Source organism: Pleurodeles waltl, chromosome 7 (genome assembly GCF_031143425.1).
Source record: "Pleurodeles waltl isolate 20211129_DDA chromosome 7, aPleWal1.hap1.20221129, whole genome shotgun sequence".
NCBI classification, from domain to species: Eukaryota; Metazoa; Chordata; class Amphibia; order Caudata; family Salamandridae; genus Pleurodeles; species Pleurodeles waltl.
The window spans coordinates 1004712821-1004856999 of NC_090446.1; the positions used below are offsets into that span (position 1 = coordinate 1004712821).

The window sequence follows — 144179 nt, forward strand, 5'->3', positions numbered from 1 at the left end:
AAGAGGTAACTGAGGTATGCTCCATGAGGCAAAGCATTGAAGGCAATGCGATCTCCTACTGGTTCAATGGTTACTGTGATTGCACAACTTCAGCCATGCAATTGTAGTTGTCTGAGATCCAGATGTTCCTGTGGGCAACTGTGGACAGTTCAGATGGCATGCATGCATATGGTGTGGTACACGTAGAAGCAACTTTGAAGTAGTTTGTTGCTGGGGCATACTTGACGTCATGATAATGTTTGCTAATCACAGCTGTTTTTCACGTGTGTTCAGAAACATGCATTTTCCCCCTTCCTCTTTGTAGTTGCAGCATCATCCCATGCAAGCAAAGGAGACAGGGCACAACCAATTGGGGAAGCATCTGACCATGGTACCTCCAGTCTAGACACCACCGACATGGAGGGACCCAGTGCCACAGAGGGTGATGGGAGTGCCATAGACGAGACAGGATCAACATCTTCATCATTGGATTCTACCTTCAGTGGCCATTCCCTAGTGGTGGCGGACCCATTGGGACCTACTCCTGTACCATCGTTGTCCACCACCCCCAGTTCTATCAGCATCCTTCCTGTTGCTCCCCACCTAGTGGGCCATGCCTTCTCACCCAAGAGGGTGGGCATCTCCTTTGCCACAGTCACTTCCGACCCAGCCCCTGTTACCCTTGCTACCCTGAGTGAGGAGTCTATTGACCTCTTGAGGAGCATCTCTGTGAGGCAGACTTCCATTATCAATGCAATCCAGGCGTTGGCGAGCTAACTTCAGCAGACCAATGCTTTCCTGGAAGGCATTCATAGTGCCATGTCTGGCCTACAGAGATGTTTTCAGGCTCTGGCCTTCGCACTGATGGCAGCCAGTCACCCTTCACATTCCTCCCCCAACTTCCCTCTTCCCAATTCAAAATCCCCATTCCCTTACCTATCCCAAGCACACAGACACATCCGCATGCACCCACTTCAACAAACACAAGCAGCACAGATTGACACAAACACCATATTAGCCACCACTTCACCAAAAAAAAACACCACCCCCACTGACCCACACAGCACACCCACAATACCCACAGACACCAACACATAAACACATCCACCACATGTATGGTGTTAGACTTGTACCCCGTGATATGAAATGTAGATTTTGTATCATGTGTGGCAGCTTGAGTTTTCCTTGTGCAGACATATAGGGTGTTCAATTGTACTAGCTTCCTTTGCATTTGACTGTGCATGTGTCCATTTTGCTGTGTATACCTTGCAGCTACTACATCTAGTTATATGGCCCACACTGTTGCAGTTGTATGTGCTTTCTTGACTTGCACTTCCACATTATGCAGATGTGCATGCCACTTGGCTCTAGTATTCATTGTCTCTGAGATACCCAAAGGCCCAGTTCCTGCACAAATGTTGTTTTAGGGGCATGCACAAAGTGTAATGTGTCCCAGGGCAGCACCTTTCCATGAGTGTTCCTGATGTCCCCATACCTATGGTGCAGGTATTGTTTGTATCGTGAGCTTTGAACATTTGTCTCTCCGACTATTGTGCTTCCCATTGTCCTTCCAATGTGTTGCAACGTGGGTGATGTTGGGTCCATTGCAGGGCTGTTTCATTAGAGGGGGTTTGTGCTACAGGACACATCCATACATATGTGCGTTGAATCTGACAATAGTCCATGGCATCTGTGCAATGTGAGGGTATCAGCTGTATTGGTAGATGCGATATTGCTGCATTGTTGCTATTGTGTGACACAATGTTGTGTACACTTCACTGTCCCTGTGCCTAAGATGTGCAGATGTGTGCTTCTGTGTATTATGGCAGTGCAGTGTGGGTGACCTGCCCAAAGGGGGTGTTTAATGGCTGTGAATGTGTCCTTCATTGTGAATGAATCCAACTGTAGACATAATGACAAGTGTACTTGCCACCTGTAATCTGTTGTTAAGGTTAATGACACATGTAGGCATGTGTACTTACTGTCGGTTGCATCCACGGCAGCATGGATTTTGGGCTTCATTGATTAATGAGTCTGGCGGAATCACTGGGTCCGTCGGCCTGTTTGTCCTGCCTTGTCACCGTGTCAGTCCGTGCTACTTGGCAGTGCTGGTGGAATCGTGGCGGTCTTTCCTCCATAGGCCCAGCAAGATCGTAATACAGTGGTTCGACTGCCACGCCGATGGCAGTCAGACCACAACTGAAGCCATGGCACTGCACTGACCGCAAAACTTGCAATCAGGCCCTAAGCCTTTAGTTTATGTTAAAAAAACGTTATAAATACACTGAAAGAAACCAACGTTAAAATGGAGAAAATGGAGCTCTTGTAGTAACACTAAACTGGCATTTAAAAAAACAAAAAAAACAGAAATTTACCAGTTATACATAATTGACATAAATATAACTTTTACCCACATAATGTCTCTGGCATCACAAATTACATCACTAATGGCATCTTAAATCACATCATTGATTCTTTTACTGATAACATCTCGAATCCATGGGGGATTTATGGGGAGTCATCCTGTGGGTGATTATGAATAAACCATTATTTTCACCACTATTGCTCTGAATGAGTGGTACTGTTAGAGGTTGCTAATGATGGAACATTATTTTTTCTTTCCAACCACATGCATGGGTTGACTATCATAGGTATGTCTGAAAGTATCATAGTACCAAATCTATCTGTGGTCCCAGGGGCACTGAAAAGCACAGGAGTGGAGCTTCATGCACCCCCCTCCTTATTTTCTACTTTTGGGGACATAGGGCACCTGGGAGCTTTAAAAAAACACAAGTGCAGGTGCCTGGACTTGTTTTTTTATTTATTTTTTGCCACAAATCCACATATTTTGTGAATTCACAACAACACGTTTTTTTACATTTCTTTTTTTACCATGGAGTGGTCACTCTGGGACCTCAGCACCAGAGCTAAGGTGTCTGCGAACAACAAGAATCACACGGGCACTTTTGAAAAAAAGTTTGTGAAGACTCCTCAAATGGTGCCAAAGATATAATCAAGTCAAAAAACACTTTATGGAAACATGGTCCTAGCTATAACTACGTAGTTGCATCTGCCAATAGGTAATACATATATATACATCCTATTGCCAGTCACCAGTAGGTAATTATAGTTAGAACCTAGTTTCAATAGGAAAAGTGTTTTTTGATTTACCCATAACTTTGGCACTGTTTGACGAATGTTCACGAAATGTTCAAATTTAGTACGCCACTTACTTTAGCTGCTGTCTTGAAAGTTTTGGGGTGCTCTCTCAAGTGTAGGCTGAGAAAAAGGGGGGGAGCAAAACTGATTTTCCAAAGCTTTTTCACATACATTACATTTTTACATTTGTAAAGTGCATTCCGGCTATATCATCGAAGCTCTAGCAAGTGAGAAGAACAGAGTCAAATTGACAGAACAGGAATGAACAGATTATTGGAAAAAAGCCAGGTTTTAAGATGTTTACAAAACAACATAAAAGCTTCCAGATTTCTAATATATAGAGGAAGGGAATTCCAAAGCCTAGCTGCAGCAGCTGAGAATGCCCTATCTCGCCATCTGACTTTCTTGCAGCGGGGAACAAGGACCGTGTAAAGGCCTGCTGATCTTAAAAGGTGGCTAGGAGTATACCACTTTACTGTGGATTAAAGATATTTGGATCCCTGGGAATAAAGAGCCTTGTATGTCAGACATAAAACCTTGAAAGAAATGCGCTTTCTAATAGGCAGCCAATGTAGCTGTCTAAGACTCTCACTTGCTGAGGCCTACCTTGGAAGACCCAGGACTAAGCACACTGCAGCATTATGTATGAGCTGCAGCTTATGTAGAGAGCCTTGATTAATATTCAGTAATAATGCGTTGCAATTGTCCAGTCTGGACTTAACCAAAGCAAGTATGACAGGAATTCTAAGCTCCTTAGGGAGAAAAAGTAGAGCTTTCTTTAAGATTTTAATAATCCAAAAACAGACTTTGGTGGTTTGATTAACCTGTAGGTTGAAAGTCAGAGAGCTATCGAACAGAATACGTATGTTTTAATACTGGTATTGGAGATGACAGTGCCCTACAGGATTCTGGCCACCAGCTGGTGCCCCAAATAGGCCTGTCTGTTCCGAAGACCAGGATCTCAGTCGACTCTCCATTCACTTTTAGCCAGTTCTGGCTCATCCACTTGTTTACCTCTCTCCTACAATTGTGGAACCTATCAGCAACCTCTTCCCAGTTCCGACCAATAGAGACAACCACCGGCATATCATCGGCATATGAAGAAACCTGGAAACTGCATGAGCGACCAGTTTTGCCAAAGGAGCCAAATACAAATTAAACAGAGAAGGGCTAAGCGATGATCCCCAAGGAACACCGCAAGGAAGTTGAAACAGGGCGACTCTAACGTATAAATATATACCAAGTGTGGTGTCTCTCACCCCCGCCTGTTGCAAACCTTGCACAATCAACTGTGGAGAAACAGTGTCAAATGCCGCAGAGAGATTTAATAATACCAGGATAGCTGCTCCTCCTTGGTCCACTGGTCAACGTATGGAGTCAGAGATGGCAATTAAGATGGACTCCATACTATGAAACTTTCGGAACCCATGCTGAGGAGGATCCAGACACCCTTTTTCCAGAAGAAAATTGCCAACTCAGTATTAAGATGCTTTTCAAGTATCTTTGTTTAGGCATGCAGGAGGCAAACTAGGCATAAATTCTTCAGGTTGGCTGGATCATCCACCATTTTTTTTTCAGTGGAATGACAATTGCCTCTTTCCAAGTAGAGGGAAAAACCGTGGTTTCCCACACCTCTGTGAAGGTGGTTTCAAGAACCTTTGAGATATGAAATGGGGCCAACAGTAGAACCTTAGGTGGACATGGATCATCCGGTGATCCGGAAGTAATCCCTGACAGAAGCAACTTGATCCTGTCTGCAGAGAGCAGGGAGAATCTAGTCAGTAAAGGTTCACTAACTGCTCCGATGCCTCCCTCAGATGCTTTGTTTGCGAGATCCAGGGGATGCTGGGAAAAATTAGCATGAAACTGTTATTCTTTGTTTTATAAAAAGCCTGCCACTTTGTCACAAAAGACTTGGGAGTTCTCAAAAACATGATAGGTAATAGGGAAAGCCAGAGAACGGATAACCTTAAAAAGTTATTTTAGTATATTAACTGCTTCCTTAATCTTTTGATCAAAGAAGTTCGATTTTGCTTTCCTAATAGCCTGTTTGTAGTCACCATAGTGTCTATAGACAAGACTACAGCCCGACCCGCTTAACAGAATTACACCAAATTTGGCAAGAAGCTAGATCTTGGTGTGCAGATTGTGCTTGATTTATTCTGCGTAAATCTATTTAGTCGTTTTTGAGCTACTATAGGAAAAATAAATATAGATAGCTGGACAGTTGGTGTTCAGATATGCTCTCATTGGCCAATTTAAAGGAGACCAGTCATTCCTGATTGGTTGGTGATAACCTAAATAATATGTTTTTCACAGCCATTACAAGACTCAGGACTTGAACCCTGTCTCTGGTAAATGAATTAGAAAAATAAGTAAGTGGGAAGGATGAGCACACCAAGATCCCAAAGGGCACATATGGGTGTCCCAAATTTACCCCACTCCCATTTATTGTATGGACACAACATGGACAACATGCTGTGGCAGCATTTACGGGACTCGGAGGCATGGTCCACACTGTAATGCAGTGTAGTGAATGGCAGGTGTTGAGGGTCACACAAAGGAGAACGTATAAAGGGTGATAGCAGATTTTAGTTACAATATAATCATTTCTTGATGGCACCATATTAATTTTATGAGTTGTGATGTCTTCTAAGGTGATTTTACCTTGTGAAAGGCCTTCTGCTGGGATTTCTATAATCATCTTTGAGAGAAAACTGTTTTCTCATGATTTTCCCATAGAGGTTATAGAAGGTGCTCCAGAAGCTAAAATGAGAACATATTTGCTGTAAATTCACACTATCTTTCTCAGCCAAATCAGAATGAAGTCTGACATTCTCAGTAAAACATGCACTTCCAGCAGGAGCAGCCTATCAGTTGATTGCCTTGTGTTCTACTGCAGCCTCCCAGAGTGTTTTAAGGACAACTAAATCTCTGACAGTTTTACTTCTGACAAACGTGTGACTCACCTGAAGTCATCTTGATTGAATCAAACTGGTAAAACTTAAAATATTTAATTTAGAAAGGAACAAAATGAGGGGGTTCATTTTGTCATAGAAATTATGGTTAGTGCTGTAGAAAGAGAAATAAGGACAAGTTTTAATTGTGTTCTCAAATGTCTTCTTCTATTCCATTAAACCATTCTGACATGAAGACTAAAACATGCTCCTTCATCAATAGCAGCAGACTGCCAGGTAACTCCCTCATAATCAGCAGGTTTACTACAATGTTCTAATGAGTAACTAAAGTGGTAACAGCCTGAACTTGATGCCAAACGTATGGCATATCTGACCCGCCATCTTGATTGAATTGAAAAGGAAAACTGAAAGCATTTTCTACTTATTCAGGATACTGCAGGGAATGAGGACATTAGGGAGCTTAATAACAAATAAGGCTCCGAAGATGGCCATCAGAGAAAAAAAAAGCCCAAGGGCCGGATGTATCAAAGGGTTTTGCCCATTCTGTGTCTATGGGAAAATGTGTTTGTACATATGGCCCCAAATATAGCACAAATGTCACCCAAATGTGACCCAATGACAGAAGTGTGCAAAACACCTTATTTTTATTTTTATTTTTTGTTTTATATAGCACAGACTTGACCCAAAGGTACTGGAGTGCTTCACATGAGAATCAGATACATTACACAAGGATGCATTCATTTTTGTTTAGGCATGGGGAGATTAAGAGCCCCATTATGAGTGTGGCGGTCTGAGGACTGTGACCTTTGCGTTGATGGTTGGACCACTGCATCTTTGGCGGTCTGACCATCTAATTACAACCCTGGTAGACGGACCCACCAAGGGGACCATCATCCTCGCCGGGAACATGGTTTCTGATGGCATGATGGTGGTTGGGGTGGTAACCAGCCAGGGCGGCGCTGAACTCAGCTCCCCCTGGTTGATTACAACCCCTCTTTTCGCCAGCCTTTTCATAGCGGGGATACTACCATGAAAAGGCAGGTGGAAAGCCAAGGGCCACAGGGGGACCCCTCAGCATGGGTAGTGCAGGGCCCCCCCCTGCTCAGCACCCTTGGAATGCACACTGTCTGCATTCCAAGGGTGCTGGAGTGTTAATATATTGGCCTCGGCTCCCTTAAAGGAGCAGAGACCAATTTCCTAACACTGTTCCCGCTGGTCATACCAGCAGGAATGAGTATAACAATGTGATACTCTCAGGGGGATTGTCACCACTATGGCAGTGGCACCCTCCCCCTGAGTTTGGTGGAACCGCCAACCTCATAATGAGGCCCAAAGTGATTTGCCCAGAATCACAGGATGTTGAAATGATGCCAAAACTCGAACCTGGTTCCCCAGTTGCAAAGTCTGCAGCACTGGCCGTAACGCCAAATCCTCTCCCTGAAGTGTAACATGTAGTCAAGTGATCAACTGGATAAAAAAACATAAAGATAGCAAATAATTTAAAACAGTTTTGTTCCTATTTGAGAACTCAGAAAATATGCCCCCATTTTAGTTTTTTACAGCACTAACCATAGTATCTATATGAATAAGACCCTCACATTTTTATAACTTCTAAAGGAAATGCTTTAGGTATTACACTTGTGACTACATTAAGATGACATCAGGTGTAACACACTTTTGTAATAAATATAGAATGTTAGCAATCTAGTTGTTCATTACAATATTGTGGAGAGGCAGATGGCATTGGCATGGACTCGGATAATTGAGGGCAGGGAGGAGGGTGCAGAGGGGACATGTTAGCAATGCTGAGCAGATGGGAGAAGCAGTGGCAGCACAACAGACCATGGAGAACAGGAGAAAGGGAACAGGGCCAATAAACTAACCATGCAGATGATGCAAGAGAGGCTGTGGCAATATAACAGACCACAGAGGGCAGAATTAAGATGCTGTGGCAGTACAACCATACATGCCAACTGATCCGATTCAGGCAGGAGACCCCCAATCTTTATAAGCCACCAAGGGATTTATTTTATCTATCTCCTGCCTAAAATCTCCTCTTTTTTTTAATGTTAGTCAGTGGGGTAAATCAATTCCTCAGGTAAATGTTGGCAAATATGGTACATTTAATCACAGAGAGCAGGAGGCATGGGGTATCAATCAATCAATCAATTGATATTTGTAAAGTGCGTCTACTCATCCGTGAAGGTCTCAAGGTGCTGGGGGGGAGGGGCCTCATCCAAAGAGCCATGTCTTGAGGTTCTTCTTGAAGATGGTGAGCGACGGGCTTTTCTGAGGTGCAGGGGGAGGTTGTTCCAGCTTTTTGCTGCAGTGTAGTTGAAAGATCGTCGTCTGGCAGTGGTTTTGCGGGTGTGAGGGACAGGATAGGGGTAGAGATTTAGATAACAGATGGCAGGTGCACCAAACTGACCTCATAGGGCAGTTCATAGAGGTTGCAGCAGCACAATACACCACACAGGGCAAGAGGGATGGCAGTGCAGTACGACAGACCATGGAAAGCAATAGGCACAGGACCTTGCACATGGACAAAAGAGAGCAAGGGGAAGAGGCAATATCAACAAGCTGGTCATACCAGACAGACAGGAAGGACTGTTGCAGCATTACAGATCATAAAAGGTAAGAGGGAGGGGCAGTGGCAGGGCAATGGACCAGGCATCGCAGGAGGAAGGGGACAGGGGCTTGCACATGGAAAATGGAGGGCAGGGACAAGGGTTCAGAGCTGAAGCAGCAAGCTGACCATGAAGAGAAGGCGGGATGGGCACTAGAAGCACAACACACCATGGAGGGAAACAGTGGGTCTATATTGGCATACACACAGACAATGCAGGAAAGGTTGGAGGGGGTGAAGGGCAGCAAGCTGACCACACTTGGCAGGTAGGAAGGGCTGTGGCAGCACAGAAGACCATGCATGGCAAATGGGAGGGTTAGTGGCAGCACAACGGCCATGGCGAGCAAGGGGAAGAGGATAGGGGCAAGCACAAAGGTCTGTGGAGGACAGTAGGGAGGGGTACGAGCTGGACACAAACAAGAGAGGGCAGTGGAAAGGGCTTCACAACTGGCCACGCAGGACAAGAATGAGGAGCAGTTGCAGCACAACTGAGCATGGAGGGCACAAGGGAGTGACAGCAAAATGGGCAATGGAGGACAGAATGGAGGTGATAGAGGTATGGAACTCAGACAGGCAGGGTGGAGGTGATAGGGAGAGGTGGCAGCCATCTGAGCATGCTAGACAGGCGGGGAGGGTAGTGGCAGTTCAACAGAAGACTCAGAGTAGATAGAATGGACAGTGACAGGTCCATGGAATATGGTGCGCAAAAAGGAGGGAGCAGGGGTATGCACACATATGTTGGAGGGCGGGGAAGGAGGGTAGAACAGCAAGCTAAACACAGAGGCTAATCAGAATGGCAATGAAGGGCTTAGAATTGGGCAACAGAGGGAAGGAGGAGTGGGAATGGACAACAAGAGACATGGAGGGTAGTGGCTGCACAGCAGACCATGCAGGGCAGGAGGGACGGGGTGATGCATGGACTTGGACAACAGAGGGTATGGAGGAGGTGGAGGGGCAGCAAGCTATCTGATCAGAGCAGTTGCAGAACAACGGCCACACAGGGCTTTAATGAGGGAACAGGGGCATGGACTTGGACAGCAGGAGCAGAACTCTTGGGTGGTGGTAGCACAATACCAGGCCAGGCTCTGCATAACCCACCACCATGCATTACAATGGACATCTTACTTAACATTAAAACAAAACCTAGAAATTCACTGGAAAAAATAAGTGTTACAGGATGTTATAGTTGGGAAATTGATTTTTAGAAAAAACTTCACTAAAAAACACCAAGGCTCCAGGGACGATATAGTTAGGGTCAGATTTTACACGCACAAAACCATAGAAATTTTGCTTTTATAGTTAGAGTTATTTCAATTAACTATAACTCATGCCCTAAAGTAACTATAACTTGTGCCCTCACCATGCACTGCTAATTACCCCAGATATTACATCACTCATGACCATGACATCTTCTATGACATCATTGATAATATCACTGCAACATTTGCAGTAATATTATTGATGAGAAAACTGTGCCTGGCGAGAGCTCATGTTATAGTTCCCTTATGGCTCGAGTTATAGTTACTTGAAATAGCTCTAATTATTAAACCTGAATTTATTTATGAATATATAAAACACACCACTCCAGGAGCAAGGAAGTTGCCACCCAACACAGGCGTTTCATGTCCTGGTTCATAGCAAGAAGCCATGTTTCCAGTGCACTATGAACACCCGATGATGTGAAACCCAAGTGCATAAACCTGGTAAAATATACCACGATTGTGCCACAAACTAATTTCCAACATGCTCAAAATAAATCACAATTCACCATAATTCATACATACTATTAATCAATACGACAATAATTACTAAAGATTTTATTTTCAGTTTTGAATCCTATTTTCAGTTTTCAATTTTAGATTGTCTTCTAAACCACTAGTCTGAAGACATATAAGAAATACTTCTGTTCATCACAAGCAATATGAATAAAACACAAATAAAAACGTTGTCTAAATATAACTCCTCATTTGCGTCAGTGGGTTCAATCTTTACAGATTTCCTTGCAGTCCTTTATGGAGGAAAAATGGTGCACATAATATACACAGTTATAAATCAATTAGCACAATGATTTTCTGATGAGCTACGGAAATTGTGTTATCTTCCAGGGGGACATTATTAATATACTGATTTTCATCTCCTCAATGGATTTACCAATAAATGTGGCATTGGTGACTGCAGAAAAGTGTCAGGGTGTAACTGCAGCATAATTTCGGTGTGAAACTCTTCGGACCTGTGGTGTAGACCACTGGGCTTGTAATCCTGATGGGGATGTGGATGGTAAACTGTCCCATAAGAACTACCCTATGTATTTCAAAGGGTGATGATCCTTGCTGGTCCCAATATTTCCTGCTCAACTATGTAATGGGGAAATTTGAGTAAAGGAGACACTGGTCGGAAGAAGGTATGTTTTCTGCTTCAGCATATGCACTATAATTTTACTTGTCTACAGTACCGTATGGGCAGCTGTTACACGCCATTTTAGGCAATAATAAATGGAGATTGCCTTTTGCATTTAAGCAAACCACTTGATTTCAATCTCTGATGAACCCAGCTGTGAATCCTAGTATTTTACTGGTTTCCATGCTATTAAAAAACGATTGCTTAGGGGACTGTGAAGTCTAAATATCTATAAAAAGAAGACATTTCTGGTCACTCTATATTTTCGAAGTTGGTTATAGGAGAGAGAATGCCACCTTTAAAGTGTTTTATAATTAGCTCAATCAATCAATCAAGGATTTATAGAGTGCACTAATCACCCGTTAGGGTCTCAAGGCGCTGGGGGGGGGGGAGCTACTGGTCGTAAAGCCATGTCTTGAGGCGTTTCCTGAATGTCAAGAGGACTTGGGTCTGGCGAAGGTGGAGCGGTAGGGAGTTCCAGGTCTTGGCGGCTAAAAACTGTAAACTGTAAACTTTGTACTTGTATAGCGCACTACTCACCCGTTAGGGTCTCAAGGTGCTGTACGCATACCGCTGTGGAACCCCTCCTGGCTTTTCCCTGTGAGGTGCCCACTCCTGGGCAACCTCCAAGGTGAAGCCAGGCATCCCAGCGCTGTTGGGGCTGTTGTGCTTCTGACAGGAACGGTGGGAGGCGGACTCTCTGGGTTCTGCCTGAGAGAAATGATGAGATCCAGTCGAGTGCCTTGTCGCGGATTCCAGCGTTGTGGAGGCGTGTGTGGAGAGTGTGATGATATACCATGTCGAAGGCTGCAGAGAGGTCCAGGAGGATGAGTGCTGATGTAATGGATAATGGATGGTGACAGCCCCCTGTCTCTAATTGCTTGATACAAATGAGCATGTCATTTCGTTACAGTTGCTTGAGATCCCTTTGGAGTTTGTGGTCCTGTTCTGAGCTGACAGTGTGCCCTTCTTTCTATAATAATGTCGTATGAGTTAAGCTCAGACCTATCCCCATTTCCTGTTGTGTTTCCAGGCAATCAATTTTGTCTCTATCACATTTCAAACACTACATTGAACCACTAAGGGACTATCTGTTCCATAAGCATACAAAGCCATCAGTACACATATGATATGTATAGGCAAATTATTGGGTTGTGCTTTAGACTGCCTTTAACTTAAGATCTTATACAGGAACCTCTAGCAGTCTTGTAACTTGTAAGCTCATTTCTTGAAGAAACTGAAATGTTGTATCTCAGAACGGATTTGACAACTGTTGTTTATGTCTTCTTATGACTGGAAATTGGAAACACTGTCCTGATGGAGTTAACCGTGTGTTTTATGGTAGCATTAAAAGTTGTGCTGCAAGCTGCTCATAGGCATGAACAAGTATGTCCATGTAACCCAGCTGATTCTGATTCCAGTTCATTCTATTCTCATTTTGGTCATAGCGTCTTCTGTTCTTCAGAAGGCAGTGGTTCTCGTACAGCAAAGTTGTATCCTTTCAGGGGTGCACTGTTATTGCATACACAAAACATTGGTACCCTTCAGCTGAATCTCTTACTGTTGCCTAATCGTTTTGCAGTTTAGGAAGCAACTGAATGGCCCTCTGTTTTCTTTGTGTCTTGTAATCCGATGGCTTGTGTGGATATATTTTATAATATTTCTTAATTAGTCTTCCTTATTTTCTTATGGTGTGAAATATCTTATGCTGTGCAAACCTTAGACTTGTTGGCAGTGCTGTGAGTAATGCATTTTTACTACATCATTAATTGTTGTTTTATTAATATTATTAATGTTATTATTAATAGTAGTATTATTAGTGTAACTACTAGGAGTAACAGAAGTGCAAGTAGTATAGCAGCCATTTATCTCCCACACCTTGCCCAAGTATGGGACGAAATACCTAAGAAATGTTCTCAGATCCATGCGTGACTAGTCAGGCCAGTCCTGATTCTGTCTTAGAAGTCTAGGACTTGTGGTCTTATTTAACCATGTATAAAACTAGGACTACAAGTCCCAGAAGTCAAAGAAAAAGAACAGGACTGCACTAACTAGTCATACACGGATCTGGAAATATTTACACCTATGCGAGAGCAGCGCAGGTGTAAAATATGTGGAAGGACAGGTGGAAGGAGGGAACTCAATTGGTGCAGAGACTGCAGCTCTAGAACATTTAACACTTTAAATTTCTGGATAAGGAAAAGTGCAAGCGAATTTATTAGAGTTGTTGTTCCTTTATGTCAAAAATCTTTTGCTCTGCATTGTATTTGTAAAATATTTGTTTGACGTGGACATCCGTTATAAAAGGAAGAAGTGGACTGTTTTACACTTTTCACTGGTGACCTTCAAAACATCTTTAAACATGTAAGAAAATGTATATGAAAGATTATTGTTCCATCGTACGTTGAAGCAATCACTACGTAAAGGGAATGTATAAAGATTTTATCGGAATTCATGATAATCGAAAATCATACTGCTATTTAATTTCCCATTGGAGCTGGAGCGGCACGGTTGTGTAGTTGCTTTAATGGTACACTCCACCTTTGCTCTCACTCTCCCCAGGCACCAACGGAATGGCACATTCCGACGACACCCTCTTCGAAAGAAGGAAGTGGCTTATTGTTCGAGTTAAGAGTTAAGATAGAGTTTCGAGATACAATTTAGTTTGCCAATGAGAGCAGCCTTTCGGTGTAGCACACATGATGCGATGATAGATAGCAAAAGGACAGCTCGAATCCGGAAAAGGATTGTTTTCAAAGGTCTTATGACCGGATTTTAGAACAAAGCAAACTTTGTGAAAGCATCAAGAGGGCATTACGCGTCTCTCTACTTCATTGCGCCAGCTCCCAGCTCCTCTTGAATTACTCGACACTAAGTTAACATGTTCTGTTTCTCATGCTGTGACTGCTGTACCAGTTCGAGTGCCGAGGAGGTAAGCTCCCCCACTAGTTTCTTTGTCCAGGATCGAAACCATAAACAAAGGGAGACTAAGGTTCCTGTGACAGGAAATCTCTGAACACAAACCCAGGGGGCGGAGCTAGGCAACAGCCACGCAGGTGTTTATAGAAAACTGCTAACGTGATAAATGGCAAACATAATGTTCTATCCGGACAGGAATTTGGGTCTCATAGTAGAGTAATAATTTGTTTATTGGCAAAAGCGGTATGGTTCATAATCTGAGCCTTCATTGAACCACTTAATGCATTCTAGCAATCTAGCCGTGGTTAATTCAGTTCAACCAGTTACATAAAAGCCTATGGTTGTAATTGGTAAAGAAAGCAGACGTTTTGGAACTCTGTGTGCTCAAGCAACTATGTTACCTCGCCCAACTAAATGGGATTTAGTTTGTTGATATGGCAGAATACCTTGAGAGATCTGATGTGGTCATAATTTAAAACAATGTCTCCCGAATGTTGCATACATGCCTTGGCAAACGATACATTAATCCAATAATTTTTTTTAGCATGAACTTTGTTTTATCTTTTCTAAACTTTCAATGTTTGAAATTGAGCTTGCGCTAACATAGCAGAAGGTGTGCTGTCTTCCATTTTTAAATGATACCGCACTACGCCACTTGATCATTGTTGCTGCTGAAACCTTTTCTTTAACTGAGAATTGTGAGCTTTCTCAGTCTTTGGGACTAAGATGTACCTAACTAAGGACAACCTGGCTGTCCCAGACCGCTTTGTATGCAAAGTTGCAGTTTATGTCACCTAAATCAACTCTGGGAGTGTCTGAATCAAATGTAATAGCATTATGCGAGAATCTTCGGATGTATTCTGTAGTAAAATGTTTCTTGTTGTCTGTGTATCATTGGTGCATATCTTGAGTACCACATATTCAAGTAGTAATGTGTGACATACTTTTTCTAAATTCCTATTAAAGGATCTGCATTTCCCACATCGATGGCGACTCTATGTTAGACTTACTATTCAAAGTTGCTAAATTCTTTATGTTTATAATCTGTATTCTCGCTGTTAACCTGGTCAGTGCTATTTCACTACTGCCTAAAAATTCTTTACAGAAAGCCATGCAAATTTGATCCATGTCTGTCATTCTTATTGCGAATGTCACAGACCTAGTTCATTACTGAGACTTAACAGAGACAGGTCTAATCGGGGAACAGAAAAGTCTGTTTAGGGACTACCCTACTCCCGGTTCGAGCTACTGGTGAGCACAGTGTAAGCCAAGGTGATAGAGATTTGCGCTCCAACAGATCTGATAGCAGAGTTGATGTTTCCAGTTGGATCTGATCAGCTGTTTGGTACATAACCGATTACTGTATCCAGCAGATCTGATAGCAGAGCTGATGGTTCCAATTGGATCTGATCAGCTATTTGGCTACAGACCAGACTACTGTAAATTCATGGTTCAAGCAGATTTGGCCCCAGATTCAAATTGACCCTACCCTGACCCGATCCTGGTTCCTGAGGATAAGGTAGCGGTAACCCGAAAAAGGATTAGTATTAATAGGGACTTAAGCACTTGTGACTTTTGAATGAGAAGTGAACTTTAAGGAAGTGCACATTGGGACTTGTGTAGTCGGTGCATTGTGGTGGAAAGCAGTGGATGTCTTTGAATTTAATTACTATGTGGCACTAGTTCTTGAACTTGTAGGGATGGCATTTGTGTTTTTTATGAGATTTTTGTTTTGTTTTTTGATTTGTTACATGTATATTGCATAAAACTGAAGTGAGGTACCTCCGACAGATTTTAAGGAATTGTTGAATTGTCTGCTAAGGTGAGGTGTAATTTGAGGTGATATCAGTTACACAAAGGTAAGGGTGTAACAGCTCTATTATGTGAGTGCAATAGTGAACTCAGTTGTAGTTCTTTCCTTGGTGCTTGGGAGTGAACACGCTGAATACAGCAACTCCTGCAGGTCGAGATTCTGCTGGTGTGTGAAAGTAAGCAGTGTTCTTGGCGGTGTGAAGGCTACTGATTAAGTGAAGCAGAAAGAACATTCATTGTGGTGAAGTAGTTCAGGAGAGCTTGACAGTAGTCAGGTGTTTACATTGATTTGGTGCTGCAGAGGGAGTGGCTGGTGGACGCTGTAGCTGCGTTGTGATTGGGTGATACTTGACCCAGATGCACTGTTTTTGGTAGGCAGATTATGAATACAACTGTACAGAGAGAGAATGAGATTTGGGACTATCAGCAAGGAAAATCCTTTAAAAAAAAAAAAAAAAGATGTAAATAAGGAAGAAAAATTACCACCAGAAGGTATCCAGCTAGGGAAATGACGACAAAGAAAGGGTTACACACACATGCATGTGGGATAGTCAATGGCAAGAATATACTTCCAAGGATGGGGAATTACAATTCCCATTGAGCCTAACCTTTCACATTCCCAAAATTGAAAATTTAAGACAGTGAGTGTATGACATGGAACCTCAGCCTAGACCGACAAGTTGAGGCCTTACATATTTGGGAACAAGTTCTGAATGAGTAAAAGAGACAGAAGTTTGCATTAAAAATCCTAAATCTATCATAAGGCTTATTTGTGGATACATTTTTGTGAAGATGAGAAGTTCAGTACTTAATTTGAAGGAAAAAAAAATAAGTGACGGCCCTTGTCAGGAGGCCAATGCAGCTCACACCATCCCGTGCCCCTACTAGCACTGCCAATGACACTACCATCACAACTAACCTTCACACTCGCACAAGTGTGACACTTAAGACTTTAAATATACATTAAAATGACAAATACGTGTCACCCAAGCTATTCTTATAGCTTTGGGTGGCAGGTATTATTGATTTTAATGTATATTTAAATATTAATCAACTGTTGTTGTGCACCTCACAAAATTAGATGAACGGTTCCACCATGTGGCAGGCTGTTATAAGAACCAATGTTGACGATAAAGTGCTGGTGCTGACCACCGTGAAACATTGGCTTAAATTAAGCACTGAAGATGAGAGGGGAAAGAAATGAAGGTAGGAAGTGATTGAAACAATTTGAACTTGCCATCTAATAGAGGCCAAGGAGATACAAATGGAAAAATCTAGTGAGAAAAAATAAATCTAAGAATGCAACAGAAGTAGAGAACGTGCCTACATGGATGAGCTCCTTTGATTAAGGCTGCCCCCACTTAATGCGGCAACTGCACTAAGTGCTACAGCACAAGAAGATGAACCCGCACAAACACTGTTGTCATCCTGGACGTTAGTGCACCCCCTAGTTACCCAGAGACCACTGTTACACCTCATTCACAGACCTTGACCCTCCATACCAATGGGTATGTCACACTCAATAGTAACTCTGAGTGTTTCTCGAATGGTGGCTGTCATTAAAATGTCGCAGAGTCAGACCCCTCTGAGTATCCCTCAGGACACAGAGTGGTGTCCACTGGAATAGCATCAGGCCCACCCTTGGGAGAAGCTTTGACACCTGGTGCAGGAGGTCACCTGGCTTGTATGACTCTACCGGTCAAACCCCTAAGTAAGGGACAGACCCTCAAAGACTAAATGTCACCCAATTAAATGCCAGGTTTTATGAAATCATTAAGGGTAGCATAGGGATGGACTTTCTAGAACACTGTGATGAGAGAGAGTTATTTTACATGAGTAAGGAACCTGTGAGGGTGGCATGAGAGACATATGCAAAAATAGAGAGGGTGGTGGACAAATGCAGATTTGATTTGACACAAAGAAAAAAGTTGTGAAAGAATGTCAAGATGGGAATGTGTGACAAGAAGTTAAAGCTGCTGAAGCCAAGAGGGCTAAGAACTCATGTAATGGAGTTGATTGAGAACATTAGGGAATAGGGAGAGACTGACATTTTCAGGTAGTTGTGGTCCATGAAGGAGAGGAGAGGACCTAGCTAAAACAGAAAAAGGAGGTCACCAAGGAGGATGAGGGAGAAGTTGCAGGAGGACTAGCAAAGGAATACCCTTTAAGGAGAGTACAGGGAGGGGCATTTGTGCATGTCCCATGATCCAGGATAGATCTTTTCCATTTCACAATTTCTCACCCCAGTTTGAAGGAGAATCCTGATTAGTGTACATGCAGATAGATCAGATAGTTACCATTTCAAAGGTCTTATGGGAGGATTTGGATATAATTAACGGTCCGGAAGGACCTGTGGGAGGAATATAAGTGAACAATGGAGTGGCTGATGCAGGAACCCCGAGGGTAGCAGGTACAAATGCATTTTTGCCATTGGTCAAGGCCAAATATAATTGCAGACATTAACCACCTAAAGACTAAGGTTCCCCAAAAGGAGATGAATTTACCCATAATCTTCTTAACATCACAAGAATCCAAGGAATCTGTACATGCATACATTGGAAGGATAATGCAAGTGCACAGGGAGCATAGTGTCTAAAATCCTGCTCAGGGATAACATAGGAGGGTTTATTGCCTTCTTCATGCAAAGACTGCAACCTGAAATTAGAAATGAGCTCATAAAGGGTGTTTTTCCTGGCAGAGTAAACCTATAGATGAGATCCTGGCATTTGCACTATATTCAGTGCTAGGTTAGAGGCTAAAAGGAAGGGGCTGAAAGAAAGGTTCATGATTGCATAGATCAAGTGAGCACAGAATGGAGGGGAAGAGGGACCTAACTTACACATTCAAGGATTTGACTTAGACCCCAGTAATAGAATAAATATGCAGGGAGTATCAATGACTTATGAAGGGAATGTCCCAGGAATATGAAAAGGTTTAGGAAGTGCACCTGGAAACAGTATCAGTGATTTAAAGAGGCTATCCTTTGTTATATTTGTAACAAGTTTGGGCATTGGAAGCAGGAAGTTTGCTACAAACATGATCAAGCTTTGATTGATGCCTAATCGTTCAACGTAAGAGTGCAGGAAGAACTTCTCCCAGTACCCTGACCCCCTTGCAGGCTTCGAGGGTCCCAAAGTGAGGCATGCCACAGAATCCCCCAGGCCCATAGAGATGAAGGGAGGAAATCCTGATTTCCAACCGAGCCACAAAGTGCCTTGTAATCCATTCACTTCTCAGACTGCCTGATTCCCATGATGTTTGAGAGTGCCATAAGGTTTGAACAGTCTCAGTGACGGTGCCTGAGGAGGTGGAGAGGCGTGTGTACTTGGCACAGCCCTGAAAGTGGATTACAGTGGCCCATATGCAGATGGAGAGGTCAACGGACATCCTGTGTCCTTCTTGTGAACACCGGAGCCACTCGCTCGAATGTTGACAATTGTGGACCCAAAGTTATCTTTCTTGAGAAAAGAAATACAAGTCCTAGGGGTTACAAATCAGCAGTGTATGAATTAGACCACTGCCCCACTTCCAGTAAAAGTTGGAGACATCAGAGAGTAGGACCTGTTGTGTGTCATTCGAGCCCTGTGAACTTGCTAAGGAGTCTCAATTGTGTAATCTTTTGTACTACAAATGGAGCACGGTTAGAAACCCAAGCAGTGGATACTGGGCCTGGAACCTGTAGCAAGGTTGTATTCTGTCATTACTACAGAAGACTTATCGATTTAAGAGAGACAGAGAAGATGTGTTGGATTTCACTGGGAAACAAATTGGGTTGATTTAAGGAAGCCAATCACCTAAAGATATCTCTTCGGCCTAACTCAATATTTCCTCAAACACATCTTTACAAGGTGACCCCCAGAAGTTATTGTAGGGCTAACACATGTTTTTGATAACATGATAGAAGAGGGCATTTTGAAGGAAGTCTATGTAACTCTCTGGTTATGGCTTAGCAAAATTAACCAAATTGTAGTTGAATACTATACTTTGGTATCAAACATTATGTGATCCTTTTCCAAATCCTTCCAAAAGTTTAACAGTTCATGTTCATTGACTATTGCCAGGTGTTGTTCTCAGTTCCCCTTAACAAAGTCAACCAGTTTTTCGTCTTATTTTGTTTCCAAGAGAAGACTCTTGTGTGGTGTTGTGCTCCCAAAGGGTATACACAGAGCCCATTGATGACTTACTCATTGCATCAATGATAAAAGAAGCTTGTAGGCAAGACACTGTTGCTCTGCCCAACCACTTGGATGAGAAAGGGGACAAGGTTTCCCCGGAAATGTTATAGTACTGTCAAGAGGAAGTCATGTACTTAGGACATCAGATCTAGAAGAGAATCCGGAAAGTACCCCATTAATATATGGAAACAGTCCTTAAAATGAGGTTCCTGGCCACACAGAGAAAAGTACGATTGTTCTTTGGCACAGGACAGTGGATCAGAATGTTTTCTTTTGTGGCAAAGCCTCTACTGAGGCTGCTGCACACTGATGTCAATGTGCCAGTATTTATGGATGATGAAAGCATGGAAGCTTAAGAATCTACTTTGCAGCATACCTGTTCTTAAAATGTCAGACTACACAAAAGAATTTGTACTATTTTTATCATGAGTGAAATGGATGTGCTTTATCTGTGGTGATGCAGGCCTATGGGGTGCTAAGCACCCCATTAGGTATTTTTTTTTATTGTCTCTTGATCCCGTAGCCGCATAATTACCTGGTTGTCTCAAGGCAGTCACAGAAGTAAGCCTTAGCATTCAGCAAACTGAAGGAATAGTGATGGATTATCCACTCATTGCGATAGTCCCACATTCAGTCAGAATTCTCATGACCCGTACCTGCACACAACATTTTTACTAACAGTTGTTTAACCTGCTGTGAAAGAATTATTGTGGCTATTGAGACATTTTCTATTAGGAGATGAAATACCTTAAGCCCTGCTTCTCTGTTACCAGCCCCAGAGAGGGACAAAGAGGAAGATTTTGACCACCACTTACTTGAGTGTTATTAAGATGTGCACAAAGCTAAGACCCAACATAATATATGATGGGTCTTGTTTAAGAGACCGATGCAGAATTTTGAGAGCCCTACACGCTGTGAGCACCCTAAGTAGGGCTGTGGAAGCCTCTTACATATGGCATGTAACGTCCGAACAGATAGCACAATTGATTGCCCTCACTAGAGCCTGTTGTGCTTCCAAAGGCTCGCAAGTTACCATTTACACTGACTGTAAGTATGGATTTAGCGTTGTGCATGAATTTGGGCAGTTATGATCACAGAGAGGGTTTATGACATTTGCTGGCTCACCTATCAGTAATGGGCTGTATGTCTCCTACCTGTTGGAAGCGCTTCATTTACCCAAATAAATTGTTGTGGTGAAATGTGCTGCACAAAAGAGTGGCAATGACTTTGTCACCTGAGGTAATCAGTTATTGTGCTCTTGAGACCAGCACATTTCACATAGATGAGCTGTGCAACGCGGAAGGAGAAACTGTGACCAACATGTTGTTAAACACTTTTCAGACTTTCAATGAGCTAATGGAGTTACAACACACTGTTCCTGAAATCCAAAAGGCCAGGTGGGGGAGGTTGGGATTCTTAAAAGATGCTAATGACATTTGGGTGTCCAGTGATCGAAAGCCGGTTCTCCCCGATTCTATGCCACCCTCTATGGTAAGACACATGCATGGACCAATACATGCGGGGAGGGATGGGATGGTGTCAACCTTTAAGCACTTTTGGCATAATCCACACTTTCAATCAATGGCAGAGAGGTTGTGTCAGTGCTGTGTAATATGGCAAAATCAAATGTGGGATAAAAGGTTATAGTGACCGTGAGGTGTATTGAAAAGTCTAATGGTCCCTTCAACCATCTCCAAATCGATTTTGTAATCAGCTAAGGTACATTCTTTTGTTTGTATCTTTATTTTCCTGTTGGGTGAAAGCATATTCCACTGTGAGATGTGACAGTCTGAGAGTCACCAAACTTCTGTTGTGGGAGTTAATCCCATTTTTTGGGATGCCAGTTCATCTTTCATCAGACCACTTCAAAAATGAAGTAATGCAGTTGCTATGCTCAGCTTAAGGGATAGATCTGAGATTCTATTTGAGTTAGAGACAATAAGCTTCAGGCATCGTAGAGAGATTGAATTGAACTCTCAAGCCAAAATTGCCAAAGCCTGTGCATCCACATCTCCTTAAATGGTCCTATGTCCTTCCTCTGGTATTGATGTGCATTCGAAGCATGCTCTGTGGACGGGCAGGATTGTCTCCTCACAATATGTTGATCCAACATCCAATCAATACCTTCCATTCCAGCCGCTGCCCATGTGAATATCACAGATGATCTGGTTCTTGAATATTGCACGGGATTAGCAGATATGGAGGGTTCAATATCTCATCAGATTGATGCTGCTAGTCCAGCTGGATAAGAGTCTTCAGGTCATGACTTGGACCTCGGGTTTGGGTTCATGTGAAGACATATGTCATCAAATCATGCCAGGAAAAGTGTTGGAAAGGCCTGTATCCAGTGATCCTGGTCCAAACACTGCTCGAAAGTTAGTTGGTCTGCTGAACTGGACACAGGCCTCACACACTAAAAGGCTGAGACGAGAAGAGGAAGAAGCAGAGCCAACGTCTACTAATCCTTGAGTCCGCCAAGGTTTGAATTGTCTGAAGCCTCTGAAGAAGAAGCTCACAGTCATCCACAGAGCAACCCCTTGACCATTACATAAAACAAAGTAAGACCTTAAGCAGATCCTTGACAATATCTTTCGAGCATTAATAAACTTAGTAGGAGTTGCATTAAATAAAAATATGAGAAAGCTAATTACTGTAGTAGATAGGCTCACCACTAATACTGCAGGTGCCTTAACAGTCATTAATAAGGAATTACTTGCTATGAGAGCTAGGATCATGCAAAACCACCTTGCATTTGTTTATTTTCTGCCTTTGGAGGCAGAGTTTGCAAGGTCATCCATGCAATGGACTGTTGTGCATATATCCCAAAATTGCTAACCGCCTTAATAGCTATGTTCCGAACATTACAAATATCAACATAAACTAACTGATTTAGACAGTTGTGTGGGAAGGAATAGGTTCAGCATTTGGATCTATTAGAAGGGGGTTTGCTAGGATAGGCAAAGAGTTAGGGAGCATAGGTGGAGAAATACTGAAATTACTTTTACCTTCTCTCTGGATTATTCTAATTGGTGTTGCATGTGGGATCGCTCTCCTAAAATTCTGCAAAGGAATTTCATCAGTCCTTGGTTGTGGGTATAAGAAGCTGTCAGCAGGGAGAGGAAGATAGAGGAAGAGACCTCACCCACAGATTAAAGAGATGCAAAGTGAATTCTACAACACTATAAAGGGTTTAGGATAATTGAAAGAAAAGAGCCCCAAGTTAATGAAAGCTGTGTTGTAATAAAGTTGTCGATGTGATCATTTAGAAATCATCAGAGGGGGGTTGTGAATGTTGTTTTATTTTTTTCTAAGCTTCCACTGTGTTTGAATTCGAGATTGCTCTAACATAACCGAATTTTTAAATGACGTTGCACTTCACCACAGGACCATTGTTCTTTGATACAGGCCTTTGCCCTAACTGAGAATTGTGAACTTTTCCAGTCTGTAGGATTAAGATGTGCCTAACCTAGGACAACTTGGTTGTCCCAGTCCGCTCTGTACACAATGTTGCAGTTTGTTACCTGAATTGACCCTGGGACCATCATAATCTAATATAATAGTATTATGAGAGCATCTTCAAATATATTCTGTAAAAAAAACAAAAAAAACTTTTTGGCTGTTCCTTATTGGTGCATATCCTGACAACAGTGTATTTGGGTAGTAATGTAAGAAATTCTTTGTCTAAAGTCCTATAGAAGAACTTGCATTTCCCACGTTGAGGGAATCCACAATTTCCCATGATTAGAAGGGAAATGTATGCTGAATTTACTACCGGACTTTACTGAGTTCTGTGTACTTATGATCTGTATTCTAGCTGCTAACCTGCTTGATGCTATGTCCTGTACTGCCTAAATCTTCTTTACATAATGTTTTAAACTCTGACCCGTGTTCGTCATTCTTATTGAGAATGTTACAGTCCTAGTTCATTACTGAGCTTCAAGAGAGATAGAGACGGGTCCAGTCGGGGAGCACCAAAGTCTGTATAGGGACTATGTTGCTCCCAGTCCAAGCCATTGGCGAGCACAGGGGAAGCAAAGGTGACACATATTTGCACGCCAACATTAGGAACCTCAAAATACTTCTATGGTTACCGCATATGAAGTCAAGGGATTTGCAAAGTGTTTTAAAAATATATATTTTTTTCACTCTGTCTAGTCATCATCTTGTTCCACTTTGTTTCTTCTTTGTCATTTAAACCTACTCTTATTTATTTTGCATAAGTTGCACATAAACGTTGAGATGTTTTTAGGGCTGGATAAAATGTTAATTAAGCTGGAGTAATTAACGTATTTTCTGTAATTTTGTGTTACTTGATGCAAATTTATCGAAAATTTCCTGATTACACCCATTCTCATAATTACGAGTAATTTGGCATTAAAATCCTACAACAAGAGCACAGGAACAGCAAATTTACCAAATGTGAGTGGCTGCTTCGATTCGTGTTCTTTTGCATTTAGCACTATTGTCATAGGGCAAAATGCATCCCTGGGTCCGTTTTGGACACAGGGGTCTATTTTATGCTAAGACTTAATGCTGGGTTACACTTCTTGAATGATTTTAAGTTATGTAATCTTGCCTATCTTTTTTTGTATTTTCACGTAAATATACTACAGGAAATTATGCAATTATTATTTGTTTTTTCCGCTCAAGCTATTTTAGAAAACCTCTTGAGATTGCATAAAGAAATACAACACTGTAATGAATAATGACAAAAGTAAAATAAAACTATGGAGTAACATATTTAAATGAAACACATAACTATAATAACCCTCTAGACTATCAATTTTACATCTGTTAAGGCTAAGAAGCCGTAGGTTACACAGGCAGAGCTGAAGGGAGATACTTGTAAATTCAGCACATAGCACAGCATAAACAGGGACGGATATATAGTGATGTCGAAGTTTGTTGGTGGTTTTTGGCCTCATTTAATTAACAAGTGATGTCACTTGGACAGAACCACCCAGCTCCAAATCCCCAGATGACAAGACAGCAAAACAGACTAATGTCTCCTGCGATACATGCACGTTTGTACACATGAACACCACATACCTCCAAAATTTAAGCAATAATAATATCAGGCAATCACACTACTATGGATGGTCAGCAGGGGCAATCACCAAATCACAGTCTAATGTTCATAGTCTTTGTAGAGCTGGGATGAACGGGTTGCTCTGCAGGTGGTAGCGGGGGTGATCACACCTCACCTGTGAAGCACACCCCTGGCTTTCTGGGCTAGATTCTCCTGGTCCTAGTCACAACGTCTGTGACCCCCTCCATAGCCCTTTCTTCTAGCTGATCACCAGTGAACTATGGCACCTCTTGATTGTTGCTCAGGCCTGGGGAACTGCTTACCATGTCGCTGTTCCAGAGTCTCTATCTTTTTCTTCGGCTCTCTCATTAATTCTATTAGCAATTGTCTTAACTGTTCAACATTTGGATGTTGCATGTATCCTGCTAAAATTGGCCATATAGGCCCTGGAATACTTAACTACTCATTCTAACTCGTGCTCATATGTCGTGGTAACTCCTCATTTAACCATTGCAAGTGTTCCTGACTCATTGTGGGAATATCAGTACTACCGTAAGATGCATATTTAGCAAGAGGCCCTTTGTCATAATGGCTAGTAGAACACGCTGCATCAGTTTTCACTGGCTCAAATTGTACCCATGAGTAAAAGCTGGCTTTGCCGTAGCAACCAGTATTATGTCATCTATTGTAACAGGGGCATTCAATAGTCAACAGACTCCACACTTTAACTCTTGTCAGTATATTGGCACCTACATTACAACATGTAATACTAGTGAAAGCTCGATCATATTTAAAAAAAAAAATCCTTTTAGTAGTTAACGTAAGAAACTTTTCAGCAGAACATGGAACTCCTACCTGATCAGTGGGTCGAATTTTCCACGGACGTCTCTGTATTGGTATTCACTCTAGTGTTTGGCACCTTAAATTGCTCAGTTTATTTGGCCCTGCAGTTGGATACCACGTTGCGCCTCGTGGTAATCCTAACTACTGCCACTAGATTTATTTTGGGTCTTAGACATTACAGAAAAACCAAGATGCGAGCTGGAGCGGGGAAAAAAGACAGGTGGTTTCCCATGAACTTCTCCTAAACTTACCTGCCAGTAATAAAAATTAGGAATGAACATTACTTACCGGATAGTCAGGAAGTTTTGTCCGTTCTTTCACACTTTCCCCAGAGTGCACACAAGCAAGAAATTTAGTATTTTATAAGGTCTTCGTGGAAGATTTGCAAGTGCAGAATTTATGCTAATTTAAAGTAGCAAATATTACAATTCCAGTGAGTGATATCTAACTGCATGTGAGTAATATAAATAACGTCAATATGTTCTTCTATATAATTCCTCATCCCAAGTAGGGTTTGGTAATGGGAGTGAGTGCTATAAGGTCTACCATTAAGAGGGTCACAGTACGTTTCATACTTGTATGGTGTAGGCTTGCTGCCTGAGGCCTGCAAGTTCTGGCCCTCTCTTTAAGAACCCTGTTTCATTGTGGTGGTGAAAAGAAGCTTCCTGGTTTCTGAAATGCTACTTTGATATGAAGGTGCTAAACTTGTACTGTTGCGCATGAGAGAGTGAACCTCTGATTCATGAGGTAGAAAGAGACTAATCTGTGAATTTTTACATATAATTGGCCAGGTAGACAAAGACCTTGAGCCAGAACTCTACACATTTTATGACTGAACTAAAGGCACACGTTCATAGTACGCAAAACATAAGCCACAAATTGTCATGCAAACCCAATGAAAGCAAACATAATTTTCAACATGTAACCAGGCCCTAGACAAAAATCAAATGTAGGGCAGGTGCATGAAATGGTGGACCCTCAAGCAAACAAGGTGTAAATAAATGAAGTCAGCACCTCCTATTTTCCTTCTTTGTACTGGTAGTTGTCTGACTAGACTCAGGTCTTGTGCTGCAACAGCCTGGGCACAATGGCTGTAAAGAAAAACATAAACACGCAAATATGAGCATGCAGTGGACTTTTGTGTTTGATGCCCCAATGTCATGAGCAAGAACACATGCTTCAAAAGTGATGAAAAATATATAAACGGGGCAGGCTGCTTGGACTCAAAATGGAACATGATTTCTGGCTCTCTTCAGCAGCTGGCCTGTCATTGTGCAGCTAAATCACTAACCTTCTAACTCACTCAGTAACAAAGGGTCAGTTTAACTAGCGCCCAGTGAAAGAAAATCATACAGCTCAGGGATGATCTCAAGCATAGAGATTTGTATCTGGCACACACAAATTAAGGGGTGCAGGATTTCCATGCTCCCCCTTGGTACAGCTAACATAAACCCATGCTGATCTAGTCCAATTCAGGTAATAATACCAGTAAAACGTATAGAAGCAGGAAAATTAAATGGGTTTTTTTAATGAAATAATACAGCATAAACACCTCTAAACAGTCACTATCTGAACATGATTCTAATTCCAACTTTCAGATGATGCACTCGACATCGTTCTAGCTTGCTAAGCAAATGTGACATCATAATCTTACTACAACTATTGTTGATGTTGATTTTTTTTTTTTTTTTTTAAAGTTGCTTTCATTATAAAAGAGCACTAATGCTCTCTTCGGCCAGAGCAATATAGTACACAGTGCCATTCATATGTGAAAAGGTTAAATTCTGGAAATACTGTCGGTTTTCAGCTTGACTATTGTAATGGAGCTTAAATTGTTTTTCAGCTTTGCAAATGAAGGACAAAATGATTCATTTCTGTGCTTAAACTACAACAGCAAACAAATGGGGGAAATACATCTAAATCTTTTTCTGATCAAGGTCCCCTTAAATTTGCACCAGTATTACTTTTTGGCTATTAGTCTCCTACATCTTGAAATTGATATGAAATGTATCTGGCGAAGACAATTACCTCCTATTTGATAAAACTACCACCAAATATCTATAACATTGATAGAGATGGTGTGAGTGGGAGGATGGTCTATTTGTATTTGATTTTAGGCTATTGGAATCCCTCCTGAAATGTGTGGAGTGGTCACAGTAACAAACTAGTACATGGAATCAAGAGAAATTGAGAGGTTCCACACAGATTTAAAGATGATTAATGCATTTGCGTAATTGGAACACAGGCCTTAGAAGATGCTTTTAAGAGAAACAATATAACCTTAAAGTTACCAAGACATATAGAAATAAAAAAAGAAATACCTATTCAATATGTTTGATTCAGTACTCAAGGATTGAAATATGTTAGCCATAGTAACGATAGACAACGTGTTCAATGACTGAACATTTGAGATAAATGAAGTTAGCTTTCAGGGCTCATTTAAAATATGTAAAGAATACTGCATCCCTGGACACGAATAGCATTACATTCTGCTTAATACATCGTGGTTTAACTGCTGTGATATGTTATGGTTCTCTCGTGGCTTAAGACCAAGCAACCGCTTCAGTTTGTAATATTTATACATTCCAAATAACAATTATCCTAAAGTTGTCTGGAGAGCACAGGGTCCTAGAGTAATGGTGCAAGCACTAGAAATGTTTTAAATGCAATGGCGTGTGTGGTTTCGTAGATAGTTCATGAAATTTGACTAATTGGTTTTGCTGCAAATGGCTTTCAGTTGGAATTTAACCGCTTTAGTGCGGGTGTCGGCCACTGGCCGACACCCACACTACCTCCCTGGTGCGGGTCACAACCAGTGGCCGACACCAGGGAGGGGGTTAATAAATCCTCGGGTGTGTCGCACCCGAGGATTTATTTATTTATTTTTTTGTCCCTGGGAGACACGGAAGTTCTTCCGTGTCCCCGCGCGCTGACGTAACAATGTTGATTTCCCCATCGGAGCAGGAAGCAGCCTTGCAGCCGCTTCCTGCTCCAATGGGGAAAACGGCCTTCCCCACGTTCGGGAAGGCCTCGTAAGAAAGGGTAGAGTCTGCGATCGGGGGCCAGGAAACACTACTAGACGCCAGGGATTTCACTTAGGGGGGTCGGCCCCCTCGGAAAACGGGCCGGCCCCCTCTGGGGGCACATTTTTTTTTTTTTTTTTAAACAAACAAAAAGAAAATAAATGGACAGGGGGTAGCCCGTGGGCAGGGCGACTCCCTGTGGGGGCAGTATTTTTTTTTTAGTTGTTGTAGGGTTTTCCTGGGGGCCATTTTGGCCCCCAAAGAAACCATACAACAACAACAACAAAAAATAAAAAAGATATATATATATATCTACATATCTAATATAGATATATCCATGTAGATATATCTATTTACATGGATATATCTATATATATATATATATATATATATATATATATATATATATAGATCTATCTATAGATATATCTATGTAGATAGATATATCTATAGAGATAGATATATATATATATCTATCACTTTTGTCAATACGTGTGTGGTTTCCCTGGGGGCTGCGATCGGCCCCCAGGAAAACCAGACCCACATATAAAAGTGATATATATTGCAGCTTGCGTCTTCAAAGCAATGGACATACTTCAAATGACGCTTTTCAGCTGTAGCTTTTAGGCAGCAATAAAAAAGTCAAGTAAGTATTGTGATTATGTTTCTGCTACAAAAGGGTCAGACTTGTCTAGTGGCAGTTTTAGTGCCATAAAGAAGCGCAGAAGGTTTATATGCCTACTGCAAAGAGCAAATCTGTATTTTATGTAAATAGCTGAGTACATTAGTAAAGTCAGCCATTACCTGCGCTATAATACAAATGAAATGTATGTGCGGGGTGGAGGGCGGCTATGGAGAGATGAAGGGCACTTTTGCTGGGTGGTAATGAGGGAATCCGAGGAGGAGGGAATGGGAGCACCAATAATGATTGTTGGACTGGGCGCAGGAGGTGCTAAAAGACTGTGACGAATGGTATGTGACAAGGTGTTTTTTGAGTGTCTTGAAAGAACGTGCTGATTGAGGGAAGAAGCGTAGGTAAGGTGGCCTCAACTGTTGCACGTATCTTACACACACCATCTATTTTGTGACTGTCTACGTAGGCTAGTGTTTTAGTGCAACAGTTTAGCCAATAGCAGAGATGGCATCTTGATGGATGACTGCTGCCGTCACTCGGGTTATAGAGGACAGCTCTGACATAGGATCAGAGACTGAGACATCAGATACTGAGACAGCATCTGAGGGATAGGACAATGGCGCAGACTCTGGGAGTGATTTTTCAGTCAGAGGAGTCCCATTCGAAAACTCCCCTTCCAGTACATTATGAGGGAGGTGATGAGGACAGTCCTGCTGTCCCTTCGCAAGCAGTCTGTGCAACTGGGTAATAGTGGGTTAGCCCAAACCAGACAGCATATGAATGCGGCGGCAAGCAGAGAGAGAGAGAGAGTGCTCTCTTGGGAGCTCCCCAATTTAGTTCAGCCTCAAATTCCACCGCCCAAATCGTATTGTGGAGACATCAAAATTATCTATCGCAAAACAAACTGGTTTTGTAAGGCAGGCACCTGTGTTTTTGGTCCTGGGATCGGCGGCCATATAGAGAAACACACTAAACCCAAACATTTCTGGAAACTAGACATTTGGGGGAGTCCACAGAGGTGTGACTTTTGTGGATTCCCCAAAGTTTTCTTACCCAGAATACCCTGCAAAGCTGAAATGTTGAATAAAAACTCTATTTTTCTCGCATTTCTGTCACACAAACTACAGGAATATGCTGGGATCCACAAAATTCCTACCACACAGTGATTGCTCACCTGTCCTGATAAAAACATTACCCCACTTGAGTGCCTACACCTAGTGCCTGCGTCAGGAATGGATCACCCCAGGGTCAACAGCTGCCTCATGTAAGGACCAACATTGACCGTTGTGTGATCTATTCCTGTCGCGGGCACCAGGCCTACCCACACAAGTGAGGTATCATTTTTATCGGGAGACTTGGGGGAACGCTGGGTGGAAGGAAATTTGTGGCTCCTCTCAGATTCCAGAACTTTCTGTCACCGAAATGTGAGGAAAATGTGTTTTCTTAGCCACATTTTGATGTTTGCAAAGGATTCTGGGTAACAGAACCTGGTCAGAGCCCCACAAGTCACCCCATCTTGGATTCCCCTGGGTTTCTAGTTTTCAAAAATGCGCTGGTTTGCTAGGTTTCCCCAGGTGCCGGCTGAGCTAGAGGCCAAAATCCACAGGTAGGCATTGTTTTCTATGAAAAAATTTGATGTGTCAACGTTGTGTTTTGGGGCATTTCCTGTCGCGGGTGCTAGGCGAACCCACACAAGTGAGGTATCATTTTTATCGGGAGACTTGGGGGAACGCTGGGTGGAAGGAAATTTGTAGCTCCTCTCAGATTCCAGAACTTTCTGTTACTGAAATATGAGGAAAACCTGTTTTTTTAGCCACATTTTGAGGTTTGCAAAGGATTCTGGGTAACAGAACCTGGTCAGAGCCCCACAAGTCACCCCATCTTGGATTCCCCTAGGTCTCTAGTTTTCAAAAATGCACAGGGTTTGTAGGTTTCCCTAGGTGTCGGCTGAGCTAAAGGCCTAAAACTACAGGGAGGCACTTTGCAAAAAAACAGCTCTGTTTTCTGTCAAAAAATGGGATGTGTCCATGTTGTGTTTTGGGGCATTTCCTGTCGCGGGTGCTAGGCCTACCCACACAAGTGAGGTATCATTTTTATCTAGAGACTTGGGGGAATGCTGGGTGGAAGGAAATTTGTGGATCCTCTCAGATTCCAGAACTTTCTGTCACCGAAATGTGAGTAAAACGTGTTATTTTTGCCACATTGTGAGGTTTGCAAAGGATTCTGGGTAACAGAACCTGGTCAGAGCCCCACAAGTCACCCCATCTTGGATTCCCCTAGGTCTCTAGTTTTAAAAAATGCACAGCTTTGGTAGGTTTCCCTAGGTGCCGGCTGAGCTCTTCATATTTCAGCAAATGAATTGCTGTATACCCAGTATAGAATGAAAACCAACTGCAGGGTGCAGCTCATTTATTGGCTCGGGGTACCTAGGGTTCTTGATGAACCTACAAGCCCTATATATCCCCGCAACCAGAAGAGCCCAGCAGACATAACGGTATATTGCTTTCAAAAATCTGACATCGCAGGAAAAAGTTACAGAGTAAAACATAAAGAAAAATGGCTGTTGTTTTCAGCTCAATTTCAATATTTGTTTTTATTTCAGCTGTTATTTTCTGTAGGAAAACCTTGTAGGATCTACACAAATGACCCCTTGCTGAATTCAGAATTTTGTCCACTTTTCAGAAATGTTTAGCTTTCCGGGATCCAGCATTGGTTTCACACCCATTCCTGTCACTAACTAGAAGGAGGCTGAAGGCACCAAAAATAGTAAAAATGGGGTATGTCCCACTAAAATGCCAAATTTGTGTTGACAAATGTGGTTTTCTGATTCAAGTCTGCCCGTTCCTTAAAGGTGGGAAGATGGTGAGTTTAGCACCAGAAACCCTTTGTTGATGCCATTTTCAGGCAAAAAAAACACAAGCCTTTTTCGGTAGCCCTTTTTTCCCATTTTTTTGGGAAAATACAAAATGTTCACTGTATTTTGGCTAATTTCTTGATCTCCTCTAGGGGAAACCACAAACTCTGGGTACCATTAGAATCCCTAGGATGTTGGAAAAAAAGGACACAAATTTGGCGTGGATAGCTTATGTGGACAAAAAGTTATGAAGGCCTAAGAGTGAACTACCCCAAATAGCCAAAAAAGGGCTCAGCACGGGGGGAGGGGGAGTGGAACGACCCAGCAGCTAAGGGGTTAAGGAAATTTAGCGGTGTTTGTATTTGACAGAGATCAGTGGGAGCTTGTAGCTGATTGGTGGTAGCAACTTTGATTACTTTAGTATGGGTGGAAAAACAATTCTCTTACTAACCTTTGCAATAGAAATGCTGGAGTCCATTGGTAGAGATAGTGACATTAGAAAAAAGAGACATAATACCACTATAAGCATGATTATGCATGGCTTGTCTGGAATAACGTGGTTAATTCTGTAAGGCCCCTCTGTAGTTCTGTTATTTCCAAAAAGTCCAGTTTTGGTGGCCTCCCATTGAGAAAAATATATATGTCAGAGGTGTGTAAAGTATGTTGAACCACAAGACTTATAGAAAGAGAGTGAGAAATAAATGCGTACCTTTGTACATGTACGGACCAGAGTGGCTTATAAAATGGCAATACAACTCCAGAAGTGAACACTGCACAGAGACTTTTCACCGACAAAACACTATCAGAATCAGAAGTCAAATTATATGGCTAAAGAGCTAATCCAAAATATAATTTAATGTAAAGCAAATACTCTGAATTTCCTACCGGCAGAAAAGTTGAAACAAACGCAATACATGTTTATAAGAGGAAAGGATCAATCAATCAATCAATCACAGACATTTATAGAGCGCGCTACTTACCCGTTAGGGTTCCAAGGCGCTGTGGGGGGGGGAGGGGATGACTGCTACTGCTCGAAGAGCCAGGTCTTGAGGAGTCTTCTGAAGGCAAGTAGGTCTTGAGTCTGTCGGAGGTAGGTAGGGAGTGTGTTCCAGGTCTTGGCGGCGAGGTAGGTGAAGGATCTGCTGCCGGAGGGGGCTCGTTGGATGTGGGGAACGGTGGCGAGGGCGAGGCTCGCGGATCGCAGTTGGCGGGTCGGGGTGTAGAAGTTGAGTCTGTCGTTGAGGTAGGAGGGGCCGGCGTTGTGGAGAGCTTTGTGTGCGTGGGTGAGGAGCTTGAAGGTGACCCTTTTGTTGACGGGGAGCCAGTGGAGTCCTTTGAGGTGAGGGGTGATGTGGCTGTGGCGGGGTGCGTTGGTGATGAGTCGGGCTGAGGCGTTTTGGATGCGTTGGAGTCGCTGGAGGTGTTTTGCTGGGATTCCTGCATAGAGTGCGTTGCCGTAGTCCAGTCTGCTGCTGACGAGGGCGTGGGTCACTGTCTTCCTGGTGTCGGTCGGGATCCACTTGTAGATCCTGCGGAGGGTGTTGTAGCAGGAGGATGTGACGGCGCTGACTTGTCTGTCCATGGAGAGTGCGGAGTCGAGGATGAATCCCAAGTTGCGGGCGTGGTCGGTGGGCGTCGGGCCGTTCCGAGGGTGGTGGGCCACCACGAGTCGTCCCAGGCGGAGGGAGATGTCCCGATGATGAGGATTTCTGTCTTGTCGGTGTTGAGTTTCAGGCGGCTATTTCTCATCCAGTCGGCGACTGCTTTCATTCCCTCATGGAGGTTGGCTTTGGCAGTGGCAGGGTCGTTGGTGAGGGATAGGATGAGCTGGGTGTTGTCGGCGTAGGTGATGATGTTGAGGTCGAAATGGCAGGCCACTTGTGCGAGGGGGTCCATGTAAATGTTGAACAGCGTTGGGCTCAGGGAGGAGCCCTGGGGGACGCCGCAGATGATGTTGTTGGCTTCTGAGCAGAAGGGTGGGAGGCGGACGGTCTGTGTTCTGCCGGAGAGGAAGGATAAGGTCCAGGCTAGGGCTTTTTCCTGGATGCCGGCTTCTTGGAGGCGTGACAGTAGGGTGCGGTGGCAGACTGTGGCGAAGGCCGCGGATAGGTCTAGGAGAATGAGGTCGGAGGTCTCGCCGCGGTCGAGTTGGCGTCTGATGTCATCTGTTGCGGCGATGAGGGCGGTCTCGGTGCTGTGGTTGCATCTAAATCCGGTTTGTGAGGGGTCGAGGACGTTGTTGTCTTCGATGTGGCGTGTCAGTTGAAGGTTGATGATCTTTTCTGCGACTTTAGCTGGGTAGGGGAGGGGGGAGATGGGGCGGAAGTTCTTGAGGTCCTTGGGGTCGGCTTTTGGTTTCTTGAGGAGTGCGTTGATGTCTGCGTGCTTCCAGCTTTCTGGAAAGGTGCTTGTTTCGAAGGAGGCGTTGATGATCTTGAAGAGTTGGGGCGCGATGATAGAGTCTGCTTTGTTGAAGATGTGGTGGGGGCAGGGGTCAGTCGGTGATCCGGAGTGGATGGAGTTCATGATTTTGCGTGTTGCGTCGTCGTCGACGTTGGACCAGGCGGTGATGGGGTTGGTGATGCTCGGGTACGAGGTGGTGATGGAGGTGGGTGCGGTCGGGGTGTTGAAGCTGCTGTGGATGTTGGCGATCTTGCTGTGGAAAAAGGCGGCGAGGGAGTCGCAAAGTTCCTGAGAGGGCGGGATGTCGTTGATGTTGGTGCTGGGGGTGGATAGTTCCTTCACGATGCGGAAGAGCTCTTTGCTGTCATGTGCGTTGTTGTCTAGGCGGTCTTTGAAGGAGGACCTCTTGGTGGTCCTGATGAGGTGGTGGTGTCGGCGGGTTGCGTCTTTGAGGGCTGCGTGATTGTCCGGTGTGCGTTCTTGGAGCCATTTCTTTTCCAGTTTCCTGCAGGCGCGTTTGGAGGCCAGGAGTTCGTCGGTGAACCAGGAGGCTTTCTTGCTGGCGGGGTTGCTGGGGGGTTTCTTCAGTGGGGCGAGGGTGTTGGCGCAGTTGTTGATCCATTGTCTGAAGTTACAGGCCGCGGTGTCTGGATAGGGGAAGCATTGGGGCTAGTGAAGTAAGAGTAAAATTGGAGACAAATGTCACAAGTATGTTGAAACATGGACTACCTGTATTGTTCTAACATCCCAATGTGTCGTCTCATTCTATGTGTACATAATTCTGTTTTATGTCTATAACGGCCTGTCCAAGTTTTTGCCTTCTTTTCACAGCGACTTCCTATCTCTAGACCAAATCCATCACAGCCACGACGAGACCTGGACGGCAAAGTTTACGGTGGGTTGTAGCATCCTTCATAGTGTCCTTGTGAATGTTCTTTCAGTTGCCAACAGTTCATTTAATGAACATGGATGACCTATTACCAAGTACCGTGTTCGGGGACTAAAACCTCAAAAATATATGAAGGATGAATTGATTGTTTAATAAACGAGGAGATCACAGCATGTGTTATTACATTTCATTAAACATCTACCTATGACGTTTCTCAAGCGAAATCACGAAAGTGGAAAACGAAAAGACTATACAGGAAGGGGTCTTGTGTGAGGCGATATCACAGAAACTGAAAGAAGTATAACTAGATAAAATAAATGCACATTTAACTAAATAAATTCAACCACTCTCTAAATATAAATAAATCGAAATGAATAAAAGTACCTTACATTAAAAAAAATATATATTTTATTTATTGCAGATTTATTAGCGCAGCCATAGTCCAAAGACATTAGAGCACCTTTCATGTTTAGTGGCTGAGTTACAAGTATACTATTAAATATGGAGGTTAAGAGCCATAACAAGCATGGGATGTTTACAAAACAGTTTAGATTAGCATGGCAGGTCATAGTACCTAAAGGAAAAAAAAATACCACATTTACAGCAAATAATGTATAATAGCTTCAAGAAAAAACAGCGAATCAAAAGGCAGTTAAAAAGTAGGATAATTATGTAACGGCAAAGCGTTTTTAAACGAAGTAAGGGATGTTATCTGGCTAAACTGCAATGGTGGAGAATGCCAGCACATGGTATCATGGCATGAACAATCTTTGCTTCGTTTGGACAGTAGCTTGCTCCTATACTTATCAATAAGATGTAAATGCATTCTTCTGAGATATCTGGCTGGACTGTAGTTGTGAATCCAATTTATAAATTATGCTGAGGTCAGGTTATGCAAATATCTAAAAACTATGCAGCTTAGCTTAAACTAGATCCTATACCTCACATGCAGCCAATGCAGTGTTCACCTGGCTGCTTTGAAGCAATACTGGTTTAATTGACCAAATAACTGACAAACAGATGTATTCTGTACTCTGCAGATGGTGGATCTGGGAAACATGCATACTAGCGAAGTGGGCACTGCAATAATCCAGGTGAGCATTTACTGCCGATTCTGTTATCCAGGGCCTATTGGAAAGAGATTCGAGATGCAGGATGTGTCTTAGTTTGCTCATCTGAAAAAACAATTGTTCACTGCACCGCTGAGCTGGTGATTCGAGAATATGTTTCTCTCCAACCCACATTTTCACCATTCCTGCTACAGTCATATGCTGGCCCAAAGGAACTGGAGTTGATAACCCCCTCAGATTAACCCCATATTCCGCCCCATACACACTCATTTAAGATGAGCACTCTTGGGAGTGAAAGTGAGATGAAGATAAAGCAAAACATAGCTAATAATATGAGAGAGTAAAAATACCGTAAGGCATTAAAAGGGCACAAGGTGAAATTGATACTCAAGAAGAAACTGGATAGGTGAGGAGTAGTTCTAGTAATGTATACACTGACTACCACATCGCTCCAAAATTAAACAAATATAAACAATATATTAAAAAAAACACTGACGTTATTTGCAGTCAGATCTTATCCTCAGATAATTATTACTTGTATATTTCTGAAAAAAACTTAATGCATGCAGTGTGGATCTAGTTAACTTCATGGAATTTGCAGACTCTTTCTTCACACACCCAAACCATCTCTTCTTATGGTCATGCCTTGTAGGCTGAACAACACACTTATCTCTCTGACTACACAGCTCCTATGCCTGGTGACTCAGTAAGCAATTGGTTGCATGGTAATCTGCCCGGCACAGCAGCAATACAGGACTGTGACTTAGACAACATAACTACCATCTCAAGTTACCTAGATGTTATAAGACGAAATCTGACACTACTTAGCTATGTTTTGGGTAACCTATTATACATGTTTTAATCTCGGAAAGCAGGGTTGCATAAATCTTGTATGCTTAGGATTAAACTTCAGAGACAACTCTGGTCATATGTTTGGCAGGCTTCAGCACTGGTCAGCAGATCATTTGCACTTTTGTGCATTTAGAGTAAAGTAAACCACTTGGCCTGCTTGTATTCACACAGGCCAAGATACAATACTTTGAAAGTTAACAAAACATGCTGCATTAGTTTATTTTCTGTAGAGCTGGTTTAGTACATAGAATGGATTCTATTTTTGTGAAGCATCATTTCACAATGATTTTCACTGGTCCAATATTTCAAAATATTGAATCTTTAGCTCATGATGAACAAACAGGCCTACTGCTGCTGTGTTGATGAACAGTTAAGAGAATTTTCACTTAACATAGAGATTTTGTAAGACGAAATGCTTAGATGTTGCTTATAAAGCCATGTATTAGATTATTTTTATAGCACTGTGTATGAGTAAAATGTTGGGTGGGTATTACCCTCCTATATCTGCCGGTAAGCATCTGCACAAAGGAACATATGTGGAACCCTCTAAACTCTTTGTGTATGTATTTATGTTGAAGGGTAGGGTTTATAGTAAGTTTGCACAAAATTATAATTTTACAAGAAAAGTTTTGTGATGTTCAGAAGGTCACAACGTGATGAACTTTGAATTTGGACACCATTGCCTATGGATGATGTTTGCTGCAAAAACAAGTTTTGCAAGACACTTCTCCTATTAAAGGTTGTACAGCCCAGTCTTTCTCCCTCAAAATAAACTAAGGGCCTCATTAGGAGTTTGGCGGTCGCACCACAGGACTCCAAACTCGGGGGCAGGACATCACCGCCGTGGCGATGGAACCCCCGCCCTACTACAGTGTTCCTGCCAAATGCTATCTCGTAGCTAAGAGAGGGCCACCAGCACCCTCAGAATGTACACTGTCTACTTTGCAGAGAGTGCACATTCCAACAGTGCTCGGCAGTGGCACCCGTGAACTGTCATAGCATGGGCAGTTCAGGGGCCCCCCTTCGGTCCCCAACACTTGTTCTCTGCCAGCCTTGTCATGGACATTCCGACAGTTCTGGTCAGCGGGACTCCTAAACTGCCCATGCCATGCCATGGGGAGTTCAGGCCCCCCCTGCAGCTCCCAGCACTTGTTCTCTGCCAGCCTTTTCTTGGTGGCGTCCCTACTGTGAAAAGGCTGGCGGAGAACAAGGATGTAATCGTCCAGGCGGCGCGGAGTTCAGTGCCGCCCTAGCAGACTAAAATCAAGATTTCTGTCACCTCATCGAAATCTGTGATCCTGGAGGGGACAGACATCTTTAGGCAGGTCTGCCTGCCTAACTCGTAATGTGGCAGTCAGAATGCTACAGCGGTGGCAGTCCAAGGACCTCCAGCTTCGTAATGAGGACCTGAGTGTAGCAGGTTTTGTATAGCATATGTCACAAAGGTAGCATAGAAGTAGAATGACATCTTTGCCCTCCTCTGATTATAGACTTCTACATTGTCCAGAGCCCTGCCTTACCTGAGCTCTGTCAAGAGACCATAAGAAACGATGGTCCTTGGTTTTTATATTGTGAGCCGCTGCACAGTGCTGATAACTGGATCCTGGGTTTTCCCTAGGGCTATCTGAAAAATCAAACCGCCCGAATGATTAAAAATACAATGTGAGAACTACAATTTGCTAACAATACATCAAAGTGGGTGTTTACTGTTTTACTTCTGACCTCACTATGTTCTCCTGTAAAAAGAATGATTAAAAGAAAACACCCTCCCCACACATACATCAATAGACATAATGACCCTGATAAATGAGGATGCAGTCTGTCTACACTCTTCCTCAACCCAGCACAGAAATATTTTACTGAAACTAATGCAAGCATGTTTTATTATTACAGAGAATGTTCCAACACATGGCGACTCTGTACCAGTCACTGGTCCTGCTGTATCAAAACGCACCACACATGGTGTCTCGGATCCTGAAGGTAGTGTGAATTCTTTATAAGATTTTTAAAATGCTTTGAAATATCAAGGCCACTCTGCACAATTACAAGGCTTGCTTGTATCATAATGAACGCATATCTCACTTGGTTGCCTTTCCAGATGAGTCAGTTGTCTCTGAAAGTGCATACAAGAAAATGACTCAGAGATATAAGCTTGCAGGCCCTGTATGGTGTAAATTAATGCGTTTTATTAAGCGTTTTTTAGAGTCCAAGATATTCCCTAATAGTTCTAGCTGCCTTATTCTGAAAGACAGTTTGCATGAGGTTGCTGTGTGGTCATGAGGGAAATTAAGAGTCTGCTTTTTCCTTGACACCATGCAGTGACTCACACCACAGTGCTGACTTTGCCACATTTGTGATAGTGGTCTTGTGTGGAAATGCGTGGGGAAGTAATGTACAATTAAAAGTCATTCAGTTTCCAAGTTGTGAGCAAATGAAATGAGCACTTTTGAATGATTTAGTTTAGCAATTAATTTGTTGGTGTAGACAATTGAATATGTGGCAGTGGTAAAAGTTTAGGGGTTCCCCAACAAACAAATTACTTGGATGCATAAACCTCTCTTGACGGCTAAGATGTGCAAGCACCTTCAGAATCCTCTTGAACTGGAGCTGCACATGCCCAAGAGACCATGACTGCCAAATATGTGCCTCTCATCCATTACCAGGACTTAAGTGTACAAAATCAAGACCTTTGTCATAAATACAGACAGGACAAGCTTGAAGTAGCGAATATAGCCCTTTCTTGATCCACAGTCGTGAACTTGTTCTTATTTGCTTAACTTAAAATATTATTTTTTGTCTTTAACAGATTTTCTCAAGGATCAGAAACTCATAGTGAAACTGGTGGATATTCCCGATGTCGATAAGCTGTTTTCTGATATTGCTGATACATTCAATGAACAACGAGAACATCATTTATCCATGGGGGAGTCCATCAGAGAGCTTCAGGGAGTGTGCAGATGTGCTGCCAACAGTAGCCTAAAAAGCTGTATTGAAAAGTTGCAAATGGACAATGGTAAGTGGATGGAAAAATGTGCATAGAAAAACAGGGTTTTCTCCGTACTGGGTTTTCCAAGTTTGATGGGAATAGCTGGTGCACCCACTATTCTTCACGACCACATTGTCGTGAGATGATATAGAGCATCCCAACGATACTCCAATTTAAGAAAAAGTTGAAGACACACTTCTTTGAAAAACACTACATTACATTGTAGTAACTATACCTTTCTGGTCCCAAAACTGAGCTACCTCTCCTGTCACTCATAGATTGTGTGCTTGTGTTTGAACATCTATTGTGCTCTTCTGCCTTATAGACTAAATTTATGGTGCTCAAATAGCACATACATTTATACATATTTACGCACAGGCATGCATGAGATCTGCTGGGAATTTAAACTTGAACATCAGGTGATGGACACACTTTATAAATGAAATTTACATATTATCTAACTTAATCATAAGGCTCTAAGCCTGGAAGGAAGGGGGACTATAAAACTCGGCTGAAGGTTTATTTTAGAGCCCTTGTGATCAGTGAGTGATTAGGCTTTCTCAGTGATCGAGGATTTACTTTCACTTTTCATTGATTATTCTGAAAATTACTATCTTCAGACTTTGGAGCACCACAGATTTGACACAGTAAAACCCCCTATTGTCATCCCCCTTGACCCTTGCTATGTGCCTGCTCATGGCTGTCAATTTAATGTTGATGACCAGGTGAACCCATTTTCTCTCTGTTTTTCTGCCGAACAGATATAAAGTACATCTGCAGCCATGATGCCAACCACGTATTTGCCTTTTTAATGCATCTTCAATTCCGCAACCTCAGACTCATTAACACAAATATTGATGCAATCTCAGACAGTTTCCTCACAGTTTTACTGACATTTTTGATTCACTTGACTATTCAAGAATTAAACCCAAATTGAGCAGCCAGCCCCATTGATTATACACCTGCTGCTGAGAACGACGTGCAACCTCCATATCACAGATTGGAATCCAGGTGACTCCACTTAACCATTCATGCAACTGAAGGTCAATACTTTCAGCTGGGCAGAAAACACATTGTATAAAGCACTTGAAGGCATCTAAGTGGAGGATAAAAAAAGTCATGTTGTAATTGTACGTTTATTCCTGGTAACTTTTACTGCTGAGTAGATGTTCATGCAATTTTAACCACCAAATATTTTGGGATGGATAATGGTTTTGCACAAGGTTAATTGGAACTACTTGCACAACCTGATATCCTATATCCATATTGAAGATATTGGCAATAGCATGAAATGTTAAAAAAAAGCTCCTAACGTGCTTATAAAAACACTCCAAGCAGCATGAATCAAGGCATATTTTCAACGATCTATCCCAGCATCACGGATTTCTCAAACACTTTTCTCCTCAAGTGTAATGACTACCTTTTTCTTTCTGGTTGATTACAAAATGTGTCTGGAAGTCTATAATGCAAACTGTTCTACTTTCTAGAAAATATCTATGCCGGCCCATACCTCTCAAAACTATTTTATCATCTCTCAAACTGGTCAATAAGAAGAAGTGATCCATGGTCCAAAAAACGGGGATAGATCTAAAAGGAACAGCATGCAAGAGTTTCTATTAGCAGTCACAAACGAATATCCATGGTGCACATGTTGCATCATTAATACTTTCCCTCCGTTTTTCAAGAAACGTGGCAAACATTTCAATAGGCTGTTGTCATAGTTCATCTCTATTATAAATTATGTTCAGAAGTGATTTTAACCACACCCAAGTAACGGGAGTAACCACAGTAATTCTGCATTGCTCCTTGACGTGGAATTACCAATAATAGTGCTTTTCAGCATTGTTGTGTAATTTTGAGGAAAAAAACCTACAGCGAGAACACATTTAGTGAGCGGCTGATTGCACTGCTATTCATGTCCCATTGCATTTAGAGCTATTTTCTGCAAAAATCATCCTCACATCCGTTTGGGTCATGCGGGTGCTTAGCATTAGGAAAGTACTGCTAAAGACCGGGAGTAAGTTGGGAGAAAATCTACCCAAGTTCACATTTAGCAAGCATTAGTGGCTACTTGTGCCCCTGTGTGTGTTATGTTGCATTTAGAGCTATTTCTTAGCTCAAGTTGGATCCTTACGTCCATTTGGGATGTGAGGGGTCATTTGTATTGTAAGAAAATAGCACCAAATAAAATTACTCTTCTGCCTAATTTTGAGAAATCTATCTAACTTTTCAGGTAATTCTGCATGATTTTGCTATACAGAATTGCACGACTTACACTAGATTCATACTAGAGGTTAGTATAATATATGGATGAAGTGTGGAATGCATCTGATAAAAATCATGCCCAATCTTCAATAGAAAGAGTTGTTATTTAACTTGAACAAAGATGTGTGGGTGGTGTATCTACCAAAATCAATCACATTTTGATCTAGCCTATCAAATTGTTATAGTCTCCTTGACAAATTAGAAGCAAATCCCATGGTGAATTAACTCAAGGGTGTACTCCTAGATTCGGGTAGTTACATCGGCATGTTTCGTCACACTCCTGGAGTGAATGTCACAAAAAAGATTATGTTTCGCTTTTTTTTTTCCTCTGGATGTTTCTTTTGATTGGATCTAAAAGAGGTAATCCAACTACCACTTTATGTCCAGTCACTCCATGATAATAATATGGGCAGGATTTTAATCCTTCAGTTACTGCAATTTGTCTGAGCCCAGTGACCAAACACAGGTTTTATCCTAATAGATTTTTAGATTAAACTTCGAAATAAGAGTTTGGACACCCACCTTGGGACCTAGTAGCCTAAACACAATACACTGGTTCACCAGTAGATATGATTGTATTGTTTATTGAATAAAGAAAGGAAATACTACCAAGCATATTTGCTCTTAAAACTGAATTCACCTATTTTTTGGACGATTTGGGATAATGGCAACAAAATAATATGCATATGCACTTGCTAATTAGCAAACACACATAAAGTATGCTACCTTGGTCAGTTGAAAAACACATAAAATACGTTAATGCAGTTTGAAATCTAATTGTCTTGGATTGCGATGACGTTGGGCCTGGTGTCTTGAGGAATGGAAGTATATATTCCTCTATTTGCAGAAGATAGGTTTTTAGAGCAGTCTTGAAAAGAGGAAGTGTAACGATTGCTATTTTGAGTCACTGTACAGAATAGTATTGAGTGTATTTATAAAGCACACATATGCCAATGCTTCACGGTGTTAAATCCGGAAACATAAATCTTGACTAAATATTTTAAATATTTGATGTAAATTGGGAGAAATATGATTTTTAAAGTTTATGGAAATGAAACAGGTATGAACAGCTACGTAAGGTGTCAAGTAGTTTATTACAAACTCTTTGTGCCATCACTGAGAAGGCCATCAATGCCATCACTGTGAAGGTGTGGTCCCCGAATGTATTTTTTTGTTTGTTTGGGGAACATGGAGCACATTTACACTCCGTGCGTTGGCTTGAGGATCTTGAAAATATGAGTCTTAATTTCCGAGTACTTTGATACCACTTAGTTTTAGTGCTGCGGATTAATGGGATTAGAACATTAACATCTAGAAACAGCCAGGGCAGTTTGGATGTTCTCTGTGGTGATGGGTAAGATCTATCGGTGACATTTTCAGAATGATGCTGAAAAACTAGTGTTGATAGTTACATAAAGTATATAATGTTTTATGCTTCGTGGAAAGCCTTCAGTCTTGGTGCTGCTCTTAGTCGATGGGCGTCAATTTGAGGAGATCAAAAATGGGTTGTGTGGTGATGGTAATGGAGTTATCCACAGATGAGAAAATATAGTGTGGTGAGATCAATATAAAATGTAACAATAATACATTTTGCTCAGGGCTAGAACACTGATAAGATATATTGCTATATGAAAGGGAAGGTAATTGTGGATTTTGTGCACATACAGGATATGATATTTTGCTGCTATTGCAGATTAATGCTTCCAGATGTAAACAAGGGCTTAGAAAACAGTGATGCAGTTGAGAGGGTGTGAGAACTTAGCCAGAAATAATAAGATATTATGTAATAATATTAATGTGGTGATATGATCGAGGGAAATACTGATGTTTATTTTTTCGATCAGCATTAGTGAAGAGAAGTCAATAAGTAGCGTACAAACATGTGGCAGCATAAGTGGCAAAAGTAGAGTTTAGAGAATGTAGATTTGCGAAGAAATTGAGGATGGTCAGCCTAGATTAATGAATGAATGAATGAATGTGCCACTTGTAGAGCACACTACCACTCCCACGGGAGCATCCATGTGCTATGCAGATACATCTGACCCTGTTGAAAGGAGGGAGAACACAGAAATTGTCTTGTTCAGAGAATTAGAGAGTAGCAGAGGACATCCAGTGCTGAGAAAATCCATATATTTAATTGCTTTTTGAACTGTGATTCTGATTCAATAAATCTTAAATGCTGGGGGGAACTGGTTCCAAGCCTTGGGGCCCACAAATAAAAAGGATTTTCCACCTTGTGTTTTAAGTCTAAAAGATCATGGCCTAAGGAGGTTAGCGCAAGAAGACCTCAAGGTTCTTTCGAAGAATAATGAATAAATCTGGCCCTTAAGTAAGTTGGCCCCATAGAGCCGTACTCTCTAAAAGTGAGCAAGAGAACCTTAATCCAAATTCTTTTGTGAACAAGAAGGCAGTGAAGGGCATTTAGGGCTGCTGAGGCCAATGAACATCTGGGGAGTTGTACGATAAGTCTAGCCACCACATTTTGGACAATGTGTAGTTTCTGAATGGTTAGTTTAGATGACCCTGCATAGACGTTGTTGCAGTAGTCCAATCTAGAAGTGATTAAGGTAAAGGCAACAGTCTTTCTAGATTTCAATGGGAGTAAATCAAAGAATTTCCTCAGGGACTTTATTAGATAGGAGAACCTAAATGGGTAAACTAGTTACCCAGGGTGTTTGGCGGTAGGGGGCGTGAGGTGAGCCTGAGCTGAGCTTGTGGGGGTTGACAACAGGTAGTGGAGAAGGTGAAGAGTAAAGGGAGGAGCTCCAGGAAATGGATATGGAATGGTCAGAAAGGTAGAAGGTAATCCACTCTTGAGTAATGCCAGTGATACCAAATTGGTGACTATTGTGAGTAAAATGCCTCAGAGAGGAGAAAGAGTCTCAGATTTGTGGGGGAGTGGGCAGGCAAGTCAGGGCGAGTGACAGTTATAAAGTTGAACATATGAGTGAGGATGTACTTTTTTAAGTGCTGGAAATTGACCCCTTAATGGATTTATGGAACAAGTGATACAGTGTGAGTTGGTTTAACTCAAGGTGCTTAGAGAAAATTGTAGCCGAGAAGCTTGATGATAGTTGAAGTGGGTGCCAGGAAAACACACATTTGGAGCAGAAAAATTAAGACAAGAGAATTGGTAATTAAATAAGGAGATTAGGTGAAACAGAACCTGAAAGGTGAAAGCTAAATATATTTTTATTTGTAGTCTGAAGGGATTAGAGGTTCTGTAAAATGGTATGGAATAAGTGAGTATCAGGTTCACAACGTTTGTGGCAGGACAGAATCAGTGAATGAGAATGGAGTGGTGTAGCAGAAGGGAGACAGGTAATTAGAAGTGTTGTGAAAATGGCTCAAATGGTAGGGATTTTGAAAGAGCTGAAAGTGGCAAAGTCAGAGGCAGCAAAGCATAATTTATTAATATTTGTGGGGGGGAATGAAGAGAATATGGCTTCATTCAGGTGATGGAGTTCAAGCATGAAGTTTTTATACATTTCCGAAAGGGATTAAATGTTGTAGAGTCGAGGTCTGATCACATTGGGCCGTCATGCAGTCTGCAAGTGGATCTGGTCATCCTCAACTTGCAGAGGACAAAGCATATTCTAATTTGTTGAATGTGATTGGACAGGCTCATCGAGAAATATGGACTTTTGAGGTGAATGAATGATGGGGCCGTGAGAGTCAGCAGCAATCTGTCAATTTAGCAGTGCGAAGGGTCACACACAATAGCATCCAGAGATCTGGGCGCTGAGTTATATAGTTGTGGGGGATATGCAGGGGCACCCATCAATCAGTTTGCTCAGCACAAGGGTAACTGATTAATTAAAGTGGATTGATGGCACTGAAAGGTGATATTAGGATTACATAATGGAAAGGAGGGGCAAAAGTTAAACTAGACTCATTCTCTACATCACTGATGGCTTTAAATTCAGTTGAGCAGTGGAGAGCAGCTGCCTGCTGTGCAGAAAGTATTGGGAAGAAAAAAATACATGATGATGAAGGCAGGCCTTTGAAAACTGCAAAATATAAAGAATAACTTGACAAATTTTGTAATAATATCAGTTCATTATTTAATAATTTTTCAACTTGTTACAAGTGCATAGGCATAGGTTGCACCTTCTTAGTACAAGTTTAACAGCAAAATACAGCAATCAGGGACAGAAAGTTGACCGGTCAGCTTTCCAAAAGGCCTTTAACTGCACAGCAACATTTATCACTGCATTGTTAATAACCTTTGAGTTACAAAGAACATTTGTTTAGTTAAATTCGGGATATTATGCAACACGATTAATTATGTGGCAAATGCGGCCAAATATGAATTATGCAAAAATCACGGTTGCTGCACAATCGCATAGTTGTAGTGCCCATCACTAGAACTACTTTAACCCTAAGTTTTTTTTAACTGGTTCTCACCTGCAAATGTTTTCAAAATAAATACTATATACAACTATTAAATTACATTAATTATTTTAAAAACAAAGTGTGTTTTTTATTTTATTTTTCAATTTTTTTGGAGTCACAGATCTGCCATGAGGCCAGCCCACAGATACTTCCTATTCTGGCCTCCATGGGGAATCTGTGGATCCAGTGTGATTTCTAACAGCACTCAAAAATATAAATGGACGCTATAATATTGATGTTTGAGGCAAGTGCTTTGTTGAAATAACATAGAAACTTATAATCTAAGAAGTAATTAAAGCTTAAGCAGTTATTTTACTATATTTTTTCGGATTCACAGTGATTTTGTGACACTGCTGCACGCCACAACAGATCCGCAAATCCCATGTGACACAGCAGCAAATACATTTCATTGGTTAAAACACCTGCCATCTGCTTCTACAGGAAGTTACTTCCCATTCCTTTTTGTGTGAATGTGTCACTTCATTCTTCACACCTCTGTACCACAGGAGGAACTGCTTCTTTTTCTTTGGTGTTTTTTTTAAAAACCAAAATCAAAAAGGCATCAGGAGGAGGAGGAGACCATCAAGAAAAACAGAAGAGAGAAGAACTACCGCCACCGAAAAAGGAATAAACCACTTGGACCTTAGTCGTCTATCCCTTCTGGAGAAAAGAAGGTCATTGCAAAGGTTGTAAAATGCAGCCTTTGCATATAGAACTATCTAGAGGAAACAATACGAAGTACTCTCAATGCACCAGCAGCATTCTATCGATCCCCATCGCCTCGCAAGAGCAGAAATAGAAAAGGATGCAGTCATCTACATCATCTGCTCTACTAGTACTTGTCCATGCTGCTGTCACAGCTAACATTCCTGTTATTATTCTGCAAATGCTGAAAGTTGTATCCTTTTGTACAGTGTGCAACAAAATTATTACAGTTAGTGAGCAGTCCATGACAGCAATAGTGCAGGTTATTTTTATGATAACAATATTTGCTGTTCATTTATCCAGTTTTTTTGTTATAGAGCAATTTTGCTTATAACTTTAAACAAAACATTTTTTTCCAAAAACACAATTTTTTTTAAAAAACACACACATTAAGAGTTCTTTTTTGCACTTCTTATTTTGGTTTACAGATAGGCAAACTATGGCCCTCATTTCAACCTAGGCAGTCTTTCTGGAAGACCGCTGAGGTACCGCCGTACAGGTTTTTTTTTCGCACAGCGTATTATGACTGCTGGCAGCCCTCCGGTCCTTTTTCGGGTGGAGAGCCGCCAGCAGCCATACTGGTGGTCGGCGCGGAAGTGGAGGCTGCTCCACCGCCACGTCATCAGAACACCACCCACCGAATCATGTCCCAGGATTCAGTGTGGCGGTGTTCTGGTGACGAGGTGCTGGTGGCGGAGCAGCCCCCATGGATCCCGATCCCTCCCGGAGGATCACTAGACCAGGTAAGCTGATCGTCCATTAGGGGAGGGGGTGAGGGGGTGTTGCGTGCATGCATGGGGGTGTGAGTGTGTAGAGGGGGTGTGTGAGTGCGTGTATACATACAGGGGGTGTTGTGTGTTTGAAAATGTGTGCGTGTCTGTCTGTATGTCTGAGTGTGTGCGTGTATGTCTGTATGTATGTGTGCGTGTATGACTGTGTGTGTGTCTGTTGATATGTGTAATGGTACTGTGTGCGTGTAGGGTGGGGGTGTGTTCCGATGTTGGGGGAGTGGGGAGGGGGGTCCTGCCACCTTTGAGGGGTGGTAGGGGGGGTGCGGGGTGTGGGGGGAGGACTCTGGGGGGGCAGGCGGGGTGGGAAAGACCCCTATCAGTGCCAGGGAAGGAATTTTCTGGCAATGATGGTGCCTACCGCAATGGATTTCGTGGCGGTACAGAACCCCACGAAATCCATGGCGGTACGCAGGGTCGTGATACCGTCTACGGTGTTGTGACAGCTGCTGATATGGAGACCAAAGTCTCCAGCCCAGCAGTCGTTACCTCCCTGGTGGTTGAAGTGGAGAAGTGGCGGTTTAGCATGGCGGTCACCGCCATGCTTGTAATGCCATTTTTTTTTTCGCCGGCCTGTTGGCGGTATTACCACCATTTCTCCACGACCGCCAGGGTTGTAATGAGGGCCAATATGTTTATTTGCGAATGTGTGAATACTTGTCGCCATATGTCTACATATATGTCGCTATAAGTGAGTGTGTAAGTGTATGGATATATCAGTGGTTGGGTGAGTGGCTCTGTCAGTGTGTTAGTGGCTGTGTGGGTCTGTTACTGGGTGTCTGAGTCATTCTGTGACTGGGTGTGTGAATGGGTGTGTGAGTGGGTGCTAGAGTGTGTATAGATGTGTGAGTGTGTTTGTAAGTGGGTGTTTGAATGGGCGTGTGCATTGCTGTGTATGTCTGTGAGTGGGTGTATGAGTGGTTTTGTCAGATTGTGTGTGAATTAACATGTGAGTAGGTGTCTGGGTATGTGGGTGTGTGAACAGATGCAGTGTTTTTCTGGGATTGTGACTTGAGTGTGTGGGTGTAAATGGGTGTGCGAGTTTCAGAATGGGTCTGTGAGTGGGCTTGTGAATGGGAGTATGTGTGGGTGTGTGAGTGGCTGCATGGGTCTGTGAGTGGGTGCATGAGTGGCAATATGGGTCAGTGAGTAGGTGTGTGAGTGGCTGTGTAAGTCTATGAGTGGGTGTGTGGTTTTGTGAATGTGTAGGTGGGTAAGTGAGTGGCTGTATGGGTCTGTGAGTGGCTGTATCAATCTCTGAGTGGGTGTGTGAGTGGCTGTATGGGTTGATGAGGGTGTGTGGCATTGCTGTTGAGGTGTGGATCCACCACCACAGTGGATCCAGAATGGATCTGCATCCTGAGGTATCTGTAAATCTTTTTTCTTTAATAACTCAAAAACTACTGAATGAATTGGCACCAAATAAACAAAAGTGGTCTCTCAGAACTAAGATCTTGCTTTCTGCCAAATTTGGTGTAATTCCATTCAGCGGTTTGGGCTGCAGTTGTGTTCAAAATCCCTATGGTAAATTGCATAAAGGAAAATGTGTTTTAGGACCCACCTTTTTTTTCTTGTCCCTGCTTGATTACTCATCCTAAAACTCTATAAATGGCAGCTGAAGTGAATGGCAAACTAGTTTTGATTTATTTTTAGAAGATTTATCAGTTAGCACCAAAGTAATTAGCAAAACAAAAACTCTCCATCTATGAAAAGTAGGTTCTAACTATAACTACCTACTATATATATATATATATATATATATATATATATATATATATATATATATATAGTTAGACCTAGTTTCTATAGAAAAAGCAGTTTTTTGTTTGCCTATATCTTTGCCCGCTTTATGAATCTTCACTAAATATTCCCAAAAAATTAGACAGTCACATGAGCTTCTGTCTTGAAAATTTTGGGGTGATCTGTCAAGCGGGTGCCGAGATAAAGGCGGGATGATATTTAGAGTGTTTCCAATGTTAATTCCAATAGGAAAAAACACAGGTGGAATTACACCAAATTACACCAAGTATATAGGGACACAAAGGATTTGTGACCCCCCTCCTGATCTTGTGCAGAGATCGAATTGTCTGATGACACTTCAACAACAGAAGTGTTGTCAGCCATCTTGGCTGAGTCTCAGAAAAAATAATACAAAAAATTCAAAAGGGGCAAAGGGACGAACACCCTGACCCCTTAGCTCTAGTGGTGGGGTGCCAAAGGCACCACCCAGGACTGAAAAGCATTTTTGTAAAATTTACGGTCAGATCCATGGCAGATACGCAGTAACATTAAAAAAATGTAAAACGATTCATTGTCAGGGGTGAAATCCTAGAATCATCATTTTTAGAAATGCAGGGGGACCGGGCCACCTCCCACTGCCCTGGGTACTACCACCTACCAACTCCCCAGAGCTTATAGTGTATATGTGGGGGCCGGATTCCTCCCCAGGGCTGTGTGTGATACCCCCCCTCCCGCTGCCCCTGAGATCACCACCTCCCCGGGGTGTTTAAGAAATATTACGCAGGGGCCTGTGGTCCCCTGCACCCTGGGGAAAACCACTCCCCAGGGCAAAATGTAATAAATTTGCAGGGACCACTCAGCCTCCTGCACCCCAGGGACCACCCCAGGGCAAATATTTAAATGAAAGAAAAAGGACCCCCAGGAACCACCACCCCATTGGGCTTCTATATAGATATATGGGTGGCCTGTGGTCCCCCTGACCCCAGGGACCACCACCCCTAAAGTTTTGGACCCCCTGAGCCCCAGGGAACACCACCCTGGGGCTATGTACACATTGAAGGGAGCTGCTTGGCCCCCCTCGAGGAGCCTTTGATGGCCCTGGGGACCGCCACTCCCCAGGTCAGGCTCCTGCTATGTTCCACCCCAAGACATAGGTGTTTAGTGTGCAGCTGTAGCCAAGCCACCGCAAACAATTTGGGTTTTGGCCTTTAAAGCAGGTCCCGCTGTTGAAATCTGAAGCTTTCATCTCTGTTTCCTGCATGCATGCAAAGGTCAGAGATGAAATGCTTCAGCAAGCATGGAGCTGCTGATTAAAGCAGCTCCATGCTTTCAGAAGCAATGGCAGAAGCAATGGCTTTCCCTGCAGTGCCAGATAGCCTTTAAAGGGCTTTTTGCAAAATAGTGTAAATATGAAATAAAAAATAAAAAAGTAGGGGCCATGGGGGAGCACTTGAGGCTTCTCCTGTGGTCCCAGATAGCAAAAACAACAAGGCTCATAAATAAAATAAAAAAAAGATAGCTGAGCATGAAAGTCAAGGACTTTTGCACTGAGGGTTCGAGTCCAGCTGGATTCTTATCCCTCTTTTTTTAAATTTTTTTATTACAAATGTTTAAATAAAAAATACAAGATGACTATCTTGCATTTTCCTTATTAAATAAACAAAATATCATTCCAACTATATCATACATCAAAGCTTTACAGAGTCTCTCTGTCGATCTCTCACACTCTTGCTCTGTTTCATTCTCTTTCTGCCACTCATACAGTCACTGAGACACTTACACACCCACTCAGATACTCACGCTCCCACTCACAAACCTTTTAAGACCCTCTTGCAGGCACTCACAGCCCCAGTCAGACACTCACAACCCACTTAGACACTCACACATGCAAACTCATACTGACTCACACTCACGCACCCACCTACTCACAGACCCACTGACACCCTCATGCAGCCACTCACAGACCAAGCACACACTGATTTACCCACTGAAGCAATGAATGCACTCTCACACCCAGAGAGACAATCTGACAGCCGCTCTCACCCCCAGCAACACCCTCTCCTACCTATTCTCACACCCAGAGAGGCTGCAGACAACTCCTGCCAGGCACGGCCAAAGGCCTGTGCACAACATGGGGTTGGGTGGTTAGTGGGTGTTGGCTGCAGTTTCTGGCTGCAGGCTAGGTCTTGCAGCAACCTCCCCTGTGCATGGTTGAAAGCCATGCACGGTGCAAGGTTGGGTGCTTATAGGGAGGTTTACCTCAGAATCTTTGCCCTGTTTTACTTCTAAATGTTAAGGTTGTCATTCACAAATTCACCTAACTATAATGTTATAGCTCTATCTGTCTGTCTATGTATCTATATCTGTCTATCTATCTATCTAACTTGCTATCTATCTGTCTGTTGGAAATGGCCTCTCTGCCTCACCCGAAACTTTTTGCCTTCCTCCTTCTCTTTTTCTGACCTAATTTTTGCTGGCTTTAAGGCTCTGCGCACTTTACCACTGCTAATCAGTGCTAAAGTGCATATGCTCTCTTCCTAAAAAATGGTAACATTGGTTCATACCCAATTGGCATATTTAAACTACTTGTAAGTCCCTAGTAAAGCACACTACATGTGCCCAGGGCCTTTAGATTAAATGCTGCTAGTGGGCTTGCAGCACTGGTTGTGCCCTTAACCATGTGTCAGGCCTGTCATTGTTTCACTGCCACATGCAGGACATGTACATGTGTTTTTTATATGTCCTGGTAGTGGAAAACACCTAAATTCGTTGTCCACTACTGTGAGGCCTGCTCCTTTCATAGGCTAACATTAGGGTTACTCTTGTGCACTGTTTGAGCGGTAGATTCTGATCAGAAATGGGTAAACAGGTCATTTTTATTATGTCCGGAATGGTAATAGAAAATCCTGCTTATTGGTGAAGTTGAATTTGTTATTACTATTTGAGAAATGCCACTCTTAGAAAGCAAGCATTTCTCTGCACCTAAAATCCTTCTGTGCCTTCCAGCCTGTCTCCAACCAACGTCTGGGCTGGGCTGGGCTGGTTGACTGCTTCCTTGCGCATTTCACCCAGACAAACACAAACACAGGACACTCAGTCACACCTGCACTTATCCGCATACTGGGCAGGAAGGGTGGAGGGGCCTGACACTTACATTTCAAAGGCTAGTGGCCTGCCCTCACACAATGGACTGCCAAACCCCCTACTGGGGACCCTGGCAGACAGACCTGTATTGAAAGGGGACCTGGTGCACTTCAAAACCAATTTTTGAATTCTTCCCCATTTCATGGCACTTTTGGGTATATAACCTGGGTCCTTGACCCCACCAACTCAGACACTTCCTGGGAGAGACACTCTGAAATTAGATCCTGCAACCTGCCAAGAGGAGTTGCCTAGCTGCCCAAAGGACTCATCTGGAGTGCTTTGCTGTCAAGGACTGCTGCCTTGCTGTTGCCCTGCTGCCTTGCCGGTATCTAGATCTCCAAGGACTTGGATTGAGCTTGCCTCCTGTTCCTGAAGTCACAGGGCCAAAAGGACTTCTCCTCTTCAAGGAAACTCCTTGTACGGTGAAAATTTACATTGATGCACAGCCTGCTGGAATCGACGCACAGCCTGCCCAGCGGTGAAAGAATCACAGTGTGGCCAAAACCAGAACGACGCAGCCCGGCTCCCTGACTGGAGATCGACGTAGGTCCTGCATTGCGACCGGAACTTCGACGCACAGCCATACCGGATCAACACATCGTCGAGCCGGAACTATGCAGTCTGACTTCCTATGTGAGGAATTGATGCAGCGCCTGCCATGCGACAGAATCTCCGATGCATTGCCACACTGGATCGACGCAGCACCTCTGACTTTGTCCTGCACACCCAAGATTTCCACGCATCATCCCTGGGTGTCAAAAGGCCCTGCATCGCAGTGAGGACCCAAGACTATGCACCGGAAATTGATGCAAAGCTCTTGCAGCGTGGGACGAATTGACGCGTCATCTGTGCACATCCGGAAATCCACTGCACACCTCCGTTTTTCCACGCATCTCCTCTTCTGCGGTCTTCGTGCATGTAATTTTGATGCATTCCAGGTACTTTGTGCACACAAGAGACATTTGTTGATTTCTAAAGACTTACAACTCTTCTTATCATTGTAAAAGTGATATTTCAACTTGTGCGTATCAAATCTTGATTGTTTTGCCCTTAATTTACTCAGATAAATATCTTATATTTTTCTAAAGCTGTGTGGTCTATTTTTGTGGTGTTTACACAGTGTTATTGCATGACTTATTGCACAAATACTTTACACATTGCCTTCTAAGTTAAGCCTGACTGCTCAGCTACCAGAGAGTGGACACAGGATAATTTGGGTTGAGTGTGACTTACCTGACTAGGATTGTGATCCCTACTTGGTGTATACCTCTGCCAACTAGAGACCCCTTTTCTAACACTATCTATCTACCTATCTATCTGTATATGTAAATATTCACTGAAAAAAATAAAGGTTAGAGGGATATTGTAGTTAGGAAATAGAATTTAAAAAAACCCGTAGAAATTCACTCAAAAAAACAAAGGTTACAGGTATGTTATAGTGAGGTTCACATTTTAAATGCACAAAACCATAGAAATTCACCTGTTATAGAGTTATCTCAAGTAACTATTTCTCGTGCCCTAAGTTATCTACCGCTTGCGCCCTCGCCATGCACTGCTAACTATCCCACATTTTTAACCTAATGGTTTCACACCTGCATTATCGCCTCAATGCTTGTTTATTTCAGCCTGCTCAGAAAAGTCTTTCATTTAAACAACCACATCATTTTGCTAATTTCCAAGGAAAATGCTCTCCGCTTTATAGCTTTTACTCCATCAAGATGGTGTTCAAGTCTGGCACACTTTTGTCATGAATACAGAATGTTAGTGCTCTAGTTTATCATTGGAATATTGTAGTGAAACCACAGTAGAGCAATGGGGAATAAACTGACTGATGTTGGAAATACATGCACTACAAATAGAGAATTACTTTTTTTGCTCAAAATATCAGACTTTATTCTCTCATGGCTGAAGAAAATAGTTTGAATATATGGAAATGTGCTGTAGTTTAGCTTCTGGAGCACCTTCCATAACCTCTATGAGAAAATGTTGGGGAAAACTGTTTCCTGTCAAACATGGTTCATCAAATCATAGCAGTGGATGTGCATCTTTTTCAGGACAAATCACCTTAGAATACACTGCAATTCTTAAAATGAGTATGGTACCAGAAATAAATTATTTATATTGTGACTAAAATATGTTATCACCATTTATATCTTTTTGTGACACTCAAAAGCTGGCATTCTCTGCAATATATTTCAGTGAGGACTGTGTTATCCACGTTGTGACCTGCCAATAAAAAGGGATCCCTTTTGCCCGGCCTCCACATGCCACTGGAGTCAGGGCCCTGCCCCTTGTATTTTTTTTATTCATTTTCTGGACTCGGGGACTGTGTCGGTGAGTCCTATAATGGCTTGCACATCATATTGTTCATGTTGTGGCCAGCCAATCAAGAGTGACCAGTTCGTTTGAATTGGCCAATTGGAATATATCTGTATTCCAACAATCCAGTTTGCCTCACTTTTAATCTCTGTCAATCAAAAGAGGGGGTTAGAAGCTTGCACATGGGTTCAACCAGCTTCCACTATAGCAAGTACTTTCATCAAAAGTGGGTGTCTATTTCTTGGTGGAACATTTCACTTTGTGCAGCCCACTCTAACAACCCTATTGGCTTGTGTGAGAAAATGGGGCTTTTTGCAATGTGCCCCACTTTTTGCCCCCCCACCCCATTTTGACTGATTCTGGTGTTTTCTGACTATGATTGTGCCCTGGGCTCTACTATCCAGGCCCAGGGCCAATGCTGTATATAGTAATTAGGTATAATTATCATTGGTACTAAGAACCTATCTGTAAGTCCCTAGAATATTATAGGTCATGTAGGTTTAGGTGCCCAATAGGTTTAATTCATTTAAGTGTGTACTGCTGTGTTCCCAGCTGTCATTTTAAAAGCCAGCCCTGCCTTGCAAGCTGCTTTCAGAAGAAAACTGTGTCCAAATTCGACTTTGGAATTAAAAGCAATGCCAAAGTCTTTAACTACCTTAGTTTTACACATGTCATCCCTTATAATCTACCTTAGGCCCCAAGGGTAGGGTGCATTGTAATAATAAGCAAGGACATTATAAATTGGTGAGGGAAAAGCTGCTAGCTTTATTGGCTAACATGGGAAGGCGTTATTAAACTTTAATAAAGTCTACCGTTTTGTCAGGAATGAGCTAGAACAGTGATTCAAAATAATAGCTACAATAAATCCAGCAAGGTAAGATGCTTGTGCTCCCACCTTAGAATGTGGTAGAATGAATTTATACTCCATTGTCCTATTTATTTGGCCTGTAAGTCCCCTGTAAAGTGGCACTACCTGTGCACAGGTCCTGTAAATTAAATGCTACTAAGCATGCAGCACTGATTGTGCAACCACTTAAGTAGTCCTTTAACCCCTTAGCTGCTGGGTCGTTCCACCCCCCCTCCCCCCGTGCTGAGCCCTTTTTTGGCTATTTGGGGTAGTTCACTCTTAGGCCTTCATAACTTTTTGTCCACATAAGCTATCCATGCCAAATTTGTGTTCTTTTTTTCCAACATCCTAGGGATTCTAATGGTATCCAGAGTTTGTGGTTTCCCCTAGAGGAGACCAAGAAATTAGCCAAAATACAGTGAACATTTTGTATTTTCCCAAAAAAATGGGAAAAAAGGGCTGCCGAAAAAGGCTTGTGGTTTTTTCCATGAAAATGGCATGAACAAAGGGTTTCTGGTGCTAAAATCACCATCTTCCCACCTTTAAGGAACGGGCAGACTTGAATCAGAAAACCACATTTTTCAACACAAATTTGGCATTTTACTGGGACATACCCCATTTTTACTATTTTTGGTGCTTTCAGCCTCCTTCCAGTTAGTAACAGGAATGGGTGTGAAACCAATGCTGGATCCCGGAAAGCTAAACATTTCTGAAAGGTAGACAAAATTCTGAATTCAGCAAGGGGTCATTTGTGTAGATCCTACAAGGTTTTCCTACAGAAAATAACAGCTGAAATAAAAAAAATATTGAAATTGAGCTGAAAACAACAGCCATTTTTCTTTATGTTTTACTCTGTAACTTTTTCCTGCGATGTCAGATTTTTGAAAGCAATATACTGTTATGTCTGCTGGACTCTTCTGGTTGCGGGGATATATAGGGCTTGTAGGTTCATCAAGAACCCTAGGTACCCAGAGCCAATAAATGAGCTGCCCCCTGCAGTTGGTTTTCATTCTATACTGGGTATACAGCAATTCATTTGCTGAAATATGAAGAGTGAAAAATAGGTATCAAGAAAACCTTTGCATTTCCAAAATGGGCTCAAGATAAGGTTTTGAGGAGAAGTAGTTATTTGCACATCTCTAAATTCCGGGGTGCCCATACTAGCATGTGAATTGCAGGGCATTTCTCAAATAGACGTCTTTTTTACACACTGTCTTATATTTGGAAGGAAAAAATGAAGAGAAAGATAAGGGGCAATAACACTTGTTTTGCTATTCTATGTTCCCCCAAGTTTCCCGATAAAAATGATACCTCACTTGTGTGGGTAGGCCTAGCGCCCGCGACAGGAATTGCCCCCCAAAATACAACGTGGACACATCCCATTTTTTGACAGAAAACAGAGCTGTTTTTTGCAAAGTGCCTACCTGTAGATTTTGGCCTCTAGCTCAGCCGGCACCTAGGGAAACCTACAAACCCTGTGCATTTTTGAAAACTAGAGACCTAGGGGAATCCAAGATGGGGTGACTTGTGGGGCTCTGACCAGGTTCTGTTACCCAGAAACCTTTGCAAACCTCAAAATGTGGCTAAAAAAACAAGTTTTCCTCACATTTCGGTAACAGAAAGTTCTGGAATCTGAGAGGAGCCACAAATTTTCTTCCACCCAGCGTTCCCCCAAATCTCCCGATAAAAATGATACCTCACTTGTGTGGGTTCGCCTAGCACCCGCGACAGGAAATGCCCCAAAACACAACGTTGACACATCACATTTTTTCATAGAAAACAGTGCCTACCTGTGGATTTTGGCCTCTAGCTCAGCCGGCACCTGGTGAAACCTAGCAAACTAGCGCATTTTTGAAAACTAGAAACCCAGGGGAATCCAAGATGGGGTGACTTGTGGGGCTCTGACCAGGTTCTGTTACCCAGAATCCTTTGCAAACATCAAAATGTGGCTAAAAAAACAAATTTTCCTCACATTTCGGTGACAGAAAGTTCTGGAATCTGAGAGGAGCCACAAATTTCCTTCCACCCAGCGTTCCCCCAAGTCTCCCTATAAAAATGATACCTCACTTGTGTGGGTAGGCCTGGTGCCCGCGACAGGAATAGATTACACAACGGTCAATGTTGGTCCTTACATGAGGCAGCTGTTGACCCTGGGGTGATCCATTCCTGACGCAGGCACTAGGTGTAGGCACTCAAGTGGGGTAGTGTTTTTATCAGGACAGGTGAGCAATCACTGTGTGGTAGGAATTTTGTGGATCCCAGCATATTCCTGTAGTTTGTGTGACAGAAATGCGAGAAAAATAGAGTTTTTATTCAACATTTCAGCTTTGCAGGGTATTCTGGGTAAGAAAACTTTGGGGAATCCACACAAGTCACACCTCTGTGGACTCCCCCAAATGTCTAGTTTCCAGAGATGTTTGGGTTTAGTGTGTTTCTCTATATGGCCGTCGATCCCAGGACCAAAAACACAGGTGCCTGCCTTACAAAACCAGTTTGTTTTGCGATAGATAATTTTGATGTCTCCACAATACGATTTGGGCGGTGGAATTTGAGGCTGAACTTAATTGGGGAGCTCCCAAGAGAGCACTCTCTCTGCTTGCCGCCTCATTCACCTGCTCTCTGGGTTAGGCTAACCCACTATTACCCAGTTGCACAGACTGCTTGCGAAGGGACAGCAGGACTGTCCTCATCACCTCCCTCATAATGTACTGGAAGAGGAGTTTTCGAATGGGACTCCTCTGACTGAAAAATCACTCTCAGAGTCTGCGCCATTGTCCTATCCCTCAGATGCTGTCTCAGTATCTGATGTCTCAGTCTCTGATCCTATGTCAGAGCTGTCCTCTATAACCCGAGTGACGGCAGCAGTCATCCATCAAGATGCCATCTCTGCTATTGGCTAAACTGTTGCTCTAAAACACTAGCCTACGTAGACAGTCACAAAATAGATGGTGTGTGTAAGATACGTGCAACAGTTGAGGCCACCTTACCTACGCTTCTTCCCTCAATCAGCACGTTCTTTCAAGACACTCAAAAAACACCTTGTCACATACCATTCGTCACAGTCTTTTAGCACCTCCTGCGCCCAGTCCAACAATCATTATTGGTGCTCCCATTCCCTCCTCCTCGGATTCCCTCATTACCACCCAGCAAAAGTGCCCTTCATCTCTCCATAGCCGCCCTCCACCCCGCACATACATTTCATTTGTATTATAGCGCAGGTAATGGCTGACTTTACAAATGTACTCAGCTATTTACATAAAATACAGATTTGCTCTTTGCAGTAGGCATATAAACCTTCTGCGCTTCTTTATGGCACTAAAACTGCCACTAGACAATTCTGACCCTTTTGTAGCAGAAACATAATCACAATACTTACTTGACTTTTTTTATTGCTTCCTAAAAGCTACAGTTGAAAAGCGTCATTTGAAGTATGTCCATTGCTTTGAAGACGCAAGGTGCAACTGCAAGACAACTGGTGGCAAATATATATATATATATATATATATCACTTTTATATGTGGGTCTGGTTTTCCTGGGGGCCGATCGCAACCCCCAGGGAAACCACACACGTATTGACAAAAGTGATATATATATATATCTATCTACATAGATATATCTATAGATATATATATATATATACATACATATACTGTATATATAGATATATCCATGTAAATAGATATATCTACATAGATATATCTATATTAGATATGTAGATATATATATATATATATATATATATATATATATATATATATATATATATATATTTTTTTTTTTGTTGTTGTATGGTTTCTTTGGGGGCCAAAATGGCCGCCAGGGAAACCCTACAACAACTAAAAAAAAATACTGCCCCCACAGGGGGTCGCCCTGCCCACGGGCTACCCCCTGTCCATTTATTTTCTTTTTGTTTGTTTTAAAAAAAAAATTGCCCCCGGAGGGGGTCGGCCCGTTTTCCGAGGGGGCCGACCCCCCCAAGTGAAATCCCTGGCGTCTAGTAGTGTTTCCTGGCCCCCGATCGCAGACTCTCCCCTTTCTTACGAGGCCTTCCCGAACGTGGGGAACGCCGTTTTCCCCATTGGAGCAGGAAGCGGCTGCAAGGCTGCTTCCTGCTCTGATGGGGAAATCAACATTGTTACGTCAGCGCGCGGAGACACGGCAGAACTTCCGTGTCTCCCAGGGACAAAAAAATAAATAAATAAATCTTCGGGTGCGTCCCTGGTGTCGGCCACTGGTCGTGACCCGCACCAGGGAGGTAGTGTGGGCGTCGGCCAGTGGCCGACGCCCGCACTAAAGCGGTTAAACTTGTCTCAGGTCTGCCATTGCAGCCTGTGTGTGCAGTTTTAAACTGCAGTGTCGAATGAAACCTTTAGCCAGGCCCACACCTGCCTTATTAATACATAGAGGACACATCTAGGTGATGCCTTGGACAGCCCAGAGGGCAGGTTGAAGTGTATTTAAACACCTGGACATGTGCTTTTAAATATTCCATGTCGTGGTAGTGAAAAAGTCTTAAATTCATGTTTCACTACTGCAAGGCCTACCTCTGCCGTAGGGTAACATTTCAGTTAGAAGATTATGTTTAATAATTGTAATTTCCAAATGGGAACAGGTAATCAGTTCATGTTTGGTGCCGTTTGAAATGTAATGAAAAATCTTAACTTATCAGTTGTTAAATTACAATTTTGAAAATGCCACATTTTGAAAGTGGGCATTTTCCTGCCCTAGCAATTGGTGCCTTCTTCCTGTGTCTGGGACACAAGACTTGGAGTAGTTTAAAGTTGGGCTTGTGTATTCCTCTTGGATAGACACACACAGTAGGGAGCTTAGGTGTGCCTGGATGGGCCATCACTGGAAGGATGTGTGAGAGGTGCTGGACACAGCCCTCCTGGTCACAGCCCTACTCACTACTGTGCCTACAGACAAAGGGCTGCATATTCCCTGTAGTCAGTCTGGAGCCAGGGAAAGGAGGGAAGCGCACCTGTGCACTCTAAAGGCATGCTTTTCAAAGCTTCTCCCCACTTCAAAGGCACAACTGGGTATTAATATTTACCTCAGACACCAACTCTTTAGTATACTTCTGGACTTGTGGTTACTCTGCCCCGAAGAAGGACTGCTGGGCTGCTGAAAAGGGCTGCCACTCTGCTGGACTGCTGCTCTGAACGATTGCTGCCCTTCTGTGCTGACCTGCTGCCCTCTAGCCTAGATGAGAAGGACTGGACCTGCATCTATTGAACCAAGGAACCCAAAGTGACTCCAAGGGATAATTGACTGGCCTCCCGACTTGAGCCTCATGGACAGAAGGCTCCAACAACTACAATCGCAGCACCGATAGTCTGCCACCATCTATGAGTCTACCCTGTCAAGCAGGTCCACCACAGTCGACTCTGCTCTGCCAGCCTCTGTGGATCCAGCAGAACCAACGCATCTCTGTTGTGCGGCACAACCCCGAGAAGAATGAACACATCACTGCTGCATGGATTAAACCCAAAGCCCTGCATCACCTCTGCAGGAATTTTTCATTGTATTATTGTTTGAAGTGTTGCACAAACACTTCACACACTCTAAGACTGACTACTCTATGCCAAGCTACCGAAGGGTTGAGCACAGGTTAATTTAAGGTTGGCTTGTGCCTCACCTTGACAAGGACTGTTCACACCCCAGTCAATCAACAGTCCAGTTCCTTTCAGTAGTGCATGCCAAAACATGCATTTTACAGTCCCACAGCCCATGCAGACATACTTTCTACATTCCTGCTCTTTGCCCATATGCAGCAGGTGCCTTGTAGTCATACTCTGGATATATACATTGAAGGTACCCAAATGGCTTTGCCTTAAGAATAAGGTAAGGTAAGGAATGGGATTGTTTTAATGTCCCACAGGAATGAGTGGCATCAATTACTACTCCAAAGGTCCTACCCAATGTCTTCACCTACTGGTTTTTCCCAGCATGTGAATGTTAGCGGTGAGTTCACTATAGTGTCTTTTACCGCTATCCTGATCCATTTCTGAGTCAAGTGATAGTGGCTATGTTCCCACACGTGCCTTGTGCCAGTCGCTTGCACGTGGTATGCTATTTTCCTGCCTATCCTCGTCATTGGATGTGTTCAACCTGGCATCCTTTGGAGTGGTTTAGTGTGACGTTTTGCTTTCTAACCTCCTGTTTTGACTATGTGCTGAACATCGATTTTGCTGGCTTTAGGATAGTGTACTTTAATACTGCTATTTAGTGCTAGAGTGCATGTGCTCTCTTTCTTAAACTTGCTAACATTGGCTTCTCCATGATGGTCATATTCGATTTACTAGTAAATCCCTAGAAAAATTCAATATGTGTGCCCAGGGCCTGAAAATCAAATGCTACTAGTGGACGTGCAGCACTGGGTGTGCAACCCACAATGGTAGCCTTTCAAACATGCTTCAGGCCTGGCATTGCAGAACCTGTGCATGCAGTTTAAACTGCCCTTTCAATCTGGAAAGTGTACTAGTTTACTAGGCCTAAACCTCCTTTTTATTACATGTAAGGCACCCCTAAGGTAGGCCCTGGATAGCCCCAAGAGCAGGGTGAAGTGAATTTAAACAGTTGGACATGTACGTTTAAGTTTAACATGTCCAGGTAGAGCATCGAAGCAACAAAGGTACTGTCAGCGGTTCTATGTGACTCCTGTACCTGGCCCGCTCTCTCTTGCGGTTGGACTGCACTTTTGGATTTGCCCCCGTCTAGTGCGATCAGATAGCACTAGTTGGAGCTAATGTTTTCTAAGCACTGCATCTTGATTTAACCTTCAAAAAACCATAACTTGACTTGTGTATGTAGGATTTTTGTCGTTTTGGTCTTGTTTGACTCAGATAAATATTGACTATTGGGGTCATTACAACATTGGCGGTAAAAGCCGCTTACCGCCGTGCAGAAGACCGCCAATACTGTACACCGCCGCGGCCGCGGAATTCCGCCACAGCTATCATGACCCACATCTCGGATTCCACCGAAATTCAGACACCCACACAAGTCTGCCACACCAAAGGTCAGTGATAAACTGGCAAAAACAAAACCTCCACCGTCACGGCAACAGAAACACGCCCATGCTATCACGACCCACGAATCCACGCGGCGGTCTTTCAACCGCGGTATTCCATTGACGGTACACACTGCCGCGCTCAAAACACACACACACATCTCCAAAACACCGCCACATTGGACAATTCAAAATACACACACCTGATAAACATACAAACACCACTCCCACACACCCATTGCAATATAAAACACACACCCACATCACCCACAAACCCCTACGACCAAAAACTATAGACAAAGGCGACAGACAGAGAGCACAGCAATAAACAACCCCACCACACAGAGACACACAACACCATCACCCTTACAACATCCATGCACAAAACACCCCACATCACCACACATCACCACACTCATCAACACATACACCACCCCACACATCACCTACACCACCCCATGTCACGCCAAAGACACCCCAGGTTTTCCGAGGAGGAGGTCAGGGTCATGGTGGAGAAAATCGTATGGGTAGAGCCACAGCTATTTGGATCACAGGTGCAGCACACCTCCATAGCCAGGAAGATGGAGCTATGGCGAAGAATCGTGGACAGGATCAACGCTGTGAGACAGCGTCCAAGAATCGGGAGGACATCAGGAAGAGGTGGAACGACCTACGGGGGAAGGTGCGTTCAGTGGTCTCCAGGCACAACATCGCGATTCAGCGGACTGGCGGCGGACCCCCACCTCCTCCCCCACAACTAACAACATGGGAGGAGCAGGTCTTGACCATCATGCATCCAGAGGGCCTCGGAGGAGTCGGTGGAGGAATGGACACTGGTAAGTCAAATCTTAACTATCATATCCCCCACCCTACCTGCATGCTATCACACACCCCCACCCTCACCCCCTCCCCTATCACTCCAACTCCTCACTAATGTACTAATAACACAAACCACACATCCCAACACCAAGCCCTGCATGACACAACTAAGCATGGACACCCATCACTAAAGCATGGTCACTGCACATACCCATAACACCCCCCAACCATCATCACACAAGCCCCCACACAGGAATGCTTGCACTGGGGTACACGCACACCCACCCATTGCACACCATGACACACACACATGCAATAATCATGCTCTTATACCCCTGCAGGACCACTACGTAACGTCACCAGACAGGAGGGTCCAGACATCTCCACTCCACCCACAGAAGAGGCCCACAGTGACGACAGCAGCTCTGGCCAACTGGATCCAGATGACCAGCCCGGACCATCGTGGGCCTCGGGACAGTCGGTTCCCCTTGCACAGGCACAGCCCAACACTGACCTTCCACCCTCTGGTAACACCAGCACAGCACCCACCCAGCGGGCCCATACCACCGTACCCAGGACACGTCAATCAGCTGTGTGTCCACTACTACAGGGAACCCAGGATAACCCACCACCCCAACAACAACAGGGACCTGGGGGCAGTGGTAGTGGGCACACAGTCCAGAGGACGGAGGCACAGGAACACAGGGGAACTGGGAGGGCTGCTGTGCGACAGGGGGTGGACAGGCCAAGGGAACCCACTCTCCACGAGGCCCTCTCCTCCATCATGGGAGCATACCACCACTCCCAGGAGACGATGGCTACGGTCCTGGCCAAGTTTCAGTAGACCCAGCTCCTGCAGGAGGAACAGTATTTGGGGTTCAGGGAGGAGCTCAGAACCATCAGCTCCACCCTGGGCTCCATCGTAGGGGTGCTGAAGGACATACAAAAGACCATGAGGGACACCGTAGCACTCCAAGGGGCCCCTGACACTAGCCTGGACGATGAACTGCCCACCACCTCCGCCGGCGCTAGTGGACAGGACACCCCGCCACAGGACCACCACACCAGCACCCCACCCCCTGCAGACGGAGAACCACCCCGCAAGCAGTCCCTGAGATCCAGGAACAGGACAGAGCAAGATGGCAAGACCCCTGCCAGGTAATGAGACCACCCTGATTGTCATCCCGCTGTCCCACTTTGTTACCCTGTCCAGATTGGAACTGCCCCAGCTCCACTTCCTATGCCCATATGGGCAGTGCACCTGTGAGACTAATAGACTGGACTCTGCCATGGACATTCCTCCACCCTCACCCATCACCATTTTGCCACCCCCTCCAATAATTAGCACTTCAATAAACACCCTTGAACCACAAAACAATCTGGAGTCAGTCTGTGATTTTGAAAATGTATTAGTAATGCCAGTGACAAAATGTGTTTTCAAATGTAATGCCAACATACCTATGTCACACATCACAAGTCCATGAAGGATGCAAGCAGATGACACACGTTGGTAACCACACCTGTGAAACCGTAATGGAAATATACAACTCAGTTACCAAATACTGCTTCAAATTGACAGACAGGATAGAGGTAGAAGTGGGAAAGTGAATGTAATAGTAAAAGATTTGTTCTCACCTGTGTGTCACTGGAAATATTGCTGTATGACTGACTCCCTGTTGTCTATATCTTCTTCATCAGCTTCCTCCTTATCAATGTCCACAGGCTCCACATCTGCCACAACACCGTCATCTGGAGCATCCTCCTGCAGAAAAGGCACCTGGCGTCGCAAAGCAAGATTGTGAAGCATTGAGCAGGCGATGATGATCTGGCACACCTTTGTTGGTGAGTAGAATAGGGAACCACCTGTCATATGGAGGCACCTGAACCTGGCCTTCAGGAGGCCGAAGGTGCGTTCGATCACCCTCTTAGTCCGCCCATGGGCCTCATTGTAGCGTTCCTCTGCCCTGGTCCTGGGATTCATCACTGGGGTCAATAGCCATGACAGGTTGGAGTAACCAGAGTCCCCTAATAGCCACACACAGTGCCTCTGGAGTTGACCCATCACATACAGGATGCTGCTATTCTGCAGGATGTAGGCATCATGCACAGAGCCAGGGAACATAGCATTTACCTGGGAGATGTACTGGTCTGCCAAACATACCATCTGTACATTCATTGAATGATAACTCTTCCGGTTCCTGTACACCTGTTCACTCCTGCGGGGGGGACCAGAGCTACATGGGTGCCATCAATAGCACCTATGATGTTGGGGATATGTCCCAGGGCATAGAAGTCACCTTTAACTGTAGCCAAATCCTCCACCTGAGGGAAAACGATGTAGCTCCTCACGTGTTTCAGCAGGGCAGACAACACTCTGGACAACACGTTGGAAAACATAGGCTGGGACATCCCTGATGCCATGGCCACTGTTGTTTGAAATGATCCACTTGCAAGGAAATGGAGCACTGATAGTACCTGCACTTCAGGGGGTATTCCTGTCAGATGGCGGATTGGTGAGATCAGGTCTGGCTCCAACTGGGTACACAGATCCTGGATTGTGGCACGGTCAAACCTGTAGGTGATGATCAAATGTTGCTCCTCCATTGTTAACAGGTCCACCAGCGGTCGGTACACCTGAGGATTCCGCCATCTCCTCAAATGTCCCAGCTGACGGTGCCTAAGAAGGACAACAGCGACCACAGAGTCAACAAATTCTCAGGTATGTACCCACAGCTACACAGAACACGACACCAAATACAAAACTCTTCCTGTATGTGTGTTGAGTGTAGGCCTAGGTATGTCTGACGCAGTAGTAAATGAAGCCATGTGGGCCCCTGAAATGGCGGCTGCCTGACCTCTAAACTGGGACAATGGGATGGGAGGTAACTGCGCTGGTGTTGTACACCATAGCGGTAGGCGGTCATAGACTGCGGCACAATGCTGCATTGGTTAACATTGGACCCTATGGGTCCCAGGAGCCAATGATGAAGTGCGCCGGCGGTGATGATACGCACCGCCGCGGACATCACCGCCGCGGATGTAACCGCCATTTTCTATCTTTTAAATCACTCGATACCTGATTTTCGACAGGAGAGGACCTACACTGCAAGTGCTGCTGTGACCTCGGTCTGGAAGAGACAATGGCTGCTGCGTCTGGAGAAAAGGCCCCTGCCTTCACTGCTCAGGAGTTGGAGAAGCTCGTGGACGGGGTCCTCCCCCAGTACACGCTACTCTATGGTCCTCCAGACCAACAGGTAAGTACACAGGGAGCACGTTGTATGGGCTATGCTGGGTGGAGAGGGCTGGATGTCAGTAGGAAGGGGGCAGAGTTCTGTGACCATGAAGGACTGTGAATGCATGTGCCACATGGCAAGGGTAGGGATGGGGGCCACTCACTTCGACGGTGCAGTTGGTAATGACTTCTCTACTTCCCCTGTACATGTCATGTAGGTCAGCGCCCACCAGAAGAAGGACATTTGGCGTGCCATCGCCAAGGACGTCCGGACCCTGGAGGTCCACCAGAGACTGGGCACCCACTGCCGTAAAAGATGGGAGGACATTCACCGCTGGAGCAAGAAGACGGTGGAGGCTCAGCTGGGGATGGCCTCCCAACGTGGGAGGGGTGCCCGTCGCACCATGACCCCCCTGATGTTCTGGATCCTGGCGGTGGCCTACCCTGAGTTGAATGGGCGCTTGAGGGCATCACAGCAGCCACAAGGGGGTCAGTACACTCTCATTCTGAGGACTTTGCGCGCAGTGGAGAGGTCTGGGTGGGGGAGGAGGGCTATGGGTTTCCCTAGGCCAGGGCGAGTTACGTAGGCTAGGCCCCTTCGTAAGGCATGGCCCTGTGGCCCCCCACCCCACCTCTGTAGAGTCTCAAGTACAGGTATACATGCCCCTGTTTTCATCTATGTGGACAGATGACACTCATAGCCATGTAGGCCATATCCCAGGAATTGCATCTGTAGAGGCCAAGAGCACCGTGTACTGCAGGGGGCTGCTGTGTCTGTATTGTCCGCCAACGGTAGCGGTAAGCCATGCACTCAACCTGTCTTTCTTCTGTCGTCCTCCCCCCCCTTTTTGTGCTCTCCCTGTTCTTTTGTGCATCAGCATCATCAGGCGGAGGTACAGTGGCACCGGAGCATGAGGGAGCTGCATCCCACATGGCCATGGAGGGCCACACCACAGACTCTGAATACACCAGTGGGACGGAGGGCGAGGGGAGCTTCACGTCGGTCACCGGATCAGCAAACAGCGACACGTATTCGTCCGCCGATGGGAGCTCCCTTGTGGTGGCGGCACCATCTGTGCCCCCCATTTCTACAGGTACAGCCGCCACCCCCCCTACCAGCACCGCCCTACCAGCAGCCCCCCAGCCTTCGCTTCATGCCCGCTCACCCAGGAGGGTGGGCATCACCTTCGCCCCAGGAACCTCAGCCCCTGCCCCTGTCACCCCTGCTGCCCTCAGTGAGGAGGCCATTGACCTCCTCAGGTCACTCACTGTTGGGCAGTCTACAATTGTGAATGCCATCCAGGGTGTAGAAAGGGAGTTGCAACACACTAATGCATTCATTTTGATCAGGCTGCCCATCATCGAACCCTGCAATCTCTGGCTTCAGCACTGATGGCAGCCATTGTCCCTGTGTCTAGCCTCCCACCTCCAACTTCCTCCACCCAGACCCAATCCCCTGTACCCCAGCCTATCCCAACCACGCCATAAGACAAGCATGCACACACCTCAACACACAAAAGTAGCTCAGGCAAACATAGGCCCCACACATCTCACAGGCACTCACACAAGCATCACCCACATACAGACACAGCAACATCCACTGCCTCCACTGTGTCCCCCTCCTTGTCGTCTCCCTCCTCCCTCCCAGTGTCTTCTACACTCTCACCTGCATGCACTACATCTACAGGCACTAGGACTCGCACCAGAACACCCAGCACCACACCCCGCTCACCTGCACTCACCACCCCCACTACCATTTACACGTCCCCTGTGTCCACTCCCAGTGTGTCTGTGACGCCCCCTCCCAAAGAACACAAACGCGGGCACCCACACACCCAACATCCATCCACCTCACGACAGCCTCCAGTACCTGCACCTGCACCTGCACCCAAATCACCTAAAGTTACACCTCCTACAACCACCTCCTCTTCCTCCACTCCCAGACCCCCTCCAGCTACCCATCCCAGTGTTCGTCAGAAACTCTTCCTGAGCAAAGTTGACCTCTTTCCCACCACCCCCACCCCTCCAATTCATAGGTCCCGTAGTAGCACCTCAGCCAAAGAAAAGTCTGGTACCAGTGGTGCGTGTTAAATGTCTGTGGAGTGCACTGGCCACCAGGGCAGCCAGTGTGACACGGAGCCAAAGCACTGCCAGTCCACCCCATGTAAAGCACCTTAAGTTGGAAAGTGCCTGACGGGAGAGGGTGAAGACTCCTGCCGGCAAAACAGCTCACAAGGGTCCCGGGGGGAGTGCCGAGTCAGCTGTGACTCCTCCCAAGGTGGTGAAGGGGCAGAAGTAGTCTCCAAAGTCTGGTAAGAGCAGCACGGCGGAGAAGGCCGCCATCCTCCCCGCCGGCCGGGGCGCCACCACCAGCACTATCGTCACTGCTCCGGAGACCACCGCCAGAGTAAGTGCCCTGGAGGGCAGCACTATCGTCACTGGTCCGGAGACCACCCCCAGAGTCAGTGCCCTGGAGGGCAGCGCTATTGTCACTGGTCCGGAGACCACCGCCAGCGTCGGTGCCCTGGAAGGCCCCGGCAGCCACAGCCCCGTTGGGCACTGAGGGACCGTCATGCCACAAACCGCTGCACAAGTCAGAGACTGCAAAGTCAAGCACCGCTGAACAGGGCAAAGACTGCCATGGTGAAGACCACTGAACAGGGCAAAGCGGGCAAAGACCACCATGGCAAAGCACCACCGAGCAGGTCAGAGACAGCAAAGGCAAGCACCGCTGAACAGGGCAAAGACCGCCATGGTGAAGACCGCTGTACAGGGCAAAGCACCGCTGAACAGAGCAAAGACCGCCAAATCAAGCATCGTTAGCCCATGTGCAGCTGGGACAGTGACGGAACTGGGACCGTCACGGGGAGCGTGATGCACTCTGGGCACCATTCCCCTTCCAGAACCAGTGGAGAACAGCATCCACTCCGTCTGTCCTGCACAGGATGAAGCACTCTGGGCACCAGTCCCCCTCCAGAACCAGTAGAGACTGTTATCCACTTGATACTGTGGCTTTGCACTCCCCAGGATGGTACAGTGGGCAAACCACCCACGTGTGAGACTTGAGAGACTGTGGCTTTGCACTCCCCAGGATAAAGCAGTGGGCAAACCACCCACTTGAGAGACTTGAGAGACTGTGGCTTTGCACTCCCCAGGATAAAGCAGTGGAAAAACCACCCACTTGTGAGACTTGAGAGACTGTGGCTTTGCATTCCCCAGGATAAAGCAGTGGGCAAACCACCCACTGGAGTGACTTGAGAGACTGTGGCTTTGCACTCCCCAGGATCCATCAATGGGCATGGAGCCCCGTCGTGGATCTGGCGTGGTGCTCTAATCCGGCTGAGGTCCCCCTCCCCTTCCCTTCCCCCTGAGGTGCCTGTTGTATTTCTATCTGATGCCCCTGCAGTGTTCTCTCCGTTTGTGGAGAGGAATCTAGTGTGGGCCTCGCCCATGCATTGTGGGCCCAGTGGTCCGCGGACATTGATATGTGCATACCTGCAGTACTAATCGTGATGTATGATTTTTAGAATGTTTAAAGATATCTCTATGTTCGATGGCATGTGTAGCTGCAGATACACATGCCGTGCATATCCCACCACCTAGTGTTGGGCTCGGAGTGTTACAAGTTGTTTTTCTTCGAAGAAGTCTTATCGAGTCACGAGATCGAGGGACTCCTCCCCCTTCGGCTCCATTGCGCATGGGCGTCGACTCCATCTTAGATTGTTTTCTTTCCGCCATCGGGTTCGGACGTGTTCCTCTTCGCTCCATGTTTTGGTTCGGAAAGTTAGTTAAATCTCGGAAAATTTGACGGTATTGTTTGCGTTCGTATCGGGTTAGTTAACGCAGATCGACACCGAATCAAAGAAGAGCTCCGGTAGCCCTTCGGGGCTTCTATCCCCCGGCGGGGCATGGTCGGCCCGACCGCGTGCGTCTTCAAGGCTAATGGAACGGACCCCATTCCGCTTCTGCCCCGAATGCCACAACAAGTATCCTTACACAGATCAACATCTGGTCTGTAATTTGTGTTTGTCCCCCGAACACAAAGAGGCTACCTGCGAGGCCTGTCAGGCATTTTGGTTGAAGAAAATGCTACGGGACCGGAGAGCACGAAGGCTTCAAATGGCATCGGCGCCATCAGGACTCCACGACGTCGAAGAAGAGGAGACTTTCTTCATTGCTGACTCGGACGAGCCCGAAACAGAGCAGATGCCGAAAACCGTGAGTAAACCAGCCCCGGCCAAAACTCGCGCCAAAATCATGAAGGCCCAGGGGACGCCACCGCCAACAGGCCATGGCTTAACCCGTAAAATCGGTGACCATCCATCGGCACCGAAAAAGGGCACACACGTGTTTAAGTCATCTGACTCCGGTCGAGATCCCGACACAGAGTATACTCAACACTGAGAATCTGGCTCCGACCAGACTCGACACCGAGATACTGGATCCGAGCTAAGTCGGCACCGAGAGATCGGCACACTGAAACCGAAAAAAGTGGCTTCGGAGCCGAAAAAGACTGTAGAAAAAGTTTCAGTACCGAAGCACCCAGCTTCCGAGCCGAAAACAAGCTCCTACTCCGAAGAACAAGGCCTTTCAGCACAACTACAAGGCCATAAATTTGGACAAGAGCTAGAAGCGGGGGAGCCAGATTATACACAAAGAAGGCTCCATATTCAAAAGGAAACAGGGAAAATAAGGACTCTCCCTCCTATAAGGATGAAAAGGAAACTTGCTTTCCAAGACAAAGACAAACAACCACAAGCAAAAGTGGCAAAAGCAGTAACTCCACCTCGCTCTTCGCCACAACCATCACCACACCACTCACCGCAACTGTCACCAATTGCAAGCCCCCCTATGATGCAATCTCCAACGCACACAGGGATGAGCCAGGATGACCCAGATGCATGAGATCTATATGATGCGTCAGTATCAGCCAATAGTCCTGACTGCTACTCAGCAAGACCATCACCACCTGAAGACAGTACTGCCTACATGCAAGTGGTGTCCAGAGCAGCGGCTTTTCACAATGTGGCACTGCACGCTGAACCCATTGAGGATGACTTTTTATTTAATACTTTGTCGTCGACACACAGTCAGTACCAAAGTCTTCCAATGTTACCAGGGATGTTGAAACACGCGAAACAAGTATTTCAAGAGCCCGTCAAAGGCACACCTAGGGTGGAGAAAAAGTACAAGCCTCCCCTACAGACCCTGTCGACATCACGCAACAACTGACACCTGACTCAGTAGTAGTAGGCACAGCACGTAAAAGGGCTAATTCACACACCTCTGGAGATGCACCACCACCCAACAAAGAAAGTCGAAGGTTTGATGCAGCGGGGAAAAGCCTTGCAGCACAAGCAGGCAATCAATGGTGCATTGCCAATTCCCAAGCTATATTGTCAAGATATGACAGAGCTCCTTGGGATGAAATGCAGCACTTTATAGAACATCTGCCCAAGGAGTTCCAAAAGCGTGCACAACAAGTGGTGGAAGAGGGCCAAAGTATCTCGAACAATCAGATACGATCGGTATTGGACGCTTCGGACACAGCCGCAAGAACTGTGAATACAGCGGTCACTATTCGGAGACACGCATGGCTACGCACCTCCGGGTTTAAGCCAGAGATCCAACAGGCTGTGCTTAATATGCCTTTTAATGGACAGCAGTTGTTTGGGCCGGAAGTGGACACAGCTATAGAGAAGCTGAAGAAGGACACTGATACGGCCAAGGCCATGAGCGCGCACTACTCCACACAGAGCAGAGACACATTTAGGAAGACACAATTTAGAGGAGGGTTTCGGGCCCAAAACACTGAACCCTCAACCTCACAAACCAGACCCACATACCAGGGCCAGTATCAAAGAGGAGGCTTTCGAGGACAATACAGAGGTGGACAGTTCCTAAAACTAGAGGAAAGTTCCAAAGCCCCAAAACACCTCAAACTAAACAGTGACTTCAGTGTCACAAATCCCCAACACATAACACCAGTGGGGGGGAGACTCACAGATTATTACCAAAATTGGGAGGAAATAACAACAGACTTGTGGGATCTAGCCATTATCCAACATGGTTATTGCATAGAATTCCTACAATTACCACCAAATGTGCCTCCAAGAACACACAACATGTCCAAACTGCACTTGGATCTATTACAATTAGAAGTCCAAGCGTTGTTACAAAAAGATGCAATAGAACTGGTACCCAACCATCAGAAAGGAACAGGTGTTTATTCCCTGTATTTTCTAATACCCAAAAAGGACAAAACTCTGAGACCCATCTTAGATCTCAGAACACTAAGGGGGTTATTACAACTTTGGAGGAGGTGTTAATCCGTCCCAAAAGTGACGGTAAAGTGACGGATATGCCACCAGCCGTATTACGAGTTCCATAGGATATAATGGACTCGTAATACGGCTAGTGGTATATCCGTCACTTTACCGTCACTTTTGGGACGGATTAACACCTCCTCCAAAGTTGTAATAACCCCCTAAATCTTTACATCAAATCAGATCACTTTCACATGGTGACACTTCAAGACGTAATCCCCTTGCTCAAACAACAAGACTACATGTCAACATTAGATCTCAAGGATGCGTACTTCCATATACCCATACATCCTTCACACAGGAAATACTTAAGGTTTGTAATCCAAGGAGTACATTACCAATTCAAAGTGTTACCATTCGGGATAACAACAGCACCAAGGGTATTTACAAAATGCCTTGCAGTAGTAGCAGCACATTTCAGAAGACAGCACATACACGTATTCCCGTATCTAAACGATTGGTTAATAAAAACCAACACTCAAAAACAGTGTCTAAAACACACAAAATACGTCATAGAAACCCTTCACAAACTAGGGTTCTCAATAAACTACCTAAATTCACACTTACAACCATGTCAAATACAACAATACTTAGGAGCAACAATCAACACAAAAAAAGGGATTGCCACTCCAAGTCCACAAAGGGTACAAGCATTCCAAAACATAATACAAGGCATGCACCCAAACCAACAATATCAAGTAAAATTAGTGATGAAACTTCTAGGCATGATGTCTTCATGCATAGCCATTGTCCCAAACGCAAGATTACACATGCGACCATTACAACAGTGCCTAGCAACACAATGGACACAAGCACAGGGTCAACTTCAGGATCTAGTGTTGATAGACAGCCAAACACACACCTCGCTTCAATGGTGGAATCCTATAAATTTAAACCAAGGGCGGCCTTTCCAAGACCCTGTGCCTCAATACATGATTACAACAGATGCTTCCATGGTAGGGTGGGAAGCACACCTCAACCAACACAGCATCCAGGGACAATGGGACACTCAGCAGAAACAACTTCATATAAATCAGTTAGAACTACTAGCGGTGTTTCTAGCGTTGAAAGCATTTCAATCACTAATAGTCCACAAACACATTCTTGTCAAAACAGACAACATGACAACAATGTATTACCTATACAAGCAGGGAGGGACACACTCAACACAGTTGTGTCTCTTAGCACAAAAGATTTGGCATTGGGCGATTCACAATCACATCCGCCTAATAGCGCAATACATACCAGGAATTCAAAACCAGTTGCCCGACAATCTCAGTCGGGATCACAAACAGATCCACGAATGGGAAATTCATCCCCAGATACTACAAACCTACTTCCAAACCTGGGGAACACCGCCAATAGACCTATTCGCAACAAAAGAAAATGCAAAATGCCAAAACTTTGCATCCAGGTACCCACAGCCTCACTCCAAGGGCAATGCGTTATGGATAAGTTGGTCAGGGATATTTGCTTATGCATTTCCCCCTCTCCCTCTCCCACTCCTTCCGTATCTCGTAAACAAACTAAGTCAAAACAAACTCAAACTAATACTAATAGCACCAACTTGGGCACGACAACCTTGGTACACAACACTACTAGACCTGTCAGTAGTGCCTCATATCAAACTACCAAACAGACCAGATCTGTTAACTTAACACAAACAACAGATCAGACACCCGAATCCAGCATCGCTCAATCTAGCAATCTGGCTCCTGAAGTCTTAGAATTCGGACATCTAGACCTTACACAAGAATGTATGGAGGTCATCAAACAGGCTAGGAAACCTACTACCAGACATTGCTACGTAAATAAATGGAAACGATTTGTTTATTACTGTCATAATAATCAAATACAACCATTACACGCGTCCATGACAAACATTGAAAGTTACTTACTACACTTGCAAAAGTCTAAGTTAGCTTTTTCGTCCATTAAAATACATCTCACAGCAATTTCTGCCTATCTGCAAACTACACATTCAACCTCGTTATTTAGAATCCCTATCATAAAAGCATTTATGGAGGGGCTAAAAAGGATCATTCCCCCAAGAACACCACCAGTTCCTTCATGGAACCTCAATATTGTATTAACACGACTCATGGGTCCACCATTTGAACCCATGCACTCTCGTGAAATACAATACTTAACATGGAAAGTAGCCTTTCTAATAGCTATCACATCTCTTAGGAGAGTAAGTGAAATACAAGCCTTTACCATACAAGAACCCTTTATGCAAATACACAAACATAAAGTGGTTCTACGCACCCCCCCCAAATTGTTGCCAAAAGTTATATCACCGTTCCACTTAAATCAAACAGTGGAACTCCCAGTATTTTTTCCACAACCAGACTATGTAGCTGAAAGAGCATTACATACATTAGACATAAAAAGAGCACTAATGTATTACATTGATAGAACCAAACAATTTCGCAAAACAAAACAATTGTTTGTGGCTTTTCAAAAACCTCATACAGGAAATCCAATATCCAAACAAGGCATTGCCAGGTGGATAGTTAAGTGTATTCAAACTTGTTATGTTAAAGCAAAGAGAGAACTGCCTATTACACCAAAGGCACACTCCACTAGAAAGAAAGGCGCCACCATGACCTTTCTAGGAAATATACCAATGACAGAAATCTGTAAGGCAGCCACATGGTCTACGCCAAATACATTCCCTAAACATTACTGTGTGGATGTGTTAACAACACAACAAGCCACAGTAGGACAGGCAGTATTACGAACATTATTTCAAACAACTTCGACTCCTACAGGCTAAACCACCGCTTTTTGGGGAGATAACTGCTTACTAGTCTATGCACAGCATGTGTATCTGCAGCTACACATGCCATCGAACGGAAAATGTCACTTACCCAGTGTACATCTTTTTGTGGCATGAGACGCTGCAGATTCACATGCGCCCTCCCACCTTCCCGGGAGCCTGTAGCCGTTATAAGTTGATGAAAATAAACTTGTACATTTGTAAATTTGTAAATATGTATATGACTTTTAGACACATTGGGCCTGATTCTAACTTTGGAGGACGGTGTTAAACCGTCCCAAAAGTGGCGGATATACCACCTACCGTATTACGAGTTCCATAGGATATAATGGACTCGTAATACGGTAGGTGGTATTTCCGCCACTTTTGGGACGGTTTAACACCGTCCTCCAAAGTTAGAATCAGGCCCATTATGTACATACATATGTACTCCATTGCATGGGCACTATTACTATATACACAACTCCTACCTCACCCTCTGCGGGGAAAACAATCTAAGATGGAGTCGACGCCCATGCGCAATGGAGCCGAAATGGGAGGAGTCCCTCGATCTCGTGACTCGAAAAGACTTCTTCGAAGAAAAACAACTTGTAACACTCCGAGCCCAACACTAGATGGCGGGATATGCACAGCATGTGAATCTGCAGCGTCTCATGCCACGAACAGATGTACACTGGGTAAGTGACATTTTCCATATTTGGTTACTGTATTTTGATACATTACAATGTTTGAACTGATTTCCTTTTGTCTTTGCATTCTTCCGGGGGGGGTTGTGGGTTGTTACTGTGCTGTTTGGAAATGCATTGGTGTGTGTGTTGTAGTGGGTGAGGGTCGGGGTGGGGGTGTTGCGTGTGTGTGTCCCTGACTTTTTCCTCCCCTATGTTGTAGGTGCAGTACTCACCGTTGTCTTCGGTGCCTACGTTGCTGGTGTTCGTAAAGGAGCAGGAAGACAAGCGCAGGGAGTATTTGTAGTTCCGGCTCCATGGCGGCCTTCTTCTTCGTAGAGTGTGTTGAGGTGAGCGTTTTCCCATTGTAAGAGCTGTTTCCGCCGTATTTTTATCCACGGTGAATCTGCCCCGGAAAAGGTGGCGGATTGGCGGGTTGTGATACTGTGGGCGGTACATTGTATTCCGCCTGTCTGTTGGCGGTGACCGCCACGCTGCTTGTCTGTACCGCCGTGGCAGTCGGAGTGTTAAAGTGGCTGTCTATGTTGGCGGTTTCCACCACGGTCATAATTCCCTTTTTTTGTCCGCCGGCCTGTTTGCGGTATTACCGCAGCTTTAACACCGTCCGCCAGGGTTGTAATGACCACCTATATTTCTAAACTGGTGTGGAGTGCTTTTCCGGTGTTTTCTACTGTGTTACTGTTGGTGTGCACCAATACTTTACACATTGACTCTTTAGTTTAGCCTGACTGCTCTGTGCAACTCTACCAGTGGGTGAGCATAGGTAAACTTTTAGTGTGTATCATACTTACCTTGACTAGGATTGTGGTCCCTACTTGGACAGAGGATAAACCTTTGCCAACTAGAGACCCAATTTCTAACAGCGTGCAAAGGGCTGTGTATCTGTGTCAAGCACACTGTTCTATGTGCTAGTATCTCTACCCTTAGCAATTGTGTTCTTCTTTTCATATCTTCTCAACCCATACTACTTCTTAAGGATTGGCTCTGTTTTCTCCTAAGCTAAAGATCAACCACACAAACACACTGTTTCTGTCTCCCTCGTGTTCTCTCTTCACCAAACCAAGAATCCCCTCAATGCTGCTTAAGCTGTCCTTTTTAGGTCGAAGGGCTAAAGACTTCTTGGGGATATTCTGAAAGCTGACTAAGGAATGTATTCCACCTATTGTATACCATTGGCTTTGTAGTTTGTAACTTATTTTTGCTTGCTTTCTATATGCTAGCTTGATATGCTTTAGGCAGCTAGCATGTATTTTTACACCTGTGTAGTATAGCCTGTTTACTGTATTCTTCCATGAGTGCTTGCTTTCAGTAATCAGGCCTTTAACTTTTGTTCTTATCTTGTTACATTGCTGTCCATTGAAAAATAGAGTTCAAATGCTAGGCTCTGGCTTCTAAAGGAGCTTGGTGTTTACTTTTCCTTTCTCTAAATTCAAAGTGAGAGGATTTATGTGGTAATCTAGGAGTATGAAAGAAAATACTTTTTTTCTACCACACAGCACAATTTAGATGTCTGTAAGTGATCTATGTACCTGTTTCAGAATAAATCAGAATTAGGAATGCAAAAATTAAGCACTTTTTGTACATCTGAAGTGTGATGGAAACAAATATTTTAATATGATTGCAACAAATCAATACCCTAGGTGATACCCTTTCCACATATTGTTTTTGCACTGTATAATTTCATTAGTAAAACTGTATGTCTGTGCAAATGTAATGGTCATTTCAATTGAAAATATGTTGTCTGTAATGGCAGCATTATTTTTTGTGCGCTGTATAACTATATCTGTGCAAATGTTACGCTAATTTCAATTGAAAATGTGTTGTTTTTAATGGCAGTGCACTAACATACCAAGCGTATTCCACTCCATGCTACTCCACTCTATGATATTCTATGCCCCTCCACTCTACGCTACTCTACGGAATGCCACTCCACATCACTCTACTCTATGCCACTTTTCTCCATGCTACACTCTTTTATGCCACTCTACCGCAATCCACTCTATGAAACTACTCTACTCAATTCTCCTTCACTCTACTCCAGTCAACTCCACTCTACGACACTCCACTTTGACACTCCACAATACTCCATTCTATGACACTCCATTCCACTCCACTCTACTCCACTCTGCTATTCTACTCTGTGACACTCTATGCCATCCCACTCAACTCTGCCTCTCCATGCCATTCCACTTTATGCCACTGCACTCTACACCGCTGTGGGCCACTCTACTCTGTGCCATTCCACTGTGCAACTTGGCTGCTCCACTCCACTCTACGCCACTCCTCTGTGCACCTCTCTGCACCACACCACTCTGCTCCACTCACGTCTGTGCCATTCCACTCTACTTTGTGTCACCCTACGCCACTGCACTCTTAAACAAACCACTCTACTCCTCTCTTACACTGTACTCCATTCTGTTCTATTCCAGCCCACGCCATGACACTACTCCACTTTACAACACTCCAAGACGCTTCACTCAGTTCCACTCCATGACGTTCCTCAAGACGCCACTCTACACCACGCCTCTCCATGCCATCCACTCTCCTTCAGTCTAAGCCTCTCTACTCCCCTTTACTCCACTCTACACCCCTCCATTCTATCCCCCTTCACTTTGCGCCCCCCCCACTCTTCAACACTCCAGTCTATGCTCCTCCACTTTACTCCCCCTCCACTCTAGACACTCTGCGATACTCCATGACCCTTCACTCTACAACACTCTGCTCTACTTCACTCTACTATGCCACGACACTCAACACTAGTCTACTCCACTCTACTCCACTCCATTCTTCGCCACTCTACTCCATTAAACTTCAAAATGCCACTATCATTTAGCCATGCTGAACAGCAGCCACGCTGGTGTACAACATGGCTAATACACATTGGCAGAGCAAGTAGTTCCTCGGTAGGCAAGATCTACTGGCTTTAGCAGTGCTTGTTATTTCTCTCTCCCCTCCCTACTTACAACACATACACAGAAGTTACTGCTAGTAACTGCAGCTCCTGTAAACGACTGACATCAGGAAACACTTTAACCTGATGGTTTAAACAGCATGTTGTTTTGGAATCTATTTCATTTTGACGACATCCCTTTAAGATGTATCTAGTGTCCCAGAAGGGAGAAAAGAGTGCACCACTTGAGCCCTGCTGACACATATATGAGGGGTAAAGACCCTTAAGTCTCAAATACATTGGCCAAATCATGAGCCCCTCGTTCAAATCAGCAAACAACCTCCCTCGACTGCAAATTTTTAGGACACTTCAGGCCCGTAATCTATTTTCAGTAAGCAAGTCAAAGGCAGCACTTCATAAATTCGGAGCTCGGACGACCATGAACGCCTTGCCAAGGCTCCACTTTTAATACGCGTATGAGAGAATAGGAGGCACAGCAGCTGGGATTTGTGGCTGAGTATTAACGTGGGAGTGACTTAATCATCGCCTTATTTCTGTATTACTAAACCAGACAATTTTCTTTTATAGCATTTGGTTCGGGCAGTGCGCGCTGGCTTCCAAATGTGTCTTTCAGGTCTGGATATATAGTTCGTAAATGCTGTTTGTGCACATATTCTTATGTTTTCCTCTCTATGTGCCCCACCTTGCCTTCTCAGATTCCTTTGGGTATGAAGGCCATTCTGAAACACCACCAAACACTGCAGCTGCTGAGTAGCATTTGAGATCCTTAGATTGAGAACCGTGCTAAAGTTTTTTTGTTTTAAAAAAATATATATTTTATTGAGCAGAGATGACATACAGTATACAGATCACATAATACAAAATGGCTTAAAAATCCGGGAACCCCATTGAACTTTTGAAATACTTGATCAGTGCAGCATATTTTGACAATGAGGAAATACAACTGACAACAGAGCTAATGGCCTGATTCGTAGAATCTAATGACATAAGACGTATAGCTCCTGCTTCCAAACTCTGGCTCTTAAGATCTCTGAGTTGAATAAAAGTGAACATGTGCTAAAATGCATATCAATGCTAGATAAAGCAATTTGAAAGTCTTGATGTGCTGGCAAAAGCGTAAAGCTAGTATCACCTAAAAACAAGACAGACAAGGCTTGGAGGGCGGGAACTTAAAGAGGACCCGGTAGCATCTAACCCTGTAGTATAAAAATAATACTCCTGCAAACCAAGTGCCAACAAGATTAAAAAAAAAAAGAATAGCACCATGTTGCACAGGGTAGCACCATTTCCCAGCCCCTGCAATAACCCAGAAAATATATGCAACACCTCCCTCACATCTTAAAAAAAATTTAAATACTGCCATGATGACTGAAATCTTTTTAAACCCTCACCCCTATGCCTCCTCAAACCTTCTTGTTTTGGATATTTTCTTTAACCAATCTTCATATGATGGAACCCCTTATGGATGCCAGGATTGGAGAATAAACGAGTGGGTCACAGAGAGCGCAACTGACATAAATATATGCGCAAATTTACTCACTTGATGACCCTGTTTTTGTCGAGCAAAGCCAAATAGAACCAGCGATGGTTCCCACTCTATACCTACTCCCAAAGACTGGCTTAGTGCCGAAGAAAACGACATAAGGGCACCAGTGGTGAGCAAGAGTAAAAAATATGCAGTCATGCAAGGAAATAGGGCAGCTTTTACTCCTACTTACACCCAAAATACCGATCCTCTACAGAGGGGTATTTTCTGTGGAAAGCCGATGGGGTATAATATGCCACCCACCGAGATAAAAATGACATTCCTTTAAAATTGGCCACCCTTTAGGCTTTGTGGCCCAAAAAAGAAGTCACTTGCTAGTCGTCCTCAGAAAATCGGCTTTGCGTGGCTCCATCAACTTTTTCTAGAACAGCAGTGAGGCACAGCTGTAATCCTAGGCTGTGTAGCAGTTTATACCAATTCCCTATTCCACCTGTTGGTAGCTAAAACTGAATTGCTTACATGATTTGCCACACCGTGAGCAGATCATCTGCCAAGACATACATCTACCCTGAATACAAGTTGCCCTATTTCCTTAAACCCCAAGTGGTGCCAGAATTTAATGTGTGATGGGGAGAGTTGCAAACCCACTACCTGGCCTCGATTCAGGAGTTTAAACACAGATAAGATTTGATTAGAGTGATAGAATAATGACAGCCTGGCTCTCCAGCCCTGTATTAATTTATAATCTGTTATTTTTTTATTTTTATAATTTCGGGATCTTGATAAAACTGGAAGCCGTGTACCAGCCTCACGCAATATTGTGTCTAGAAAAAATGCATTAAGCATAGCTTCCCCAGGCAATGTTCAGACCAGGAGGATTATATGAGGGTTGTTTCATAATATGTCTGTACATGAGGGACGGGGCTAAAGTACTGATTGGCAGAATCCGTGTTGGATTACCAGAACCTGGAGGATATGGAGACACGCCATTGACTCTAAGAGGCCATTAAGACTGTGAAGTACTCGCCTGAAATGCGACTGTATGTGTCCCAGTTCCACCCTGCCTTCAATGACACTCGTTTTTATGACGTGATTGGCACTGGCTGCATCACAGCGCTTTTTCAGAGCATTGGCAAGCTCAGTAGGTTTTGCCAAAACAAATTCGATTACCTTTGCCAGTGTTCTCTCCATGTTCTCAAGAAGCATGGCTGATGTGCAACACGGTTGAAATGAATAAAAATGCTAGGGCTTTTGCTTTTTTAAATGTTTATCTGGTTGGTTGCCATCATCTAGCCCTTTGTTTTGCAAATCTGCATGCCTGCGCTGTACACATAAGTATGAAACGTTGTGTTTACACTCCCCCAGTTGGATAGTTGTGTTTTATTTCTTGTCTCTGCTCGGAGGTAGGTTCGGGTGCGCGGGTTCGTCACCTCTCCCACCTCCTCAGAGGATGAGCTGGATCGGTTTGGCATCTGGTGCCTTTCTGAGCTCACCCTGGCAGCGCTCGTCTGGAGCACACACTTTCGATATAGGAGTGGACTTGGGAGGTTTATTAAAAAAAAATATATACAGGGAGTGCAGAATTATTAGGCAAGTTGTATTTTTGAGGATTAATTTTATTATTGAACAACAACCATGTTCTCAATGAACCCAAAAAACTCATTAATATCAAAGCTGAATATTTTTGGAAGTAGTTTTTAGTTTGTTTTTAGTTTTAGCTATGTTAGGGGGATATCTGTGTGTGCAGGTGACTATTACTGTGCATAATTATTAGGCAACTTAACAAAAAACAAATATATACCCATTTCAATTATTTATTATTACCAGTGAAACCAATATAACATCTCAACATTCACAAATATACATTTCTGACATTCAAAAACAAAACAAAAACAAATCAGTGACCAATATAGCCACCTTTCTTTGCAAGGACACTCAAAAGCCTGCCATCCATGGATTCTGTCAGTGTTTTGATCTGTTCACCATCAACATTGCGTGCAGCAGCAACCACAGCCTCCCAGACACTGTTCAGAGAGGTGTACTGTTTTCCCTCCTTGTAAATCTCACATTTGATGATGGACCACAGGTTCTCAATGGGGTTCAGATCAGGTGAACAAGGAGGCCATGTCATTAGATTTCCTTCTTTTATGTCCTTTCTTGCCAGCCACGCTGTGGAGTACTTGGACGCGTGTGATGGAGCATTGTCCTGCATGAAAATCATGTTTTTCTTGAAGGATGCAGACTTCTTCCTGTACCACTGCTTGAAGAAGGTGTCTTCCAGGAACTGGCAGTAGGACTGGGAGTTGAGCTTGACTCCATCCTCAACCCGAAAAGGCCCCACAAGCTCATCTTTGATGATACCAGCCCAAACCAGTACTCCACCTCCACCTTGCTGGCGTCTGAGTCGGACTGGAGCTCTCTGCCCTTTACCAATCCAGCCACGGGCCCATCCATCTGGCCCATCAAGACTCACTCTCATTTCATCAGTCCATAAAACCTTAGAAAAATCAGTCTTGAGATATTTCTTGGCCCAGTCTTGACGTTTCAGCTTGTGTGTCTTGTTCAGTGGTGGTCGTCTTTCAGCCTTTCTTACCTTGGCCATGTCTCTGAGTATTGCACACCTTGTGCTTTTGGGCACTCCAGTGATGTTGCAGCTCTGAAATATGGCCAAACTGGTGGCAAGTGGCATCGTGGCAGCTGCACGCTTGACTTTTCTCAGTTCATGGGCAGTTATTTTGCGCCTTGGTTTTTCCATACGCATCTTGCGACCCTGTTGACTATTTTGAATGAAACGCTTGATTGTTCGATGATCACGCTTCAGAAGCTTTGCAATTTTAAGAGTGCTTCATCCCTCTGCAAGATATCTCACTATTTTTGACTTTTCTGAGCCTGTCAAGTCCTTCTTTTGACCCATTTTGCCAAAGGAAAGGAAGTTGCCTAATAATTATGCACACCTGATATAGGGTGTTGATGTCATTAGACCACACCCCTTCTCATTACAGAGATGCACATCACCTAATATGCTTAATTGGTAGTAGGCTTTCGAGCCTATACAGCTTGGAGTAAGACAACATGCATAAAGAGGATGATGTGGTCAAAATACTCATTTGCCTAATAATTCTGCACTCCCTGTATGTATATATATATATATATATATATATATATATATGGTTTTCATTTGATCCTCTGCGATTGTGCTACATGTTTACTGCCTGGAACTGTTAAGGATTTCATCTGAAACTGGAAACCAGTGACATTAGGTTGGGGTATGTGTTATGACGTAGCATGGCCATGTTGGGTTAGTTTGTACGAAGTTGGTTCAAAGTTGTCAGCACTGCAATCTGTTTATTGGGTTGCCCTCTGTGGCCTGCAGGTCTGGGCCCTCAAAGGATGGCAGGGGGTTGGAGCTGACTTCATGCTCTCTGTAGTATGGAGTGAAATACACAACATATGACCATTTACTATCTACAAGGCCTGAAGAGCACACACTGGAACACAGGGTTGTCCACCATATGCCCTTGTGCGCTGGATGCATGGTAGGTTATTACAAGATCCACGTGGGATAAATGCCATAAGATTCTAAGCTGCACTCATTTACATTGACCCAGTTTCTGATGGAATTCTATCTTGGATCAGGCCTTCAGGATATGCTTGGACACTGTTGCTATAATGTTTAATAAATACGACATTCATTGAGTTTTTGTAGTAAGGCTGGAGCTTTTTACAAAACTCGTGAAAGAAGACTATCTTCCAGGATCAGAGAGCCCTGCTGACTTGATAAAAGAGGCTGCTTTCAGAATTGTCCTTTTTAGTTAAAGACTGATTTAAACCTATGAAATAAGACTTTTTAGGTCTTGTCACTTGCGAGATATTTTGTAAAGTTAAATAGTTCGCAATTATGCATTATGTATTGTCTCTATAATTTTTTTAGCCATGTCGTGCAGCAGCGCAGATACTATGAGCATGGCTGAAAGTGAAATAAAAGCATTGTGATGCAGTCAATGCCGGCTGTGTCACAGTGATTTGTTTTTTATTTGACCCATGCTGCACAACAACCATGCTGCTGTACAATATGGCAAAAAAAGCATTTACAAAGACAACAGATCTCACCTATGTAGGATCTGTTGGCTTTCGCTTATTTTCAGCCATGCTGCACAACAACTGTACAGCTGTACAACATGGCTAAAAAAACATTTTCAAAGATAACAGATCTTGTTGCATAGGCAAGACCTTTTGGCTTTGCTAGTGCTTGCTCTCCTTCAGATGATGGTTACAGTGTGTCAGAAATGAGGTCTCTATTTGGCAGCGGTTTGCATCCTATCTAAGTAGGGACCGTACCTCTAGTCAGGGTAAGGGAGTCACACAGCTAAGATAAATAAATCCTGTTAACCCCCTTGGTAGCTTGGTATGGGCTGTCTGGCTAATCCCAGAGGCAATGTGGTAAAGTATTTGTACACACATGCACAACACAGTGAAAACCCTACCAAAAGGTTCCACACCAGTTTAGAAAAATAGCTAATATATTAATCGGAGTAAAACTAGACCAAAACGACAAAAATCCAACACGCAGAAGTAAAGTAAAAAATGTTCAAAGATTAAATGTAGTATAGCACTTAGAAACACAATACCTCCAACTGGGACTATCAAAATGGCTTGATGGAGTGACTTCCAACAGTCCAGTGTCAACTGCGAGGGAGCACGGCCAGCCACAGAGTTGTGTAGATCCTGGTTACACTACCTTGGTAAATGATGAGGAAACAAAGACGTTGCACGTAATTGGGAGGTAAGGTGTTGCTGGATCTGATGCAGTGTTGGTTCATTGCTGCCACTGGGGAGGTGAGGCATCAGTTCTTTACTCTTAAACGGGAGGTGTGGTGTCAGTTCCTTACAGTTGCTAAGGAGGTGATGTGGCGTTGGTGGTGAGTCATTGGTTCCTTATGACAAGATGGGGTCAATGAATCCAGCAGGTCAAGACGCAATGCATTTACTTCGCAGTGTCGCGATCACACCAGGGGTGCTGCAGCGGAATCGGGTGTCTCAGACATTGGTGACACGGCACTCTGGAGTCATGCTGTGATGGGGCTTTGGAGGTGCTGCGGCAGCGTCGGTTCTGCGTTGCAGGTCATGGTCGATGCACTCAGCGGGGACCATGGCTCTGGTGCAGGCAGCGGCACAGGGTCAGAGTGCGGCGCCGGTTCCGAAGTTGTTCTGGAAGTCAATGGACTAGTTTTTCCTTGTTGCACCAGAGCTCATTCCCAAAGGCCCAGGAACTGGATTTGACACTACTTGGCAAGTCAAGAGAGTCCAGCCACTGGCAGGTGAAGTCTTTGAGGTGCCTGAGACTTCTTAACAGGAGGAAAACTCAGTCCAAGCCTTTGGAGAACCTTTAGAAGCAGGATGTAGAAAGCCAAGTCCAGTCCTTTCACTCCTAGGGCAGAAGCAACAAGCAGCAGGTCAGCACAACAAAGCAACAGGCAGAGTGTCAGTCCCTCCTACAGCATCCAGCTCTTCTTCCTGGCAGAATTTTCTCAGTCCAGAAGAATTCTAACTATGTGGTGTCAGAGGTCCAGTACTTATAGCCATTTCTGTAGTTGAAGTAGGCAAACTCCAAAAAGAAGTCTTTGTAGTGCACAAGACCCTGCCGTTCCCTGCTCTGACCCCCAGGCACACTCTAGGGGGTTGGAGACTGCTTTGTGTGAGAACAGGAACTGCCCTGTTCAGGTGCAAGATTCAGCTACTCCCACCACTCTAGCTCAAGAAGACCCATCAGGATATGCAGCGCACACCTCAGATCCTTTTGTGTGACTTTCTAAAACAGCTTAACTGTCATCCTGACCCAGACGTCTTCTCAGCAGACAGGCTGAGGCACAGAATGGTTAAGCAAGAAAATGTCCACTATCTAAAAGTGACATTTTCAAACTCACAGTTCAAAAACCTTCACCAAAAGATGTATTTTTAAATTGTGAGTTCAGAGACTCCAAACTCCAAATCTCTATCTGCTCTCAGTGCGAAATTACCCATAAAAGAAAGATATTTCAAAGCAATCCCCGTGGTCCTCATTGGTAGAGATAGGCCATGCAATGGTGGAGACTGAATTTAGCAGTATTTCACAATCAGAACACATAAAACACACCAGTACATGTCCTAGCTTTTAAATACATAGCACCCTGCCTTGGGCCTACTTTAGGGGTGCCTTACATGTAGCAAAAGGGAAAGTTTGGGCCTGGCAAATGGGTGCACTTGCCATGTCTAAATGGTACTTTAAAACTGCACACACAGACACTGAAGTGGCAGGTCTGAGACATGTTTACAGGGCTACTCGTGTAGGTGGCACAACCGGTGCTGTAGGCCCACTAGTAGCATTTGATTTACAGACCCTGGGCACACACAGAGCACCTTACTCGGGACTTACTAGTACATCAAATACGCCAGTCATGGATATACCAGTCACCCTTACACTTTGCACAGGGAGCCATTTCTCTTTATCACTGGTCAGCAGTGGTAAAGTGCCCGGAGTACTAAAGCCAGCAAAAGCAAAATTCACCACAGGATCAAAAACAGGAGGTCTGAGGCAAAAAGACGGGGGAAACTCCCCTAAGAGCTGACAGGTCTAACACAGTGGTATTTTGCAATGAAGTAAAAACCTCCTTCTGCACTCACTGCATACTGGGGTACATACGTATGTAAATATCACTGGCAGTGTTTTCAAAGAATGTATCTTTGTCAGGGTCTACACAACATCTAACCCCTTTGTGATCCCACTCATTCTCTGCTTGCTTAATAAGAACACAAATCAATATCATTGAGATCAGTCCAATCTACAACTTCAGCATTTATATTTTGACATTAGTTTCTCTGGACAGCATATTTGCATTTTAAATAATCCCCATACTATTTATTGCATGTAAAATCTCTACTGACCCTTATTGATGTTGTCTGGTGTTACTTAAGACCTTTTGATTTTAATAAAATGATTTATAATATACTAAATTAAAAGAGCTCTCAGTAACCTATCTTCTTCCATTTCTGGGTCAGTGCGTCACTTGCTTTTTCTGTTCTGTCCATCAAAGCCAAGACCACTGGGTTAACCCACTTCAGCCACAGGAATGGCGTTCTGCTTTTGCACAGCATGCTGTCACACAGAAAAAATAGTCCTGTTGTAAAATTTTACAAAAACCACAGGCAACATTGTCAAAGCCAAAATTTTGTAGCCAACGCAGAGTTCCTAGGTTTCTCAGTGTATGTTTTTTGGGTGTTTTGTGTAGCACCCAAATTACAATTTTTAACGATTATTAACACACTGAAAGAAAAAACACAATAGCAGATATGAGAAAATGAGAGCTATATATTCATTGTTAACATAACTGCTTGCATCAAAGAGAGTAAGCACAGTGGCAGGCCAACGCAATCCTTGGGTGACATCTGTGGCAATTTTCCCGAATTCACATACATGGATGCTGAAGAAAGATGACTCGCCTTCAATGCTTATCATATTTGCCCACCTGTTGCTATCCCCAGTCCATAATTCAGTCAAGGACTTTACTTCGGCTGTCCATCCCTTCCAATTCCTTTTAAGCTGCAGTGTTTAAGTCTGTTTTAACTAACACCCTGTTGTTTTAGTAAATATATGTACATATATATATTTACAGAAAACAACAGTGTGTTATATAATATACATACGTAGAGTGGCTTTCAGCCAGCTGTCTGCAATCGTTTGTCTGTTATTGTCTAAATCAAATGTTTTTCTGCGCACTGCAGCATACATTATAGTGCAGTGGGTCTGTCCACTATAGCCAATGGCTATTTTCCCTGGGATTGACAGAACTCTGCTCCTTCACCAGGAGCACATCCAAACACAAAGTAGTGCCTTAATTGTCATACACTGGCAATGTGTGCTTTTTGATACCAAAAATAATATTTTTGGGTGTAAGCATTTTTCTTGATGAGGGCCCTCCACCTTCCCCAACAGTAAAGGTTTGCAAAAACCACGACAAAACAAGCACTGACAAGCCAAAATTCTACAACCAACACCCTAACTATTGGCTTTGCCATTACTTATTTTTTTTAAAGGCATCATTACTGCGTACTATTTTCGACATAAGGCCTTTCTATACTAAATGCCTATAATTCACTTGTTCTTCTTTGCATGGATAGGTTGCCAAAGAAGAGGTGTTCATGACATGTTCCCTGTCTTACCTCCAAAAGACCCACAAAACAAAATGCAGCTCCTATCAGGCAAGCTCATAAAATGGTGCTTACCATGTGCAAGAGCTGCAGTGATTCCTTCTGGATGTCACTGTGAGATTGGCTTTATCCTGGGTTAGACATGATAAAGTCTGAGCCTGACTAATCAAGAGAACATGTCCAATTCACTTTCTCACTCTGCTTGACTATTCTGCAGTTTATGGGAAGCAGCAATCAAAATCTGCAAAAACAGAATATTTCACATTCTGGCTACGGTAACACAGGGTTAAGGCGAATTAATTAAATGTTCAGTTCCCTGTTGGCAGATTCCAAATCATCGCGATTGCTCAGGAGATCATGTGATTGAATTGCGCAGGAACGCGCTGACAGCAGGGGGCAAGGCACTAGACGAATCAGAAAGAAGAAAAGTGTACTTGATAACAGACATGTGGACCGGTGGGTATGGACAGACAACATGTCTATCACCGCTCACTGCGTGTCTATCACCAGTGACTGGGCATCCCGCCCAACTCATAGCGGGGCAGCAGCCAGTGACAGACGTGCAGTTTTTGTTGGCAGGGCACTTTGTGGAGGCAGATGAGTGAAAGTAAAGCGCGCATAGACCGCCGCTGATGCCTCTGAAACATTCCTGGCAGTGGACTTCCGTCCTGCTCTAAACATCCTGGCTCTGCATGTGCTGCCCCATGTCACAAATGCATGTAGAGGCTACAGATATGCCATGGATGAACCCATGTTGGCACTATTCTGAAATAGCAGTCTGTATTTTTCCTCCACTGAATGGGTTATTGACGTTCTGTATTGTGGACATGCCCTGATCTCTGACAAACGTCGAGCGAGTTTATAATTATGTTTTTGTTTATATAGTACTGTCCAACATGTAAGCACTTCTAGCACCATTCACTAAATTAATTGCAGAAATACATATACTAATGATGGATGCAAGTACACTTTTGAAAACTTTTCCAAGGTCTTAACAAAACTGAACTCCTAGTTGGTGGCATAATAATGTTGAGTTTTATTAAACAAAGTTGTTTATTTTTAGAAATGTAAAATGGAGAGCGAATGGTTACAAACTTCCCAATCTTCTCAATGCAGGTCTTTTGTACTGCCTAAATAGCTTGAAAATATTTATTAATCTTGTATAAATATTAGATTATTTGCCAGGCATGGCCAAGTGTCCCTAAGACTGCCATGAGAAAACAAAAAACAAAAAACGTTTAGGCCTTAACTTGCACAAATATATAACAATACTCGATAGTATGTCTGCTAGGAAATGTTCGTCAAATAAAGTCATACTTTTTGTTTTCTCCTATTACAAGTTCTCTCAGTTGGAAGAAGGGCAATTTGACGACTAGTTTAAATCAAAGCATTTATCAGCACTTTTATCAGACTGCAGCTACGTTCATGTCAACGGAGTGGCCCACATTTCAGTGCATTAATTAAGCACTATTTCCCTCTGGTGATGCTTTAAAATTTGCTATTTCCATCAAGCCGTTATGGGCGCTAATGGAAGGTAAGGGCATTTTATAAGCAGTTATTGCTTGGCAGCATGGGATTAATGCGGTTTTAGCCCCTGACTTCCGAGTGCGTGAGACAATCTCTGCATTCCATAAATGGTGCTAATATGTTGTATAAAATAAAGAATCTATTGAATAAATCATTCGAACAAAGCTGAATTGTTGTGATTTCACTATGCAATAACGTTTATGGAAGATCCTCAGTTCTTCACAAAGTTGACCCACATATATTAGCGGGCCCCACCCTCCTCATGCTTCATACATCCCAGGGAGATACCCAACTCCATGCGTTGTAGTTTCATCCATATGTCTGAAAACACTAAGTTCCGGTTTCCACCCACTTACTTATGTCGAACATAGGCCTTGGCAGCCATGCCTTTTTAAGACTGTAACCCAGGGAAAGTCAGGCATGCTCCAGGGTTAGTTTTGTCCATTGTATAAATATTCGATGATTTTAAAAACTAAGTAAAAAAGAAAATAGGAAGCCGGTGTACCTTTGGAGAACAGTGCTCCCCAAATGGTAGTGTGTCCAAGCAGAGAAACACAAGAGTCCGCTTTGTACGAGTGATGCACTGCTTATTAGTTGACCAAAGAACCCTGCCATAGAGACTCTTATAGTTTATCTTCCCTGAGTTGTACCTTTAGTCTGAGAAGAAGACATCAGAGGGGGGTACATAATGTACCTTTTCAGGTTAACAAATGATAGTGATTGGACTCAGTAGGATCTTTAGAGTATTGTTGCAGAGCGTTCTGGAATATGTGGCTGGTATATATTGGCAGATAGCAAGATAGCCGAATGTTAGGAAACTCGAAAGCCGAGGCCTATAGCTGAGAATTATAGTCTGAACATTCCTTTAACTCACAGCTTTGTTTCCCTTCCTTCATAAGAAGAAAATCAAGACCCTCCAAAGCTGCACACTCCTCTCACGTGCATAAACTGTTTTCCTAGCTTGCTCTGCTGCTGCATTCTGTGGACCTGGTGGGGTCCCTCATGTGGGTGAAACACCTGGCAAGAATACTATCTGATCATGCCCCAGTGTTGAGGACCTGGAGGACAGAGTATTTTTTAGATGATTGTGTTGCACATCCAGCAGTTTTTAGAGCAGAATTAAGCCTCCACACATGATGTGCATATTAAGTGGGATGCCTCCAAGGCATTACAATCAATTATGGGAATAAAGCAGAAGTGAGAATATTACAACTCTTGAGAAGAAGATAGCCAGCATGGATAGAGAGGTGGTTGCGGAAGGAGATAGTTTGGAAGCCCTTTCAGGGGCTAGGGCGAAACACAGTGAACTGTTGCATAGTCCATGTAAATTAGATTATAAAGAAATGACAGCCAGGCAGAATGCTAAGGAAGATAAACCAGGCTGTTTGCTGCCATGGATGGTGTCAAAGAGGATGGACGTGGTCAGACCACTGCACTGCAAAATGAAGGGTGTGCTATAGTTAACTCAAAAGACCAGGTTAACGGAGTAGTGAGGAACTATTACCACTACCTATATCAAAGCTCAGATGACTGTGACAGGAGTACTGGGTAGGACACATGAGCTGCACAGGAATTACCAAACTGAATTAGGTACAAGTGGAAGACTTGTAAGCTTCACTGAGTGTGGAAGAGGCTAGAATCACTATTAGAGGACTGGCATAGAGAAGCACCCCGGGTGGAGATGTTCTCCCAACAGAGTTTAATTCAGCAAGTGGATTGATTCTGGCTTCTAAGCTGTAGCGAATGTATGACACAGTATGTATTGGTGGGACGTTGCCACAGACTACAAGGGATGTGATTATGGTCATAATCCCCAAGTTGGGTCAGGATGTATTGCAACCCAAGGGATATTGCTCCCTTCTGATGCTTAATCTTGACTATAAAATATTGGCTAAGGTTATAGCTAACCGAGGGACCCCAGCCAGATGTCAGAGCTTGCTCATCATAACCAGATGTGTTTTATAACTAGTAGATGTGTAGCCATGAATATTAAATATGTTCGTCGTGCCATGGAGGAATGTCTTTCAGAGAGTCTATATTCAGCAGTAATGTCAATAGATCTGGAGAAAGTCTGCTACCCCCTGAGCTGAAGATGCTTAGGTACAGATCTGGAGAAAATGGCGTTTGTCAACTGGATTCTTAGCTGGATTTGCCTTCTGTACACTCAACTGACTGCAAGAGCTAAGACGGGCAGAGTAGTCTCAGTGTCCTGTTTGATTGAGAGAGGGAAGTGGCAAGGGTGTTTGCTCTCCCCGCTCCTATTCACTTTGACCATGTAACTGTTGGCAGCAAGGTAAAGACAAGAGGGCAAAAGCAGGAGAATAATTGTAGACCAAGAGGCCTAACTCGTATAACGTACAGCTTGCTGTATCTGCCACAGGCAATGTAGAACATGGAACATGTGCTGAATGCACTAAAATATTTTGTAATAGTGTTGGGAGTGAGGATGAATTTGCTAGGACCTGTATTTATATTCTGTGGCAGCAGGAAGAGTATTTAATAGGGGGAAAGCAGTGTTTCCTGTCCACTGGGACAGCAACGCACTTAAATACCTAGGAATCCAAGTATATCACACTTATGAAGTCCTAATAGCTAATAAAATAATGATATCACTTGCTAGCATGAAAGGGTCCATTAAGTTCTGGAAGTGATTTCCTATCTCAACCCTTGGCAGAATTGCTTTGTCAAAAATGATTGTCCTTCAAAGCTGTTGTACTAGTTTACTGGGACTGTCCAGAAGCTTGTTTGGGAGAATTAATAGTCTATTGACAGATTTGATACGGCGGGTGGTCACAACTGTAATTGTTCCCTGAGGAAGCTAAAGCTCCCTACCACTAAGGAGGGACAAAGGCTCCATATATGCAACTTTATTACCTATCTATGCAGTTACAGTTAGTGTTTAGATGGTTGTCATATTCAACCACTGTGGACTTCAGATATGGAATGTCGTACAGTGAGGAAGTAGATTCACTGCTGCGTTTGCCAGAACCCCATTATAAAAATATGAAATATATACAAGATCAATGTTGTCCGCAATATATTGTATAGGTAGAATGTTATAGTGGATTAAAACTACTGTGCCTTTCACTCCTGATTTGCCTATGATGACTCTGCCTGTTTTCCATAATCTAGCTAGGAAAACAGATTTATGGGCTTGGGCCTGGCTTGGCTTGGGATGCTGCAAATGTCATGAAGTTTATTGACTTAGTTGAAGAGTGTAACTTTCATATGCTTGAGGTTCTTAGACAGTCCCACGCAATATATGTGGGACAATTTGAACCCTTCATTGCTGTGTCGGGGATGATGCATGTGCATACCTATGGAGTTCAAGAAAGTGAGCCTCCAAAAACTCATGTGGTGCATGATGTGCTCGTAAAACTGTGGGGCTTAAGTAAAGCAGTGATGCAGACATATGGGGTATTAGTGGACATGACCAAAATTAAGTTATCAGCATTGAAAGAAGTATTGTTGCAAGACTTTGGTAGAGCTATTTCTGATAGTAAAAAGATCATGGCATACCCTAACAGTGTTACCAGAAATGCAAGGTTAAAGCTGCTACAGTTTATCTATACTGTTAGCCAAGAATCAAATTGCAATGACTTGGGAGAATGATGGTGCTCCCCCGCACCCTTGATAGACAGCATAAAGAAAGGCATAGATGAGCGGCAGCTAAAACTATGGTGTTGACTGTGCTGGTAAAAGAGGAGAAGCAAGGCAGAATGGGACACTTTCTTGTAATTATTAATTAACATGGGGAGATGAGGGTATAGTTGGTTCAGATGTTGGGTACTCGCTCCCATATCTGTGAGACGAGAAAGAGGAGGCCAGACTCTTGGAGATGGAAAATGACCAATGTTTACGAATTAAACTAAGTCTTACTGGTACCCTGATTGCCTGGTCGATAAGGCACTTTGATAAAGCACAGGTTATTAAAGAGATCTGAAACTGGCTTGAAAGTTGTGGAACCCTGAACATGGGCGGGAATCCAGAGTTATGTTCATTACAATGTGTTGGAAATAGAAGGTTCTTATGAGCAAAAGCTGGTGGGCTGATGTTTTTGTTTTGGAGATGTTTGCTGAAGTTCTGCCACAACAGAGATTCAGGGTGATTTTTGTATACCAGCCTGCTGTGGAACAAAGCCCAGCAATTGCAGGTAAAGAAAAATATATGGAATGAGGTGTCAGCCAGTAACATATGACAGTGACATGTACTTCCATAGTAGTTATCTGGATTACACAGAAGCCAAATGTGGATCTTAACATGGCTGAGTGAAGCTTTCATCACTTTGAGAATGATAAAATTGGTATGCACAAGTTGGGGGGAGGCCAAAATCACCTGTATTTGGTCTGCAAACAACAATTCTAATTGTGTTTGGTTTACTTCTGTCATCATAGAAATAGTAGAAACTGTAGATGGTTCGAAATAATTAATTAGAAGGCAGCAGCAGACATAGCTGACATAGTCACAGAATATTAAAAAGCTGTTAGGGCAGCCAAACATGATTCTAAGATTGTAATATTGTTTTGTATACATTTCAACCTGAAAAGTTGTATCTAGGAAAATCAGCAGGTGCTAAGGCTGAATTGGTCATAAAAGGCACCGAAAACCATGGCAGAGTGGGCTGGGTTTTGGCAGGAGGCACTGTAGGGGCTAACAGATCCACCGGCAAACCCTATGCACATTCAGCCTGAAAAATCCTGAGGGAATGACACTCAATGTTCTACAAAAAAAAGTGCATATATGTTTTACTGGGGAAGAGAAATATTGCTCTTGGGTTCCAGGAGACTCTCTGAGGTATTGGATTTTTTTTGTGAAGTTATCTTTGATAAGTGAGAACACACATTTGGAGAAGTCTCAACACCAATTGTTCTTCATGTACTGTAAAACAGGGAGCAGCTCTTAAAGGGCCATCCTAAAGAAAGCTAAGGAAGGAAGGCTGTACCACATCTGGGGGTAAATAGAAGAACAAAACATGGCCACCCAGTTATGTGTCATGAATCCAAGTACACACATACATTGTGAGAGTGCATGGATAGACGTAGATGAAACATTACAAGCCAACTTATGTTTGAGAGGGTAAGTGTTAGACCCGTCAGCCTTAGTGTGATCTTCCACCAAACATTTTGCCTTCTCCTTTCCTCTGTTGCTAAATTTGTTTGGTGTTAGGACCCTGTGCAGTTATACCTACTTCTAAACATGGTAATATTGTCTTACACTTGGTTTGCATATTTAATTTACCATTAAGTCCTTAGTAAAATGGGATACAATATACCCAGAGCTGGTAAAGTAAATGGTACTAGTGGGCCTCCAATACTTATTGTGCCACCCACTTAAGTAACCCCGTACAAAATGAAATGTCCAAGCCCTGCCATTACAGCCTTTATGCAGTATTGAACTGCCAGTTTGGTTTGGCATAATAAACCCCTTAACATGCCCTTTGCATTACATGTGTTACCCCTACGTTAGGCCCTGAACAGTCTATAGGGCCAGGTGCCTTGCATTTAAAAGGTTGGTCAAATAGCTTTAGGTTTTACGTTTCCTGGTAGTGAAAAACTCACACATTTGTTTTTTCACTACTGTGAGGCCTACCTCTTCCATAGGGTAACATTGAGTTTCATGCTTACATTTAATAAGTGACAACATATGTTTGGGAGAAATCAGAAATACCATGTTTGTAGTCTAAGGACTTGTAATTTAAAATTGTCTTTAATGTTAAAATCACAATTCTTAATATGCTGCCTTTAGAAAGTTAAACCAGGTATAAAAATAAGACCCTCACACCTACTCTTTAGTTCACTTCTGGATCTGCGGAAAGACTCTAAGGACTGCCCTGCTGCCTGTGGCCTGCTGTGTACTTATTTAGAGAGCTGCCCTGCTGCACCAAGAGGACTGCCCTTTTGCCTCAAGCCTGCCCCGTGCCGTTAGATAACTGTCCTGCGGCTTGAGACCTGCTTTTGTGCTTGAACTCAAGACTTACAGAGTGACTCCAAGGGCTAGTTGGCTGGCTTCCTGATAAGTCTCAGGGACAGAAAAATATCCAGCCATCTTGAACCTATACGTGTACCAAACCTGACTGAGTCCTGACTCTCCCAGTGGCACCCCCCAGTCCTAAACCCCTGGGACTGATGTTTAAGGGGCCCAGATAGCCCAAGTTCAAAACTAGGGACTTAAAAAAATTCCTTCTTAAAAGTGCTCTGAGAACCGAGAAAAGATCTGGACCTACCTGCTATATGATTCGCTAAAGGTGACCACTAGTCAGCCTGGCTTTGTGGCAGCTCTCGCTACATTATTCTCTGGTGCAGAAAATCCAGTTTAGCATCTCCTGGCAGAAGGGGGCGGTCAGCCATAACTTTCAACTTTGTCCTGGTCTCATGGGACTAGATGTCAGCAGCTGGCGTTTTGATATGTTAGGCACTATTTTTCACTTTAAAATTCCATAACCTTGGTTCTACTGATTTAATTTTTGTCATTTTTGGAGTCAAGTAATTTATTCAAATTCACTCTATTTTTCTAAATTGGTGTGGGATTTTTCTTGTGGTATGTTTTCACCATATTACTGCTCAAGTGCTGCATAAATACTTTAAACATTGCCTTTAAATTTAGCTCGACTGTTTTTGTGCCAAGTTACTAGAGGGTTAAGCATAGGTTAATGTAGTGACTTTTGTGGTTCACCCTGACAAGGATTGTGGCTGTTGCTTGAGTAGGTTTTAGCCCCCCTCAGCCAACCACCAAATTCCTCACACTTAGGAGCCAATGTGTAATACAGAGTGACTTTAATTTGATTCGAGACATGACAGGAAGTCAATGATACTCTCAGTACAGATACTCTCAGTAAGTCCCATTGAATACGCAACTGCATTTTGCAGCAGATTAAGTAGACCAGTGGCGTGATCCAAATATTTTAAATTATCTTAGTCTATGTGAAAGGCACTAAAGGCCATTACTGCCTCGCACAAGAAGGTGTGAGGTTGGCCAGTATCTGCTTGCGAATTCCCCTATGGTAGAAGCAAGTAGCCTAGAGTTCATTGGCCCATGCAGAACCATAGATGTTGATAGTGATAGTGAGTTTAAAAGGAAAATCCTTTAAATGGTTCACCGTAGAGAGAAAGCCACTCATCAAGAAAGATTGTCCCCTAGAGCTTTTCATTCCCACCTACTAGCATTGCCGCCATCTAGTCTGTGTTCTTCAACCACTAGCTGCCCTTCCAGTGTCAGTAGACCTGCCAACTCACACAGTGTCACCGTAAGTCACGCAGTATTGGCTCCCCTCATATGATTACCCGGTGATGATTCAATATCACACTGTGGCACTAAAACAGCTGGATACCACAGTACAATAGTGGCTTTTCGGTAGTCTCTGGAGGCTCCGATTAACTGATGTCAATTAAATAGTGTGAAAACACTCCAGTACAGTGGCGGCAGCAGCTATGGCAAGCTTGTATTCTATTTTTCTGTTTGTGTTTTTTTTTTTCTTTTTCGTAGTGGCAAAGAAGGGAGAAGGGGTTAGAAGGGCCTTTTACAGAAGCAGTTGAGGCCACACCTCCTCCTACATGGGGAAATGTTTTATTAATTTGGAAAGGCTGTCTTAAAGATATCTACTCTACATTGTTTATGAAGTGCTGCTTACACTCTTAGGTCAGAATAAAAAAATAGAAGGTTCTGAGTGTCATTCGCATCTATATAGAAGTGGAATCCACAAGGCGGGATCAGTCAACGCAGCAGCCAAACATACACATTAAAACGTCTGTGAGGGAGGACAGATTTGGCAAAAATAACCACATTTGAATGCCAGAACTTGAAGAAAACGAACAGTGTTTAGTTGTTTGGGTGCCTTTTCTCATAATCTACCTTCCTGGAGCTACCCAGTCAATCTTTTGTAGTCACTCCCACTAAAACTTATGAATTTATAGCAAAAATGTTTCGAAAATCGTACTGCAAAGTTTATGTCCTGGCTCTTTTTCTGAAACAATCACTTGCAAAATCAGAGATTCACTTGGTGCAGCTGGACCTGCTATTAAAACATTTTCTTGGGCTGCCTTTTGGATGACTATAGTACAGATTAAACCCTATTTAACAGGCATGTTCAGCGCAGGCCTTGTTATTATGTTTCTTCTATGTAAGTTTCCATTTGGAAAGACGACAGGGAGAGCGATCAGTTGTCCTTTGGACTACTTTCAGCAAGCCCTCATCAGCCATTGGTCTGTTGTTGTGCGTGTCATTGGCTACCTTCCCTATGAGTGACTGCATTCTGTACTTTCTAAAGAAGCGCAAAGGAGTTCCCTTCAATGTCCGGGATTACTATGGCAAGTATGCACATTTAGACAAAAAATATAGTTTTGTTCTTAGCCAAAGTTTTTATTTTTATGTTGGCAGGGTCCTAACACAGCTCACAAGATTGAAGTTTTAAAAACCATAATAAAACAAGCATGCAAAAAGTCAAAAAGATGACAGACAACTTCAGACCTATAGGATTTGCCTATGCTTGTTTAGCTTTTTCTTCACTTGATGAAAGTTCTTATAATCTTGCTTAGAGAGCACTATTTCACATGTTCATTCGTAAATCCTGTTAGACAGAGAACCATCCAGTAATCGCATGATGCACTCATTGGACATCCAGAGCTATTCCTTCTTCCTGGCCCTAGAAACACATTATCAAACCTATTGGGAGAGGTGGAAATGGAAAGTCACGTATGCTGTACCTTATTGCACAGAGTTTGGGCAAACAGTGAGCTCATAAAAAGCCCTCTTTGGTCCGCAACCCGTGCTAATGCCCTGTTTGTATTGTGAGGACCGCAAGGATAGCAAACCTACCACCATCTGATTTTCCTGTCACATTTTCCCCCTTTTATTTCAGGCCCATCCCGCCATCATCACATTAAGGTTTCAGCCGGCAGCCAATCCAAACCCTTAGGCTAACTGTAAATCTTCCTACTGTGGAAACGCAGAGCAGCGAGACACAAAAGGGGCCAAAAAACATAGCTCTTGAAACCAAATGCATATGAATGAAAATAAACGTGCTGCTCTCAGAGTAGCTCACGACCGATGAGGCAATGCCATTAGGACGCATTTAAATACACTTAGGGCAACTTTCTTCTCAGGAAAACATGATGGATTGTAGTGAAGGGCTGCAAAGTCGAAGGATTATATATTTAAACAAGTGGTTAAGTCGCATAGGACCTCGCTTGGCTGTTGGCTTCTTTTTCAGAGCCTCAGTAGCAGCAGAAATGAATAGCCGAAGTAAATAAAGAATAAACTAGATAGATTTTGATTTATAAGTGCACTTTGTTTCTCATGCTACTTTTGACAGTCATTCACGATTAGTGGCTTTGCACTCCTAAGAGTATCGTTTCCTTAAGACAAATGTTTAGACAGGCTATTGGGATGTCTGCCAAGCACGAGATGAGTGTATGCACTTTTTGTCTTACAGGTGACTGTGATGTACAACTGCAGATGAAGGGTTACAACTTTTCACTCCATGTGAAAAATGGTGAGGACGTGCCCGAGAATCTCGAGCAGGCGCAAGTGCAAGTGGAGAAGCTCAGCAAGGCCACCAGGCTGATCCTTGCCAACGAAACTAAGTTGCAGGAGATGATCCGCTCGGTGCTTCACAGCAAGAGCCAGTTGTCTGAAAGCCTGAAGCAGAGGCAGCTGGCCTACCTTGACCAGGTGCGGGTGGAGGCTAACCTGGACGACAATTTCGTTAAAGTTGGTCTGGTCCAGCAGAAGTCCAGACAATATCTAGAGGAAGCCAAAAGCATCTTGAAGGAAGTGGCTGAGCTGAGTGGTCTAACCTTGTAGACAGAGAGCATTCTGAGGCCTGACAGCAGAAAGTGTGATTCTTGTGTCAGGCAAGGATCATCCCTTAAACATCTAATGTGCTGAAAGCACCACAAAGGTTGACATGCCTTCCAGGAGGTTAACTTGTCACACGTCGCTGTCATTTTACTTTTATAAGACTGAGAAAAATAGGAATCACTCCAGATCCAGAAATTACTCCTTGAGGGTTGAATATTGGGGTAATGGGACAGAAGGCAGCAGTAGACACTGTTTATTGTTGCTACTGTTTAGAGGTCTGGAAACATTCACACCACTACTGTCAGTTGTTGAAGCCCTCGCACTGTCTTAGAGGGTTTGTTGTGATTATTATTTCCCTGTTATTTAGGGCCATATGTACGAACACATTTTCCCATAGACACAGAATGGGCAAAACTGCTTGCTACACCTGGCCCCTAGTGTGTATGACTTTTCCTGAAAATGCAGCATGATCTAGCATATCGATCACTACGTATTTGAAAATATAAATAGACTTAATACAACGATTGAATAACTGTCTTTGAGATATCAATCTTGAATACACTCTAGGATTTATTTACACCTCACATCGTGACCAGTGGTGGGCAAGGGGAAGAATGAGAATCTGAAGCTGGACCGGGTGTGGAATATACTGTATGTATCATGAATATTAAGTTACCTGGCATGTTCTGCGGGTGCTTTAGATTTCTGTTTTATTTTTTTTGCTGCCCCCTGCTTGTTCCAAGTTCCTCTAACTTGTGTTCAACACCTGATCAACGTTTGTCCTTTTTTGTCCCACTTCTACACTTTTATAACATATAACCTGTATCGTGCATAACCCAATGTAAATCACATATTTTCCTCCAGTGCATCATCCCATGTCCAGTACCTCTGCAGCCCTCAACTCTGCATTATATATCTGGCACTCGTGCATCCCACATCTGCCACTGTTTCACAAATCTGCCCCTTTCCTTTTCTAAACAGTTCGATTGAAATTCTGAATACTTTTATCTGTTTTATCCAGAAACTAATCGTGTTAAATGAAGAATCAAACTTCAACTTAAATACTAAAGTGTAAATGTGCCAACAGCTGAGCAACAGTGTTTATAGAAATATAAATGCAGTTTAGTTGCACTTATAATGTCAGATGGAATTTAACTTGACAACGGCTGAGAAATTGTGTACACTGTGCTGCCAAACAAAAATGTAGTTTTATTTTGCAGATTAAATATTTCCGCTTTATTGCACTGCTCATCACATATATGGGTGCTATATTTCACTACAGTTATTTGGCAATGAGACGTTACTTTGAATAATGTATCAATATCAGCGTTTGTAATAAATATTCTGGGTCACCGTAGTCAAGGGAAGATCTTGCTGCCATAGGAGAGGGGGGAAATCGAGTATCCAGATAACGGTTTTGAGAAGAGGTTTTTGCAAAGAGGTTGTTTTTGATTTCTTTGAAAAATATAGGGCCTGATATAGACGTGGGTGGGTGGGATATCTGTCACCATTGTGATGGAATAATTCATACGCCAATATCTAAATCAGGCCCATAATCCCTTGTAATATATGCAGTATATATGTTCTCTTGAACACTTCCTCCCATCCTAATGGTTTTCGGGATAATCACCTCCCTTCCTGACCACTCCTGCATACATGTACTACTTAGACCTTTTCTCTGGCCTTATCCAAAATGCCAAAATCTGCATTACTAAATGGAAGAAAATGCCCAACGCCATAGCAGATCATCTTAACTTTATGCACAATCAATTCACCTTTTTTACGAATTGCATGTTCACCCCCCTCTCCTATCGGCCCCAACCATGGACTGATGTCTGCCATTGGTGCCATCAAGACAGAAATGTGTGCCGGGCTGTGATTGTAGAGGACATTAATCAGTTTCATGGCACATACATAGTAACTTAGATTTAACTCAGTGAATAGCTATTCTCAGGTGTGAATAGCATCTGATTATTATATTGATCTCATCTCATAACTACAGCCTTACCTTTGTCTGCTATAAAATAACACTAGGTTGTAATGTTCTAAGCACAGTCATTATACTACATCCTGCACACCCTTACAAATTACTCTTCCCTTTCTCACAGTCATCCATAGTCAGCTTCTTTATAACGTGACCAAAAAAATGAATCTCTATAGTCTGATATCTCACTTTGACCTGCTCTCAATTGATCTGCTCGCCTTCACAGTAATCAAGGTACTAGATCAGTCTGCCATATTTTGACTTTTCTGTTTTCACTCTGCAACCAGAAATCTCTCTTAAGTCAGCAGTTTTTCTGTCCTCTATGTCAAAGACCCTGTGGACAGCTATCTGATGAGTACCCTATCTCTCTACAATCTTCCCAACCCTTCACAATCCTTCTCCATTCCACAAAGATGAATGTATTGTATTGTATTGTATTGTAATCGTATTTATATAGCGCTTACTACCCCTGACGAGGCATCGAAGCGCTTTTCGATGAGTAGCACGCTACTCCGGAACCCAACAAGAATTAGTGATGGATTAGTATCATTTAATAATGAGTACAGTTTTAGTATTATTATGAGTTAATTTGAGCCGCGGATATAAGAGTTTGTTAGTTAGATTGACTGGAGTAATGGAGGGGTGGAGGAGGAAAGAAATCCAGAAGTGTTAATTGGGAGTATATCCTTCATTTGCTCAATCCAAAGGCTTGGGATGAATAAAGGGGGTCGGAGGGGGGAAGAGTATGTGGAAGGGTTAGGGAGAGCATAGTAGCAGGGTGAGATGAATGCAGGAGAATTTAGTAGGGTTGTGTGGGAGGTCACAGAGGTAGAGTGAGGTTTGGTGAGTTAGATGTGGAGGTGGAGGGAAGAGCTTAGGCAGAGATATTTAGGAGATGAAAGTGGTCGAAGGGATTTGGGATGAGTCAGAGTGAGAATGGAGGATAGTTTGATAGAGACATGACATAAGAGTGATGAAAAATGAGAGCAGAAATTCATAGATATCTAGTATAACAACCCAAAAACCAGGAGCCATGCAATGATCCACAAACATGCCAAGCACAGAAACAACATATACACATACATACACACATATATATATATATATATTTATACACACACACATGAATACACACACATATGCACATACAATACATAATTAGAATCATGGGTAAAAAATACTTAGTCAGACAGGTTTAAAAGAGTGTGTGTGTATTTTATTGTTATGACAGTAACAATACATATTTTCCAAAGAAACTATAAATAAATAGAAATATACATATAATCTGAAAAAATATTTATCCACATAGGCATATGCAGTTCATAGTTGTTTGAAAAAGGTGGTTATGAAGGAAAGAGCCAACTCTTGAGTAGTTTTCTGAAAACAAGAAAGTTATCTGTGGCTCTTATAGTTGGGGGTAATGAATTCCATAGTTTGGCTGCTTGGACGGAGAAGGATGTACCACCTACAGTCTTTTTCTTGTATGGTGGTGTTCTAAGGCGGGGTGCCAGTCTTGAGCGGAGGGTTCTTTGTTGGATGTATTTGGTAATTTTCTTTCTGATAAAAAGCGGTCCTGTTCCATGTATAGCTTTGTGGGTGATACAAAGCAGTTTGAAAGTGCATCTTCTGGCAACGGGTAACCAGTGTAGTGCTCTCAAGGCAGGGGAGATGTGGGCTTGCAGCTTTATATGTAGTAGTAGCCTGGCTGCGGAATTCTGTATACGTTGTAGTTTTTTCATAACAGATAGAGATGATCCATGGTAGAGGCTATTGGCATAATCCAGTTTGGATAATACAAGTGAGATAGTAGCTTGCACCTTGTGTGGAAATCCGAGGTGGGGGAAGATGCGTCGTAAAGTCTTTAAGGTGATGAAGCTTGTGCGTGCTAATTTGTCTACTTGGGCATTCATAGTTAGCTTGGAATCCATGGTGATTCCTATGTTTTTCACTTCCTTGGATAATTGAGGAGGTGGTCCGAGATCTTCAGGCCAGACGCACAGAGGGTCATAATTTTTCCAGTCACCACATATGAGTATTTCTGTTTTGGAGGTATTTAGTTTGAGATGGCTCCAGGTCATCCACTGATCAACGGCTCTGAGGCAACTGAAGATTTGTGAGTTTTCAATGTTTTTAGGGTCTTCTAATTGAAGTAGTATTTGTGTGTCATCTGCATAGTTGTAGCATGTGAGATGGAAATCATTGATCAGTTCTGGTAAAGATATCATGTAGATGTTAAAAAGCAAAGGTGAGATGATTGACCCTTGGGGGACCCCTGTTTTTGTGAGGTTGGGTTCGGACGAGAAGGGGGGCGAGTGGATGATATTCGCTCTTTTTTGGAGATAGGAAGTAATCCAGTCGAGAGCAATCCCTTGTATGCCGGCTTCGTGGAGTCTTTGAGTTAGGGTGTCATGGTCAACCGTATCAAAGGCAGCTGAGAGGTCCAAGAGAAGTAGTGCAGCAACTCCATTTCGGTCGACTGTGTTTTTAAGATCGTCCCAGATTGCCATGAGTGCCGATTCAGTGCTTCTTCCTGGGCGGAATCCAGTTTGGAAGTCTGAAAGTATAGAATTGTCTTCAATGAATTGTGACATCTGGGCGAATGCTGCTCTTTCTATCAATTTGCCCAGGAAAGGTCCATTTGTGATAGGTCTGTAGTTGTTGGGGTCTTGCGGGTCTAGGTTTGTTTTCTTTAATAATGGTCGTATGTATGCCTTTTTCAGGTCTGTAGGAAAAGTTCCTGAAGTTAAAGAGTTGTTGATGATTCTTCTTACAGGTGTGGCAGCAGAAGTAGATAGCAGGATGTTCTTGAAGATTTGTGGTGGGCAAGGGTCAGAAGGGCAACCAGAAGGTCTGCTTGCTTTGACCAAATCCATAAATTCATCCTGGGATATTTGTTTGAAAGATTGTAGAGGTTGGGATGGTTTATTCTTAAAGGGTATTTTAGTAAAGGGGTTGGTGCTGATGGTTTTCTTCTGTTTTAAATAGGAGTCCAATGTATCTGCCTTGGTTGTGTAGTGAGTTGCCAATTTGTTTGTGAAATCTTGAGTGGTGGGATGACTTCCTTCCATGCATGTGGGTTTTCGAAATTCATTGAGAATTTTATAAAATTCCTTGGTTGTAGATTGAGCATTTAGAATTCGGTCTGAGTAGTATCTTTTTTTAGCTTTTTTGATTGATGATTTGTATATCCTGTTAAGTTTGTGTAGCTGCAGTTTGTCTTGACTGTTGTTTGTTTTGAGCCAGGTCCGCTGCAACTTTCTGATTTGTTGCTTTATCTTTTTAAGTTCTGTGTTTCTCCAAGGTGTTGGTTTTCTTTTGTCGTGTTTAGTTTTTCTGAGTGGTATTAGGACATCAAAAGCTTCCTGTAGCCACTCATAAAGTGTTGGTACAGAATTGATTGTATCTAGATCTGTGTTTGCTGTTAGTTGTGTTTCTAAGTGATCCAAATTGAGTTTGCTCCATGGTCGAAAGGTGTATGTATGTAAGTGGTTGTGGGGTGTGTTGATATGTGGAGTTGTCTGTCGGAAAGTTATCAGATGGTGGTCTGACCAGGTGGTTGGTGTGATGCTATGAATAGTAACGAGTTCAGGCTTAGCAAAAATGACATCTAGGATGTGACCAGCGATGTGTGTGGGATTGTGTACAATCTGATGTAGGTTCAATGCGAGTAGGCCAGTGGTGATAGCTTTTGGATGGGGCATATTGGGTTTGTCAAACCAAATGTTTAGATCCCCAAGAATGCATAGATTGGAGTATAGTGTAATAAGGTTTGAGACTGTGTCAAGAAAAGCATCAGGGAAAGTGGAGTTGTTAGGTGGAGGTCTGTAAAGGAGGAGAAAGTTACAGGAGGAAGTTGGAGTAGGGTGGCATCTGGTAAGGAGGGCTTCACAACCTTGTATGGAGATGTTGTCTGTTTTACTGAGGTTTATTGCCTGTTTGAATATAATAGCTAGTCCACCTCCTCTCTTGCCTATACGGTTTTGTGTGATGGTTTGATAGCCCGGAGGAAGGGCTTCGTGCAACACTGGTGCCATGTCATCTCCCAACCAGGATTCCGTAATGAATAGTAAGTCAGGTTGTGTGTCTGTGAGCAGGTCGTACATGTGGTGCTTGTTTTTTTAGAGTGATCGAGCATTTATGAGCTGGCAGTTTAGATAGGGTGTGTTAGTGGTAGTGTTGTTTTGTTTAGTAGAAGGGTAAGTAGTATAATGTGAGCTTGAAGCAGGAGTATTGCTAGTTGTGATAACTGTTTGAGGCTCACAATAGTCTTGCTTTTCAACATAGTGTTCCTCTTCCAGCAGGTTAAGGAGGCATTTTGTTGGGTCTGTGTGTGTGGGTGGTGAACTTGGTGGCTGAGAGAGCCATGAGGAGTGTAGTGTTTTTTGTAGGGTAGTTTTATGATGTAACAAACAAGGGGATGTGAGGTTGCTATGAGTGGCATGTTTTTTATTTTGTTTGCGTTTGTTTAGTGTGGATGGAGTATGGGTTAGGGGTGGTGGAGGAGCATGTGGATCATGATGTAAGGCCCTAAATTGTGCAATGGAGGAGAGGCGAGTGAATGAAGGTTGCTGGGATGGGGTGCTTGTGGTAGGTGTTTGTGAAGAGTGGGGGGGTAGGAGTGGAGATAGGATGGAATTTGTATCCTTTGTGTAGTCCTGGGGGTGGGAGTGGGTATGACGATGAGTGTAATGTAAGTTTGTGTTGCTTTGATGTGCTGATGTTTGTGGTCGGTATTGTTTTTGTGGAAGAATGAGAGGGGCTATTGGTGTAGTTGTTTTTGGTGAGGGATTTGTATGTGAGTTAGTGATGCTAAGTGGAATTTGAGTGTTAGATGGGGTGTTGATGTGTTTTGGAGATGAATGTATGAGGTGTGTAAGAGGTGATGGGTGTGTGTCAGGGAAATAAGTATTAGTTGAGATGACTGGAAGGGGTAATATGTGTGGTGGAGTGAAATGTGTGGATTGTATGGTTGTGTGTAATTGGTGAGGAGAGGGGAAGAGTGTTTGTAGATGATGTGTTTGAAGGCAGGGTTTGGGCATTGTTATGAAGACAGGCGGTCTGTGTGGAGTGAACAGCAGATCGTGTTTTTGGTTAGTATGAGCAGAGAGTGTGTATCTGGGAGACTGTAACTGAGAGAATTGTATGTTGTAGTTTTGTATTGTGTGGGTGGTGGCAGGTAGTATTTGCTGTGAGAATGAAGGTGTTTGACTGTAGTAGTTATGGGGGGTATGTGTATATGTGTTGTATGTAGGGTATTGTGCTGGGTGGTGGGGCAATGCAATATGTCTGTGGTCAGTTTGTGATGCATGAGTTGGATATCTTAGCAGATAATGCGTTTGCATGTTGAGGGATGTGTTGGGGTGGAAACCATTCCTGGGGAAATACGAATTGGGCAGCATTTCTGGCCCTAGTCCCTAGTCCCTAGCTGTCCCGAACAGGCCCAAACAGACAGCTGCCCTTTGCCTCAACGCCCGGGCTCAGACGCCCTGAATCCTGGCCTTTTATAGCCCTACTGGCCAATAAGAAGCCCGTCCTAACCCTAGCCAATCCTATTTTAAACCCTGATTTAGCCAACTAGTGGAAGACCCAGCCCTATTCACCAGTCACAGCCCTATTTCCTGACCCCCAATCACAGCCCCAGCCCTAGAACCAACAGCCAATCAGAATCCTAACCCTATCCACCAATCATAACTGCATCCCTGGAGCTAGCAACCAATGAAACACCATCTCCCAAACACCAATCACAACAGCATATGCAACAACCACTAGGAACCTATATAAGGAGCTAGTTAACTAAACTCCAGTCCCTGTGGCCTGGGGAAGGTTACTGCTGCTCTATTCAGTATCTCCTTGGATACAGACAGGCTGAATCCACACTTCCAAGCTAGCAGAGTCTACTTTCCAGGTAAGGGGGAGATTGTTTAAGGGACAACACTGCAATAGTTCGGGGCGCACACTCTAAAATCGGGCTTTTTTTAAGGCAAAAATACAGGGGGGCAGACAGCTTTTAAGCACAATTTAAATCACACCAACAGATTAAAAACAGTCTCCTAAAACCACACTCTGAAAGATGTATGTAGCCTTTTAATAAGAATAGGGGTGCAAAAAGGGGGGCAGAGAGGGTGAAGGGGGGGGATGTCACCAATGTCCCTTTTTCTTATCACTGCTCACAACATTCATCTCTTTGCCATTCATTCCATTTATTTCTTCAGCATTCAGCAATATCACATATCACACTGTTGTTATGATCTAAACATTCCTGGGAATGAGAGGCCCAGGACTCAGGTGATTACTATTCTATTGTGCCATTCCCAAGTTCTCTCTTTCGTGGTTCTCACTCTGTGTTGTCTACTCTACTGACTGGCATTTCTCTGTGCTCTGTGCTTGGCTCCTTCCTCTTTAACGTCTTACAACATGTCTCTTGGTGGTATAATCTCTGACTTACATTTCTCTTTCCAACTTCTGCGGTGATGGCACACACATGTCTTCTCATTTCACTCATGCATATTTTACCAAAAGCAAGAGGTTGTTCTCACAGCCTTCAAACTATATATGACCCAATTTTTCCTCATCCACAACTCATTAAATACAAATATAATTAATTTACTACCTCTTCCACACCAACTACTGTGCCCTATACGTTTGTCTGACCTCCAATGCTTGAAAATAGACCTATTGCACACTATTTAAGCGCTCCTTCAAATGGGGTGCCTGCATTATGACATGTTGGTGATCAGAGGACAGGGCATGGGTGGAAATTGCTTCTTGTGCGCATGAAATGCTCGTTATCAGTTGTTGAATTCGTCCTGGGATCCTGGACAATGCTGCACACATCAGGACAGTTATTGCTATTATGTTACTTTTGCAGTTGTAATTAATCTCTTTGATAGACCATATTTTTCAAATTAAAGGGTGTCCTACAATAAACATGAGAATGTGTCAACATGGATTAGACCTTTCAATTAGCACCCTCTGCCCAAAAGCAGCGGACCTTGGCTTGTACGTCGCTTAGGCAGTTTGTGCACAATGCCTGGTCTTGAACAAATGGTGTGATAATATTGACACCTATATGTCTTTGTAATGGATTAATTGAGACAAATGGGTGCAGCAGTTACCCAGTAGGAACATCTTGCTTCACAGAGACTAATTTAAACTGCACCCACTCTTTTGAACAGATGTCCCTCCCATATCTTACATATGGAAACAGGCCTATGTAACACACATGGATAGAATAATTGTTTGCTCCGTAAGGGAAATCTTTGATGCTGCCAATGGAGTATGATCCACCACACTGTAAATCAGACCCTACACTTTAGATCATATTATTCATATTTCTTACTGTAATGGTTTTACTATGACTATGAATAACATGACATATTTTATGATGTGAGTTAACAAACTTATCTTCTTTTTAGCAAAGTATTTTAGTGGATATATTCAGTTTTGTTGCCTCCACCGATACTCACTAATCATATCTAGTGGGGTTTAAGCACATGACATGGTTTATGGCCATACTGTGAGCTCAGCTTTGGTTCTATGTGCAGTGTGTGACATTCATTCATACTCTGCATCTATTCATCCGTCTCACAGATGTTCTAGTTGCAGACTCCAAGCAAAGTCTGCTTTTCTGAAAAAAACACAGGGTTCATCTGTGCCCATCACCCAATATGCAGGGTATGCTTTGCAATTCCCACAAAGCCCCAAAGGCACAGAGAAAAGTCTCAGCAAACAGAGACTTTGCACAGTTGTCGGGAACCCAGAACATTTTTAGTTGACTCTGAATGCAGGATATCCCACAGGAGAAACAAAACAGGGAATGGTTCATTGAGGGGTTTTCACACGTTATGTTAAAGTCATACAGTGCCTTAAATTAGCTACAAACCCCACTTGTAACTTCAGTGTTATCATGTACATTGTAGGAGGCTGGTTCTCTATGTAGTGTGCAAAACCAGGCACTTTGTGTAGACGGGCCGGGTAACCACACGCTGTTTTACAGAGGTAAAAACTAGACCACCTAATTCCCTAATATTTAGGGTAGTTTGGTCGAGCAGTTAGGTTACTCTTGTAGAAGTGATACTCACAGTATCAATAAATGAAGACACAAACTCAAAGAAAGTGTTATCAAATATTTAAGACCAAGATCATCAAAATTGGGTAGGTACTTTTTAATTTATGAATTTTCAAAGTTTAGAAACAGTTGTGTGCATAATTATGCACCATAGGAATCAATGAAGACATTTTTAAAAATGCATATAAAATCAGGCAATGAATTTACCAATGTCTCCTTTTTCAGATTGGTCGAGGTGGTCGGTGGGCCCTGTGGACCAGCTGGAGAAGTTCAGGAAGCTCCTTTTTTTTAGCGGGAGCAGCTGCAGAAAGTCATTGGAGCTGGTGCAAGGCCACTGCATGGGACCACTTGGAAAAGCACTGCACAGGTCGACTTCAAGCTGAGTCCGGTGGGTCCCTTTAGACTGTTGAGGTCGCAAGAGGTGGGAGACCTTTAGGGCACAGCTGGATCTCAGTGCAGGGTACAGGGTGGAGAGTGAATTGGTGAGCTAGGAGCTGTGGGCAAAGGTGCCCTTGGAAGCAGAAAGTAGGTCACTTGAGGGTCCCTTGCAGGTCAGCAGGGGAACTCTGGTGGGTGGTCCTGGTGTTTTCTGAAGTCTCTCAACTGGGGGTTCCTCCTGGTTCTTTTTCAGTATGGGGTGGACTGTCCTTCTGGCTGTCCGACATGGAGTGACCAGTACCTGGGGCTGTTGCACAGTTTGGCCAATGGAGGACACAATGCCACCAATCTTTGTACATTGGTCAATTTTTTCCTCGCGGTTTGTAGTGTGAAATTTCGTCTGGCCGTGATGTCCAGTTCCTTGGTCATTGGCCAGTCAAAAAACTGGACTTCACTGATCATTTGGTCTTTGTTGCAAGAGAGTGATGCCTTCACTCTGGAGGAAGATCTTCAGTGATTTTTAGAAGAGTGGAAGTCCCGTGGGGGTTTGTAGAGTCCGTCCAATGTCCAAGTAACCCCTCAGCAGTGATTATCGAGTCCTGGGAACAGCAGGCAGGGTTTGGCACCTTCTTCTTGGTGCAGCAGGACTTCAGATCTTGAGCCTTGGGTCTTCTTTGTTGCTGGTCTTCTTTTGTCCTTGGAATCTGAATCTCTGGTCTAGGGGTGCACACTAAAAACTGTATTTAGTGGGCGTTTAGGGGAGCACCTAGTAGTGACCAATGGGTCATCTACCTTATTGTGGCTACACCCACTAAGTGACCCCTTCCTGTGGACAGAGGTCACTTACCTACCCCTGATTGGCTATTTTCCTTCCATGCAAGATGGAGGGAAATGAAATGAAGGGGTCACCTTGCATGCAACACTTTAGGGGTGGTGCAAGCTGGGGCTGACCACTCCTCCTGTCCTTTGTGTGTTTTCCCACCGTTGCTCCTGCCAAAAGTGGGGATTTGCAACAGTGTTGGTCATCTGCCGCTAGAAGCAGGCTTGGGTGCCGAGTTTCAAATGTGGTAAGCCCTTTGAAGCTTGCTAGCAGGGCAGTGAACATTCCTGAGGAGGGAGGTGTGATACCTCCACCCAAGAAGGGCTTTGGTCTGGGACCCAGAGCGTAGGAGCTCTCACCTCAGGGTTCCAGAATCTTGTCTGGTGGTGGCAGGCTGGTTGTGACTGGCCAGCAACCATCACAGTGTTAAATAACTTTGTTGGGGTCACCTCTAAGATGGCCCCTGAGTACATTTTGCAATAAATCCAATACTGGTACCAGTTTGGATTCATCATTCTGAGTTGTTTGATACCAAACAACCGATGGGTCATCATGTAGCTGTGAAACTTGTACTGACCAGTGTTCAGCACATTCATTTAAAATGGCTGCTCTGTTCACTTACGATGTCCTAGGTATGGCAAGGGCACAGTAGGGGCATATTGATCTTGCGTCTTTGACCTCACATACATTATAGCATATTCTGGCATAGGGCTGGAAGGCCTGCCAGAGGGGTGACTTACCTATACTGCATGCAGTGTGTAGTGGACAGGGCACACAGGCTGTGTGCCATGTCGAGTTTGCATTTTAGGATTGCACCAGGACACTGAGCCAACAATGGAAGTGCTAGGTGCATCTGGATGCAGGGTCTTTGAAGGTGGCACAATCTGTGCTGCTTCCCCAGGGGCCTACCCTTAGTACCCCATGCCCTGGTTACCTAAGTACCCTTTACTAGGGTCTTATAGTGGCAGCTAAGGGTGTTGCCAATTGTGCCAGTGCATCGCAACAGTTTTGGAAAAGAGATAGTGTATTGGGAAAGATGCCTTTTCACACAAACCGCTCTGGCTCATCATATTTGTATAGTTTTGAATAGACTCTTCTTTGTTAATACAAATTGAACTTACCTTCCATATCCCAAGGATCTTTTGGTAAATGGGTTTCTATCTCTGGAATATACTTCCTCTTAATTTCAGACACAGCAATTTTCATTTATTCTGCAAAATCTTTGTAATGTTCACTATTTCTGAGTGGCATATTCCTTGTTAAAGCAGAATTGTTTTTCACTATTGTATCGAGACTGCTAGCACAGATAAATACATCTTGAATATGCTTCATAAAAAGTCACATACAATGGCCAACTTGCACCAGTAGCTGTTCTTGCATAACATAATTTTCTCTAAAACATCCTAGTAGTGCTAACTTTTTCAATTAACAATGTTATTTTTAAAAAATAGACAATGTTACCTTATGTTGAGTTGGGTGGTGTAGGAAGCCAGATTACGCGGTGGCGAAAATTCTCTTACCACCACTGTAAAAAAAAAAAAATAGGAAAACTGCTTTCATGTAACTCTACAATATCCTTATTAATCTCTGCAAAAAATGTAGTAAAAAATACAAAATAAATGTTTTACGATACAAAATTAAGAACAAAATAACAAAAACTTGAATCGTTTCTGCAAACAAATGTGAGTTTCAGAATAATGTTTCATTCCACATTCTGCCTGGAAAGTCAGAAAAGTTTCCTGCACATTTCTAACAATGGGCCACTGGAGGTGTCTTCCCACTCCAGAAAAACAGAATGACTCTCAGTTGCAGGCTGCCTCTTGCATTCAGTCAAACCAAGGGGCGGAATGAGTGGTAGTTACTTCGTACAGGTGGGTCCAATTCATAACTTTACAGAGTTTCCAGATTTAGAGCCTCTTCTGATCTTTCTGAGTGTGCCTAAGTGAGTAAACAGCGCTCAACCTTCTAAGATGCAAGATCAGTCTCTGTTGTTGACATCACCTTGTACTGCTGAGTTCCCCTTCTAGTTCACACTAAGAGGAAGTTGACTTTGTCCCCTACTTCAAAGATTCAAGAATGAATCCTCACAACGACCAGTGCAAAACGAGTTCACATTGTCACCTTCTCAGAAAGAGCCTGTTTCGGTTTCCTGCCTACTGTCTCTACGGGCCAACAGAAGATCCCCTCACTCTCTTTCTCTGAAAGACAAACGTGTCCTGGAGATGTGAGCAACTGGGAAGCTTTCTCTCACTGTTTATCCAGTCGAGGCCATTTTCTCCTTCCTGCTACACACACGCATATGCACTGGCAAAATACAATAACTAGTGAAGACTTCACATGTCTTCTGTCTTTTCAGAGGTCGCACAAATCTGTCCCCATCCATCGTAAATGACACACACATTCCAACTGTTGCCCTCTAATAATTCTACTAAGGGTGCATCTCCCGTTCTTGACTTGGGCAAAACTGGTCCTGGGTTGCCTGTGTTCTAGTTCAGAGAGGATCTGGCTTGGCAATTTGGACTGTTCCTATTGAAGCATGGTCGAGACTGATTTGCTTACGGCTGGGTCCCAACTGAGGTGGCATAGTGGGGAAAATAAATGGACTCGAGTGCAGCACAGAGCAATTGCCAGTGGCTGAAATTAATTTAGGCACTCCATCCATCACCATGTTGCTGTTGCAGTTCTTGACTTGCACCTGGACAGGCTAACAGTCTACACTGTATCCTTCACTGTATGTTGAGATTGGAAGAGTGCTCTGAAGTTTTGACATCAGACAACATCATGTGTATAATCCCTGGCAGAGGTGTGGGAAATGTCCCTACTCTCAATCTCCCACCGACTACTGCCTTGTTTTCTACAGTTTACATAATTATGATTAAAACTCTACGTATGTAATAGTTAGCTTACAGCTTTTCATAATATCATAACTCATAATGGTAAATTGTGACTCCCGTAGAAAAGACCATTTATGTTTGTTACCACCCAGCAAATGATGATGCTGCCTTCACCCAAACCTTTTTCATTACCCATGAGCTCAAGTCTTTTAGGAAACCAGGTCTGCACTACATATCTTGTTTCCTCCATTATCTGCTGTAATTGGCCCTTTTAATTTATGACGTAGTACTGGGCGTAGCTGCCTCCCTACACATGTGCTAGCTATCTCCTTCCTGCCCTTATTTTACAGGCCTGATTATTGCAAAGGGAGCAACATTGACCCTCTCGGGCGCTCAGCAGTGATAACTCAGTACACAAGGTTTTATTCCTGTAGCTGAACAACGACAGTGCATTTTATCATGCAACTACAAATACTCATATGAGTATTTCATTCTTTCTTCGGGCCTTATGGGAACAACATGCACCAGTACCAGGTTAGTGCATTCTCTATGTGCAGCGTCAAACATTGACCCTCTCGGACACTCAGCACTGCTAACTCAGTACAAAAGATAAGCAGGTTTTATTCCTGCAGCACAACAACGAATACAGTGCATTTTACAATGCAACTACAAATACTCATGCGAGTATTTCATTCTTTCTTCGGGCCTTATGGGAACAACATGCAACGAGTACCAGGTTAGTGGATTCTTTATGTGCAGCGTCAAAGTAACAGCAGAACCTTGCTTAGAAAAATTAAATGAACAGAGTGGAAAAAGCTTGTTTTCTAATAGGTGGTGGTGGCCAAACCTCTACGAAAATAGAGAAATGTGAGCAAAATGCAACAATGGAATTTCCTAAAGCATAGTTCAGTATCGGAGAGGACATTCCAAGGATTGATTCTCATCTAATTTTACTATCTCCTCCAAACAAAAGGGGCTTTTCCATCATTACTCAATCACAACTCATTTCATAAATATGTGTTTATGTTTGAAAGTAATAACAAGCTTAAACAAGCAAAGAGTATGCATTAATAAGACACTGCAACAATTCACTTAAAAGGCTAATCATTACACTATATCTCATCCACAATCTATATAAAGCGCAAATTTATCACAAGTCCTGTGGGTACATTGTAAATATTTTCACATTCAAGACTTAAACGTTTTGTCTGACATTGCATTGCTAATGATAAAAGTTCCACAATGCATAATACATTCGTTTGGAAGGTAGCATCACTAGATGCAATGTTGCTGTTTGATAGCTTCTAAAAAGCAGATTTCAAGATGAGGACAAAAAAAGATAAAATATGTCAATGTCAAAGTATATAGTTTGCCATAGGGGTGAAAATGCAAAAAATCTGGATCTGCCCAGCCTTTTGGAAAATTATATTCACATTTATAATCCCAATTCTGAATATTCTTATATGAGGAAGAAGAGTACGCTCAAAAGGGCTGCAAATGGACAATACTTTTCACTGTAATGTAAAACCTAATGCAATGTTTGATTATCTAAAAAATGTCTGTACAGCAGGGAATAGTGTAAGTGTTGACGTCTCTGCTTTGTGAATGACTCCTTCATATACGTCAGCCAGAAGACTTTATATAACCATTGAGGCTAAGAAAGCCTCCTAGTACTCAATTTAAAGTTGTCACAAGATTAGTCCACACCAAAAGCCATAACAACAACAACGACTCCATCTTTCATCATTACACAATATATACCCTAGTATTATAACATCAAAACAGTGAAAGAAATTGTAGAAATGGGCAGGAACAAAAGACGTCTCTAGAAACTATGCCACTGATATGAAGAGATGAACACTCAAAACAGCCCAATAAACCCACTCCATGAGTAAAAGCTTGAACACATTTCAGGCAGTTGGAGCCTTGGTTGAGCGGTTGGTCGAACAGACGGACGAGCAGTGATAGAACCAGAACCAAAGAACACCCCACTGTGACTATGAATCCTAACCTTCAGTGCATGGTCAAGTGAGACAAATGAATTGACTGTTCAAACATAATTGAAAGATTATGGAAGACCTTCACTCCCTTCAGACTTATGCCTTCTTTATGCACTATTTTGTCTTGCTATTTTGTGGTCCCACAAATATAACAAGAGATTTAGCAAACAGAATAATCAATCCTAGCCACTCCATAAGTGTACATATCTATTACTTAACAATTCAATATCGTTGAAGATTCTTGATATTTTACATTGTTTATGTACAATTTAACTAGATTATGTTTAGTGCTGCAAAAGTTGTCTAGTTTGCTTTATGCAGAGCGCATGCAGTTAAAACTGCAAGTTTTGTTTGTGATTCACATAGCGTCCTTGTGCTAAAAAAATGTAGTTTGCTGTGCTTTTGGTTGCAAAATGTGGTTTCTAACCACCAGTTTGCAACAAAAAGAACACGACCAATAAAATGTAAAACTGATGTAAAACTGTTGCAAGTGCAACAAAAATATAACAACTATAATTTGTGACAAATACATATTCCAGAATAGGGTAGAAAAACACAAGTCACACAAAAAAGTTAGGCAGCTGCATAAGAGTAGTTAGTGGATGAACTGCCAAATTGAGCCGAACACTGCAAGGGTTTACACAGTGGCGTAGCATGGGGGGTGCAGGGGGGGCCGGCCGCACCGGGCGTAACATCTTGGAAGAGACTAAATCCACGGGTTAGGGGGCGCAAATTACTTGCCTTGCCCCGGGTTAGGGGGCGCAAATTACTTGCCTTGCCCCGGGTGCTGACAACCCACGCTACGCCACTGGGTTTACATACGAGTTTACGCTCACATATTAAAAACTATGCACAGTTCAATTTGAGTTTCTCCCCTATCTTTTGGTTGTCTTTGCAGTCCCTCCTTAATGCCACCTCTACCTTTTCGTTTATAATATTAAAAACTAGGGTAGCAACAGACCCCCTTGATGGACTTCCTTAATATTGGACGCTTTCACTACAGTTCTGTATCAAACCATATCTAATTGTGTCAGATATGCTAAATGCGTGTGTTTTAATAACGTATTTGTACAAAGGAAAGATGTAAGACATCTTTTTGTGGTGTGTAGTCTATAACATAAAGGTACGATACAAATCACTCATCCTCTGCACGATTACCTTGTTTAAAGCAAGCCTTACAGAGTTTTGGTAAGTACGCCCGTAGCTCTACTCCATTCCTGGAACAAATTCATTAAATGTTTTCATTTTTTGTGGACTTAATAAAGAAAAATGTGGGTGACAGCACTTAGAGTTTCCTCTGCAGCCCTTCTTAAAAGTAGATAGAGTGATCGATTCCCTTCATGGTTTGCAGACGCTGCTTCCCAGGACACTGTTTAAAACATTTGTAGATAGAGGAGCCCGCAATCTGCAAATAATTTAAAAACATCCAAAGGAGCCCTATCCACAATCAGAGTCATACAAGATGGGCTCTGTGTTATCGCTTCTGCTGCTATGGTAATAAATAAATGGTTCTTCATCTTATCTCATACAATTCAAAACCGGCTGGGGTGTAATTACGTATATATATATATATTTTAATTTCCTTCTGCCGCCTCCCTGTACAATGTAGCCAAATCTACAGAAAACCATTACGACCATCATTCTGATTGAACTGAAAATTGTAAATTTTCCTACAGTAAAAAGCACACCTGCTAAACACTGATGCAATGATTCTGGCTATTAACCTCATTCACGATTTGCATCAAACTCGAATTTGCCCAATTTCCAATAAAAACGCACACATATAACTTATTATTTCCTATTCCAATATGTGCAAAGTCGGTATTTGTATAGTATATCCAACCACTTATTACCATTTTCAACCTGGCAGAAATGGTGTGGGCAATAATCTCATACCTAATGTCAGGATATGAGATACCCACAACTGATCTGTAGCCTCAAAGTACCATAGTGTTCATCCAGGACTCCAAATTTATCTCAGAACTGGGAGCCCTGATTATCAGTGCTTAATTTGTGCTTGTTGTTTCCGTGCGGAGCACCGGCACTTATTTTTGAGAGCTGGTGCTTATTTTTCTGCCTCAAGCATTTACTGCGTGCAAAAGACACGTGGGAAAAACGAAGGAAGAGAAAAACGAAAAAGCGTCACAATAGGAGAAAGCAGAGAGCTGCAAAAGTGAGCTGAAGGGGCAGGGAGCATCTCTAAATCGATTAAAGAGGCCCGAGATGGCTTCAGGATTATGCTGCCTCAGTATTCCGTGTTTGCTCATTTAATTGCAGCAGCCACGTGTTTAAGAGGAGGGCTTTGGGCACCGGCACCTTTCTATTTACAAATTAAGCACTGACACTCAAAGAGAATTAAAGAGGAGGATGAAATCAGGATCAGATGCGTGATCCACCACAACTAAATCAAATGGTTGTTGCTAATAACTGGATAAATAAGGATGAGAAGAACAAGGTGGGACAATTTCTAAAATCAGCCAAGATGGGTCCGCCATGGGTAATGGAAAATATTGTGAACCCTAATAGAGAGGAGAGAAACAGAAGAGGTACTGTCAAGTGGTTGAACTGTCGCGTGGGCTCTCATTATCCTCAATGAGACTACTGAATTTCTAGGCAGCAGGATCGATAACGGTGTGGGGGACTGAGTCTGACCCACGTGTAAGGAACTCTGTCACCCTAAATCCGGATTTTGCTCCGGCTAACTAGCAGTGCCTCATTTCTCCCACGGTAAAGAGATGATTGGGCAGCCGAGCGCATGACATCTTTGGAACTTCTCAGGGAAGTCGTGGTCACTCAGATCCAAACCAACTCTCTCATTTACAGTATGATCTCATATACAAATGACAAAGGCAGTATAAGTTTTATATAATGTTTTAATAAAACAACTGTATTTTAGATAATAAGGCGTGAGCCGCAATAACCAGAACCATACAACACAGTAGGATTGAAATAGTCACCAGGAGAGTAAAACATAAGAACAAAGCTATCATCATGTCTAATAGTTTCTACTCTGCCTCTGCTTGTTCTATTTCGAGCACAGCATGTTAAGCTTCTAACTTGCCTTTCTGAATCACTGGGGAGACATCAGCCCTCATACCTGAGCAAAGGCCTGTGATCTTGGTTCAGCATCTGCAACGAGGCAGTCAGCGTCTAGTTGTGGTTCCCTGGTCGGAATCTCCATCTTTCGTGTATTGGGACAAGGAAGTGATTTTATAACTAACATGTCAGCGTGATCACAAAATGTCCCTACGCAGGAATGCCAAAGACTAAACTCATACCACGTCTATCGGCAATGTACCAGACTGTATCCTTGACTGAAGCACAGAGTGAACAGGAATGTGTTATGGAGAACTCCAGTGCTGAAGTACGCTAAACAGTGTGATATGAATAAAAAACAAAACCGTAGAACTGGCTATTTGAAAAATAACAGTACGAAGCCTAATAAAAAGTATTTAGAGCAAAGTGCACAGAGGCTCTAAGCTGCAAGCAAATGAATAAAATACATCCAGGGCATATTGCACAAAGGCCTAAAGCCTGAAGCTAATGCGCAAAGGATACGTAAAACTAACCACACTACAGAACAAGCAGCACCCTCCCACCCTGGCAAACTCTTCTGGTGCAGTGGTCCCCTTGTGGTGCTCGTGAGGGGTGAGCAAGGGCCACATTTGCCACTTAATCCATTATTTGCTGCATAATCAGCAGATTTTGACATACAAAAACCTTGTTTCTAGTTCAAATTGTTCAAAAAGTTAAACATTGCTGCAACAAGTGTTGCCACATGTCCAAAGGTCCTTAGCAAAAGTTGATTTCTCACCTTCCTATTGCTATATTTGGGAATTAATCTAAGGTGCAACCTAGGCCTAGATAGTGGTCACAAGCGTAAATAAATGTCACAGTAATTAAGTAATAATATCAGGTAGTGTGCAGCATTATGCTGCATAATTTGCCCTTCCTTTCTGCATAATTTAGTCAACCATGCCACATAGTTTGGCCTTCACCTGCCACATAATTCCAGTGGCCATGGTCATTACTTTAAATGTGCATTACACACAATATAGGCTGTCACAAAATGCGTACATACAAGTTGGTTAAAGATAAAAAGTGCCTCTAAAGTATTTATTTCAATAATAAGCAGATTATACCTAGTGTATACATATTTTATAAATGTACATTAAAAGCAGGCACTCCAGAGCTCAGCTTGGAACACCCTTGCAATACCTCTCAAAAAGAAAATATATTTGCCATTGGGAAGCTTCAAGTGACAGCATCAATTAATCCCTAGATCTGCTCCCAAGCATCATTTAAATTTGCAGATCTACCATTTACATTTGCATTTCTTTCAAGAAGCAGGCACCCTGACAAGAAGGCCTGTTTCTTATCAGTCTGGCCCTCCCTCAGGATCAGCGCACAGGAGACTCATTCCCTTACACTCCATCTGGGGAAACTGAATTGTCTGATTAACTTTTGGCCCTTAGCAGAAAGGCTAAAATTACAGACAAACGCTGTTCGTTAAGCCATCCATCACAGACAATGGACGCTAGGACTAAATCACGGACAGCCCGTGAAAATTATGGACAGGTGGTCACCCTAGCATGGAGGCTGATCTGAGTTATTTGTAAACTCCACTATCTGGCACACAGAAGTGACGTTCTCAGACTCCAGCTCTCATCTCTTTAGTTTGCCTTAAACCCTCAGAGCTACTGCATCCAATCCATTGTTAGATGTCACAGTATAGATATACTTTCTCAGAAACCTCTTGACAAGTCAGCCATTCATCGGTTACTGAGGCTGTGAGATGTTTACAGGAGTTCTGACCCATGTCTATAGAAGGACTCTGGTTAGGTGTGACATGGTGGGCAGTTCGTTCAGAGGCTTGGGGTATTTTCTTGACTTGCATTACTCAGCGTAAGGTGCCATTGCACAGAATTCTATTTTTAGAACAGTTTTTGGATGCAGGTCTGAATTTAGAGAATATTTGGCTTAGATTTGGGTTATGAGTATCTGTTGATATTGAGCCACTGCTAAAGGTAATATAGATGTTGATTTTGCTCTTTTTGTTAAATGAGGAGAGTTAAAAATAATCCACCTTCTGCCTTTCAATGAGACTTCTCTAACTGCATGGGTAGCTGGCCCATTTATTAAGAGATCACATTCACTCCGCCACCTCAAACACTGTGCAGATCAACTTGCAAAGCATGCACTGCACACACCTTCAGACCAGGGGCCTGATTACGACCCTGGTCTGCTAGTTGGATGAATGGGAAGATAGGGGAGGAAAGAGTTTGGGAAGGGTTACTTGGGAGCCTATTGTAGTAAAAGAGGTTTGGGGTGAGTCAGAGAGTGGAGGTAGGGGATATTTTGTAAAAGGGAATAAGATGAGTCATAGAGTGGCATTTTGCTGAGGTTTGGGGACATTAGTTAACTTTTTTTTCTTTGCAGTGGAAGGAAAATATATAAATATGTAGATACATAACCACACATAAAAGATATACATACATAGACATTTTAGCATGATACACATATGGAAATTCAGGAGATATAAAATTGTGCTAAAGTCCCAAATATACAAGCATGGATAAATATTTACAAACTCAGGCTTTCCATTTTTGCTTTAATTGTATTTATCATTATGCTTTTTTTAAATGTATATTTGTCTCCCCAGTCTTTCAGTGATGAAGTGCATATACGTACAATTGCTATAATCATATTTACACATTGTGACAGATATGTGTGATTGTAGGAAATAAAGCCATAAGCATACCCTCATCACCTTAAATAATATTGATATATTGAGTTACGTATATATAAATATAACAATATAGTTAAACATATATGTATGTTTATATATCATTTTTTCAATTTTTTTATTTCATATGTTTTCAAAATATATTTACCATTCCTTTAGTAATTATATACATATGTTTCCCAATTGCCACAAAAAATCTGTCGAACTCTTCATAACGGGTGCCTCCATCATGAGAGTGGCCTTCACAACATAGTCTTTCACACAAACAAGCTCCTAACAGGAACCATTGGAGCACTCAGTGGGTTGTTCACAATGCCAAAATGCGTAATGCTGTATAGAATAAGACATATATATATAAAGAGAGAGAGAGAGAGAGAGAGATAGAGCGAGATGCATACCCATATCATTTTTGTTTGTTTTCCCCATTAATTAATTAGTATTATTTGTTTGTAATATTTTGTTATTTTTATTTATGTATTTTTATGAATATTTTAAAGTAATAATTGTATTGAATAGTTAACTTTTATACATACATTCTGTATAATCATATTTTATTTGTTGTGATGTGAGTGATCATAATGAATAGAGACCCATAAGCATGTACTTAAATATATTTACGTTATTTATGTAATTACCTGTATACATTTTAGGATTAAATATAAGGAATATATATATTTAAACCCGTATGCGTTTGTACATTTGCTAAGCATAAATATAAAAAGTATATATATATTTATTCATAAGTACTATGTGCATCTGTACAAAGAAACACACATATCTGAATACATACATATAATCATATATGAATGCATGTTTACAAATACATGTATGTGCACCATTGGCGCCTTGTGCTTACTATTGCTTTACATTTGTATTTTGAATATGGTGTCCATGTAGGGAAGAGCCAGCTCATGAATAATCTTCTGAAGTTAAGATGGTTATTATGGAACTTATGTTTGGGGGTAATGAATTCCATAGTTTGGCTATTTAAACAGAGAAAGATGTTCCATCCATGTTTTTTTCTTAAATGGTGGGAGTTTAAGGCAGGGCACCAATCTGGAGTGGAAGTTTCTTTGTTTTGTGTATTTTGTATTTTCTTACTGATAAAAAGTGGTCCTGTTCCATGTATTGCTTTGTGGATAATACAACGCAGCGTGAAAGAGGATTTTCTGGCAACCGTTAACCAATTTAGGGCCCTTAAGGCATGGGAGATGTGGGCATGTGGCTTTATATTTCAGAGTAGCCTGGCAGCAGAGATTTGAATTTGTGGTAGTTTTCATAGTAATGAAGCTTGATCTTGCTAACCTATCCACTTGGGTATTCATTGATAGCTTAGAGTTCATGATAATTTTAAGGTTTCTTACTTCCTTGGATACTTTAGAATGTGGTTCCAGATTGTCAGAATAGGCAGGGAGTGGGACATCTATTATTCCAATTGCCACAGGTGAATATTTCAGTTTGGGTGTACTTATTTTGAGATTGCTTCATGTCATCCATTGATCAACTGCTCAGAGGCAACTGAAGATTTTTGAGTTTCCAATGACTTTGGGGCATTCCAGTTTAAGAAGTATTTGTCTGTCATCTGCATAATTATAGCAGGTAAGCTGAAATTGATTGAACAATGCCAGTAATTACTTCATGTAGATATTGAAAAACATGGGTGAAATGAAAAGGCTTTCAGGGACCTCTGTTTTTATGATCTACTGTTGGGATTAGAGGGAGATGTATGAATGCCATTTGATCTGTTTTGAAGGTAGGATATGAACAAATCCTCTGTGCTGGCTTCACAGAGTCTTTGGATAAGTGTGTCATGATCAACTGTGTCGAGGGAAGATGAAAGTTCCAATAGAAGTAGTGCAGTGAACCTGTTGTAGTGTACTGTGTTTTTAAGGTCATTGCAGCTGGTGATTAGGGCAATCCTGTGCCCCGTCCTGGACTGAATCCTGTTTGGAAGTCGGAAAGTATGGATTTATCTTCAATAAATTGAGACATCGGTGTAAATGCTACTATTTCTATTGGATTGCTGAGGAATAGTCCATTTGCAACAGGTCTGTAGTTGTGTGGCTCCTGAGGATTCAGGTTTGTTTTCTTTAGTATTGGACATATTTATGTTTTTTTCATGAAAAATTCCTATTATCAAGAAATGATTGTTGTTGCTAGATTGGCAGCAGAGGTTGTTAAAAGGATGTTCTTGAAGATTTGTGGTAGACAAGGGTCAAAGGGGCAGCCAGGTGGCCTGAGTGTTTTTGCCAAGTTCCATACACTCAGCTTCTGATAATTGTTTGCAAGAATGCAGTGGCTGGATTAACCTACTCTTGAGGTGGGTTGTTGAAAACGGGATGATGCTGGTGTTTTTTCTTTTGGTTTAAATTGGAAATCCACCATGTCTGCTTTGCTTGTGCAATGTTTTGCCCGTTTGTCAGTAGATTCTTGGTAAATAGGATGATTTCCCTCTGTGCATTTAGGTTTACGGTATCGTAGTTCTCAGTTGAAATAAATAATCCATAATGCTTTTTATGGGGTTGGGGAAGGAGAGATTTAAAAGTCAAAAGATGGGACACCAAGTAAATCAAACCAGGATGCAGCTGCTCTTTTGGACTCGAGAAAACAGCTTAAAGAAAAATATTTTTCAAATACTTTTCCAAAGAAACAAATTGTACAGGTCTGACATAAGTCATCCTATGAAAATTCTGAAGGAGTGGTCAGGAACGGAACAAGGAACTGTCAATGCCCACCTTAAAAAGTCGAAGCCCTCAAGACTTTGCAGGTCAGTTGCAAAAGCTCCTTTTCCTCACCCAACCTCAGTTAAGAAAAAACGTTTGCCCTTGTAATTTCGTCATCCAATGATCAAACAGAGTAATCACCACATGTATTTCAAATGTAGCAGTGTATCCTTGCAACAGATCAGCTACACAGTGCCTCACCTAGCAAACCCAATGACCATTCACACCTACAACGCAGCCATGCCAGGGGCCTTCCACTGTATTGCCCAAGGCCACTGGAATTCTGCCATTCTGCAGCTTCAGGGGCCTCTGGATAGTCGTGGTTTTGCTGCATTTGCCACATAATCCAGCAGCTGCTGAATATATTGTCGATTTTAACTAAAATAATGTTTCTATAACAATCACATCAAGAGTTACTAAACAAAAGATCTACCTATAATTGCACACAGTGGCAGAACATTTAAAAAAGGTTTATTTTAAGCTGCTGATTGCTGTATTCGTGTATTGAACTGGCACTAAAAAGGTGCATCTTTGCCTAGTCAGTATTAACAGCTGTTAAAATATCAGAATAACAAAAAAGCTGCCGCACATTGTGCCACATTAATCTGCAAAATTTGTCTTTTCTTAATAGATAATTATGTCTTCAACTACTACATAATACCGGTCGCCCTGACAATGCCATAATCCTAGAATGTTATGAAGCTGTGAGGGTTAATACTTCGGGTACCGATTATATTGACAATGTACTTAATGGACCTGATAAATCATTTACACATTCGTGTTTATACCCCTGCTGATGAAGCTCGCACAATAACGCTCTACCATGCTCTGCAGGATGAACCTGACTACTCGTACTTGGAATCTGTACTCTGCCCTGCCATGCTTTTACAGTACTGGGATCATTGCAATTATCTTATCTGTGGTGCACTGTTATTCTACCACAAATCATACCACAAGAATCACAATGCACTTTATCTTGACCAGCAATATGTACCTATGTCCCAGCAAATTTTAGCAACGCATTATTGTTCATATATTCCTATTCACTGATATCCATTTACTGAGGTAACTACAGAGCTCTCTTAGTGCACTCCCATCTTGACAGCGTCATGCAGTCCTACACCAGCCCTCTTGCAGATATCTCAAAACACAGTATGTACTAATACCTAGCACCTATGAGAATCTCACAATTCACTTTTATTCTGAACATTTGCACACAAATACCAGCTAACGCAGATACACCTACCGAGCTCCTGCAGAGTACCTCTCTGTACTGTGGCATTTTTTTTCAGGACTGAGACACCCAAAACTCTTTCATTTAACTTATTATTGTGCACTGGTATGAAAGTACCACAATATCCATACAACTCTCTTGGTGAACCTTGTTTCGCCTAGTGCCCTGAAATGCTTTCTTAGTACAGACATTTGCAGAGCTTTCACAATGTACCTCTATCAAAGCTTTCTCTATCCACCGATATACTATTGAGAAATTCACAATTTTCTCACAGTACACCTCTATCTTGTCCTTTGCCGTGCAGAACTTAACCACTATTGAGAGATATCCTCAGAAATATTGCAACGCAGCTTTATCCTAACCAGCAGCATGCGCTGATGACCATTGGCAGGGGCACATTGTCTACACAAAACTCTTACAAGGCACTTCATATAACGGACTGGAATGCCTGTTCCTAAATAGCCAAGGAGCTCTCGCAAGGCACCTCTATTTTGGCCTATAGCATGGTGAGTTTTCATGAATGAGATACCCACACAGCTCTTAGAACTCACTTCATATTTTGGCATTGAATGCATGCAGAACAACATGCAGAGAGCTCTCACAAAACCTCTCTATCCTGGTGTATACTGTGCTTCTGTGCTATCTTCTCAGGAATAAGACACTTAAACAACTCTCACAGTTCATTTCATATATTCGAACAGAATGCCTGTTCCACAACATGCACAGAGCTCTCGCAAAGCACCTACTTTCTGGCCTACAGTGTGGTATGTGTTAATGAATGGGGTACGTAAACAGCTCTCTCAATTCACTATAATTTAAACCGCAAAGTTTGTTCCACAACATGCATAGAGCTCTCTCAAATGAAACCTATCCTGGCTTATAGCTATAACGCGATTGCATGGTTTGTTTTCAGGAATCAGACACCTGCAGCACTCTTGCAATTCACTTATTCAGCAGCATCCAAAACGGTCTCAGTGCACCCTGTTTTGACTGGATCCTTGTAGCGGTATCCCAAGACTGAGATATCTACAGAGCTTTGAAAAAGCACCCATAACGAGCCTTGGGTATGCGCCGGCCTCATTAAACTGAAACAATGATAGTCAATCATTTGCTCCATGTAGCTAAATGTCTTTACTGATTGTCATGCATTCTTGAACATATCCATCCACTCACTCTCCATGATCCAATTATTGATTCATTGAGCCATGAGACCCTGTCTCCAGACTTCAGCTATCCAATGACAGGACAAGGTTGGTAGTAAAAGGCACCATATGTGCATTTTTTTTCAAAAATCTCCTGCGGGTGGGGGGGGGATAACTCTCTTATGCATTGCTCAGGCCCGCTCCCTGCGCTCGCTTGCTACATGCAGTATGAGGGTGGGGGAGGCTTGTCTGACATTATTTGCCAGGGCTGCTTTTGGGTCCCAGTCCAGCCCTCCTCATTAGACATCAGTGACATTGAGAAACATTTGCCAAAGTTGGCAGTGGTTCTACAACTTACATTCCAAGGTGTGCAGCAATGGTCATATATTTAGTAGACATTAGTTTATAGCACTTTTCGTTTGTGACAGAAACACATGTTCTGTTTAAACTCTGATAAGCATGTACTAAATGACAGTGTGCATGGCATTTCCAACTATTATAGTAGAGTGTTGTGGAGAAGTCACAGCAGTTTCATTTCGAACAGCTGACTTTGATTAACGATAAGAGCCTAGTAGAAATGGGTCAAAACTAGGGCATTGAGGCATTTTACCTTGTAGGTCAAGCCTCAGAATGCAAAAATGCCATTAGAACAGCACAAAAGAAATTTCATTTTTTTAAATCAGGAACACCATTGTAAACAATACATATGTCCTGAAGATGAATGTTCACACAAACATAGTCTCTTTAAATTTGAAGCAGTATAACGTTATAACATCAAGCACACTTACAACTTTCCAAAGTGAACTTCAACTTTCCCAGTGCAGTTCTGTGTCACCGAAGAAGCCTTTGACAACAAAGTATAGAGAAAGGTAATGGTGATGAAGCACTGGAGATAGGTACTAAAACTAAAACTTGACAAAACATTGAGGAAGGGTGGAAGATCAAATTGATTGCCCTGCCCTCTATTTTTTTGGGGATACAAAACACGCTTTGAGGACCTCCAACTTACTGGCATATCTACAGAAGTCATCTTGGTTAGTTCAGTCCAGTTATGTTCACTTAACCGAAAAGCCATTCATGGTTTAAACTATCCTAGTTGTTTACCCTAACCTCATATGATATGAGGAAGATCAATCAATCAATCAATCAATCAATCAATCAGTGCTTGTAAAGCAGCTACTCACCTGTTAGGGCCTCAAGGCACTTTAGGGAGGGGGGAGTGTACAGTATCCAAGTGAGGTGGTTTAAAAAAGCCACGTCTTCAGTTCCTGCGTGAAAATGGTGAGGGAGGTGGTTTGTCTGATGTGGATGGGTAGGGTGTTACAGGCAGTGGCTGCGAAGTAGGAGAAGGAGCGTCCTCCTGTTCTGGTTTTCCTGATGCGGGGTACTTCTGTAAGAGAGAGCTGGGCTGAGCATAGGGCCCTGTGGGGTACGTGGAAGTTTAGTCGCTGGTTCAGGTAGGCTGGTCCAGTGTTCTGGAGGACTTTGTGTGCGTGGGTGAGGATCTTGAAAGTGATTCTTTTCTCTATGGGGAGCCAATGCAGTGTAAGTAGGTGTTGCAAGATGTGGCAGTGTCGGGGTAAGTCGAGGACCAGTCTGGCAGCGGCGTTCTGGATGTTTTGCAATTTGCAGGTGAGTTTTTTTGTTGATTCCGGCATAGACTGCGGTGCCGTAGTCTAGTCTGCGGGTGATGAGGGCGTGTGTGAGGGTCTTTCTATGTTCTAAGGGGATCAATTTGAAGGTCTTGCGTAGGAGGCGGAGGGTGCAGGAGCAGGTGCCGGTGACTGAGTTGATTTCATGGTTCATGCTGAAGTCGGGGTCCAGGATGATTCCGAGGTTGTGGGCTTGGCTGGCGGGGTGGGCAGGTTTCTGAGGGTGGGTGGCCACCAGGAGTCACTCCATATGTTAGGTTGAGGGCCCATGATGAGTACTTCTATCTTGTTTCTGTTGAGTGGAAGGCAGCTGTTTCTCATCCATGTTGCGGCTGCTTTCATGCCTTCGTGGAAGTTATGTTTCCACGAAGTCGGGCTCATTGGAGAGGGAGAGGATGAGTTGGGTGTCGTCGGCATAGGAGATCTTGTTTATTCTGTAGCTTCTGATGAGCGTGGCTAGCGGGGCCATGTAGACGTTGAACAGCGTGGGGCTGAGGGAGGATCCCTGGGTCATTCAGCAGTTGTGGGAGTGGGGTCTGAGAGGAAGAGGCCAAGTCTCACTCATTGGGTTCTGCAAGAGAGGAAGGATTGGATCCAGTCGAGGGCCTTGTCTCTGATGCTGGCTTTGTGGAGTCTTCTTATCAGGGTGTGATGGGAGAGTGTGTTGAAAGCCGCCGAGAGGTCTAGTATGATAAGTGCCGTCCTCTCTCCTTTGTCCAGTAGAGAGCGGATGTCATCTGTTGTGGCCAGAAGGTCTGTTTCGGTGCTCTGGTTTGACCTGAATCCAGCTTGGGAGATGTCAAGGATGTTGTGGTCTTCTATAAACGTGGCGAGTTGGCTGTTGACTGATTTTTCAATGACGTGTGCAGGGAATGGAAGTAGGGAGATTGGCCTGTAGTTTTTGAGGTCGGTGGGGTCTGCAGAGGGTTTCTTGAGGAGAGGGTTGATCTCGGTGTGTTTCCAGTCATCGGGGAAAGTGGCGGCAGCTAGTGAATGGTTGATGGTGGGGCGGAGCTTGGGGGCGATGGTGTCGCAGCTCTGTTGAAGGTGTGGTGGGGGCATGGGTTGGTGGGGGCCCCGGAGTGTATGGACTTCATTGTTTTCAGAGTATCTTTGGTGTTTGGTAGAGGGAGTTGTGCGTGTAGGTTGTCCATTGTTGAAACTGTCGTAGATGGTCTTGATTTTGTGGTGGAAGTAGGTGTTGAGTCTGTCGCAGAGGTCCTGTGAGGGTGGGAGGTCCGTTGTTTCACTGTTGGGTTGGGTGAACTCCTTGATGATGCTGAAGAGTTCCTTGCTGTTGTGCTTGTGAGGAGATTCTGTGTTGTATAGGCTTCTTTCTAGTGTTTCTGATGAGTTGGTGTGCGGTGGTGGCAGCTTTGAAGTTGCTGTGGGCTTCTGAGGATTTTGTGTTTCTCCAGGTTTTCTCGTGGCGGCAACAGGTGCATCTCAATTCTCGGAGTTTGGGGGTGAACCAGCTGGCTCTCTTTGCATGGGTGTTGCTGTTCTTTTTGATGGAGACTATGGTGCTGGCGCAGTCGGTGATCCATTTGTGGAAGCTGCATGCTGCAGTGTTTGGTTGGTCATTGTGTGCGATGGTGGGGGTGGAAGTGGTGAGCTGATCATCGGTTATTCTTGTCCAGTTCCTATGCGATGGTTGAGTTGGGGTCTGGTAATGGTGGGTGTGTTGAAGGTGAAGTGGATGCCTTGGTGATCTGTCCATGGGAGTTCCGTGGTGTGGCTGAAGGTAGCAGAGGTTCCTGTTGTGAAGATAGGATCGAGGGTGTGTCCTGCTCAGTGTGTTGGCTCTGTCACGATCTGTCGGAGTCCTATGTTGTGGAGGTTGTCTAGGAGGGATGCGGTGTAGGGTCTTGTAGATTCTCAAGGTGGAAGTTGAGGTCTCCCAGCAGGGTGGCTGTGATGGCATGTGTGGAGATGCAGTAGATGATGGTTCCCCTGATGGTGGATGTAGGGCTGGTGTGTAGCTTGAAGTGGAGATGTTCCGTCAGGTTTGCAGATTGTTCGGAGCCTTTGGAGTGTGTGTTCAGGTGGACAATGGTGATTCCCCCCAGGGCGTCTGGGGCAGTTTTTACGGGTGATCTTGTATCCCTGGGGGATGGCGATGGTGATGTCCGGGCCTGAGGGGGTGTTGGTCCAGGTCTCTGTGAGGAATGCAACATCTGTGTGGTGCTGTCAAGGAGGTCCGAGATTTTGGTGGTGTGTTTATGGATGGCACAGACATTGAGGAGGTTGCACTTCAAAGGTTTTGGGTTCAGGGAGTTGTTGTGGGTGGGTTGAGCTGGGTCTTGGTGGTGGGGGAGGTTTGGCGGCAGTGGAGGCAGCTGAAGGGACCAAGTTTGTTGCCTGGAGATGCATGCTTGCAATTGTTGTTGCATTACTGATGTGTGGCGAGGGCCAGGGGTCCTGGAGCTGATCACATATGGGCGCAGACGGGCTTGCTGTAGGTGCTCCTTCGGCAGGGGGGAGGAGAGGACAGCTGGGAGGCGGGAGTGGGAAACGGTGCGAAAAAAGGGGCCAGGGCCACAGGGGCAGCAGCGGTGGGGATAGAACGCGTGTGAGAGGAGAGGGGCGGGCTGCAGGGGCAGCAGCAGCAGCGGGGAGTGTGCAAGAGTGAAGAGAGAGAGAACGGAGTGAGGGGAAAGAAACAAGGAAGAAAGGGAAGAAGTGCAGAATGCACAAAAAAGGGGGAGCAGCGGTGGGGATAGAACGCGTGAGAGAGGAGAGGGTTGGGGCTGCAGGGGCAGCAGCGCGGGGAGTGTGCGAGAGTGGAGAGAGCGGAGTGAGGGGACAGAAACGAGGAAGAAAGAGAAAAAGTGCAGAATGCACAAAAAAGGAAAGGCAAAAAAGGAACAGCACACAAAGAAAAAAAGAAAAGAGGCAGATGGCAGCCTAGAAGAAGAGACGAGGTCTCCCACTAGACACCAGGGATGAGGTGCAGGCAGAATCCTGCGGGTGGAGGATGTCCTTGAACTTCTGACAGAGGTCAGAGTTTGGGGACAGAAGGGCTTCACTTGCCGATGGAGCTATGAGGTGGCAGAGCAGTTCACTGATCAGGTCATTGAACTTGCTCACTGACCTGATCAGGAAGATTAAATTCGCTGAACAAGAACAGCAGCTTCTGACAGAGGAGGTGGTCAAAGAAGTTCCCAGGCTTATGGATCAACTGCTTCATAAAACAATGTCAAGTTGAGAGGAAACTTCTGCTGGCGATTCCCAACAAAGCTAATGTGGTGTCTTCCCTTACTGGTACCACAGAGAACCGTAATAACAATTCCAGGACTTGTAGTGTGATATTTGGGAATTAATGGAAAAGTGAAAACTAAGAAACCACAATGAAGGAAACCAAATCATGTAAAGTGAATTTTAAGGAAAGACAATTTTAGGGAAATACTATTAAACCAAAATTAAGGGAAACATTTTGAAGGAAAGATAATTTCATGGAAAAATCTAAAATTACATTAAACGTGGGTCAGTGTAGGGGTAGTGCTGATTTTTTGGGTTCAGGGATTGGAGATATTTAGGGGGTGATGAGGGGATTTTAAAGCTCCAGGATGGGTGGAATTCAGGCAAATTGGTGGAGTTTAGGGGTGGTGAGTTTTTTTAAAGGTCAGGAGTGGGTTGAGTTTAGGGACAATAAGGGGCTTTAGGATTCACAGTTGAGTGAGTTTAGGGCCGGTGAGTGTTTTTAATTTTCAGTTATGGGTAGAGTGTAGGGATGTTGACTGGATTTTTGATGTTCAGGAATGGGTGGAGTTTAGAGGTGGTGAGGGTTTTAAGGGCAGAGATGGGTGGAGTGTATGAGCAGAAACAGTTTTAGGGTTCAGGAGTGAGGGAGGTTTAGCATGGTGAACTATTTTAAGAACTCAGGGATGGGTAGAGTGTAGATGTAGAAAGGATTTTTAGGGTGGTGTTTAGAGGTGATGTTGCTTTTATATGGCTCAGGTATGAATAGAGTTTAGGGGTAGTGAGGGGTTCTAAGGGTTCAGTGTTGGGTAGCATTTAGGCATAGAAAGTGAATTTAGGGTTCAGGAGTGGGAGGAGATTGGGCGTTCAGGAATGGGTGTAGTTTAGACTTGGTGAGGAGTTTTTATTGTTCAGTGATAGGTGGAATTTAAGGGTAGAGAGGCTGTTAGGTTTCTGGACTAGTGGAGTTTAGGGGTCAGGGATGGATGGTGTTTAGGTGTGGTGAGGTGTCTGCTGGTTAAAAGTACCAAATTGATTGTTTGGCATTGTAAACCATATAAATCCTAAAGTATGTCCCTCAAAGTAAAGCAATGAAATACATGCTTCCAATAAAAATGTTCTGAAATTAAGACATGAAACCAATCCATTTATACCTTAAAATAGGGATGCAAAACCCAATTTCGAAAAAAGGAGACCTACTGAGACCTGGTTTCTATGAAATGGCAAATGCAATTTTTACTGCAAATGAACAATAAACAGTTTAGGTGAAATTGTTTCTCTATAGTGGAAGTCCATGAAATCGTTTTTTTATGAAGTCACATATAAACTTTGAAATGTAGTGTTAGTGACTTACTATCAAGCGCTGCTGAGAGTCCCTGACAAGTGAGGTGGACCAGCATCAACACTGGACCACTAACTTTGGAAGGAAGAGGTGTGCATCAGTGTCAGCATGGTAAGTATAAAAGGAGAGTGGAGCAGAAGCTGGAATTATGGAAACGAAGTCTAGCAAACTGTTACTCTTTCAATATATAGATATTACATTTAAAACGTTGATTGTTGTATATAATAATGTACATGATAATCTCATTATAATACAAGGAAAGTTGGGCTAGACTTATAATGGTTGTTGTCAGCAATGCTATATGCATAGGTCGCCCTGATGAAAACAAGTGTGGCCTCCCTTCATACATGAGCAGTAAAGAAACAAAACTGAAACTCCAACATGTAAATCACAGCATACTCAAGCACAATTTCGACATAAGTAAAACATGAGGTAAGTTAAGGGGCATTACACATAGGATAGGTTGGTTATGCAACATACATACCCAGTCCGGGGACAGTATGGCAGGGTAGTAGGAGCAGTCATTCAGAAACAAGGCTAATAGTGACTCAACAGTGATTTAGCATCATTTCACACTTGTGCTGCTAGAGCTGCAAGTCTCACATCACCGATTGTAGTTACCCCTACTCCTGTTGCTAGCAATGCAAAGTGGCACCTATGAGCAACTGCCCAACAGCCAGGTAACATCACCATGCTATGGGAGGAGCAATGCATTACACTAATTGTCTGTCACCACAGCAACTCCTGCTACCTCACCCACCAAAACTGCCATTTGAGGGTCACATCTCCATCACTTTACAACAACTACAAAACCTATCCACTGATACACCTTCATGTTTGGCTAGCATTGGCCATCTCTCCAGGGTATTGCAATTGTTGCAATTTCAATTGTACCCTTCAGTAGCACGTGTTCCACATACAACTACCATGTACACAATTGCTTCTGATGCCTCTAGAGAACAATTACCAGCCTCTAACCTCATCAGCATATCTGCTGTGGGTTGCTTAATCACAACTGTGATGGCCTCAGAGGGAGAGCAGAGCATGCAGGAAAGGGAGGATTTAAAGGAGCAGTAACAGCATGTGCCCAAGAATGAGGCAAGTATTACATTGGGACCAGGGAATAAGATGTTGGAGAGGAGTAGAAGGAAATTGCAGCACACTCTGCCCAAGACACCACCTCACCCATTACGGCACATTCCTTGCTTCAGGTTGGGAGAGAATTGCTTAATTGTGGCGGGTGATGCAACCTGCTTTAAAAACTGTAGCCAATCCACTTCAACCTTTATAGCAGGGAGAGCACATGGTTCCTTTGAATGAGAATATTGAAGAGGTGGTATGGATTTAGCATTAAGAGTCCTGTTCAGTGCTGTGACACAAGACTGCAGATATGTCCAAACGCATCATGTGTTGGGCTTAGAAGAGCCAACAGGAGTGCAATTTGGAGCATCAGTTTAGCCGGCATGTGACAGAGGAGCATGTTACCAGGTTAAATGTAACTGAGCTTTGAACTTGTGATTTATAGCTAGCTAAATTTGAATGGATGTCACCCACAGAAAAGCAGTGCCATCATCCATTTGGCCACCCCTTTAATGTTCTACCCATTACACTCATCAGTAGGTTACACCTTATAAAGTCTTGAAGGGGGTCAGCCCATTTAGTTTTTTCAGGACCACCCCTACAAGAAAAAAAGAAGGTTTGTGACCTTAAAATATATACTTATTTGCAAATAGTTTAGGTTATATAAATAACTGCAGTGTACAGGTTTAGTTGTAGATGGGATATATGTGTAGAGTAACGATTAGTCAGCAAATAATTTGATCAGGGTAAGACTTAGCTGCAATGGACCAGGAAAGAAGGGATTAGGGTGGAAATTAGGATAGGGCAACAGGAGGGTACATAGGCTTATTTAGAAATCTGGTAGTTCAAATGGGTTAGCTGGGGAGCAGAGTGGAGTTGTTTGTGTATTGTTTAATTCACTTTAACACTTTGTGTGCTTACCGTTGTGTGTACCTTAATTACTGAATATGGTGTATTCTGTTGTGTTTTCATTACAATTAGTGATAAAGGAGATCCTGATACTGAGTAAATTTGGATCATGGAGCACTCAACATGTGCCCGCCTCACCATGTCATATTTATACATGCCTTGTTTGAGCTCTAGATGCCACGTATATGTTTGATATTATCATAGTTATTGGTGTACAAGCAGCTGTAGTTCCTGCATTTAATGTGAATGGCACTCAGTTCAGTGAAGCATTAACCAGCAAAAAGTCCGTCAAGAGGCAAGTGTTGTGGGAACAAGAGGCCTAGAGCAGATGACACTGCACCCTAGGGACCTTGGGGATCTTCAGCGGTGAAGTCTTCAAAAGGCCAAAGATGAGAGGCGTACACTGTGGCTGTGAGGTGGTAGGAGGCAGGAGCCAGTAGCACTAGGCTGTGGCACAACTCTCTAGCACGGAAGAGGCCGGTGTTAGGCTGGTGTGGCTTGCACACAGAGTTGTGGCCAGTACCGCAGGACTGCACTGGACCTCAAGGTGACTAACCCACAACATCAAGTAGCCACTGCTAGCTCACTGAGTTCATTCATCAAGTCTTTGGACCTAGCTACCCACCAACCCATCAGTTACTTCTGATAAGGCACCCCAAATAACTGAAGAAAGTGTGTTGGTGCCCCTCCCCCAGTAGGGAAGGACGTCACATAGGGGAGGTTTAGGCTGTGCTAGTAGAGGCAGGCTACTGTTCCCAGGAGATATGAGGTCAAGCAAGACTAAGAAGGAGACATCAACTACCCCAACCATACTAAGTCACAGGAAGAACAAGTTGGGTAGCATGGGGACCCCCGCCGGTATGAGGAGTCTCACCCATTAGTCCAGGAGCCCAGCCAACAATGCTCCTCACCAACCAAACCACCCCATACTCCTGTGTTGGATGCCCTGAACTCCACAAATTCCAAACCATCTTCAACCTCTGGTCACATCCTGCCTCCATGCCCCATGTGAACATTTTCTGGGATTTCTTTAAAAAATCCTCCACCGCAGATTGTGTTGGTATCACTATTGGAAGCAAGGGTGACCTTCCTCCAATATCAGCCCATTGGAGGTTAAGAAAAGGCCTCAGCCACTAAAATTTCAGGCGACAATACTTCACCCCCAATAAACTGCTCTATTTCTGACCACAATATATCCTTCAGCAGTCTGGTGACTGAAGGCACTGAAGCCTCATCAGTAGAGCACAAACCAGAGTTAGTTGGGCAGGTATTCATTGCGGTAAATAAGCATCCCTGTCAACAGTCCTCCACCCAGGCAGACACTTCCTCTCACAATTTTTCGCAAACAGTTGTATTAAGAGACCCAGTTTCAGTTCCCTCAGAAGACGCTTTCTCTCCAGTGGAGCCCCCTCATCAGGACGTGCAAGGCTCTCAAACTAAAGGCTTCTCAAATTTAGGGGCCAGCTCTTGGCTCGGCCTACTGTAGGAAATAAGTGCGGACTGTCTCATTAGCTCTCCAGCTGCCAGAGGACCCGGGCTCCAGGTGGAATTATAATTTTACTCTCTTCTATGAAACCAACTAACCTAGTGGTATGAACTTAAACAGTTAATCCCTTTTGGAAATGTCTTTCTTCCTCACTGAGTCCATTCAGAGACTTAGGGCCTGATTCTAACCTTGGCGGACGGCGGAGGCCGTCCGCCAAGGTTCCGCCGCCAAATGACCGCACCGCGTTCACAAGACCGCGGCGGCCATTCTAACATTTCCTCTGGGCCGGCGGGCGCTCTCCAAAAGAGCGCCCGCCGGCCCAGAGGAAATGCCCCTGCAACGAGGACGCCGGCTCAGAATTGAGCCGGCGTAGTTGCAGGGGTGCAACGGGTGCAGTTGCACCCGTCGCGTATTTCAGTGTCTGCATGGCAGACACTGAAATACTTTGCGGGGCCCTCTTATGGGGGCCCCGCGGCACCCCCTACCGCCATCCTGTTCCTGGCGGGAGACCCGCCAAGAACAGGATGGCGGTAGGGGGTGTCAGAATCCCCATGGCTGCGGAGCGCGCTCCGCAGCCATGGAGGATTCCCCCGAGCAGCGGAAAGTCGGCGGGAGACCGCTGACTTTCCGCTTCTGACCGCGGCTGAACTGCCGCGGTCAGAATGCTCGTGGGAGCACCGCCAGCCTGTTGGCGGTGCTCCCGTGGTCGGTGGCCCTGGCGGCCACCGGCCGCCAGGGTCAGAATGACCCCCTTAGTCCGCAAGACAAAACCACCCATCATACAACCATAGTCTCCCCTTCCACAATGTGGTTGCAACTTTTGAAAACCCTTCAGTCCACTGTCTCTGCATTAAATTATCATTAGAATAAACTGGATGTACACGTCGATCTCTTGAACTTGTTTTTTGTCAGCAAGGAATAAACAACAAGTTTAACATTCTGAATAAAGTGATCCTCAGCGCACAGTCGACTATTAATCTTGTACAGTCTGTTGCATGTTCCCCCATTATAAACAGATAGAGTTCACTTCTAATGTTTCTTAACACCATGCTAACTGAAATAAAAAGACTCCCTGGTATCCCTGGCCAATGCCACTGACCTACATGTGCAATCCCTCAAAAAAATCCTGTGGCCAACAACACCAACATTCCCGACGGGCATACAAGTGCCGGTCTGAAATCTGAGGTTCGCAGGTCAGAGCCTGGTACCCTGGCAACTGTCAAGGTGGCTATCACCAGGGCCCACTAGAGCTCTGACTGCCCTCCTGGAAATAAAAAACAGTTCAGACAAACTACAGTCTGAAATCAAGGGATTCCATGGCCGCCATAGCCAAAGCCAGCAACTTACAAGTGCAGTCCCCTAACAAAACCTTGCAGCCAACAACAGCAACGTTCTCAACGGGCTTACATTCCACAGACGGGAATATGAGGCTCCCAGGTCAGTGGCTGGCTCCCTGGCATCTACCAACGCGGCTACCACCAGGGCCCGTGAGGGCTCTGACTGCCTTCCTGGAAAAAATGGCTTACATGAAATACGCTTGTTTCATCCCTCCACCAATACCCACATAGTCAACAAACCCAAATCTTGAGTTGGAAAAGGCATCATCTTTGCCGGCCCCTGCAGAAATCCCCTCGTCAGTGACCAAGTCAGTATTTGGGAAATTGGCTCTCATGAATCCAAGCTATCACATTTCCTCAATAAGAGGGAAAGGAAACGAATTTGGAAACAGAAATAAGACAAGTAGCAACACTTTTTCTGCAACTCGCAGCCTGTTTTTGCTGTTTGCAAGCAAAACAACAGAGCCAGATTGATTCACTAGTGAAGGAAGTGGCCCTTCTCAGCTGCTTCAAATGCACCAAGAACCTCTTAGTTGTTTCAACGACTGCTGGCTCTAATGTACCACAAGGCCCTCTCGATATTGGGCGGAATCTATCACCCACGCAGCAAGGCGTAGGCCCAGATGCTGTAATGTTAAGGACCACTAGTGCGGTCCCAAATAAACATGGGCAGCAGACAAATCAAGACCTCCCTAGGCCTTCTACCCTGGTCCACGGCAACTCTGTCCAGGTTTGTGAGGATACTCTTCGAGTAATGGTATCAAAGACTCTGGTACGTACGAACCCTCAATTGGCACTCACACAAAACATTGAAAAATTGAATTCTCCCTGAACACTCGGGAGGGGCACCTCCAGGGTACTGCATTCATGTCTCCCCAGGCAGACCAGGGCATGCTCAAGTCTGGTGCCCTGCAACATTAAGTAGCATCACAAAACGCAAACTCTAAATTGCTGCTCATTCCGGAATACTGCTCGCAAGGACCCCACAACATTCTAAACAGAAGAAGCATTTTAGGAATATTAAAGGCTATAAATGGGCTGGGTGGCCTGGAGTTATGTGACATTGCGTCAAGTGAATTTCTCCACCCTAAGGGTTCTCAAACTTCGGAAGTAGCATTAGCAACGTTTGTCTCGCCTACCCTGGCTCAGTCAATATTATCGAGATCAGAGCTATGCAATACACGGGGCATCAAGATCAATCCCTTTAAAGTGGCTGACTATCGAGTTGTATTGGCAAAACCGCAGCCCCCTCCTGAGTCCCACAGGAAGAAATCCTATTCATTCTTAAAAAATCATCAGTGCTGTTTCATCACAAACTGCCGTAAGCAAAAAGCAGCAATTACTGACTTCCAAAAGAATGACTGGAATGGGCAGCCTGCAGTCTTTTCTTGCATAAGTTATGATTGCTTTGACCCCCGGCACTTTTGTGCCTTACGCTGCTTCCCCTAATCTTGTGCTCCTGGAACATCATTGGCCTTCTGCAGAAACTACAACACCTCGTTCTACTCACCTTTGTAAGCAGCCAGAATAGTTTAGCCCTGCAGGAAACATAAGTTGAGTTGAGTTGTCCAATAACAAGTTTGATGGAGTACAGGAAGCCGGCCATTAAAGAGCACAAGCTTGGCAGATCATTGGGCTGTTTATCCATATACATCTCAACCAAATGGCAAGAGTTAATTGATCCAATAAAGCTACAAGAGAGCTGGCTGTTAGGAATTAAAATCAGTAATTGGAGACCACATCAATCCTTGCCCACGAGAGAAGAAGTCAAAACGTAATCGCCTAGTACTGATCTTATGCGATTTAGCCAGAGATTGTCACCGAGCAGACTGTTGGTTAACTGGGGACTTTAACACAAATCTCTTACAAGAGCACAATGAGGACTTTGACAGGTCTCCACCAGAGAGTTTTCAGAATATCACTGAATAATCTAGGCCAAGGAGCTGTTCATGAAGCCTGTTAGGTGAACTCTTAGTTCTGCAACTTAATAGTGTGGGCAATAAAGTATTGAACATTTGGTTTCCACAAGACATTCCACTGAACCAGCCGAGAACTAATGGAAAAACCCACTCCTACTTTGATTACACCATCTGTAATCCAGAGCTGTTCCCTTTCATTGAAAGCTATTGCATTGCCCCACAGAGAGTGATTATCGTCCACAGATCATCATCTTAAACTCCACCCCATTTTATCACTCCTCGGCCAGTGTTACGTGCAACTCAATACACACAGAGAATCTCAAGCACCTCAAGCAAAGTTCACCTGTCAGTGATACCATCATGGCAGAATCTACACAGTTAGGAGCTGAAGCTGGGCCAGGTAATGGGTCCCCATTCACAGAATGGAAGAGGCTTGGTGTTCGACTGCTTGCTAAATTCCAATGACCGGCTCAACGTCCTACTTCGTCCAAGCCGATTACCCTTTCTACAACAATTGTGGAATTAAAAAGAGCCTGTAACAAGGCTCAGGGGGGCGTTCACAGACTCCTGGAGTAAAAGAGCTAATTGATGTATTCAAGCTGGCACAGAGAACTTACAGTCAGGCAATCTTTGCAGAGAAGCAAAAAGTGTGAGTAGGAAATCAAAATCCACAAACTTTCAGACTCTGGTCTGGAAGTGTGAATATTACTGAGCCAGACTGGGCATTCTTTCTCACCAGGCACTTCTTGTCAAGCAGGGACAAAGATGATTAGTCAGACAGGGGCCTTCAAGGCTTTACTGTAAACAGTACTCACAACAGAAAAGAGTTCTTTGCCATCATCTAAGAGTTCACGAACCCCGGGACAGACACCTCTTCCATCCCTCCCTCCCAAGACCTCCGCAACGACCTTGCCACCTTCTTTCACCATAAGATCCAGGATATCTACTAAGGCTTCAGGAACCAAATCCCACCAACACCGCTCACCACTCCAGACCTAGCACCTCACAAGATACTGAACTCCTGGACCTCCATCACAAGAGAGGACACCCAATGTCTGATGAACTCCATCCACTCAGGAGCACCCTCGGATCCATGCCCTCATCACATCCTCAACCTGGCCAGCTCCACAATAGCACCAGAGCTCTGCAGAACCATCAACTGATTCTTCGAGACTGCCACATTCCCCTGAGACGGGAAGCATGCTGAAATCAGCCGGCTACTCAAGAAACACACCGCCGACCCTAGGGAGTTAAAGAACTACAGACCCATCTCTCTGCTCTCATTCCCAGCAAAGGTAACAGAGAAAGCTGTCAACTAGCAACTCACCAAATTCCTTGAGATACACCGTATCCTATACTCATCCCAGTCCAGATTCAGAAGCAGCCACAGCACTGAAAATGTACTCTTAGCAGCCACCGATGACATATGCATCGTATTGGTCCTCGGAGGCACCGCCACACTTATCCTCCTCGACCTCTCTGACGCTTTGACATCGTCTCCCACTCCACCCTCTGCAACAGACTGTATGACACCAGCATCCGAGACAAAGCTCTGGATTGGATCAGGGCCTTCCTCACCGGAAGAACAGAGAGGGTCAGACTACCTGCAGTTCACGTCAGAACCTAAAGAAACTTGCTGCGGAGTGCCCGAAGGATCTTCACTCAGCCCAACACTTCTAAACATCTACATGGCCCTGCTTGCCAAAATCACTAAACAACACAAACTAAACATACGCTGCCAACACCCAACTGCTAAAGCCAAGAGGAATTTTGTGCCCGTGCTGCTAAAGCCAAGAGGAATTTCGACAATGGGATGAGAGCAGTCGCCACCTGGATGGAGGCCAGATGCCTCAAACTCAACTCAGACAAGACAGATCCTTGTGATCGACTCCACCCCTTCTACCTGGAATGACTCCTGGTGGCCCACCACTCTGGGTAACACCCCCATGACCATGCATGCAACCTGGGCATCATCCTGGACTCCTCTCTATCGATGACCCACCAAGTCAACGCTGTCTCTTCATCATGCTTCCACACTCTTCGACTCCTGCAGAAGATTTTCAAATGGATCCCCCCTGACATGAGGAAGACAGTCACCCACACACTCATCAACAGAAAACTGGACTACGGCAACGCAGTCTATGCCGACATCACCAAGAAACTTCAATCAAGATTACTAAGAGTCCAGAATGCAGCAGCCAGACTCATCCTGGACATCGTCTGATACAGCCGCATCTCCTCCCACCTCAGAAAGCTTCACTGGCTCCCAGTCAATAAGCACATCACATACAAACTCCTGATCCACACCTACAAGGCACTGCACAACATAGGACCGGCATACCTCAACCACCGCCTCACCTTCTACGGACCGAACAGATGCCTCTGTTCCTCCTAGCTCGCCCTTGCTGCTGTGCCCAAGATCCGTAAAAGTACAGCAGGAGGAAGATCCTTCTCCTACCTAGCAGTCTGGACATAGAACGCACTCCCTCTCAAGCTCAGGCAAACAGCATCACTGCAGAAGTTCAGGAAGGACCTCGAGACCTGGCTCTTCGACTGAGCAGCATGCCCACATACAGTGCCTTGAGACCCTATGGGTGATTAGTAGCGCTCTACAAATCCTTGATTAATTTATTCATTGAACCCACTCAAGCCCCTCCTCAACATCTAGATTGTTCATACTCACCAGCCATAGAAAGGCCCCTACTGATTAGTCTGCTTGACCATGTAATGTCAAAAGCAAGGACAGCCTAGGACCCTGAGCCTAATGACTTGCCCCAGGTCCTTTTTGAACAG

The 144179-nt window shown here is 43.6% G+C and overlaps 1 protein-coding gene across 1 annotated transcript; it reads left to right on the plus strand.

The window, feature by feature from the left end:
* The first annotated feature begins 13672 nt into the window (after positions 1-13672).
* LOC138245853 (uncharacterized) lies at positions 13673-102785 on the plus strand. The gene is made up of 5 exons (XM_069199830.1): positions 13673-14011; positions 35603-35666; positions 39476-39562; positions 40389-40595; positions 101164-102785. The coding sequence occupies exons 1-5, from the start codon at positions 13961-13963 to the stop codon at positions 101532-101534; spliced, it is 780 nt and encodes a 259-aa protein (XP_069055931.1). The 5' UTR covers positions 13673-13960; the 3' UTR covers positions 101535-102785.
* The last annotated feature ends 41394 nt before the right edge of the window (positions 102786-144179 follow it).

What these genes read in the sequence shown, in the direction of transcription:
- LOC138245853 (XM_069199830.1), top strand. Translation starts at nt 13,961, where the DNA reads ATGTTCTGTTTCTCATGCTGTGACTGCTGTACCAGTTCGAGTGCCGAG. An exon ending in TGGTGTCTCGGATCCTGAAG is followed by an intron (nt 39,563 to 40,388) that starts GTAGTGTGAATT and finishes TGTCTTTAACAG; the next exon opens with ATTTTCTCAAGGATCAGAAA. An exon ending in AAAGTTGCAAATGGACAATG is followed by an intron (nt 40,596 to 101,163) that starts GTAAGTGGATGG and finishes TTTGTCTTACAG; the next exon opens with GTGACTGTGATGTACAACTG.